This window comes from Cheilinus undulatus, linkage group 6, assembly GCF_018320785.1.
Source record: "Cheilinus undulatus linkage group 6, ASM1832078v1, whole genome shotgun sequence".
Lineage (NCBI taxonomy): Eukaryota > Metazoa > Chordata > Actinopteri > Labriformes > Labridae > Cheilinus > Cheilinus undulatus.
In genome coordinates this window covers 40,090,636-40,234,814 of record NC_054870.1, presented here as the reverse complement: position 1 = coordinate 40,234,814, position 144,179 = coordinate 40,090,636, and the positions used below count along the sequence as shown (strand labels likewise).

Here is a 144,179-nt window from a genome sequence, read left to right as displayed (position 1 = left end):
TTTCGGGCATCACTGACCTAACCAGAGTGGGAGAAAATGAAAAACTTGGAAAGAGAAATGCAGGACTTGGGTCTAGAGGTGGAATAAATCAAAAAGCCGGACTCATTAGACTCAGCTCTGCAGGTCGTTTTATCTCCCCAGCAGGCAAGTAAGGCTGATAAAGCTTCTCCACTCAGTAGCAGCCCGGCATAAGAGAAAAAAACGAACATAAAACACAAAGAAAGAAAGGAAAAAAGTGCTGGCTTTGGAGCTTCAGGAATCCAAATTAACTGTGGGTCATGTCATGTGAGAGCTCTGCTGTGGTAAAGCAAGAAAATGAAACGCCTGAACTGCATCACCTCGTTGGAGAAGTGGGCAGATCAACAATTCCCATGGGAACCCATGTTCCCATTGACCCGCCCACCATGAAAGCCTTTATCAAAAGCTGCGAAGCAGAAGAGCAAAAATAATAAAGATAAAAGACGTGGGAGGGTGAAATGGAAGGACACAGTTTCTCGTTTTCTCGGGGCCAAATAACACGCTGCACGCTCAGCTGTATTCTGTGAAGGAGAGACATGACAAGTGGTTGATGAGCATCCGCCTCCGATCCAATCCAAGTCCTCAAACAGCACCAGTGGCCACCAAGAGCGGTGCATCTGTCAGCTGTCATCTTCCTTAAAGTCTCACAGTCGAAAAAAAGAGTCCACTTCCTTCCTCCCAGGCATCGTACAGCAGCCAGGTTTCAGAAGAAAGACATGCTGGTGCTCATCACACACCCCTATGATTATTCACAATGGTACTGGAATGCTGCAGAGGCTGGGAGCGGCTTGAGATGTGTTTGTGGCCAGATTGGCTGCAGTAGACAGATTTACTGATGCTGAAATGTCCAAAAAGAATTAGATCGGCTGTCAATTCAGCTGGTCATGTGCCATGTGGGTTTTATATTGTAAAGGACAAATGGGAGAAGATCCCAGTCCTCTGGCCGTTCACCAAACTCCACTGCTACACTATGTTAACAGCCGGCTGTGTTTGTTTCTTCTCCTCGTCTTTCTTTCTTGCACATTTTTAGCCAAGAGCATTCATGGCTGACTAATCTCCCTTTTTAATCAGGAATTTATCTTTTCTATTACTGGATTTAAAATGTCAAAAGGGGTTAGGTTACACAGTGCACACTCAGCACATTCACAAAACATCCTGCTCTCTCCAGGTTGGGAACATTATAACCAATACACTATGATCTGTTTGATAAATAATTGTCAAACCATCAGACCGCAATGTACTGGTCTGTCTGAACAGTCCGTCTGGTGGGTTGACAGTTATCTATCAAATAGATCACAGTGTGTGCAGGCTGAAGGATTTACCTCTAAATATCTTGATGTTAAATATGGAGTGCCTCAGGGCTCAGTCTAGGTACTGCTGTTATTTACACTATAGTATTGGTCATAATGTTCTCAATGCAAATTTGCATTTATATGCTGATGACACTGTCATTTATTGCTTTGATAATAAGGGCCATATAAGCTTCCAAAGCCATGACATCTTCATCTGGGCTTTCCCAAAATGTTTAAAGGCATAGTAATCTTAGCATAGAATATATTACTACAGAATTAGAATTTCTACCTCTGATCATTCTGGCATTTAGCAAAGATAAATAATTTTGGTAATCCAAACTGACCTAAAACAGGAAAGTTTAGTCTGATTTAATATCAGAAAGTAAGAAAAAAAGACCATGTGTCTTTTTATACAGTGTATGTAAACGTATGGTTTCCGCTGTATGTTCATGTTAGAATATGCCACATGCAAGATAAACAGCATGGTTAGATTTCTGGTTTGTACTTTTCAAAATAAAAGCCTTTGGCATTTCTGTGTAGAAACTCACCTTGTTTGTAAAAAAAAAAAAAAAAAAAAACTTCTCTTCTGAATTCTTCCTGGCTCAGCTTTACTATGAATCAAGCCACTTAGAGGGAGATTTACTGAGATAAAACTTATGAAGAAAGACTGGGCTATGACAGCAGAGAGACACACAGTGTACATGCACCTAGTATGAAAGCCATGATGGCACAAGTCAGAGTTAACTTACACTGCAGCTGTCAGGCAGCAAACACATGCCCAGTCTGAAACGGCTGTGAGGGTCCCATCAGGTCCCATGTACTTGCAGTAATATTGGCTTATATCTCAGCATTTTGTTCTGTTTTAAGTTAGTGCAGGATTTGATAATAATGTGAAGTTACATTAACACTTGACAATACTGTGACTTACAATTGCTGTTATGATATGATGCAGAAATGGTATCATTAGTCACCTTGCATGGTTATTAAGGAAAATGCAGAGAATGATGATAGTGCAGAAGTGTTTATTTCTCATTTAAAAACATATAACAATATCAAGTAGCATATAAAATACAAAACATCAAGTTTTTACAGCGCTGCTTTCAAAATAACTTCATATTTCCCCCCAAATGTTGAAGTTTTTCCTTTTTAATAAAGCTAAATGTACACTATTGTCCACCTAAAGGCCGTCCTGCAGGCATTTTTTGTAAACATTTCAAATACTACTTAAAACAAAATAATTGCAGCATTCCATGCATTGTAATTGCACAACCTAACATTATGACTGTGATTAGATCCATTGTGCAGCACTAGTGTAAGCAAGGCCACCCATAAGGGGGGATAAAGGGTCAGCAAAACCATTGTCAATTGTAAAGTTAAGCTGTAACATCCGCATTTTATTTTTAACCTGAAGATAATAATTCTTTTTCAAAGCAGTAAACATGAATTTCAGTTATTTATGCTGTAGTACAATACAGCCTTTTACAAAATGTAAACCCTTTTTGTGTGAATAGAATAACCTTTATATTTGTAACATTAACAATATGGATAGCTGCACTAAACTACTAGGAAGGTAATTTCAGACTCAATAGCAAGGCCATGAGGTGCACAAATGTCAGGATGCTGGAAAATAGAAATGGGGAAACTGAGAAAACTTTTTGTAAATAAAGTGAATAATTGAGTAATTGTGAAAAGAGACAAAAAAAAAGAAAAAAAGTGGCAAGAATGGGTTCAAATAGTTTAGAATATAAGTTCAAAAAGTGGCAAAAATTGTGTAAGGTGGCGAAAAAGAACTGGCAGAAATGGGCAAAAAAAATGTAAATATGAATGAAAATTGGTTGAGGTGGCGAGGAATGGGTAAAAAGTAGCAGAAATGGGTAAAATGGGCTCATAGTGACAAAGAAATGACAGAAGTTGCAAAAAATGGGCAAAAAGCAGCAAAAATGGACAGAAAGTGGCAAAGAGCAGCTAAACCAGCAAAAAGATGTTGCAGAAATGGGCAAAAAGTGCTTTCGAAAGTGACAGATATGGTATGAGGGGCAAAAATGGTACAAACATGATATAAATGTGATATAAAAGTGGAATAAAAGCTCAAAAATGGGTGGAAAGTTTCAAAAATTGCTGAAAATTGGAAAAAAAAAAAAATTCCAAAAAAGGCAAAGGGCAGCTAAAGTAGTGAAAAAGTTAAAATAAGATGTTGCAGAAATGGGCAAAAACAGCCAAAACATTAAGGCAAGGGGGTATAATGCCTTTTTTTCTAGGCTTTACACCATCCCTCTGATACCCACGCAGTAGCTTCACAGCTCAAAAAACTCCTCATGGTTCTTACACTTATTATAACCTCATTTTAACCTCCGTCTGAAATGCCTCGTTTTCGCTGCTGTCTCTTTAACCCCCCCCCCCCCCCCCGGACCTGCTTTCCTCCGACTGGCCGATTTTCCGGAGGTTGGCCGGGTGCAGGACTCAATGTTTTGTGTCCGCTCCCCACCAATGTGGCTATGTTGCTAGAACTTGTAAACTTTGAATAAACCGGTCTGACTGAGTAAAATATGGCGAATTTTGATATACATCCGTACGTGATAGACCCGGAGTCTGACCCTGTTAGTTTGGAGAGAGAGGGGGAAGAAAACCAGCAGCTGCAGGGAAGGATAGAGCAGGACGTATCTGTTTGGTAAATGTTTAATTACTGTGTTAGTAAATGGCTAAATGGCTAAAAGGCCTGTTCTGCTTTGCCGGCAGCACGGACAAACCAGTCAGGAGATCCTATTGCGATGATCTCATCAGTTCGCTCCATCAAAATCTCATCTCGGGAAGATCTTTGATATCTCGGGAAGATCTCAGAGAGATTCCCAACGAACCATTTTCATCAGTTTACACTCTAATTCCAAGATTACTGCCACATACGTTTATCTTGCTGTTTGAAAATTTGCATACGTGAAGTATGGACACCCAACATTGTGACTTTATATTTATGTTTATATGGTAATCTGAAAAGTATTATACCCCCTCTTTAAGGAAAAAAAATTTGCAAACATGGGCAAAAGTTAGAGAGAAAAGCAACCAATTTGGGCTAAAGAGCAAAAATGGGATAACAGTGAAAAAGTGGTGAATGTGGTAGAAAAGTACCACAAATAAATCATTCTAACGTCACAACCCAATAACAGCTTGACTTTTCAGCTCTGAAATGAAGTAACTGTTAGCAAGAATGCTAGCACCAATGCTAGTACCAATGCTACTGATCCAACACAGATGCAGTGATATCATCAATAAATCAAAACTGGGGAGGGTCCATTCTCTGGGTTTTTCAGGCGCCCAGCCAATTCTGTGGGCGGGCCTGAGTGAAATGGATCCTGTCAACTTTTAAAATGGAAAAATAAAGTGTTTTAAACACTGGATTTTACGGTACAGTTTAGATATTCAACAGCAACACTAATTTCTGTCTGCTGTAGTAGATTATCACAAGAGCAATAATGATGTTTTAAAGTGAGTTTAAAGCCTGCTTTGCTGCACTGTTACCTTCAATTCTTTTTTTAATCACAAAAAGGAGTCCATTTGTATTTGGTTTAGGGTTATTATTAGAGCACAGGTCTTCAATGACTGATACTGCAAAACCTGTACAAATACACCATGCATGCCTATGGCTCACAACCAGAAAGAAACCTGAGACTGTAGATATTTTCGCAGATATATATATCATAACCAGACAGACATTTTGAGTAAAGCAGCAGAGGTCCTGAAAACTATTTGGTTCCACATGGATCAGCCACCACACGCATGTTAAAGCTGCTTGTTGTGGTTGGACAAACTGCAGAGCAACGGACAAGATCTATTTTCAAAGCGGCTCATGCTGATCTCAGCTATTAGAGCAGACACATACAGGGCTATTTCAGGAGCAGGCCTGGGGGCCACAATAACAGTCTTTTATTGTTGTGGATGGAGCCTGAATTTAAACAAGCCACTTTTAAGCTTTATTGAAACAATTGCAGTGGTGCAAAGAGAGGCTGACTTAATGAGATGGATTTGGGTGGATAATAACAGGAACGATATGAATTCAGAACACATACTGCACCGGCTGAAGAGTGAAATCATAGGCCTTTTGACTCAGGAGGCATACGGAAGCACTTCAGAGAGGATCCTGCTTGGCTACGGTTTCAGTTTTCATTCCCCAAAAACCATGATTATTCTTTTGAATTTCACCCCATCAAAACTGCACTCAGACCTCGAGGCACCACAGCAATCCTCCGGGTCTATGATTTGCATCTAAGGATTTACGACGAACACGTTTGAAGATCTCCAGATCAAATATCATGTTTGAACACTGAACTATTCCTGAGGCTTTATTAGAAAAAGAGGTAATAATTGCACGAACCTAAACATCCCTAATGATATATGGAGATGTGACGACAGACAGAAAGCAGAATATCAGGTTGTTGTTTAACTTTGGTGCTTTTAGCAAACGAGGGGGAAGGGCAAAGGGAAGGTCAAGGGCATTTTCAACCACAACTTCACACATGTAGGAGCATGAAGGATGGTTTGACTTCCTGTTTATACACTAAATGGTTTACATTGGCTCACGACCTATACTACTTAAATGTGATTGTTAAAAAAGCTAAATGGCTAAATCCAGAGTGCCACTGATAATTATAGATAGTGTAAGTCCCTGAATTGCACATTAAGAATACTAATGAGTTTGGACAATAGGATAAAAAATATTGAGTAGTTTGCTGAATGAAGGGTGTGTATCCACAGTCTAACAAGGTTCAAAGTGACTGTGCCTGCAGTCTTTTCTCTGGAGAGTGAGAGTGACTTATTGGCCTTCCTCCTGTTTGTCTTTGCCTGTCCAGGTTTGTATTGGCAATGTGGTGACTGAAGAGAAACACAATCGGGGCCCAGAGTGCTGCACTGTGCCCTTCATTCATCCATCACATCAAGGGATCTCTGAACAGAGCTCCTACAAGCAATTAATGCCAGCGAGCTCCAGCGCTGGGTGCTGCTCAGTGTAAAGGCTGCCTCGAGGCTCAGATCACAGAGGTCACAAAGTATTTCCTCTACCTTCACCTCACCTTCACCCTGTAGTGGAAACAACAAACAGGAATCAAAGCAGCTTAATCAGTCAGGTTTCCCTCAACTGCAGGGAGGTGGAGATGCATGAAAATGTAAAATCACAACAACTAAAGATGGACAACATGGATCACTTTGGGCTGTGTCGAGCAGTATTTCAGTATAAAATTCGGAGATAGACGCCTTTATGACTGCAAGTACAGCCGCTACCATTACCTAATGCAAGGACCTGATGTTAATAAAGAATGATCCCCAATTCACTGTATTGTGCAAAGTATGCTGGGATACATCGCACCAAGGGTCAGTCTGGTAACATAATTTTTGTTTATCATTTAGCAAACAGCATTTGCCATTTCAAGGTTTATAAGCACATCCTGGAGCTCATTAAAAAGGCTTAAGGTTCCCAACTGCAAGGTGGACCAAGTCAGTTGCGTTGGCAGAGCAGCTCCTATCTCAGCACTGCCAATCTAAAAATAGCTTGCACGACAACTAAAGGCAACGAACCTTACCTATTAGTAAGACTATAGGGATTATGGCAGTGGGTGAATTTGCAAAAAAGTTGAAGTATCCCTTTAAGCTGCTCTAGCCCACCTCCTCTTTGATGTCATCCTGTTGTCATTGATGCCTGCTGCGCTCTGGGTCTTTTGCTCCTTCTCTCCTTGCCTCAGACTTTTCATAATGGCACAAGAAACAAAAGAATGTGTGCTGTTCCTGCTTGATCCTTTCCACTAAAGCCTGTTAAAAAGGCAGGGGGAGTGGCTGTTCCTAGAACAGCCACACCACAAAATACAAACATTAATGAGTACAAAATTAATAACTGCTAATAAATAAATATTTATAAACACCAATTATGTGTGCTTCTTGACAAAGTGGTCCTGACTGAATGGATTTAACCTTACATGACACATGTACTTTAGCATGGGATTCATTTCACAGCCATCTGGGAAACCTCTCATAGTCTGTGTTTGGGAAGGGCAGAATCTTTGAAAACAGTTCTCAGAGGGTGATTGGTCAAACTTTCTGTCACATTAATGACAGACCAGTCAGAGCAACAAGACAGAATGACATAGATGGCATGTGCAACACTAAGTAAACTATACATGAGCTCTACAGACAGGTACTAATGTTGTTTACTATCAGTGGAGCTAGTTGTTAAAACAAACTCTTGCCGAAGCCAGCGGGGAACAAATCATGTTCACTGGTGGCAGCCATTGCTTACTGGCAGTACAATTAAACCCCACCCATAGCTACCAGCTCATTCTCCACAAGCAACACTGATTGGTCAGTTAATTTTCGGGCCGGGCTCAAACGTCTCAGATTGGGACTTTGCAAGATGGATCTGCCTGGTGAAAAAAAATGTAATTTGGCCAATCCATCAGTTTTGTAAGGTTTGAACAACTTCTGTTTGCTAAAAACTATGTTCAAATTTACAGCTTTCACTCATCAAAATCTTTCAGGGCTGCAATTTTGAACTCATGCACAAGCAATCAAATCAGACTCAATTTAGCAATGGGATAAGTATCCAAAGGGAACAGAATCAACTGTATTAAAAGACTATTAATGTGTCCCATACAGCAACTGATTTCCAGACATTTGTTGCACTTTAAGCAGAGGTGAGGAGTAGTTCAGCCTGAGATTTTCTGATTTTATTGCAAATCCCCCTTTAGCTCTTTAAACAGACAATCTTACAAAAGGTATTTGACCAGAAATATGTCACCCAGCAGATCCACAAAAGGCTTACTCTATGTTTCCTGTGTGGAAAAGAAGAATTGTCCTATTTTTCTTGCAGTAGAGTTCCACTTTTCACCAGAGTACAGATAGGGAAAGCTCAAGAGTTGCTCAGAATAGAGACCGGGTTGAGCAATGTGTTTTCTTTGGCTCAGTTTAGAATGGGTAATATGTGAGAAAAGTATGCTCCCAGGCTATACCATGACATGTTGTATTTAATATAAACTGTTTTATACGTATCATTAAAAGGGAGTTAATCTGTTTGTAGAGATTAGCTATCATTGTAGTGAAATTCTAGAGATAGAGACACAGATATTAATGCAAAAGCAGCTCTGTCAAAGCTCTTTAGTCTATCATGTTATATGTTCAGGGAAAGATTTTCCCACCTTCTGTCTTTAAAGCACATCAAACTGATATAACAACATCTATGGGAATCTAAGAACTGCTATTAAAGTTTAAAATGTGGTTTAATGTGCCATATATTAAATAGGACAGTACAGGAATCTGTGGTAGAATAAGTCTCTTGGCTTAGAATACGTCATACTCTGGAGAGGTGTTGGTCTTTCTTTGTCGTAACAGTATGGCATTGGCCATTCTCTAATGAAACCAGAGCCTGTGGGAGCAATAGCCTGCTATTATGACCCCTAAAGTTGCCAGCTGTGATTCAGATTAGAGAAAAAAGATATTCTAGCATCAGTTTCCTTTTCTGTGGGGTGATCATTTTTACAGTCTTGGAAGCTGGTTAAAAAATAGACTTTACCAAACATGGGCATGCTCTTAGTTGCTTCAACCATTTGTTCCTGAGGTAGTTCTGAAGCTCAGTAATGTTGGACACCAGAGGTAGAAAGAGTACAAGACTTGATATTAGAAGGGTTGCACAGTAAAGCATTATCTCTAACTCATGGGCAATAAAAACAAGTAGTCAAAGCCAAACTCTTGTCCAGATTCAGACTGTTGACAGGAAGCTTTAACCTGACTTGTAATGTAATTTTCACTCAGCAGTGGCTTCTTTTTAAATGTGACCAAGAACAATACTTCCCCCAAAATATACTAAATTAAAAGTAAAATAACTGATGAAAACTACTCAGAAAAGTATAGGCACATACAAAGGCTACTCAGTAACAGTAAAAGTAGTAAATGCAGTTAGTTACTATGTTGGAAATGCTCTCAGCCTAATGTTTGTTCAATCTTAAAACAGGCACAGAGGTAATGATGAGGCAGGCCTTAAAGACCCTGTAAAGTGAAATCCAAAGTTTTTGTCTTAACACTCTTGAAATGTTGGAATATGGTTGCTGTAAACATGTGAAAACTCTGAGATCTACATGAGACTGAATTCTGGATTGAGGCCATTTCATCTCTTTCCTGGCTTGGTTTCATGTGGGCGGGACAAATATATGGACTCAAGATGTCATGAGCCCACAGTAGGGAATGACCCCACCCCTCTAACACTATAATATTGTGGAAGGAAGCACTCACCTGGAGCAGGGACTTCTGGTTCATTTTGTGCAAAGGAATTCAGTCTTGTACTCTTGTACTGTTCTATAATGTTTATGTTTCATTGCAAAGTTATAGTTCTGCATGTTTTGTTTGTTGGTTCATGTTTTTAGGGGAAAATATTTTTCCAAGTGTGACACCATGAGTGAGGGGGTTAATGCTGCAGACTACCCGTGTCCTGAGTGGGCGTGGTTTCAGCTCATTCAACAGACACGCCCACACCATCCTGGAGTAGATTTTAATACCTCCTTTTTCATTATTTCAAGCTTAATTTTATAAACTTAGAGATGCTTTATGTGACTGAAATTTGACCTGGGGGTTCATAACACAGTGATGTATCATACAACAAACCTAAATACAGATTTATTTTTACTTTACAGGGTCTTTAAGCCTCTCAACAACAACAACAACAACAATAATAATAATAATAATAACTTTATTTATATAGCACCTTTAAAAACAGATGTTTACAAAGTGCTTTAAGAGACATAGTAATACCAAGAACTCAGGGATTCTCAAAATAAAATAAACAAATTGGCAATAAACAAAAAGAGAAAGTCTTGATAATCAAACAGAAAATCAAAATGAACTGAAACAAATCTATGGCATTAGCAAAATTGAAAGAAATAGGAATGACACTAAAAGATGAAAATATCCAGGAAAAGACAGTATGATATAATATGAAAATAAAACTGTACACACATATAAGAAGTCGACATCACATCATTAGCAATAAAACAAAAATAAGAAGATTTAAAGTAGATAAAAGAGAAGGAACAGGTAATATATTAAAAATAGAGGATATTAAGATGGTAATACAAGGAAAAGTCAAGGATAAAAGGAGTAAGAGCAGCAAAACAAGTAAAAGAGTAATTTTAAAAATAAGTTAAAGGAAGTGTCACATAAAAGTAATTCTGTTAAAGTAAGTTTTGAGATGTTACTGAATCTGCTAGCCTTATCTCCTCAGGCACGACGTTCCAAAGTCGAGGGGCCCTGACAGCAAAAGCTCTGTCTCCTTTAGATTTGAGTCTTGACTTTGGAACGACCAGGAACCCCCCATCTGAGGATCAAAATCCCATGTAAGTCACTTTTGGCACTGGGTTAGGGTTATCCAGAAATTTTTAAAATAAACGCACATGATCTCTGTGTTGTTTTATCCACAAAGTGACCATGTCTGTAATTTGCTGAGTAAAAATTCCAGGGGCACACAGAGGTCCGCAGGTAATCTTAATCCCATGCAAATCAACGTCTCTGTAATTCAGGGTGGTTGTAATTTTTAAGGTCATTGTGGCTTTTTTGCTCCTTTATCTACTTGAATAAACAAGAGAGGAAATTGTGGACAACGGTTTGACATATAGGCCATTAATAGTGTTTTTCTTTCAATTAATATCAGTTTGTTAAAAAATGTCTTCTTTATTCAAACTCTATTGTCTATAAGTATCTGTGCACCCTGATGTTCTCTAAATATGCACAATGCTTCTGCTCTTCCTCCTACAGCCTCTCTCTACAAGAGCCTGATCTTGTGTTAGTATTACTTAGTCAAACATTTCATGCAAAGCACAGTTTAACTTTGATTATGTGTCACGTAAGATTCAGTGATTTGACTACAACAGCTGATATGCACAGGGAGGGTTTTTGTGCATGGGTAATGATCCCCAAATTAATATAATGCAGAATAACATCCACAGTTTCAACTGCATGAGCTGTTGAAATGAAAATAAATCAAACACTTCAGCACATGATGTCTATTGTAAACTCTGGTTATCAGTATTTATAGGACATATGAAGATGGATCAGAATGTGATGTGCCTTTTTTGTAGGAACTTTTAGAAATAAAAATTTGTAGTGCATTTTTATTGCTAGTGTCGTGCAGCATCTCCGTGTTTTCCTTCAGAAATGTCAGTAAAATCAAGTACATCACATCCCGTGCAAATGCGCCGTAACAAACAGTGACATCAGGGGTTAATACACAAATTTTCAGAGGTCCACAGGTAATACTAATCCTGTGCGAATCGTGCTCAAGTTAACTCAGCCCTTCACTAATAATGTAAATTTATACATAACAATTAATCTAGATATAGATACAAAACAATTGACTTATGCACAAATTCAACCCCTGTACAGTGAGTAACAATGAAGAAATTAGGTATTTATACCAAACTTGTTTTTTGAACCAGGCTGGAAACATGTTTATTAACTCTTCAAAATGGCAATTTTAACATAAGAATTAATGGGACTTACTGCTTTTGAAACCAGCCTCTAGTGGACACTCAAGGAACTGCAGATTCATACATTTCCACACTGCCTTCATTTTTCAACACTGGAGGTTACCATTTGATTGAAAAAAGAAAGCCACATTCTAAACATGACTTCTGGTTTTACTTATTTGCAGATGTCTGTTCATAGCTGAGATGGTAAGCAGTTAGGCCTCAGTTTTTGTGTGATGGCCTGTGATTTTTCCCAGTTTGCTTTTAACACAGGTTTGCCTGCAAACATAAAAAACACTCGGAGTCTTGTGAGCTACAGATGGAGAACGCAACACTTCTTACACCAAAAATATCCTTCAACTTCAGAATCCACATTCAGATGGAGAGATATGTTCACAGGATGGGCAAAAACTTGGATGGCAGCAGACAAAAGACCAAGGGCCAGATTCAGCTCCCACCAACCAGGCATCTCTTCACCTCATGGCTCCAGAACTCCAGGGTGGTGTGGCTCAGGGCCACCAAGCTACAAAGAGAGATGAGATAATCTGGCAGTGGTGGAGGTCCACTGTGGAGAGTGCATTGTCTGTGATGAAGCTAATAAAGTCCAGCCATGCTGGCTGATCCTTGATATTTGGCCCTTGTCCAGAGTGGGCATACTGCTCTTGTCTCTCCACTTATCGTCTCCTCTCTGCCCCCTGCGTTCTGTGACAGGAGGGCTTCCAGGAGCAGCTTTGATCAGCGTCTGCCTGTCATTCAGCATTAGTCACCCCAGGAGCAGGGAGTCCTCTCTGAGCTCGGGATGCACCGGAGAAGGGTTCCATCCTGAAAGGAAGGGCCCATGGCTGTGGAACAATCGGCTCTGTGTGGCACAACAGACGTCTGGGTGTTAGCAGACATACTCCGGTGTGTGCCACATGTCTCACCCCTGACACTGTCATGACCCAATGTGCACTCCCCTTACAGCTTTATCTCCCTAACATGGCCCCACAGCTCTATTAAAAAGGATGTGTTGGTGAGATCATTGCTACTGCTCATTCTAACTCGTGCTCGTTCAGCGATGATTTAATTGATGTTTAATGAGTTTTCCAGTGAGAAAGAGTGAGAGCATTGAGTTATACTCACTGCATCCAGAGCGTAAAACATACAGATTCACAGTGTTTTCAACTCCAACAAATTAGCTTATTTCCCATTCCATGAGAATCACCGTACCAGAACGACTTGTTGGACAGAATATTGTCCTTGCTCCAAGCTTATGAAGCTGCCAACCATGACATCAGACGTCCCCGATTCAAATCTATCATCTGCCTCTACCTCATGTCTGAGAGAACTCACGTAAAGAAAAATAAAGCAGAAGTAGTCTGGGGAGATTTGGGTGTACAGGCTTTTATATTTTCAAAGCAAGGCATCAAGGTTACTGGGACTGAGTGGAGTTTGGCCAGAATGTTTGACACGATAAAGTCTCATTAAGAAAGTTTAGAGAGGAAATACACCTTAAAATGAGTAGAAGGCATGGATCACAGGTCAGATCATGTAGTCAGATTGTGTAGTCATGGACAATCTCAGATGAATTTGAGCTGAATGGCACAGTAAGCAGCATTGGTGTTCTCTCAATCAAAAGGTTGTTGGTTCGATCTCCAGCTCCTGCTGTGACGTACTGATGTGTCTTTGGGCAAGACATGTCACTTCCGAAGGCTGCATTAGCAGTGTGTGAATAAAATTAGTTTATACTGATTGCCTTTCTACATGCAGTAAATTTAGCTCAGGTTCCTCCTATTTCTGTTGATATTTGTTGAGATGTTTCTACATCTTGATTGGAGTCCACCTGTTTACCACAGGTCCAATCAATAAGTTGACTTGACATGATTTGGAAAGGCCTTCACCTCTCTATAGAAGGCCTCACAACTGACGATGCATTTCAGAGCAAAAACCAAGCCATGAGGTTAAAGGAACTGCCTGCAGAGCTCAGAGACAGGATTGTTGCAAGGCACAGATCCGGGGAAGGCTACAAAAAATATCTGCTGCACTGAAGGTTCCCAAGATCACAGTGACCCTCATAATCTTTAAATGGAAGAAGTTTGGCACAACCAGGACTCTTCAAGATCTGGTCACCCGGTCAAACTGAGCGATCAGGGAGAAGGGCCTTAGTAAGAGAGGTGACCAAGAACTCGATGGTCACTCTGACTGAGCTCCAGGAATCCTGTGTGGAAATGGGACAAAGATTCAGAGGGACAACAGTTACTGCAGCCCTCTACTGATATGGGCTTATGGCAGAGTGGCTATATGGAAGCCTCTACACAGCGCAAAATGCATGAAAGCCCACTTGGAGTCATGCTGCTCTTGCTGCAGAAGCAAACTTTTTCTCTTTGTGTGTTTTGCTGTGGAGGCTTCTCCCTCTTCTTCATTCGTTGTTATATGGCAGTTAAGGTCGGCTCAGACTACACAAATTCAGCCAGATTTGGCCCGAATGCAGCGTTGCAGCTCAAACCTTGGGCCCGATTTTGCATGTCGGAAATGACAAACATTATTGTAGTGTTGCATAATTAACAACTTGTCCAAGACGCCCTGCGACCACGATTCATCAAGACTAGCATGTTAGAATTTTTCACACACCATTGTAGGTTGACACCCTGACCTGACGTCAATGACATGAATCCTAACGCCTACATAGGAGAACATTTGCTCCTTATCTTTGCATCATCATTTGCATGAATCCCTACTTTTTTTCCTCCATGGACTAATGTGTCTGTTTCATTTCACATGCTTAATTTCTATGTGAAGGAGTGCCAGTCCATATTGTCCTCCTCTTGCTATCCATAATTGTTATCCATAATCTAACTTGTTATTGTTTGTTTTCTTCAACATATACAAGGTAGGTAAATCCTGCTAGTCCGGTTAACTTTTAGTTGAATGGGTGTCAGTTTGTGATGATATGATGGTTGAACAACAGACATGATGTGAAGACCTCGTGGTCCAAAGCCATGGGAGCCTTCACGTTCAATACATGCACATACACAAACATATCTGTACATGCACAGTTCACACACATGTGCTATAACATCTGACACCGCCTCCCTGCTGCTCTCACCATGTCAGGAGGGGAAGTCCATTCATTCCAGAAAAATGCCCTGTGAATCAGAAAGACTGTGACCCAGGACCGAGGTTTCAGTTTACATGGAGACTGAATGTTAACAGCTTTTGTCCCCAGCATCCGAAACCGTTCATAAATAACATTTATATCTTATATTCTAAGGCTGTGATAAGGTGGACGGCGACCATCCATCATTAGACAATTTAGAATCCGCTGAACCCTAAAAGTAAAAGCATGAGTCAGAAATGTCTGAAACTTCATCAGCTCGTGTATTTTTCTGCATAATCTCCTGCATTCCATCTTAGCGTTCAGAAACAGTGACAAAACTCACAGACGGATCATTTAGCACAACCCTTTTAGCATTTCCTGTTCTCCAACCAAAACTTGAGCTTCCTCCAGAAGCAATCTATCACTGAGATTTATGTTTTTGGACTCAAACACCCACAGGCACACGTGTATGTATGAACATCTACACGCAAGGAGGAGAAAATGAGAAATTCTGTTTGATTTTAGGTTCAAAATAACAGATTTGATCCATGTTTGTTTGGATACACCAATTAATTCAATCCCCCCTCTCTAGAGATGTAGAACACCAAATGACAACAAGAGTTGGCTCATCCCACTTTACATGTATACCAGATTAAATACCAGATGAAATTATTTATGGAGACTCAACATTAATGCAACTTTGAGCTAGCACTTGGAAATGGATGCAAGGTCAGACTACATTTTAATATCCAGAAACCTCAAGCTAAACCAGTTAAATAACATCCATCTGCTACAGCCATAACAATACATCATCCACTCTGAGGTCCAGTGTAGTCGAGGGTATTTGAATAAATCTAAAATTACAGCTGCAAGAATAAGGATTTCCTTATGAAAACAGTCTTATACCATGATGAAAAATGATCATCATGCTGACCACACATGGTGATTTTAAACCCAACTTTTGTCCTCCCAATGTTTGGAGTGGGAGCAATTCAGGGCTTTACACAAACAATAATTTAATAATCCTCCAAGACCTTGAAGTGAGACTTTGAGAAGTGAAAACAAAGCCAAAGGGAAGACACTAGTGATGTGTTGTTTGTGAATAGACTGTTCCGAAGAGCCACATTATTTATGACGGGATCCCGATCCATATTTTGCTATTTGATTGACAGAATTGGAAAGATCTTTCCTCCTCATCTACATACGCTGGCCACTAAGGACTCATGCTTGATGGTGTAGCATTAATGTTTTACAGTATACCAGGAGTGTGAAACAGCCTAGTCTTTGGACAGGTTTCATCTAACCCAAGGCCCTTTACACAAGATTTTCATTGGTCAAAAATATAAAGCACAACTGGAGTAAAATAACAGCATAAATATCTATCATATGTCAAAACTTCACTAAATTTAGATTATCTAATGAAGTTAAAATGGAACTAAATGAAGAACCATTTAGGAGCCGATACAGCTCTTCTTGCTGAGTTGATCAAAATGATTTAGATCATTAAAAGAGACAGAAATCCCATTTCTTAAAGATGGACCTTACAGCAGAACCAAATCTGCATAATTTTTAATTGTTTAACTTTATCAATGTTGATAGTGCTGCTACAACAAATGCCCAATATAGTCCCAGATAATCAGACAGGCCGGTAATCAATCAAACCATAATTAGTGCTCCAACATTTTAATGATAATCAGACTGCCAACAACCATGGTACGAAGTCACTTACATCACCTTTCTTTCTCAGTTTGACCAGGTCATCATGTCTTAATGCACTGGTTTTGCCATGTGATTGGCTGATAGGTATTTGGGCAGAGTTGGAAAAAGTACACAACTACTGTACTCAAGTAAAAGTACAGTTACTGTAGTTAAAATTTACTAAAGTAAAAGTAAAATTACTGGTCTGTAAATCTACTTAAGTTATAGTAAAAAGTGCTTAAAGTTACTTTAAATACTGAGTACTGCGTAGCTACTTAGGAGTTGTATGATAAAATAATCTTTCCTCATTGGCTAGAACAAGAGAAAAGATCTCCAACCAGGTTGCTGAAGTAAAGTCACATTTCTATATTAAAACAATAAAACACAGCAGAATTAACTCATATTGAGTTAAATTTAACACTTTAAAGTGCCTATAGTTAAGCTCCACTTTTGAAAGTGTTAATATTTTACAATTCAACAAAGCTGCAATAACTCAAAAACCTGTGTCAATGTCGGTCTCCTCCGGCAAGAACAGAACAGAGTCAACCTCATAGCAAGGCAATGCATACTGATGAAGAGTATGCACTATGTGCCACCAGCAGAAACGCTAACTCAGTGGATAACTTCACTCATGGTGCAAACGTGTCTTGCATCAGAAACAAACAATCCACCAGAAACATGAGCAAAAGAGCCCCAGCAGGAATCCCTGCACAACAGGAAACATCCAAACACAAACATATCTAAACGCTTTGCCCAAGGGCATTATGGGAAACTCACCAACTGATTTTTTAAAAACTATTCAGTTATTTACAAAATGACTGTTCGTAAGAATACCACGTTATACATCACCAGAAAGCTCTGATTTTCATTATTCTGACCATGCTAACAGTTCCTGGATAAAACTACCACAGCAGCTACAATTGATGCTTTTGTCAGGCTACAAACAGTAAGAAAAGAGAAGCTCTTTTGGTCATATTATTCCATCAAAAACAGCCCTGCTGCATCGGAAAAAGTCCACACAGTCTGAATCCAGTCAGATTTTAAGTCCAAAAGCATGATTATATCCATAAACATCCAAGAACTGGTTTAAAATTTGCCTTTGTTGTTATCAATAGTCTCACTGTATTTGCTGCAATAATGTTTTTTTTCCATACAATTACTAGCAGTGCTGTATAATAAAAATGTCTGCCAACCTTATAAAAACAGGCATAAAATCCTAATTTTCTGTTCTGTTGTTATCATCTTTAAGCCTGATCTACCTAAGGCTTCATGCTTTGGTCCAGTTGAGTTTTCAGCTAATACCTCCAAGCAGTCATCTGCAGGCCTCTGTTTCACAATACAAATTCACTCAGTATTTTTTGTTGTTGTTGTTGTTGTTGTTTTGCTATATCACTCAATTCCAATAGCGGCTACAGAGAGTCTGACAGTTTGGAAAGAAACTTCAGAGTGTTACCTTTCTAAAGACACCTTTTTTGTGCGTGTACCCCTACCAGTTCAAACACAGCATTCGGTTTAATTTGTGTATTCCTGGATAGGCGTTTTTGACTTATTTTACCCAGAATTCTAGGGGGTTTGAAAGTACAATGGATAATAATTTCCCAGCCAACAAAACCTGTGATAAAGGATCCTGCTTTGTCCAAGGGGGGCACCAAAGTTGTCACGATCTAAAAGTTCCTGACAGGTTTAATTAAAAAGTTTCCTCCTGTCTCTCTGATGCAGACCTGAAGCAATAACTGACTGAAAGCTGAGGGTTTGCTTTGTCTAGAACAGGAAGTCGTCACTGAAGTGCTTTCACTTTTATTAATTGAATCTGTGTTCCTGTGAGATCGGCCACCGCTGCTCTGGCCTTGACCTTAAAGCAGGTTTCTGAGGCTGACAATGTGAAAGGTTCTCACTCCTTCATACTGTATGTTTATCCTGTGGGCTGACCTGCCATTTACACCACTAAAGACAATAGATCCTGTTGGACTCAGTGCAAATGTTTGCTCTTGTGTCAACGATTGCCAGAATCATGAAATATCAAACTGAATCAATGATACTAGGAAATATGAAAACATGGGAGCTTTGTTTCAATCTCTACCTCCCTATAGCTTTCAGTAATCACTCACTTACCACCACAGGCCTTTTCCTTTAAAAGAAACCCACCAACATGACATCACCTAAGCGGCGGTCACGTCCAATTAGAGCCCTGAGAGCGACAGGAGGCCTGAACCCCCCACTAATGGGAAATAGATATTGCAGTTATTACCCTAGAAGGAGGGTAAATTTATTGGGAAATATCACACAGCACCTCGCTAAATGATGGAGACAGAAGCAAATTAGAGCAAGGGTCAGTCTGACAGATCCATCAAGCTATGAAAAAACTCCGCCATCATATTCTTGACACAGATCTGCTTTCGTTAGAGGGACTGAGCTCTGGGATAACAGGAGTTTTTTTTTAAAGAAACCTTGAGGCCTTTGGGTAAAAGTCAGCCCAAGAGAAACAAACCGCGTGTAAATCTCGGCAGGATATTGTGCTGAACGTGTGTGGGCATATCACATTCTGGGCTCTGAATTATCACATCTCACTGAAGAAACACACTTCATCCATTCTTCTCATCTCAGAACTTAAGTTTAAAAACACATGAGATGTGAAGTGGGCAGGAAGCGACAAATAAGTGCCCTTTGATTTGTTTAACAGTTTAAATAATCACGCTTATTCCCCAGCGTTTCAGCTCAGTTTTCTGTCAATATTTTGAAACCTGCAGCAATTCCCCCTCCTCAAATAAAACCTCCAATTTCACTTCACATTAAAAAAAAAACACACCAAGGTCCATCCAAAGGTCCAAACTTCCCCATCTTTACTCAACACAGTCAACTACCAAAGGAACATTCGCTGAGGCTCCATTGTGAAATCAGAATAATTAAAGGATTTAGCCAATCAATCTCACAGCGCAATTTCCTCCATCCTGGCTCCAGCCCAATGGGGTTTAAGGGCGGCCTGTGGAGGTGAAGGTCACGGGCCTATGGGACGTGTTCAGGAAGTAGCAGCACACAGCACAGCCTGTAATGAATATCATGGGCGTCAGAGTAAACACAGCACCAGCAGTCTCAGCTCAAATCACACTCTCTCTAGAATATTCTGCATTCCTAGCAAACACTGCTCACTCAGTTAAATGAGTACTGTCTGCAAAATAAGTCAAACTGGAGACTCTACTGTATGAATGGAAGGTGTTAGGATTTACAGGTAATCAATTATGTAGTCTTTATTTTGCAGAGGCATTTGGTATTAAATCCATCTATACGTATGTGAATATTATCTCCTTTAAGCTTTTTACACATGCACAAAATTCCTGTTATTTCACTTAATTTCAGGATGAGCTGCAAATGTGAATTCAAACATTCCCTGTTTACATCTTTCCCTGACTCCTGAAATCACCACCATCTCCTAAGATTTACTTCATCCTATCCCTGTATGAGCCTGTTCAGTCTCTCCAAGCCCAACCCATTAAACTTTATTTATGTACCTGAGCATTATTTAAACCTAACATTTTAAATAAACTTATATTATAGTTTGAACAATGATCCTGTTGTTTGAATTGCTGAAATCTATTCTAAGATCTTAATGACTGCAGCACAAAAGCATGGGTTACCTATGCAGCATTCATTTTTGATCAGATGAGCAGTGAGGATGAGGAGTAGATGTGTAAACATAACTCTACACTGAAGGAGCATTATGTAAAGCACTAATCATCAACTGGAGGCCTGGGGTCCAGATCAGGCACCCCCACAGCTTCCCATCTGGCCCCCCGAAGCCCGAATAAAATCAGAAAAAGTGCTGAGGAAAAAATATTTTGCTTTATTTAGGGTAACTTTTCTTTGTTTCCTTTTATGATCCCTATGGATGTTTAAGTCAATCCAAAAATGAGATTGCAAATATTTTTTTAAAGACTGGCTTAATGTTTGATCAGTTTTACAAAAAATCCAATGAATATTAGCTATAATTAGCAAATAAGATGCATGACAAACTTACTCAAAAGTCCATTCTTGATTAAAGCAGCTGATTTCTGCGTAAATTCAACAGAACAGTCTTTCCCAACCAGTTTTCCTTGGAGTCCCCCTACATGTACCTAAGAAAAACAGAGCACCCCCAGGACCCAAGAGAGAAGAAAAGTGACACAATGCCATCAAAAATCAGTACAGATTTTAATTTTTTTATTGATAAACCCTAAAAAGGTCGATGCATGCTTTTCTTATCAAAAGACCTTTGTATAAACAACTTAATAACTGCTTTATCATGGTTTTTGTCAATATTTGCAAATCTAATGGATAAGCAGTAATTGCCAAACAACATTTTCCTGATACTTAAAAAATAAAAGGCTTTTATGGAGGCGGTTGTAGCCAGCATGGCGATTGGTTTTGACACCACAACTTGAAAGTGAAAAAATAAGCTATTAGCTATTAGTGAATGTGTAAGGTACGACATTGATGTTTCTGCCTGTGAATAACGTGTTCATTGAGAGACCGAGAGAGGCAGAACAAAGACGTATGTCAGACCTGGATCGGGACATCAATCCTCCATTTATTTTCCTTAATCACCGATCAGCCGTCCTGTCAAGTGGTTTGAGCCTCACTCAGAAAATACTCAGTCAGTGAGATCTTAAACACAATACGTCTTTCTGTACCTCGCCACAGGCTGCAAAGACAGAAGTGAACAGAAATGAGTCTGAAACAGTCTGATGTCAATTAGGCATGGAATAAAATATTCCCCTTGAGCTGTAGTATTTTTTTTCATCCAGAAGTCTGGATGTCACATGAGGTGAAACCGCCAGAAGTCAGGTTTGTACTCCAGTTTTTAACCTCAGTCTAAAATAAGACATCCAATTCTGCCTCCTGAGATTCCACCTGTGTGTTCAGGCGTCTTCAGTCAGAGGCCAGCAGCCGGAGGAGAAAGAAAACCTCATAACACCAACCTATTTATTGAGACAAATTCAGAGCAGGAAGGGAAATATTTTGTTAGCTCAGTGGTGTTGGAGCAGTCCACACATGAAGAAGGGGGGGGGGAACAGCCGGCCCTTTGTTTTCAGACAGAATGGTGCGCTCCGTGGGGTCACTGCAGGGGGGCCGAACATCACAGCTGAAAGCACACACACACATGTTCGCCTGCACATGCATGCTCTCTCACACAAAAACCATAACATTCCTCTGCTTCTATGAATGTTTTATTAACCATGTGAATGGGTCAGAGTTACACCCCCCAGCATAACTATAGTCTCCATAGCCACACACAAAAACACACTCCTGCCCTCACACACTCACACCTTCTGATCAGGAGGAGAGGGTGACACGTCCCACATGCTGGGATTCCTGATATTTCATAATCACAAACCTGTGTCTCATGTAGGGTCACACAGTCCTGATCTTAATAGGAGCATTAATCATGATTTGGGGAACAATTCTGTTACTGGAGGGCTGAAACGGTTATTTGGAAAAGACTGCCATGTACCAATTAAATAGAAATTGGTACATGGCAATGAAATTTAACTTCTGAAAAGTTTTTATCAACAACAGTCTCATGGTCACTGTTTAAACTGATCTCTTGAATTGTTGACAGTCGGTCCAGCATTATCCAGTTGAGTTTTTCAATTAGGGATGCACAATGTCATCAGCATGATATCAGTATAGGCATTAGCATAAAAAAGTGAAATATTACATGAGCAAATAGGGAAATTTCTGCCGACATTTACAATCAGTGTTTATGCAATAATAATATGTCTATACCAGCTGTAAATATTGGCTGCACAAATAAATAAGTTAGTGGAGTTTTAGGCTGGACCAACAAACCTAAAAAAGAAGAGAGTAAAAGGTCAGATGTCTAAATGTAACTGATTCATTTAAAAGTTGATATGTGAGAGGTGGCTCGGTTTAGCTTTGTTAGCTTTCGCTAAATCTAACATAGCCTCACTAGCTATGTAGTTACACGACACATAAGCCATTGTAGCTTCAATAGCTTTAGCAATGTGAGCTGTAGCAAATGTAGCTAAAAGGGTGGAATGCTCTTTCCAGGGTGGGAATGAGATCCTGCCCCAAGTGGAGGAGTTCAAGTATCTTGGGGTCTTGTTCACGAGTGAGGGAAGAATGGAGCAGGAGACTAACAGGCAAATTGGTGCGGCGTTGGCATGATGCGGTCTCTGCATCGGTCTGTTGTGGTGAAGTAAGAGCTGAGTTGAAAGGCAAAGCTCTCGATTTACCAGTCGATCTACGTTCCTACCCTCAACTATGGTCACGAGCGGTGGGTAGTGACTGAAAGAACGAGATCACAGATACAGGCAGCTGAAATGAGTTTCCTCCGCAGGGTGTCTGGGCTCTCCCTTAGAGATAGGGTGAGAAGCTTGGCCAGCCAGGAGAGACTCGCAGTAGAGCCACTGCTCCTCCGCATCAAGAGAAGCCAGATGAGGTGGCTTGGGCATCCGGTCCGGATGCCTCCTGAACGCCTCCCTGGTGAGGTGTTCTGGGCAGGTCCCACTGGGATGAGGCCCCAGGGAAAACCCAGGACACGATGGAGAGACTATATTGCTCGGCTAGCCTGGGAACGCCTTGGGATCCCCGGGAAGAGCTGGATGAAGTGGCCGGGGAGAGGGAAGTCTGGGCTTCCCTGCTTAGGCTGCTGCCCCTGCAACCCGACCTCGGATAAGTGGAAGAAGATGGATGGATGGATGGATGGATGGATGAGCTTAAGCTTATCTCTGTAGCCTACTCCGCTAATGGAGCTATATAAGCTACATTTGCTACATTAGGATGTTTTCATGGAGGACAAGCTTTTTTCTGTAATCCTTCTGTAACCTGTCTAAACCAGCTTTAAATATTAGCTGTACAAATAAGTTAGTGGAGTTTAGGCTGGACTAACATCCCTACATCGTCTGAAGTCTTTTTCTTCGTGCATAATCATCATTTACACTTTAAAACACACAGTATGTAAAAGTCTGCCACCAGAGGGCTCTAAACCAAAACAATAAAATGATATGGCAAGTACAGGCCAACCCTGCCCAGCTCCACTGTTCCCTTCCTGTTTTGAATTGAGGACTTATCAAACATCACCTCATAAGGTATATGTTACGGTGGCTGGTTAAGGTCAACGGCCTGCAAAAGCAAGACGATTTCTAAATGAAACAAAATGGCTTCAATAAGCTTCCATTTTAGAGACGCAATCAAAAGTCCAAACAAACTTCAAAAAGGGAAATGCGGTGCAACTGACAAAATGCTCTCTAAGAGACAAAAAACCTCCTGAACGGCAGACACGCTTCTAGTACAGAAAAGATTCCACACTCAAAAAGATCCTAATCCAAAACGCACTTCAAAACCAGAAACTTCAAAAAGCACCCGGCCTCCAGGGGGCTCTCTAGCAGGAAGAGTGAGAGGCCGATTTGCAGGCCGTTGACTCTTGCCCGCAACCGGAGTATTTACTAAAAAGAAAAATCGATGTTTGGTTTTTGTTCCTAAATTTCTCATAATGATGGAAAAATGTACTGAAAAAGGAAAGTGCAATGGAAGCAATGCTAAAAGTCAAAATACTAAATGCCTTTTCTCGAGGTCTACAAAGTGAATGTCTGAGTACATTGTGGAGCTGCAAGAAATGTGATTGGCTCCTGGCATTGAAGGGCGGGGCTTAGCTATAGGCAAATAAGGCCTAAAGGCTCATATATGCTTTTTTTAAAATGCATAGACGGACCCTCCTGTCCATAATCTGCGTTCATTTTGTCCTTGATCTCAAAGCTTACAGATACAGACCAAATGCAGCAATACCACCAATCATGGAGGCAGTGTTGAGCAATACAGCCAACAGTTCAACCTAGAGTAGCAAAACCCAATGAAGATGTATCATTTGGGAAAAAGGCAGAAATTAATCAAGTTAATCAAGTTTTCTGAGGAAAAAATTGCTGAATTTTGAGTGAGATGTTAGAAAATACAAACATATCAGTTATGTTAGCTTACTTGGGCACAGCTGAGCAGTAGCTCTGAGAGAGACAGCGACCTCTAGTGGATTAGTTTTTCAGTATCCACTTCAACATAACAGACACATGTAAGTATGTAGGCAAAGACAGTTGTAAAGTTTAAAACACATTGATCTATTTTCATACGTGCATAGAGCATAAACAGGCCTGAAGAGCAGTATAGCACATGGGTCCTTTGTTACATATCTGATATCAAAGCTTGTTTGATATTAAGTCATGTGTATTTTGTCACTGCAGGATTTGACTGATCGCTGCATAATCAATATCTGACATGAAATCAGACGATGTTCCTCTGCCCACTGATCTCTGCAGCAGCCCTGCACTGTGCAGACTTGTTGTATTTGACTACTCAGAGCTGTGAGTGTTAGTTTGTTCAACACGGAGGTCCCCTGGTAGGGCTATCCAAACCAAACAGGACTTGTGTTCTGCTCTCTGTGGGGGTATGCAGGAGCGTGAGGGTTTAACATGCCAGAGTGTGAGTCTGTGTGTGGTTTAAGGACTGGTGGTTGGTTCTGGAAACGCTCCTGGTTTCACACCTTTACACGGCATCAGGTCAGACTATCTGGATCCAGGGCTCAGCAGTGGAGGTCTGATAAATGTTTGAGTATGGGCATCAGCATGGATTGATTACTGGACAGACATCCTCTGAAGGCTGATGCTGTCACGCTTTGTCCAAAAAGAACAGTGCTGTTCATGTTAAGTAGGACGGACTAACTGGGCTGTTTTGTGCTCATAAAAAGAAAAGAGGGCAGTTTGAGCCAAAAGTTCCCATGATGTGTATCCTCCAGGATGTTTACAGCTGCTATAAGTGACTTTCCTGTGTACCTCAGGAATATTTTATGGGTTGACAACACAAGAGGTCACACTCTGTCATACAAGAGGTCAATCAAGATTGTAGGGATTTAGGCGGAAAGCGCCGGTGTCTGTTTAAAAGCTGTTTTAAGACTGTTAGGATCCTGTCAAGCAGACAAAACGTCTTCTGTTGAGCTGGATTTCTTGGTGTCATTTTTTTGTCACCATGTGTTAGGAATGGATGGTATGCCCTAACCTAGGGTATTAAAATAGCCATGGTATTGCTTTAATTACTGTCGTGAAGACACTGCTGTGTAATAATGAACAAATGTTTATGATAAATTCCCTAAGAGTGTGTGTTTGTCCACCAGCAGCACCACTGCCTGTGTGAGGATGCTTTAGAAGTGACGACAGAACTCTTGTTGATGATGTCGAGCCAATTAGATAAATGACGAACAAGCGTATATAATAGTGCGCCATGACATGCTGTGTGCACTGGTGCAGCACTGCTGTCTAAAGTCAAGCTGTTGAACATGCTGCTGGCTGTAATGTCATCCACAGCAACTCCATGTACTCAAGCTGTTGGCTTTAAACGGGTGGCTCTAACACTCTTCCTTTTCCTGCATGTTTTTCTCCACTCTTTTCCCATTTTTCTCCTCTCACACATGGCTTCATATTCCATGTTACAGCTCTAACTTGCATGTGTGGATGGTAAAGCGAACTGCGTTGACAGACGATGATTTCTGGAAGTGCTAATGAGCTCATGCAGTGATTTCTAAAATGGAATCATGCCTGTTTTTGATGCGGTGCAGCCTGAAGATCATATGCATTTAATACTGACCTTTGACCTTGCCCCATGCAAACAAAGATTTCTTCAGATTTCCTTAATCTTTTGATGATATATGTCATGTAGAGAGTGGGATATTCAAAGTCTACATCGAGGAACATTTTTTAGACACAATTTTTCTTAAACTGTGAACACCTGCCCCTCTAAGATACTTCTTTTATATCAAGTCACTTACTGACCTATTGCTAATAAACCCAATTACTTGCAGAATGCACCCTGAGCTACTTTTGCAGGTTTTTGTCTATATTTTTTCGATATGTGGCTGCCCTCAAATTCGAAATGGGCTAGTATTTTTAATGGAATGGCAAAATGTTGTTTATTTTCTACTGTGAATAAGATGTAGGTTTATGAGATTTGTAATTCATTGCATTCTATTTTAAATAAAATTTTACACAGTGCCCCAATGTTTTTGGAATTGGGGTTGTATTAGAAAGCCAGGGTAAAGGCATGGTTGAAAAACTGGAAAATGGTGTTCACAGCTGCAGCTCTCCTGAAAACTGAGTTTGTGCATGTGTGGAAATAAAATATTAATATGAGTCTCAGTGGGAGTTTACTCACTTTTGGAGCAGCCTCTTGTGGCCACTTGAGGTACTGCAACTTTTGGTCATTTGTTGACTGCAACTTCTGGTGCTGGGCCTTTAAATTTAACTTCTAATCATATGGCTCCATGTCCAAACTTGGCCTTAAAGTGTCTGTTCGTCCTCTGATGTGGTTGCATTTATCAAAATCAAAATGTGTGGGATTCTGCTCTCAGCAAGGGCTTGACTACTTCCACATGTGGCTTTGAAGATCCTGCTGCAGCAAAATCTAATTTTTGTGTGCTTGACCTGTCACTTAATACACCCATGCTTCAGACAGAAACATTAAAGTCAAGCTGAAATGACACGTGTAACCGTAGCCTTAGATTACACGCCTGGTTGTGATCTCTTGAGAAACATTTACCGGTGGTTTCTCTGTCCTGCTGTTTTTTCTTCCCATCTTATTATATCTAGTCCTAGTGATGCTGCTGTCCTCACAGTGGTGATGGAGAGAGCGGCATTATCGTAGATAATGCCCAACATTAATCTCACACTGGCCTACATATTCAGGGTTATGGGTCAAAACCATTTCACGTTGTCATCCTCACACTTGAACTTGTAAGACTATTTATTATGACCCTAATGCCCTGGTTTCAGATATCACTTCAACCCCCCTGCCTCTCTCTCTCTCTTTCTCTCTCTCTGCTCAAACGTATATGGTTAAATTTAAGGTATTTTCATTCTTAACTTGTGCATTTTATGGATATATGGCTCACACCCCTTGTCTGTGTAAAATGCAGCGTCCTCTTGGTTGTTCCCATGTGCTCCCTAAGAGAGAAGCAATAAAATCCTCCCTTATTGTCATAAAGACATTGGGTTTTAATGACAGGGAATGACAGCTCACTCATGGGCAGTTATTTGCTTTTTGAATGTAATTACTTCAAAAAGAGCAACAGTATATCTTTCAGTATCTGCCTGTAGAGCTAGTAGTTTAGTTTTAATAGAGGTCATTCCCAAATACCATTCCAAATTCTCTTTGTATTACAAAACATGTTTTTCAAAGATGACGCTATTGTATTACACATATTCATAAAAATGACCACAACAATTAATCATATCTTGTTTTTCAACAGACACATGGTATGAGGAGCTCAGCCAACTCCTCCACAAAGCCCCTCTGCTCCCTTTCTCACACGCACTCTTTCAAACACATCTCCAGAAAAGTCCAGATTTAAGACCTGTCGCTGCCGTGAAACACAGTGAAAAGGAGTATCCTGTGGGGCCCTTGGGGGCCAGAAAGGTACTATGTAGCTCTGTATGTGTGCTCCTGCGCGCACGCGTGCGTGTGACTGTGTGAATGTGAGTGTGCGTAGCTGCAGAGAGTGACCCGAGAGGCCCAGCTAGTTACAGCCTCTCTGCTGGAGACCACCACTTCCACAAAACAAGCATTGTTGGTACAGAGCTCCAGACACCAGAGACACACACTGGAAACAACTCCTATACACACTAACACACACACCAAAATACAAACTCACAAGAGACTAAATTATGCTGGGTTTAAAGTGTCAATCCCAGAATACATCACGTCGTTTGTTGAGAATAAAATCATAGTTAAAGCTCCTGTGAGGAGTTTTAGTTGGTTATGAACAGACTGAAAGTAATGCTAACGCCTCTGTGTGACCTACAGAAGCAAACAAGGTTGTAATGGACAATACTGGCTCCTTCTGTACGGTTATTTTTAAATGGATCTCTGCATTTTAAGACTTGTAGACTTTGTTGGATTAACATTAGTGTCTTTTATACGTATGCTCCACAAAGAAACACATCAGAATTTTATATTTTTAGCAAACTCCAAAATAAAAATCACATGTAAGCTCTGATTGTTTTGCAAAGCATTCTGGGTAGCAATGTGAAATCACTGCATTGTTCGTCCTCTAATGTGGTGTCATTTAGGAATGCACAAAAGCAGCCTGCTAGATCCGTGTATCATTCGTTCAGTTACTATTTGATTGTTAACTAAATAACAAATAAATGAAAAATGTCTGGGTTTTTTTTATGTTTTTAAAACCAAATCAAATAAGGATTTTTTCTTGTCTTTGTTTCTGAAACGAAATTTAAAAAAAAACAAGAAATTATTTTTCTTTATTTTTGATATTTATGTTGGGATTAAAGAAAAGAACATGAAAAACACAGCAACGAGCAGTTAGTTAAGATTTCATTATTCATTTGAGTAACGGTGCAGGTGTTGAGCTAAGAAAAGCATCCCGAGAATCATGTGCCCACCACTGAGGAGCTCATGCTTTCTGCATCATCATCCTGATCTGAATACTGCTGCTATTTCTATGCCATGTGGGTGAAAGAATGTGAGTTTTTTTAACTAGATAAGAACATTTTCAAGCCCTTTTTCCTTTTACTTCTTTTGACTTAACAGATTTCGCTACATTTAAACTTTACCCTACATTTGGTCGTGTGTAAGCTATGTGCAGCAAAGATTACAACCAATGAGAATAACTAGAAAAATCACACCGATCTGGTGGTCTATAACTAAACAGAATAACTGGACACATCAGTAATCCGAGACGAATGATGATGCTATTTGCTCTTATAAAAAGCTGCTGGCATTTGTGCCCGATATACCATTACAGTAATAGATGGGCACGTGATTCTAGGGAAGCTTTTCTGAGCAAAACAGCTGCACCAAGTTTACAAATGAATGATTAAATTTAACCATTCTATAATATTCCATTCTTTGATCCCAACATAAATATCAAAAAATGAATTGTTTCTTTTTTGATTTAGTTTCAGAAACAAAATCAGATTCTGCTAAATGGTTAAAGCTGGACTGACTGTTTCATTTATCCGTCGCACTGATATGCTTCACCCTGACTCGGGAAACCATGCATACAAAGCATTTGGGAAGGGCAGATCTATTATTGTCTGCCAGGCCAATCAGAGCAAATGAGGTAGTGTGCACAACTCTAGGAGTAACCTAGGCTCAACAAGCAGGCTAAACTGTTGTAGTTTTGAACAGAGAAGCTTGTTGGTGGATAGAACTCATGACGGAGTCAGTCAGGAGGAGTGCAAAAAAACCTCCGCCTAGAGAAGCTTTCAGTGTGGTCCTGTGCTGTTGTATCAAAGAAGTGTGTCCAAGTTCTGATAAAACTGCAGCTATACTAATGCTATATCCAAGCTAACTGCTACACCTGCAGCAGCCATTGTATAAACCAGCTTACAGTACAACCATACTCCAATCAAAAGTATTGCAAACTCATGCCAAAGCAGGTCAGGAGAAGAGCAAAAGCATCCTTTCTTCCATAAAAAGCTTTCAATACCATTCTGTGCTCTTCTTTTCATAAAGAAAAGTGGTCCAGTTCTTTTAAAACTGCTGCTCTACTGGAGCTACATCTGTGCTAACTGCTACACACCTGGCAGCCATTGCTATCAGCTTTCTGTACAACTAAATCCTGCCTGTAGCTACTGCCTCATTTTCCTCAATAAATAGTCTGGTCTGTTCTCAGACTGGGCACAGTCATTTCACATTGAATGTGATTGCATTGTTCTTCTACCCATGGAGTGTGATCTAGGGATGCACAAAGCAACCGGCTAAACGGTTTGAGCCAGTAGTCGGTACCAGAATTCCTAGTCAGTTAACCTTATTCTTAAAACGAACCCTGCATGATCAGACAAGTTCATCTTGTTGGATAGATATTTGTATCTCTCAAATGTATATTGAACTAAAAAAAACTCACTAGATATCTGCATTTTGAGTAAATTTGAGCTTATAAACTCACCAGGAGGCTGCCATGTTTTGGTCTGCACTGGCGCTGTGACATCACTCTTCTACAGCGCTCCCTATGAGCTCCTCACCGTTGCTATGCAGTAACTGTTTTTCAGATGGTTTTTCTGCTTGCAGCTGTTGCTGCCATAACAGCTTTCATACCAGACACGTGTTTGCTGCGTGTTGGTTTTGTCTCTCTGCTGTCAAAGCTTTGTCATTCCTCCTAAATTTTACTTTGACTAAAACTCCCTACAAGTGACTGGAAAATAAAAGCAGTATGTACATACGAGGGGAGTTTCTCCGAAGAAATGCTAAAGTGGACTTTTACTTTGAAAAGCACAAACTGGAAGTTCTTTTGTACTGTTTACCTTTACCTAAACTGTGTGGAAACAGAAAGCCTCATAAAGAGTAGATGTTTGGGGAACAACTTTATCAAACAGACACATCTTAGCTTGTGGCCTTCATCTGGTTCATCAAGAAACTGATTTCAAACATATTCTGTGGATGTGGACAAAAATATTTGCTCTGTATTTATCACTTTCCTAGATGGACAGATAACTGCTCATGGTGCAAATAAAAAAACAGAAGAGACAGAAGAGACCTCAAATTTTAAATTTTCCATGCATGAGACTTGCAGTGTCTCTGAATTGAAGCCCTAATGCTGGCTGCCAGTCTGAAACAGCGGTTACTACATAGAAACAGCGGGAAGCGCTGCGGTACTGTGACGTCACAGCAGCAGCGCAGACCAAAACATGGCGGCCTCCTGGGGAGTTTATAAACTCAAATTACTCAGAATGCAGATATCTAGTGAGTTTTTTAGTTCAATATACATACAAGAGACACAAAAACCCATCCAACAAGATGAACTTGACTGATCATGCAGGGTTCCTTTTAAGGTTTTTATCATTTCAGGCCCACAATCCCCTACGAATTTTCTGTCTAAACTGTTACACAGCCAGTGTAAGCCACTGTAGTTGTGGTTAACTGGTATTGCCATGCTGCCAAAATGCAAAAAAGGGTGCATTTGCAATATAGGGGAGAAAAACAAAAATGTCAGCATCAAGCGAAAAGTTGCAAAAAAAAAAAAAAGTATACTACAATGGAAGTTAATAGTGCCGTTTTTGTCCTTAACATTATGAGTGTCACTTTTTTAATAACAAAAGGTACTAAAGGCATGTTTCAATGTGTAAGGTCACATTTTCAAAATTTAGAAAAAAAAGTATATTGCCATCAAATTCTATGCCATATGCTTTAAAACTGGAAAAAAAATATTAAAAATGAAAATGACAAAAATACCACTAGTGAGGCCTAAGGGTTGGGCCAAAGCAATCACAGCAGGCCCTCTGTGCTGCTATTATCATGGAGCAGATTCTTACTACAGTTTAACTGTTTAAATAGGGGGTTAAATTGTTAATCAGCAAAGAGACAAAATATAGGCACTGCCTTGTCCAGAGAGGGCGCCAAAATTGACCAAACCAGAAATTTTTCACTGGAGCGTTAAGTTCCATCTTAAAGCTCCATTCAGCCTTCCAGATCCCCAGAAACACACTCAGACTGTACAAACAAGGATCACTTCTCTAACAATAGTCCTTGGGTGGTTGGTCGGACTATTATTGTAGGTGTTTCCATGCTGATTATGTGTGACTGAGAGCATGTCAGAAGTAGTTACTGGAAATAATGCGGTGAGCTGGAAATTCTGAGGTGGACTCACTTTAAAATAAAACTTTATTGAGTTTCAGCAGAGGCTTTGTCAGACCAGTCCTGAACAAATGCTCCAGAAAACAGTGCCAAAGCCACTGAACTATTATTATAACTCCTTAAAATAACACGAGGAAGGCATCATCATATTCACCGTCAACATCATCAAAGAGGAAAGGAGGGGTCAGCATCATGACCTCCACCTCTGGCATGCGCTCTGCAGAGACCTCGTTGGCTGACAGGAGCATACGTCAGCGCCTCTCACTGCTCCAGTATAACCCCCTGAAGCCTTGTGCGGTCACACACAGACGCACAAGTAAAAGTAGAGGCTCCAACTGTTGCCCGGACTAACCAACGTTCAGCATCAGAGGAGTGAGACGGAGCGGAACGAGGAGCGAGAAGAGGTGGAACATTTACGCACAGCCTGTGTAGTTTGGATCGTTTTGGCGCGTCTTTAAAAGTCAACCCTGGGTAGCTTTGGAGACTATTCCTACGCTGATCGCCTGGTGGATTTACATCTCAGCACTTAAATGGCAGCTTTAGGTTTGATTTCTTCGCACCTGCTCCTGGTAACGCTAAACTGTTTCCTGGGTGCTGCATCAGTCAGGACCGTGAAAGGTGGCACTGGGAGCGCACAGGACACTGGTATCCTCCACTCGTCCTCATCGGACCCGTTTTTAGATGACCTGGATCAGGACATGGTCTCACAGCACATGTTCAAACTGTATGAGAAGTGCAACAGGGAAAGCCGTCTCAGGGAGGGGAACACTATCAGGAGTTTCAGAGCCAGCCAAGGTGTGTGAATACTTTGATTAACCTGCATTACGCAATCAATAGGTATGAATCTTGTAAAAAGATGAGATTGGACCAATGATGGATAGGCTGTGGCACCAAAGAGAAGCAAAAAAGCATCTTATGTGGTTGGCGCAGCTCGCATGAAGCAGAGCGTAAATGTCAGAAAGCTTTCCTCTGATGCTTTTCATGGATGCTTATTAAAAGTGCACGCGCGCAAGGAGCCTGGCTCGAGCTAGCGCTCTAAATAGGTGCGATTGTTTTGGAATAGTCTGAGAATGCATTTAAATGGATTTTGGACGCTAGTGGGCTCTCTTTGTTTTGTGGCAGCAGCTGTGCCCCGTCTGATCAATTACCGCAGACACACGCGCGCAATATGCGCAAGAATGCATGAGATTTTGTGCCAGCCGTGCCCAGCGTCAGTAACCTACAGTAAAAACTCAGCACGCAGCAAAAGGGTCACTGTCGTGACTCCCCGTGTTCCTGTTGTGGCTACAGGACATGTGTGGCTCCACGTCCTGGAGTCAAAGGGGCTTAACGCACAGTCGTTCCTCTCTGACTGATGCTGTTTTTAAAAACACAACTCAGACATTTTTATCCTGCGTACTTCTCAGATGGCATAGCATAACACGTGTGTATTTTCACTGCTGAAGCTGCCTGTAATCCAAGGAGAGATGTGAGGGAGTTTTCACAACAATGTAAGATCTGTTAAAACGGTTGATTATGTCTTGGTGTCTGGGCAGACAGTGCTGGCTGTATTAGGCTTAAGGGGAAGCTTTAAAGGAGACTGAGGTAAGCATTTCCATATGCAGGCTGAATCCGAGGTAATGTATATCTCTTGAGTCAGTCCATGCTTCCGCTCAACTCCTACACAATGAACAATAACTCTGCTGTTGAAGTTAATGTTCATCATGAATATGTAGCTCTCCATTCTGCCCCCTTTTCCCCTGCCAGCCTGGTTCTTACAGTCTGCTTCTTCTAAGGGCACCTTCTTCTCCATGAAGCTGAGAAGGAGCCTCTCAGCTCAGTCATGTTACACAGAACAAGGACAAGGTTTAAGAAGGGCCACTTTTTAAGACAATAACTCAAGCAGCAGTGCTCTTGGTGCAATTTGACCCCATTTTCCCAATCATTTCCCTTCACTTTACAGAGGGCTTCATAATAGAACTGTTCTTTTTAAGTCATCCCTTCTAAAAACTGTAAAAATATCAAATTATAAATCTTGATATTTATGCTTTTCATGCCGTGCCTGCACTGGCAAATGCTTCAATACATCCAAATGTTTCCTTTGATAAGTCAGACAGTAAATGAATAAATAACAGAAGCAGATAGATCTATTTTGATATATATTTTCTTTCCTAAGCAAGCACAGCAAAGCATTTAAGCATCCAAATGGAATGTTTTTTGCTGTTTATTCATTGAATATTGACGAGCGGTAATAGAAGGAACTCTACTGTGCAATAACATGTTCAACTTTTGTTTGTGCCTTGTGTGCATGGTACTTTTTCCATATGCAAACTTCATGTTTCTACAAATACAACCCTAATCTTTAACTCCGAGTGTTTGTGCAACATGCAGTCTCTCTTAATTCATCAGCAGCAAAGAGGGGAAATCCCCTCTTTGCTGCTGCTTAAAGACTGAAAATGTCAAAGTATGGTTTATCTTAGCTCTCAGGTCTTAGGTGAGATGTAAATTACCACCATTGTTAAAAGAGTTCCATTATCAGGTTGCTCACCTGACTGAGTGACTGATTGGTTTGATGTGTCCCAACCCAGCTGCATCATGCACTTCACTAAGGATGTGCAACTTTTTAAGATTAAACTACAGTAGGAGGACTTTTGGTGCAATTTGATTAACCTTTTCCAGTTAATTTTCTCGCTTTTCTTTACATGTCCACCTTATTCCAAGCCTCCATGACAGCTTGGGCAAATTCTGGGTGAAATCCGGTGCCTTCTGTCAAACCAGTGTTTTCCATTGTAACAAATGCTAATTCTCATAATTAGAATGATTCAGAGATTAAAATGTATGAAAAAACATGTAATATAAACAGGACAATCTAATTACAAGGGCTGCCAAAAGATATGATTTATTAAGTCCTAATTAATCTCAGAATCTCTGTAGTTAATTGCAACAAATCAAACTTTTTCATTTTAAAATTCCACTAATTTAAATTTTAAACATTTTTTGTGTCATTTTGGATTCGCCTGCTGTCTTAAACTTGGACTAATTGACTTCCTGTTTGGATACAGACCTGCTTCTATAGGTAGATTTAATATTATGACGTGAACTTAAATACAGAAAAAGGAACTTGTTATGGATTGAAAATGATACAAGGGGACAGTAAAAAGGAGATGTTTGATATTACTAGGTGCAGCTGACTTTTCACTTGTCCACTGAGCTGTCTGTGAGTTTTCAAAGTGAAACGGGACATATACTTTGTTGAACTACATGTTTGAAAGTGTTTAATATCTAACAGTATGACAGAGCTGCAATAATGCTTAAAAATCTGTGGCAAGGTGGGTCTCCTCTGGCAAGAACAGAACAGAGATTCAACCTCATAGCAAGACATTGAAGACTGATACAGATTGCACACTATGCATTCCTTTGGAGCACCTGAAGTCACAGGCCTTTGGGACTATAAATCATTGGAGAGCTTCACTCATGGTGCAAATGTGTCTCACATCAAAACAACAACAACCCACCAGAAACAAAAAAAAAAAAAAAAACAGCAGGGATCACTGTACAACAGGCAGCATCCAAACACAACTAAGCACATGTAAATACATCTAAAACTTATGAAATACATTTAATATTCTGCAAAAGGCATAGGGAACTCTGCAAACACCATCTTATCATGCCAAAGAGTTAAGCCAATCAGTGTGAGGAAAAATGGAGCAGATTAAGGAAATCACGGCTGATTGTTTCCATTCAAAACAAGCACAGAGAGTCACCTGTTAGCTGTTAAACTGCCTATTTTTTCTGTTTTTTGTGTTAAGAACCAGCAGTAAATGTTGGCAGAATAACTTAGGTTCATACAAACTTTAATCTATCGACAGCATTATGTTTCATTGTCAGGTTTCTCACCTGACCGTAACTGATTGATTGATTGGTTGTCTTTTCAGACTCTTCCGACCTGAGGATGGTGTACCGACTCAACCTCACATCCCTCCAGGACTCCGAGGTCATCCTCTCCGCCACATTCCACTTCCTGCTCGATCGTCGCCCTCATCACAAACCGTGGTTCTGTAAACGCTTCGAAAGCCCATCCTGTCGGTCCTCAGCCGTGCACCCTCCTCCGTCGATCAGCCTGCTCCTCCGCTCTGTCTCCTCAGGGTCAGAGATCAGAGCTGGGTCAATGGGGTCATTTTTAGGCAACGTGACCTTTCACCCCCACAGGAGAGGGGCGTGGCAGATGAAAGACGTGACCCAGGTCATAAAGGAGGCACGGGATAAGGGTCATCTCCTGGTGTCAGTGGAGGTAGACTCCAGGCAGCAGTACCACATGAAACCAGAGGAGGCGCTGTCTGCAGGAGGCCTGCCTTACCTGCTGCTGTATGCTAATGATCAAGCTTTGGCTGAACCCAACAGTGTGGCTGGGAGCCTTCAGAGGTACAACCCGTTCAGCGAGGAAGGGGAGCCCTCACATTCCTCTCAGAGACCAAGCCCGTCACCAGAGTCGAGAGGACGCGTGAGAAGGGAAGCACCTCTGCTCTCTGACACCATTCAGAACAATGAGCTGCCAGAGGTCGACTACAGGCCTGATGGATACAGGAAGGATGACCTCTGGGAGAGCACTTGGTACCTGGCGCTCAAACCCAAGCACAAATCAGGGAAGAAAAAAAAGAGCCAAGAGGAAGAAGGTAAAGGAGCACAGGACAGAAAAGAAGAAGTTCACAAAGAAGTAGAAAGAACATCGCAGGAGCTGACAAAACTTAAAGACAGTCATACACCGACAGTCAGTGATGGACAAAAGCATGAACGTAAAAATGGGGGAAAGAGTGGGAAAAAGCACAAGGGCAGCTCAAACACTCAGTCACCAGTTCTGAACTTTGATGAGCAAACGATGCGAAAGGCGAGGAGGAGACTGTGGGCTGACAACCAGCAGAGAGGCTGCTCCAGGAGGAACCTCAGGGTGGATTTTGCAGACATTGGATGGAGCGAGTGGGTGATAGCACCCAAGGCTTTCGAGGCCTACTACTGCGCTGGGATGTGTGGGTTTCCCATGCCAAAGGTAGGACCACAAACACATAAAACTCTCTACTAAAAGATTTTCTAATGGCATCCTACTCATTATAAAGTATTTGCCAAAAGTAAGTGCCTGTACAAAACCAATGCAGTTAAAAAAGTATGTAACTGGGGCCTAGTAGTAAGGTCACCTCCCATGTACACAGATGGTCACATGTTTCTATACCCAATCTGTTTCTGACACTATCCACCGTCCTTCACTTTCAATAAAGGCATAAAAAGTCCAAAATCTATCCTGCAAAGCTTCAAGCTGAGATGCTTATTAATTGCTAGTGAATGGCTCAACCAATCAGTGTTATTAAAGGAGAACTAGGTGGTAGCTATGGGCATGGTTTAGTCATTAGGCAAGCCTGGATGCTACAAACACAGTGAGCGCATGGCATCACTATTAGTCTATTAGTTTTCCTGCTGCTGCTGTGTTTCTTAGTGCTGTTTCTCATGCTGAGAGCTAGGGCTTAATTGTTTATTTTCCTTCCTTTATTTGATCATGCAATTTTACTTTTTCCACATTAAGCACATTTTGTATGTCATGATAAATGCATATCAGTTCCAAATATCGGTGATCGGTCTCATGAACTGCTAATAATCAGTATCTTACTGGTCTTGAAAACCCAGTCTCATTCAACCCCTATGTGTAACACGTGACTGTCAAAATACGCCAGTCCCCCTCTGAGTTTTTTGTGCACAAGGTTTGGCCTTTGCCAAATAACATGTATGGGCTGTTGTCTAGATAGATGTGAAATATATCCCATGACATGGGGTGAATGGGATGCTATTTAAAAAATAATCTAAAACAGGAAATAAATTGCACCAGCAAATTACATCACTTCTGTCCAAACAGAGGCAGCCTCTCACAGTAGTGGTCTACAAGAGGGGGTGTCTGAGACCTGCGGTCTGCAGCCAGACCCTCCTCCAGGCCCACACGTCATGGCCATTGACTGAAAGAATTCGACGAAGCCTGTGTGATGTCAGCCGTTTGATTACAATAGGCTGACTCAAACAGCTTTGGAAGCCAATCCGTGGCAGCCTCCATATTGAAATCGCTGTCTCAACCAAAGTTCGGATCAAACTAATGGCAGACAAAAGCTTGCTCACTGAGATCGACTTCCTGTCAGCTGAGCTAGCACTAAAGCCAGCCTTCTGGAGGCAGCGTCTGCCTGTCAAGCTATCTGTCAATCAAATAAGATGCACCAATCAGTGCACAGTGAGGGTTTTCCTAACGAACATAATCGAAGCGATTGTGGTACAAAAAAATTAATCCCCTGTACACTGAGTGGACATGAAGACATTAGCTAATGAGACATGTTTCGTTATTTTAACTAGGCTGTAAACCAGTTTATTTCTACTTTACAAACAGCTTTTTAACATGTGTTGTGTACGCAACTTCCAGTGTTCCTTCAGCCAGCCTCAAGTGGCCACTCGCCATATTGCAATTTTTTTTTGCACTTTCGCATTGCCTTTATTTTTCAGGACCAGAGGTTGCTGCTTGGTCATGACATCCCACCTTGAAAATTCATTCACCCTACAGGTTCACAACTTCTTACCAATGGCATAACTTTAGTGTAGCTAAATAGCTTGTTTCTTGAGTTAGAATTAAGACAATTAAGTTAATTTTGTCAGCATGAAGAAAGTGAGGATGTACATACTAGTCTACCCGTGAGACATTGGGTCTGTCCTTGAGAAAACACCAGTTGTCACTGCTGACACTGGCTAGGGCTCATACTGGTATCAGTATTGTGACAATTTTTACTCTCTACATCATCTCCTTTGGACCCAAATTGGTATTTTTAGTATCCACGTTGTATTGTTTTCCTCATTCCTGTTATTCATTTTCCATTTCCTCTGTTAATTCTGCTCTAGGTGGCAAGGCCGTCCAACCACGCTACCATCCAGAGCATTGTCCGAGCCGTGGGGATCATCCCTGGTGTTCCAGAGCCCTGCTGTGTCCCAGAAAAGATGAGTCCTCTTGCCGTCCTCTACCAGGATGAATCCAGGAACCCAGTGCTCAAGATTTACCCCAACATGTCCGTCCAGTCCTGCTCCTGCAGATAGGAAGGGGAGGGCGATGGAGGCGGAGGAGGGAATAAAACAGGGTGGATGTGCAGAACACTAATGGAGACAGAACCATACCTCTGTTTGTTAAGTGGTTTTTCAGCACTGAGAAATAAACTCACTTTGGCCGTCAGTATTCCTGGGGGCTTTAGAGAAATCACTTCCATCTCTTCTGTCCCACGGCGGCAGACATGAAGAGACATTTTGTCTGGCGTCAGCTTCAATGAGAGGAACAGAGTCACACATGTAAAGTCAGGGCTCCACATGTCCCAGACGCCCGGTTGTTTTGATTCTGTGTTTGAGATAGTATTGAGGATTTCATGGACAAGAGCGTCTAAGGGATGTTTTCCTTTTATCTCAGATGTACTTGTGTTGTTCAGACAGCTCACAGTGAGTTTTAGTTCATGTTTTCTTTGGACACAAAGGCTCAAAATAAAAGACGTTATCATTGTGTCATCAGGCAGCTCAAACATGACAGAGATTATGAGTAAGATTTCTACATTTTTACAGAGTGCGTGCAGCTGTTTCTCCTTTGAAGCAAATTATAAAACCCAGTGTACATTAAGGTTGTCAATATTTTGATACTTCAGCACTCTTTCAATGCCATGTGTTTTAAAATGAATCAGTATCTGATATTTTAATTATCTAGAGCAGGGGTGTCCAAACTTTTTTCAGTAAGGGCAGCACTGATAAAAATAAGGCTGTTTAGGTCACTTTGATTTACCTCACCTAAAGTGTGTTTAAAACAGAGTTTCCACTAGTTTTTTGTCTCAAGCCAAAACTGAGTCTTACCGTCAATTGTTCCACATTAGTCCTCATAAACTTATGATCTCATTTGTGACTACTGCTTACCAGTAAATCCAACTATCATGGTTTCTTTGGTGTAGTCATAGAGAAAGACAAAGGTGTCCACTGTGGATTGATCGGTGCTGTCTTCCTTTCATCGATAGCTCTTTCCTGCAGTCACGTTTGCTGCTGCTGCTGAAGGTTAGATTAGCAAGAAAGTCCTGAGCTTGTAGTCCGAGCTATGGAGGATTGAGACTGTGCTCTCCCCACCAGCCTGAACAACCCAAGCCTTGCTGCACGGCATGATTCTGTGTTGAATACAGTTCCACTATCAGAGACTTGGTCATAGGTAGATTTACCCACTCATCAAAGTCCACTACAACTCTCTGCTTGGCCCAGGCCTGTCCTTGTCCCTGCCGCTGCATCTGGGTTTATGCCATCCAGCTTTCTACAGTTTCCTTTGTTTCTGCTCGATTATTACCTGCATCCATAACAAACTCAAAATCCTTCCATGTTGCTAATTTCCCCACATAGTTTTTAGTAGCTCCAACCTCCCATGGAGATAAGCATTGTTTGACACCATGAATATTCACCGCCTAAATTAGCCATATGCTGTCTTAAGCAGATAAACAACCAGAGCACCTAACAGGAAGTAGGTCGTAGTAAAATGACTGAGTTTATATCAATGGATTCTTGCCATTTATCTTCTAGGTAACACAATAAATAAAATGTAACTATTCACTATTTACTTATTTGGGAATTGCCATGTTTTTCAGCCAGACAGTTTGACTGTTAATAGTCTTATCTGTCAGACATCCACCCATGAAACCGGCCAATAACAGCTAATTGATACTCTTACTGAGCAAGACAGTGTTGCGTTCCCAGAATCTGGGCATACAGACAAAAGTCAGTCTTTTGGTCCTTGGTCCTTCCACTTTCACTATACTCTTGTGAGGCCTGGATGTTGACTGATGGCGAGAGGTACCAGCTGACTTTGTGACAACCTCTCTTCAGCACATTTTTGGGTATCATTTGCACGACCGTGTGTCTAATGCTGACATGCTCAGGAGTGCAGGTATGCTTGACAGCTGCACTTTTACGGGCCGTCCAGGCTTCATCCGGCTCACCACATACTGGCTGCTCAGGACACGATGGGCTGGTCCAGTCTCCATGGGAAACCACATGCGTTGTCGAGGGGGAAATTGGGAGGATACTTTGAGTAATGGGGCATGGGACTGGTGCAGGCCTGGGGATGGCCATCAGGAGGCCAGAGCAGTACAGGACTGAGATTGACACATATGCTCCCATACCTAACCTGATACTTTAGTTAAAATTAGTGAGACCAATTTGATGCACCAGTAGTTTAAGATATGCTTAGTAGTTGAAGAAAAATAACAGCCACATCAATGACTGACAACAGAAATAACTAATCTTTGTTATTTTGAGGCCAGCTGATCAGGTTTCAGGGGGGCCCTGGTCAGCTCATACAACTTGATCTGGTCAAGATGAAAATTATGCTCTATGCAACAGGGAGAGGAGATGGTGACATTTCATCTCCACATTCACACTCAAAATGAGAGCAAACTGCAGGAAGCTGCCAAACTATAGCAGTATAGGTGCTTGAGGATGATTAGCATGGTATACTTTATAAATCGGACCATGAAACAGAGCAGATAGTAAAGCAAAGGAGCACTGATTTATAGTGTTTTGAAGTTTGGTACAATAGACACAAGCTTCATGGTCTACTGTGGGCCAACACAAAATGTACCGCAGGCTGCATTTGGCCCGTGGGCCATAGTTTGGACACCCCTGATCTAACATCCAGCATCATAAAGCACTGAAACAAGGAAGAAAATAAAGATTTTCAGTCTGATTTTTGCCCAAACTCTTGAGCTCTGTCTAAATAGCACAAGTATGTTGACAATGTTTTAAATAAAGAAACTTTACTGATATACTTAAACTATATAGACAGAGTTCAGGAATTTTCCTGCAATATTTGATTATTTAACACAAGGAATTACCCAATATCGGGACTTCATTATAACTTTAAAACAGGTATCAATATTGTTTAATTCTTGCCAGTATCATTAAAGTTTACTTTTCTAGTATCATGACAACCCTACTGTACATACATGCTATGCTAATCTGTTTGAACATTGAAGCTTTTTCACATTATTGATAAAAAGGAATTATAATGAATTCAAGTCATCATCTGGAATTCATTTCATAACACAGGAATTTTTTTATTAAAACCAGAAATATTTTTCTATTTTGAATGTGAACTTGATTGAGAATTATTTGTCATGGTTACTAGGTTTATGTATGACTTTTATTTTAGAAAAGATGTGGTTTTGTACATGTGTATTGTTTAAATTATGAAAAGGTAGCCCTCTATATGGTAGAATAAAAAGTAATTTAATCCCATGACCTTGCTGGGGGATGATTATTTCAAAGAGATGTTGTTCTTTGTCATTATTGGGTATAACGCTGGATAACTTGAGGGGAAATCTTTGGTCAAACAGAGCTAAAAGAGCACCACTGTTTTAAAATAGCTCAGTACAAAAGCAGGAAGGTTCCACTTAGAGATAACCAACATTCCCCTAAAGCCTCTTGAACCCATTATTACCCCACACCAAAGGCTTACTCGTCTGTTGTCCGGCAAATAATGTGACTGATGCCTTGAGTTAATGGTTGATGGAGGAAGCAGGCACGCACCTATTAGGACGTCAGCCACTTGAACTTCAAAAAAGGCTGCACTTCCCCCTTTCCAAGCAGACCACTCCAATCTGCAGGAAGTTTTTTTTTTTCAAACAGATGGAAACACACGGATGATCTCAGCCACTTTAAATCAACTGCTGTCACTTTTATTCACAGCAGGAAGAGGGTGACCCATGTGGTGCTTAAACAGTGTGTCAGACTGACAGAAAAATGACAGAGGGACCCTTTTTGATTATTAACCCGTCACTCTGTGGTTGTTTTTTTGCCTCCAGCTTGAAAAAGTTGGCACAGAGCGCCACATCTGTTTGCAACAACAGAACGCTCTGAAGTTTGCCAAGGCTGGACTGGATGGTCATTTCTGTTTCGCAGTCAGGAACATTCAGTAACAGCAGCGGGGTAGGAACAAAAGAATCAGCTGGTTTAGAATAATGTTAATAACACACAGCTGGAAATCCACCTGTTTTCATCTCTGACAGAAACATGCCACCAATCCTGCCTGCACTTCTTTGTAATTAGATTTACAGAGTAAGAAAATATACTCTCTCTGACCACTTCATTAGGTACACTAAAGGCTGCAAATAAAGGAGTCTACCCGGAAGCGCTTTCTGGGGCCTGCCATGGAGGTCATCAAAAATCATAGCACATTGTTAAGTTAAGCTAAGTTAAGCATTGTTAAGTTAACCATACTTTTTTTTCTACCTGAAGGATAACCTCTCTTATCAAAGCAACATATATATTTTTTAATTTATGCCATAGTATATAGCCTTATTTAAAAAAAAAAAATAAAAATAATAAACCCCTTTTCTAGGAATATAATTAAAATGAGTTGAAAGTGGCAAAAATGGGTGAAAAAAGGCGGTGAAAGGGAATTTTTGAAATAGCCGCAATAAGTCAAAAGTGACACAATTATGTTTAAAATGCAAAATATAGGATAACAGAGGTGGGAAGAGAACAAAGGGGTTAAAATAGTAAAAACCAGCAGAAATAAAGGTGAAATGGAGTTACATGTGGCAAAACTGGTGTAACAAATAGTGAAATGCAAATGCAAAGTGGCAAAAATGGGTTAACAGTGCAAACAATGGGCAAAAAAGGTGGTGAAATGGGATTTTGAAAGTCACAAAAATTAAATAACAGTAGCAAAAGTGTGTTTAAAATGACAAAAATGGGTGGAAAAGTGATGGTAATGGTTTAAAATGTGGAAAAAATTGTTTAAATCTGCAAAAATTGGTGAAAATTGATCCAAAGTGGCAAATTATAAAGGCAAAAATGGGTGGAAAAGGTAGCTAAAATGTTTTCAAATTTGCAATAGAAATTTTCAAAATTCATGGCAATTCATTTCTGATGGTAATTTGTAAATGTTTTTTTGTTTGAACTATCGCCTCACTTGCTGACAGCAGTGGCACCTAGTCTTCTGCTGCTGTAGCATACATGTCAAGGTTAAACGTGTTGAGCATTCAGAGATGCTCCTCTCTTCTCACCTTGGTTTTAATGATTGATTTACAGTTACAGTTGTTCTTTTTTCTCTGACCTCTGCCATCAACAAGACATTCTGGCCTTGAGAGAACTAACGCTCACTGCACATCTTCTCTCTTTTTTTGGAGCTGTACACCCTATAGATGGTAGTGCAGGGAAATCCCAGAAGATCAGCAGTTTCTATAATAATCAGACCAGCCCATCTGGCACCAACAACCAAAAATCACCTTAACTCACCTAACCCCAACCCTCACTTTTCTTCCCCATCCTGGTGCTCAGTTTGCGCTTTAGCAGATCATCTTGACCATGTTTTCATGCCTAAATGCATTGGTTAGTGCCATGTGATTGGCTATCTGTGTTAATGAGCAGTTGAAGAGGTGTACCTAATGAAGTGGTGAGTGTGAAAAGTTGCTGTAAACATGAACAATCAGAGAAGTCAGAAAGTTTTCATTACATTAGGATTTAATGCTTCGGTAATATTGCTTTTAAATATCTGAGGACACTTCTTAGAGATCTGAGGATGTTTTTCTGCTAATTAATGTGCAAAAAAGCTGAATTTATGTGTATAAAGACACTATAACAGGTAAGGTTTAGAGAAGGGTTCCTGAAAGTAATGTTTACAAAATATTAAAGAAAAGTTTTATCATCTTAGCTTGGTAATTAAAGTCTGGATAAACTTTGTTTTTTTTTACCATTTCTTATTCTAAAGTTAAATTGAGAGGTTGTTTTGCTGAGGCTTGGCCTTCTGCTGCACCATGCGATGATGAGATGATAAGCAGTATCATAACCCCAAAGAGATTATCTTTGATCCGTAAACTGGATGGTTGACTTACAGATGATCGCGGAGAGAAATGTCTGAAATAACAAGCGCATGATTCAGATTCAAAAACTGACCCAGTACTACAAACCTTGAAACAAATGTACCTTTTTATGGGGTCCATTTGAATTATTTTGATGACAGTAATGAGGCTCATTATAAATCATGTTTACATTAATAGATGGTTTACCTTCAGTTGGCCTGGCTCGATCACAATGAATACATCCAGGTTCATTTTTTCCTCATTTCCTGACCGATCCCTCGTACAGTCTGCACCCACAGCCTGCTTTCACAAAGTGAACCCACGTCAACCACGATCACAGTCACAGGAGAGCACTTACTATGACCGACTACAGCCCAGAAAACTGCCGCAGTCGAGACTTGTGTTCAGAGCCCAATGAGCCTAAAAGCCAAAACTAAACGAACCAAGAGGGGAACCAAGAACAATATTTGTTTTTCCACAAGATGACTGTTCAATTAAAGGAGAGCAGTATAGCCATTATTAGACAACAGAGGAGTTTCTGTGTCCGGGCTTAAATGGATTTTTCCTCGCATGCTCAGAGGACTAATACTCATGTTCATTAAGATGTAGCTTTAATAGCATGACACTGTGCCTCTTAATCACCTTTTTAATCATGTGGACCACATGGGAGTATAATAGATATTCCTATTTTTCCATTAAAGAGTGAGGAAAAAATGACTGACTTCCATCCAGGTAACTTTAACAGCTCTAATCATCCAAAGAGTGCATTTAAAGCTCCTGTGAGAAACCTGAGTGTGCTTTGGTCTGGCGCCTCCCTGTGGACAATGCTGTGCACTTCATCTCATTACAGATTTTGTCTTGTTCATGTGCAAGGAGTGTTTTCTGACAATATGATTAAACCGTACTCTCTTTTACCAATCTAACAGGTAAATCATTCTCTATATATGCTGTAAGAAAAGGAATTCTAGATTGTTTCTTTGGTGTATTACATCTCATCTTACACCGGCCCTATGGCATTAAAGTAACAACAGAGAAAGTCTTGCTGCTGATGCAACTGTTTGCTTTTGTGACTCACAAAGAATTTTTTTTTTTTTCATAAAATCTAACAGGAGCTTCATGTAAAAACAAAATTAAAGAAGCATTTTACATAAGAGGGGTGCAAAAAAAAAAACTGAGAGAATAATTAAGGATTGTGGAGATGTTGCAGTGCAATGTTATGGCTGTTTTGTATGTAGTTTTGATATCATTAGCTGTTCTTGCACTCCAGAAATTTCTTGAATATTTTGGGCAGACTGCCCCTTAAATCTTCCAAAGTTGGTTGTTCAGATTCCAACTGGACTTTTTGTTTATATTACCCCAGATACCCTGAGATTCCAATTGGCCTAATTAAGACCACTAAATATGAAACTTAAAGCAAACGTCTAGCAAAGGCAGGAAGTTGCAATGACAAATTTGTACGAAATTTACACACTTATAATATTGTTTTTTCTAGTCCTGCAGAGGATCACATTAAACCCTTTGTCAATGAAATGTAAGATATTTCAGACTTAATTTAAGGATATCAAATTCAAGAAAAGTTTTAGAGACACACAGGTCAACTCAAGAAACCCTATTGCACAAAAATAAGCAGAATTCAGCAGCTTTAGTGAGTCCACATCTCTGCCAATGTTGCAGATGAACTGACCATGGTTGAGCCTCGACTTTCCCATGAACCTCAGGCTTTCTTCCCGCCTCATTTACCTGCAACAGAGCCGGCTATTTATGTCCGTCTGTCTGCAGGCTGCAATGAATTGGACGTAAGATGCTCAACCTTTGCAGGAAAAACATGAAATCACAAATTCAAAGCGGTATGTGGTCTGCATCCAGGTTTGTAGATGAATGATAACACTGTTTAAGTGTGATTGCAATTATGAGTTGCAGATTACAAATCCGACTCTTATTGTTGAAACTTGTTCACTCTTTCATCTGAAACTAAACCCTAACCCCGGCATGCAGGTAAAGCAATAATTCACCTTTAAAAAACATTACTTCTCTTATTTTGTCAAGTATGGAAGCCCAAAGTGGACATACACCCATATATTTTATTTATGCCTTTTTTATGGTCTTTTTTTCATGAGTGTATTTTATTAAGCACAAAACAAACAGAAATAGTCTCAACAGACCTGATTAGTTTAAGCCATGGAGGCATGGCATGTCACGCTCTGGCCTATTGTAGTGACGTGCCTTTTGTTTGTATTTCTGGAGCAGAGAACTAGCCCATAATCACAAGAAAACAAGCCTTGTGAACTTAAGATAATGAGTTAACTAATCAGTGAAAATGGGAGAAAAAGCTTTGTTCCAGCACTATTAACTTGAGATAACACTGAAAATGCGCAGAGATCTGTTTAAAAAACTACATGGAAATAACAGGGAAATAACTCTGATTACAATTTTTAATCCCAATGGTCTCAGAATTTCTGACAATCGCATCCTTTTTAACACAATTAAAATTCTACTAAAACTGTTTTTGTGTCATTTTGGATTTTTCTCTTAAACTAAGGGCAAATGACTTCCTGTCTGGATACTGACTTGACATTAACTTAAGCACAGAAAGAGGACCTTGTTATGGATCTTAAAGGAGATAAGGGGACAGTAAAAAGGTAGATGTTTGATATCACATGGTGCAGATGACTTTGGCTTGTTCACTGAGCTGTCTGTGAGTCTTTCAGAGAAAAGTGAGACACGATGGAAGAGTGATGGTTATTTTACATCACTGTGGCTGCAGGGAGACGCTGATGTGGCCAAACTAAAGTGTGTCAAGAGGGACCATAAAATATGAGATTAATCATGATTTATTTTTTTAAGTGCACTAAATGTGGACCTTAATAAATAACAATTAATGCAATTTATATTTACAGCCCTAAAAACAAGTCACTATTACAGGAAAATTAAGAAATAAGATGTATAAAAGCACATCTACCCAGGGATTTGGTAGGTATGAGATGAGAGTTTGTAACTATGGATGCACTTAAAGGATAAACTTTATTTGTTTCCCCTGTTTAACCTTAATAATGAATGTTTCAAATTCTTTTGAGAACTCAACTTCTCTAAATAACTATCCAGGATAATAACAGTCATTCCCTGTGATAATGGGTTATTTTCTCAAGATCTCAAGAAAGCAGCTAAGATTCATTAGATATTTTTGGAAAACAAGCATTGTTACGCTGTCAAGTTGAGATAAATGAGTAGAGACATGATGGAAACAAGTGAAATGTATATTTAATCAAAGGAATAAGAACAATAGTTAATCTTTGGAAATAAATAACATTTACAGAAGTATGTTTTTTAAGAGCTTCCATATATAACAACAGAACCTGTTCTTACAAGCACTGTTCCTTTAAATGACCCAGCCTTGATATCTTTCAGGATATACACTACTCTCAAAATTGATGTTATGCTCTTTCAACATCATTAATCCATAGAAAGCCATTTTTACATTTTTCTTTGATGTTTTTTTTTTTTTTTTTTTTTTGCACTGTCTTTTCTTTTAAAATTGTTTTGACTGTGTAAATGCTAACAACATACAATTTGGAGGTCAGTAATAAGCTCTGGACACTTTTTATACACTCATGACCAAAAGTGCCTCATTGAAACCCATGAAAACAAGAACTTTTGATCCCCCTACCTTTGCAGTAAAAAAACATGTATTTTATGATATTTGTCTTTGATTCTGGAGTCACTATCTCAGACTTTGAGATTGGAGGGACAATTGCATACTTTTTCCTGTTACTATAGTGACATATTATCAAAATCTGAAAATTAAAAAATGCATTGAAATCAAAGTAGTTGCACAAATACTAACATATTCAGGCCTGTGATAATCCTTGTCAAGGAAATCCAATTTGCACACAGCATATGAAAAACAATTGGTGTTTTTTTGTGTATCTTACATTTCAAACACCAGGGTTGTTGCATTTGTACTGGTATTTGAAGGGTTAAATTCCCCGAAAATCAATTTAGATTTGATATTTGTAATCAGGTCTTATTGAGGTTAAAAAATGAATTGAAATGAGTGGATTTAAAAAAATATACAGTATTTTTATTGCTATTGATGTATGGCAGCCATTTTTGGCAACACAGTGTGCAACAATTTATTAAATTCTTAAAGTTAAAAAACACACAATGCATAACAAACAAAGTTTAGGCTCAAATATGAACATATTTAATGTGATAATATGATAATCCCTTAAAGAAATCCAGTTTGCCTGTAGTGTATGATTTTTTTTTTTTTTTACTTTATTTTGTTTTTAATTTTGCATATATCACGGTTTTATGTATTAAAACTGGCATTTCATAGATTAAATTTCCAAAAATAATGTAAAGTTTGATTTCAGTGATCAAGTCTGATCATGATTTTAAAAAATAATGCAAAAAGGATCTTCATTTAAAACAAAAAGAGTATAGAATTTTTTATTGCGTTTGATGTGCGGTGTCCAAGCTTTTGACCTTTAAAACCCAGATTGTAAAAAAATAATTAAAATTGATATTTTTAAAAAGAAATAATAATGTATAAAATTAACATTGTTGCTATTATAAACATATTCAAGCTTGTAATCATCCATGTCAAGGAAATCCAGCTGCATGTCTTATATTCAAAATAGTTCTTTTTAGTGTCTCTACAGTACAAACATCAGTTTTTTTGCACTTTAACTGGCATTTAAAGGGTTAAATTCCTATGAATTCATTAAAACTAGATATTTACAATTAGGCTTGATCTTGATTAAAAAATAAATGCGAAAAATTGGTAAAATATGAATATATATAATTCTAATCGCAATTTATGTATGCTATCATTCTTTGTATGAACACCCTCAATGTTTTAATTTATTTTCCACCAGCTGAGAGTTAAATATGGAGGCACTGCTTCAGTCTCCACACACCTGATCACAAAGAAACTGACAGGCTTTGTTTTAAGAAGAAAAAACTCAACACGTGTTTCTTTTTCATATTTTAAGAGTTTAAAATCAAAGTGCAAACACACTCAATCCATGTCTCTTTTACAAATCAGAACAGTCAGAAGCAGATAAATTAGAGGATTGACATTTCTGACAATCATAAGCTGTCCTCGAGACCTCCCCGTCTTTTTTCTCCTCCTGAGCTCCTTAAGGCACAAAATAATCATCAAGCTATCATACAGGCCTACAGGACAGACAACAAACTGCAGTGAGATCAGTCACACACGCACCTCTACCGCCATCTAGCGGGCAGGGTGTTGAAGGGGACGTGTGTCCGCTTTGTCTTATCTTTACAGCTAACTACATTCACTTTTACGCACCAAAGAGTCAGCGTGGATTCAGAGTCTAAACTTGTTAAATATGAGCATCATGTTGGAAATAAATAAAGTTTTTTATGTCCTTGCTTTGTTTCAGTTATGTGACGTCATGTGTCTGGACAGGTGGTGCCGCTCTCTGAAGTATTCGTGGCAGATCGGGCAGGTGAGTTTCTCCTCCCTCCTCCTCCTCACCTGGGACTCCGCCGCGAACTCCTTCTTGTGATGAGAGCGCATGTGGAAGACAAGGTCTGACGTCATGCGGAAGGAAAGGTTGCATTTGGCGCACCAGTTCTGCACAGACACCCCGAATGAGGTGAAAGTCGGCGGCAGGATCGTGAGAGAGGACGTGGTCTGCAGCTGGACGCCGATGCTCCTGGACCAGTGTTCCGGTGCGTAATGGAACGAGTTATTTAACGCGACTGGGGAGGGCACAGTCTGTAAGTCAGAGCTCAGGATGCTGGGTGCCATCAGGTTGTTGTATCCGACAACAGTCCTGGAGGGAAAGGCGTCAGTCATCTCCTCTAGGCGGCTAGAGGGGGCTGTTGGAACGCTGCTGACGCACGCCTGCGGCTCAACAGGAGAAGTTCTTTTACTCGGTTTACAAAAGGCGCTTTTCTGCTCTCCTTGGCTGTTGGAAACAACCAGAGAAAAGGCGCTGCTGCTGCTTGAGCGCACATTAGAGCTCTCTCCTGCCTCCACTCGTGCGTCAGCCTCTCTCTCGTGCGTAAAAGTCCCTTTGGCATCCCCTGTATCATCTTTACATCCCAAATGACTCGATTTGATTTTATCAGCTTTCCCCGCAGAGGGAGGTTCATCTCCTGCTGCTTGCTCGTAGCCCTTACTCATCTGTGTGATATTATCATCATTTGAAATATTTGTTTTCTCCAAAAGAACCGCTTTCCGTCCTTTGGGGTAAAGAGTTTCCTCGTATTTCCTTCTCTTTGGGGAAATCTCCGCATCCTCATTAGATCTCTTGTGTTCCAAATCTCTGGCGATGTTGTGGAAGTCAGTCACTCGATGTTGTCTTTTAATTTCCACGTGCTTTTGCTCGTAAACCTCGCGGCTCCAGGTGCCACTCTTGACTTGGGTACACAGGAACCTGCAGTGAGCCAGGAAAGGATACTCGTGCTTGAAGACCTGGTCACATCTTCCACATCTGAAATCTGAAAGAAACAAAAAAATCCCATGAGCACAAATTAATCCAATAATGGCATAACAGTAACGAATTTAATGTGTTTGAATCTATTTGCTCACAAAATATTATTATTATGCAATCGACCAACCATTAATATGCAATATACTCAAGAGGATATAGTTTGGTTTTGGCACAGTACCCTGACCCACACTTCAGACCCCCTCCTCACCTTCACTCGTGCCTCTGGTCATGTCTGTGAAGCCCAGCAGGTGAGAGAGCTCCAGGTCGTACCACACCAGCAGCTCTTCCTCTTGTCTAATGTCACGGATGGTCCTCACGTACAGCTGACCCCCTTTCAGGAAGGCCTCCGTGTTCTGCTCCTCTCCATTACGCGCAGCTTGCACGAGCCGGAGCCAGGACAACACAAGAGCGGAATTACGCATGGCCTCAGGGTCCACCTGTTGACGAGGATCATTGTCATTTTAGAGCAAAATACATTTTAAATGTATACTTTCATTTATTTGTACACAACATTGTAATTGCGTAAAAATAGCCAAAAGGCAAAGTTATGTCAGATCTAACAGACTGGTCTTCAAACGGGTTTAATTTACATTTTGGATGTTATTTAATTTGATTAAAGTAGCAGACTGGGCGCGTGGAATATAGCCAAATGAAACAAAGAAAAAGTTGCATCAAATTTGCAAATTAAAAACAAAAATCTAGAGTCCTAAACTCCATCAAAACAGCTTATTATGGTCCCAAATCAAGTTCTAAATAAAAGTTGAACACCCAACAGCACCACTCACCCTGAACACATAGGACTTGGCTCTCTTGTCGCAGGATTTCTGCGCAATGAAGGCGATCGTGTCGTAGAAAGTGTTTTGGAGCACACAGGGACCAAAGCATGTGCCTGCAGGGATGCTGCGCGTAACGACCACACTGGTGTACAGATCCGCTGGATGCTGCAGGAATTTACTGTCACCGGTCCAAATGGACCGAGGCAGGAACGGGGGATCCATCATTAAACTGGAAGAAAATAAAACATATTATCAGTAAAATATCTTATAGAAAGCTGTGGTTGAATTTGGGGAAAAGATGTTCTTTCTAAATAAAGGCAGAATGGCGAGGCCTTGTTTAATCCGTAAAAGGACTGGATCATATTTTTAGTAATTTGATGAAACAAAATTGATCACAAATGCAAACATTGAGCCATCTGGGAATAAAACAGGTGCAGTGATCTTCAGTTACTAGATATGGATTCAGGTTACAAGTAATATTAATGCGTAAAATATGGGCAAAATCATAAATACAACTGCATGTCTTCATAATGTTTCATTCTGCAATAATTGCGCTTTCTAACTGAGTCTGGCGCAGCCGGTGCCGAGGCAAAATGATTTCTAACGTCCTTTGTCTCAGTTTTTCACTCGGTTTCTCCTTTTGTCTCCCCATCTGCCGTGAAGCCCAACTGCCTCCTCTGTGCGCAGAATAAGTTCAGTATGCGCTTCTCTTCGTGCATCAACAATATTAACGCGCAATAAATGTCTGAATGATTATTTTTACCTCTCTGGTAAAAACAAAGTGAAGGGTTCTATCGCGTAAAATGTTGACACTTGACGCGCAGCATCAACACAGAATGTTCTGGTGAGAATCTGAAATGCCAGTCAAACATGCTGACATTTCACAGAGAGTTGATTTAGGAGAAATCAGAGTGTTAGAGCTGCGTGTGGACTCACCTCCCGGACATTCGAGTCGACAGTGTTGCAGCAAGTTGCAGCAGGTGCAGATGACCTCGGTATGGATGCTCTCTGGTTTCGTGAGTTACTTATCCTTCCGATTCTCCCTCCGTACTGTCGCCCCTCTGCTCTCCCACTCCCACTTATCTCCTCCACGGAGCGCACTGAAGCGTGGCGCATTGATGTAAACACGTGCGCGCTCACGGACGCACACGCGCGTACACAATCCAGTGAAAACAGCCCCTTGATTCTCACGTGTCTGATTTACAATCGTTTCAACGAAGAAGAAAGATGTGGAGGATGTTTACGCGATGAAAAACGCAGATTTTTATGAAAATATGGTGTTATTCTGTTCTAAATACACACACGAGCGTAGATATAATGTGAAAATAACAAACGATATTGTCACTTTTAAGTTTCTTACAATCTATATTTTTCCAAGTCTTGACTGCATTTCAATTGCATAAACTGAGGCTGTGAAAGCAGATTTCCTTGAACCATAACCTCTTATTATCACAATAGCCTACCACACCTCCCACGTGCCTCTCCCAGGCTGTAGTAATTGTTCAATCATGTGTGCATGTTGTCCTTTTGCCATCATATTTTCGGTTATGGTTTGAAATTAAAACCCTTCCACTTATTTTTGTGCCAAAAGAGCTTCTGCCTGTACTTAAAACCAATCTGGTACAAAGAGATGGTCTTCAGTCACATTTCTGGAAACAATAAGCTCCATTAACACATGGTGGGTGTTTCACTGGCCTCCGTGGGCAATGGGAAATAATAAAATTGGCCACTTTTCCATGATATGATGCAGGGTGGTCTGGGTTTGCCACTGGGCAAATGCATAATTCATAAACTAAATGTTTCTGTCTAATGAGCATTTAATGGATTATTCTGCATCAAAGCTCTGGACTGGATAAATGTCCTGCTGGTTATCGTGCCAGCTTTGTGTAATGAGAGAGCCGGATCACGTCAACACTTCTAAACCCAACTGCTTGGTTAAAGTGCAATATGCAACATTTACAGTGTGGGAAAGAGGAACAGACCATTTAATGCGAAATAACTTTCTGTCAAGAGTGGATATCTATGAAAGCCCTGAGTCAGGGGTGTCCAAACTATTTCCACTGAGGGCCACATACTGAAATATATAAGAACGATGGGATGCTTTTGTATACCAGATCTTGAGGATATTAAAGTTTTTAAAACCAATCCATTATTAAGACATTCTTAGTGATTGTTAATCCTCTCATGGATAGTTAGTGGTTGACAAGGCAAATAGCCAATTATTTCAAGAACTTTGGGGAGGCCAATCAGATTTCAGGGGACCCTGGTTGGCCCTGGCTACCCCTGACAATGCGCCTGGAATGGTATCGGTGCTGCCATATTCTGTGGTAATCAATTAAGGAGTTATAAATTGAGATATTGTTATTACTTTGGTTGCGAAATGTTTTTACCATTTACAGTGTCATCTTAACCTGGCATGCCAGATGGATATCCATCTGGAAAACCACTCATAGACAGTGATCGGGAAAGGGCAGAGCCTTTGAAAAAAAAAAACTCAGAGGGTGATTGGATGAACGTTCTGTCTGCCACATCTTTATGGGCCAATCAGAGCAACAAAACACGTGACGTATCCGCTACCAAGCTGCGCCCCTACTGAAGGAGTAATCTCCATACAGAACTTCATAACGTGAACCATGGCGACTGTAGACATGTCAGTACATGACGTTTGACGTTTTTGAAAAGAAAACAACTCACTGCTTTTCTTTGTTTCTTTACCGAAGAAATGTCGTCAAGTTCTGATAAAACTGACGCTTTAGCAGCATCCACGCTAATCTCTTCCACCATATCTGCACTGGCCTCTTGTTGCTGCTTAGGTCACAACTCCGCCGTGCCCGAAAGGCGACTGCCCCTCGTTGCTGATTGGTCCTGTCACTTTCTAACCAGGCCCAAATGGTTCAGACGGGAGCTTTCCAAGATGGATTCACCAGTGAGAAACACGGAAACAGGCGTATCCATGTGCTTTGCAAGGTTAGTGGCATCTTAGTTTAGTCACAAATTTAAAAAACATCAAAAAAGTCTTCTTGTCAAAATGTTTGTTTACAGAATTAGCATGGTAGCACCGCCTTGTTCTGAAACGAAGATGTACAACACAGTCAAGCAAAAGCTTCATGTTCTAATGTGGGCCATATGTCACTATATTTTTTACATTTGCTGCGGGCCCATCAAAAATGGATTGCGGGCCATATTTAGCCCCCTGGCCATAGTTTGGGCACCCTGCCCTAAATGGACATACATCCAGACATTTTATTTAGCTTTGTTTTCTATCATTGCAAGTAAATAATCATTAGACTGGTTGAGATCTCAACTTTTTTATTTCATATTCACTTTCCACTTGAGGGATAAATATAATGATTTTTTTTTCTTTCTTAAGAACTTGATTTTCCATCATAGAAAGATAGTCCCCAACAGCTCAAGAAAAAACGAGTTATAGTGTTAGAAACTTGGTTCAGGGATGAAGACCATACCCCTACCTAATCCCATTTCTGCCATCCATATGCCTCTGCTTTCACATTATTCCTTCCCAAACCCCCTCTATTTCTAACCTCTCTGTCTTCATACAGGAACCACTAGGGCTCCTTATTGAGAGCATCAAGGAGATGGCGCCCCCGCCCAAAGTCTGCCCCTCTGGTTCCCTCACATCATACAAACATCAGTGGACAAAAGCAAGTCATTTCACCCCTCTATCCAGATCTCCTCCAACTTCCTTTGGCTGCACCATCGCCAGCTCAAGCCAGTCCATCGCTCAGACCATCAACTCAAGTCTCAAATCCTCTGCTTTCCTCGGCTCAAACACACTCACAATAACCCAATATCATCTCTATATTCATCTGCTCAGTTCCTCATAATTCATCCCTCCATTTCTTAGCCGTTGCATGATCTCAACACCAAACTATTTAAACCCATTTCGACCTAGTGTGGTCTTTGCAAGATGATCTCAAAATAACGGATAACTGCTTTCATTATCAATATCAGTCTTCTCTATCTCATTTTCACTGTATTTATTAATGCAAATGTTGCAGTCTGTTGTTATACATGGCTATAACTCTACACATTTACCCGACAACAACAAGTCACCAATAAATATATGTAATATTAAGATAAATTCATGGTCAGGACAGCCATAAATGATCAAATCCATTGCTGTTGCGCTGTCTCTATGCAGTGTTTCCTTTCTCATATATTATACTCAAGTTTGCCACCATGCTATATTTACAATCACCAAAGTATATGTGTATTGCCATCTGCAACAAAGAGTTTGTGAGAGAGAGAGGTGTCTGCTGGTACATCTGCTCCTGTAATTGCACCATCCATATTAAAACTAAGGCTTCTTATGTCAACATTTAAGTATTTTTCTGCATCTCGTTGCTGCAAATGCTGTTCTCAGTTTAGAATGATCGTTCTGATACACTGTGTCATCAACAATAAGCCTCCACACACGGATCACCTACTGTGATGATGGAATATCAGGTAAAAAAATTTCAAAATGCTGCGTAACAATATTTAAGAGCCTTTTAAAAATGTACTGCTGGTCAGTCTTGTTGGAACAGAAATACATAAAAAACAGTACAGTGGAAATGGAGTGTGGGCCCTATGTGTATTAAGAGAGGAGAGCTGCTGGTAATTGTGGATGTGGAAATAAGAGAATAAAAGAAACAAAGACCATGAACATACAAACAGTGGGGATATTTATACAGCCTAAAAATCAAACGGGTTCTTCTGTGTCCTCCACTGCCCAGTGTCTAAAGAACAGCAATCCATGGTGAGTGCCATTATCCACAAATGGGGAAAACTTGGAATAGTGGTGAACCTTCCCAGGTGTGGCCAGCCTTACAAAATGACTCCATCATTGTCAGGTCAGTGTTCACGATTCAACAATAAGAAAGAGACTAGGCAAAATGGCACCCATGGGAGATTTCCAAGGCCAAAACCACTGCTGACCAAAAAGACCACAAAGGCACATCTCACATATGACAAAAAAAACATCTTGATGATGACTTTTGGGAAAAATTCTGTTGACTAACTAGATAAAAGTTGAACTCTTTGGAAGGTATGCATCTTGCCGTAATTGTTAGAACCATGAATTCTGTGCTGTACCAGAAAATCCTGAAGGAGAATGTCTGGCAATTAGTTCACGCTCAAGCGCTCTTGGGTTATGCAGCAGGACAATGATCTCAAACACACTATCAAGTTCACCTCTGAATGGCTAAAAAAAAAACAAACAAACAAAATGAAGGTTTTGGAGTGGCCTAGTCAAAGTCAGGACATAAATCTTAAACTGTAAGCAGGCCATTCATGATCAAAAACTGTCCAATGTGGTTGAATTACAACAATTCTGCAAAGAAGAATGGGCCAACATTCCTCAATGGTGACCTGAAAGACTCATTGCCGATTGTTGCAAACGCTTGCCACCAAGGATGGCACAAGCACTTACTTGGTTTAGGAGTCATTACTTACTCACATAGGGCCAACTAGCTTTTGATGCGTTTTCCCTTAATAAATGAACTCATGATTTAAAAACTGCATTTTGTATTTACTCAAATTATCTTTGTCTAATATTAAAATGTGATGACCTGAGACATTTAAGTGTGACAAATATGCAAAAAATTAGAAATCAGGAAGGTGGCAAATATTTTTTAGAGCACTGGATGTCCTCTGCGGGCTGCCATACAAAATATCAACATCCTGACATTGTGTAAAATCTTTCTGAAATTGTGGGGTGGATAAGTCTTGAAATGCAAAACATTATTATCTGGATTTTAAGTGTCTTGGCACGCTGCTTTGTATGAGGATATCTAAAAACTGTTCAGAATGACATCCTAACATTGACTGATTAGTATTCAGGCAGTATGCAGTAGGACGAAATAATAAAAGACAGTGAGGAGACAGGAAGAAACTACCACAACAATGACTCATAAGGGAACAGCATTACTTGGTTAAAAACTAGCATTTTTGGGGAAGAGGGGATAAGGACTTTAAAAATAAACATTGGTTTGAGGCTAAACGTGAACCATACTTGAGGTTAATTTCACGTTATTTCCCTGATATTTCATCACACGAACAAAAAACAGTCACGTTTAGAGAAACTGTTGATAAATGCCCAAATTCTCCAATAGTTTTATGTTACGCGGGAAATTCCCAGCCTGACGCTGCAGATCTGCTGCCTTCTCTTTTTCTGGGTAAAATTGGAGTTTTGTGTCTCTCCTCGGGTGTCGCTCCTCTCCTCTCCTCCATCCTGCTCTGCCTCGGTTCAGTTTTTTTTTCTTCTCAGCAGAAAGAGAAGAGTTGGAGAGCCCGGCTTCAACAGAACAACACTCCTGTCTGCTGAATGCACAGGACATAAAGGGAGGAAGCACCGTGAAACAACACGTGGTTAACGCACAGTCGGTTTACAGCAGAATTTGTGGAGAAAATGTGAAGATCTTCTGTTGTCACAGTTGTTGGAGAAGTCAGCAGTAAACCGGGAAAGATGGCGAGGGCTCGCATGTTGCTCGCTTTGGCTCTGCTGGGAATTTTCTTGCTCGGTGTCTCGGTGAAAGGACAGCAACAGGAGGAGGAGGAGAGATCCTGTCAGGGCGCTTTCGACCTCTATTTTGTCCTCGACAAGTGAGTGTCCGATATTATTTATGGCTTTGTTACTTTCTCTTCGCTGCGCATTGCCATGCAACCGCCCAGTTGTTTGGAAACGCGGAGCGCATCAGTCAGCCTCAGTCTCCACGTTTGTGTTCACCGTACTAAAGAGAAGTTAAATACACGCTTAGACTTATAGAAGTGTGACACTTGCGTTTTTAAATGTTTTTCTGCTACACAAAAGTAGGCCATGTTGGATAGCGGTTTGCTGTTTAACGGAAGATGTCACCCAAACTCATTTTATCTCGCATTGTTTGTCTTTAAGTGACTGACTGTAAGTGGTTGCTTCATTTTTAAGTGTGATGAATACTTCAGACAATGGGGCTCCTGCTTTTCTTTTCTTTTCTTTTCTTTCCTCCGGTTCAAAGTGGAGGGGCAAACAGGCTGAGCTTTCCTCACGGGATGTGGGCAGGGCGAGCAGGATGGATAGAGTTTCAGGCTGATGACGCCTGCGGATACAGCTGCTGCAGCTGCCCTACAGCAGCGGTGCTATGGCCTTCACTGTCATCCCATTACACTCCATTACTCCCTCCATCTACTGTGAGCTCACTGCATCCAGAATCAACCACATAGTGACTGAAATAGGGTCGTATCTGCTGTTTTTCTTCAGGGAGTTAGCTTTCTTAACTCTAAAAGAGATGAGGAGATGTTTAAAAGCGTCAATATTTACATGGTTATATGAAACAGACTGAAATTAACATCAATGCATCTTTAGGAGCTACAAAGGCCAAAATACCATGAGCATAATGCTTGATTTTATCTTTGTACCATTGTTGGGGCTATTAGGCTTTTATTGAACAGGCCAGACACAGAGAGAAAAGAAATATGGGGAAAGAAAGGGAATGACATACACCGAATAATGTCACAACCGGGAGTCGAACCTAGATCAAAGGGAATCGACCTAGCAAAGCACATGGATTGGCCCAATTCCATTGCTATCATCAGGCAAATCCATCTTGCAAAGCCCCAGCCTGAAGTCACTGTGCCAAGAACAAACCTGACCAATCAGCGTCATTTGGGGAGAATGAGGCAGTAATTAGTTATACAGGAAACCATGGCTACTCCCTAATTAGGGATTAGCTCAGATGTAGCTATAGTATCGCAACAGTTTTATCAGAACTGGGCCACATTTCCTTATTTAAACAAGAGCAAAGAACCCCAGTGAAAGCTTTACTTGGCGGAGAAGATGTTTTTGACTGGCTGGTTTCGGCATGAGTTTTATCAACCAACAAGCTCTGCACTCTTTATGAACAGCACTGTTCATAAACTACAGCAGTAGCTGCTGCTGTCACTACAAGAGCTGCACATGCCCACTACCTTCCAAGAATTTTCTGAAAAGTCCTGCCAGATGAATGTGAAATATATCCTATGTAGTAGATATATGAAACAGTCTATCTGGTGTGTCAAGTTAAGCAATAATAAGCCTGTTTGTCTGGTGCCCTCACTAAAAACTGAGAAAATCAAGCTACCCTGAGCCTTTTGTTGAATATTTCCAGAAGAAATGATTCTCAATCAGGGATTTATTTGACTGTTAAGGCTCATTAAGTTCTCCAGGTGTGAAACAGATAATAATGGATTTTCTGTTCGTACTCTGCATTCTTTTTGTCTGTATATTTGCACATTCTTTTGAAGCTTAACACCACATATTGCAATACCACTTCAAATCATGGGGCCCAATGTTTCCCATGATCCATTTCTTATTGCCCCCCCAACAAATTCTGAAAATAAAATTATATATTCAGCCAACAATAAAACATAAAGATTATGCTTGACTGTACTGCAATTCTTAGTTGCAATAATAAGCGTTAATGGGGTGATGATTCTGTAAACAAACATTTTGACAAGGATAAAAACATTGGCAGGCTTTTTTCATGACTTAACTGAGACAAAGACAAAAATGGAAAACATATTAACAAATAAAACTATTTTGATTCACAACACCCTGATGAATGTAGACAAAAAGGATTATTAGCAGATAGCAGCACAAATGGTGCCCATTTTCTTTGGAAATCTCTGGTGTAAGACATGTTTTAAGTGTTCATCAGCTAATCACTCCTTTTTGAAAAGCCTTTCTTAATATGCTATAGATCAGTGCCATAAGGGATACTTGGGTTACAAAGTCATGAAATCCTTTTGGAGGACTCCTCTTACTTGGCTGGCTCTCTTATTACTGGCTATTTAATTTGCCTGAATTTTAGTCTCTGTCCTTCCAGAAGAGGTTGCAGAATATCTGACCTATATTTACTACTTTACTTTAGATGCTTCTTAAACTAGGCCAAATATGAAGGTGGTTGGATTGCATCTTCAGGAATGCAACCCTAATCTTATGATCTTATCAAAATATCATTTATTCTCTTCAGCTTTTCCGAGGAATTTCTGTTCTCATCTGATAGGAGTAGGCAAAAGACTCGAGGAAATGAGGCATGACAGAGCGAGGATGACAAACTAAAACTCCCAGCATCCCAAAGATCTTGCGATTTCTTCAAGCTCCTAGACCTCCAAGATTCTCATGACCCAGATTCTAATGAACTCTTAGATTAACCCCAGCTATGTATTTGGACATCTTTTTACCCCTTTTTCAGACTTTTGGGTTGCACCTCTTTTCAAAAGGAATTCATATGGATGTGAGTATCACAGATCTGCAACCTTTAAGCCTCAACAACTGTAAGCCTTTGCCATTCACCACTCTCCAGATTTCAGGGCAGGGAGTCCTTGAAATCCTCCTGTATTGCCTGTTTGCATATGCATCTTGCAGCGGGACTTTCCCTGTCAGACAAAACGGGGTCGTCTCAGCAGGCAGGACATGACATTCAAATTAATTGGGAAATATGAGGGGCTTGTGGGAAAAATCTGGGTAAAATTAGGGTGAAGCTGACACATGCAGCTCACCCTGAAGGATTTGTGAGATTGTCATCCTTTTTTGACATTTTCAGACTGCATGGTCTGAGATGGTGTTTTTGCCCCCTTTTCCTGCACTGACTATTCCAGTAATTACCCATGTGTGATCTCACCGCAACCTCAAAGCTGCTGAACTGCTTCCCATAACAGCTCAGACATTATAATTGACATTTTTGTCATATCTAGGGCTCCAGTTGCAAGGTAAAGTTCAAGCATGTGGACACAGAATGATCAGACATGTCAAAACACGCAGAGTTAGCTGGAAGAGGGAGATGGAGGAGAAAAAAAAACATTAGGCAGGATTTTTTGCACTATTTTAGCAGAGGATAACAGGTTGTAATGCCAGAAGAATAGATCATGTTCTGAAGCGAGTGTCAGATTTTGCAGCATGTAGTGATTTTGAGGCGAAGGCGTAAAACACTGTGGTAACTGTGTAACATTTTGATGAGGTAAGCGTCATGTTTGACCTCAGTTGCCCTATTTTTACTGAAACACAAGCTGGGCTGCAGAGATGCTGACATTTTGCCTTGATTTCCACACATTTCATGATCTTTTTGGATGTCCAAAACACCATCTGTTGGTCACTCTTCAGTCCTCACCCTATGAGTCAGAAGTTTAGGAAGAGCCTCAGGAGTGCGGGCATCACGCATGGCCAGGCCTGTGGTACGCCTCCGTTTGTCAGACTGTCTAGACCTGCGTGAATGAGCAAGCCTCCAGGAAGCTTCTGCTGATTTTCCCTCAAGATGGCATCAACTCTGAGATTTTTCAGATCTTAACTGCCACAAGAACAGAGCATAAGGGTTGTTCTTACCTCCTCAATGTTTGTCATGGTTCACTCCCCAGAGAGTTATGAGACATGCTGAGTAGAGAATGTGTGTGCAAGCTTCTCTGGCCTGAAACACCATCAAATTCCCGCATTCCTACACTCCACGTCTGACCCCCACCAAATACCAAGCTGCATATTTCCTCTCTATCTGGTGTCCCACAAATAGAGTAACAGGAGCTGTACTTGGTAGGTTTCATCAGTCTGAACACTTGCAGACAGAGACCCCAGTTTAGTATAACACAAATCTTGAAGGTATCTCATGCTGTTAAAAAACAATTTTTTTTGTGCTGGTCTGACTTAAACTAGACTTTTTCAGACATGTAAACAAAGTCAAAGTCTGACTAAGACATCATGTGGTTGGGAATCATACAAACCTCAAACAGACCCAAATGGACCTATGGGTTCTGCTCATGCTCCATGGTGTCCCTTTATCGTCTTCGAGTCTGAAGTCTCACAGCATAATCAACGCATGCAGGGCATCTGTGAGGAAAACAAAGCATAAAGAACAGAGCACACATGACATGTACAGAGCTGTCCATGTTTTCGCTGTTTAACAAACAAACATTTTGCTAATTACAAACTTAGTATGTGACATAAAATGTTAACTTAGAACATCCCATAATAACTGGCTGAAATGGGGCATATCGCCACATACAGGTGGACATCTTTCAATCAATGAACTGACATGGCTCCAACAATGACAACATAGTCACATCATGAGAGGCTAATATTATGTTTTAAAATGACACAAAGTACTTTATCTGTAATATTTTATCAGTATGAGTACTTGGGCTTGGTGTCAGCACCGATACTCTATAGGTTTTTTGCAGATAACATCACGCAGTAGCAGAGAACTCCCCTCATGGGGCAACCAGTGATTTTTACATAGAGAAGCACTACCAAAAAGCCACATTTTGAGCTGTTTACGACTGCCAAGTATTCAAAGTGTGAAAATATAAACATTATTAGTTCTTAAGCCACTGTTATGTATTGAAAGTAGTGTAGTGAAATATACAGGGCATCTTTTTAAAGTCACAGGGAAATAGCAGCAGGCAGGAATCTTAAAAAAGCCTCCATCTAAAGCCGGGACAAGCCACTCATGAATGGTCCATTTCCATAAAGTGGTCCATTTGGTTCAGTTCAGTTTTGCTGTGGTTTAGCACTTTTAACTCTGCTTTTACTCGTGTTTCCTCAGCTGATGTTCGTCTCACCATCCTCCAGCCTTCTAGATGGGAATTCTGCCTCTTTTAAGAGATGCAGATCATTTGGCTCTGCTCAGCAGATATGGTCAGCCCCCAAACAGCGCTTCATTTAGAACCAGTTTGGTATTTTAAAATGTGGATTACATAACAGCAAAGGATGGAGGACAGGAAACTGGCACTCAAACAAGAGCTAGCTACCATGGCAAACATTAAAGAGCTGTTTTGTAGCACAGTCTGGTTTATGAACGGCACATCATTTCTTGGTTATTCACCCCCACAAGGTTTATTCAGTTGATAGTCCATCACATGTTTGTGACAAATAAGGATTTTTATATGTTAAAGGGGCTCAGCTAGCCTCTTAGCTCAGTACAAGACTCTTCAAGAGTCTTGTTTCTCTTCATCTGGCTAGATGACGCTAGGAGGTCTGCAGGACTGGATCATTTGTGATACTGATCGTCTCTATGTCAAGTAAATAATTTAAATTGGCTAAAAACACAGTTTTGTAAAGTGTAGGAATACTATGTTATGTGAAAATTTTCTGATAATTGCAGCATAGAGGTCCATTAGAGCTGTAAAGAAAAAAATCTGCTCCATTCCCATTCATTCCTTATGGTTGTCCCCCACTACCTGACTCCCACACATTCTGGGTCATGTGATTGCAAACAACCTCTACTGGTATCTGTTCATCCCTACTTCTTTTGGTGTTAAGACTCCTAGTATTCTAACATTTATTCTCACAGTTGATCATGAAATCAGATCAGAATTTGTTCAACAGGAAAGATTGTTTTAAATTTAGCAGCTATATATAACAGAGATTTAATTTTGGTTATTTTGCCTTTATTTGAACAGAACAGTGGACAAAGAAAGAAATGAGGGCGAGAGACTGGGGAATGGCATGTAGGAAAAGAGCCAAAGGCTTGGCCTGAACCTTGGCTGTCCACCTTGAGAACCACAGCTGCCACACAAAGTGTGCAGTCCTACCACTCAGCTATCTATCCCCCTTTTCATCTTTACATGTATTTTAAAAGTCCAGTTTTAGTCAAAATAACACAATAATTCAGTTTTTTAAACTGCATATTGCAGAGTAAAATACAACACATTAGTGGAGGGGGCAATTGGACCTGACTGAGGTTCTTGAAGACGTTTTGCCTCTAAAAAGCTTCTCCAGTTCTGAATAAAAATACGAGTAAATCCTTATTCTCTACCTTAGCTGCTTCAAACTTGAGCCAAATCATGCTTGTGTGTTCAATGGACACTGCAAAACCTGGGATCCCTTCTTTCTTTTTTCACTGTCATGTCTTCTAACAATATACACAGCATCGGCAGCAATATAAAAGAAAATTCACTCTGCTCTCAAGCATTAAAAAATGAATATTAAACTTAAATGCACAAGGCTGCATACAATAGTGCAGTGGTGAGCAGTGTGACAGCTTCTGAAAGAAATATGATAATAAATGATGTAATCATGTAAATGATGAGCAGCTGATAAGTCAGATAACAAGTTACATAGTTTTGTATCTGGTCTGAAACTGAGCTTTAGTTGTGAATGTGTTGTTTACTCTTAATCTGATGATTCAGAGATGATTAGTTTAGACAGTAGCTGCACCCAGAGGGGACTCTTCCAGGATCAGAGCTTTTATCATCTCTTCATCCTAGAGAAAAAGAAGAGGAAGCTACTGATTCAATGAGAGGTACAAAAGAGTCATCATGAATAACCAGCCCAGACTTTCACTCATTTTATGACCCTGCCACACTCACAGACAGCCCGGCCCTCTGCTGTAGGAGCTGTTTGATGTTGCATCCTTAACCAGGCCCTCACACTCACATTTACCCCCTGCTAAGTGTTACTACTTTGTCCTGCTGTTGTTCATGTCCCAGCCTTTTCTCTCTGCGGACCCCCAACCTGTTGTTAGACTGGCTCTGCTCACTGCGACCATCTGTTCCCCCTCACCAATCCAACACACAAGCACGCTGACACAAACGCTTACACTAACACGCACACACACGAGCGCGGACACACAGGCCAGCTGCCTGCTACATGGTCCCTGCTAGAGGCAGACTGCTACATCTGTCCCTGTCTAACCTCAACCCCTCTGGCCCAGCAGCAATTAGCCCCCATTAGCACCCCCCTGAGACTGGGCTTCATTAAAGAGACTGTCATAGCTGCAGCAGGATGTAGCGGGCTAACCGGCAGCTCTCACCGCTGACAGGTTACTGTCCAAACTAATGGAATGTGACTGATCCAGCACAGGAATGTCCTCAAACAGGGAAGAGATAAATCCTTACTGTTTATCCTGAACAGAGACTTTATGTGGGTGTAGTCTCATTAACGTCACTCACTGGCTTCTAGAGCACACTTTTTAAGTCCAAAGATGACGAATGGCATTTTGGAAATGCATACTAAAACTAACTTTCAGTGAACCAAGACAGATGTGGAGCCGTGGTGAGCCTTAAGCCTTCTGACAAACAGTTACGATGGGCCTGCCAATCTGTCAGATCAGATATGGCCCTAATTATGAATGAATTTTGGCCTTCATATAATCAAACAGATGAGTGATAAAAATCTCATGAGTTATGGAGACGAAAATATTTTGTGAACCAGGCTGTAAACATGTTTATTTCTTTTTTAATTATTATTGGGCTTTTAACCTTTAGATAGGACAGGTGTAAAGAAACAGGAATAAGGAGAGTGCGGGGAAGACATGCGCACCAAGACAATCCTGCGACCACTGCCTTAAGGGCTACCCTCTGCTAATGGGTGCCTGCTCTCTACTGAGCTACACCGGCGCCCAACGTGTTTATTTCTGCTGTCAAACTGAGCATTTTATGTGACGCAGATAGTCTTTCTTCAGGGATGGGCAATTCTGGTTACCAAGAGGATTGCATTCATTTTATAGTCAAAGCCAAAGACCCAAATTGATACAAATTGTCATTATTATGCTAATTCTAACCATCCTGTTTAGTAATAATGCAATGAAAGGAAAATGTGTTGCTGTCTTTATCATTTATTATACCAACATTTATGTTTTTTAACTCAAGTTAAAATAGAAATGGTTCACTTAATGAGAAACAAAGAATCAAATCAATTTCAAACTGATTCTTCATGTAAGAGAACATGGTAGTAATTTTTCTAACATATTTTACTTGCATGTTTTCTCCATGTTTATAATTCACTGGTACTGAAACTGACCTGAGGGGTCCCACTGAGTGAGGTGGAGTCTTGCATGTGGCCCTCGGACCACCATTTACCCAGGTTGGCCCAGGTTACTGACTGGCCTGTGGCTCCTTTTCTGGAAGTCATTCCCTACTCTCTCATTTGTGTTTACGACTCCATCCACTGTCTTCATCCAAAAAGGCATATAAAGCTTGAAAGTAAATCCTGAAAGAAAAATCGAATGATATATTACGGCCTGTGTCTACAGCTGCTGTTCTTTACACTGGCAGTGCAAACAACCTCAGTTTTAGAGAGTGCTTCTCGTTGCTGCTAGGTTATTAAAGCTAATTTACACTTCTCTTTAAAGTATCCATAAGGCTGTTTTGAAATCGCTCTGTATGTTTAAGATTTCCCTGTTATCCAGGAAAATATCAACAAGAAAATGATGTAAAGGAATCCTGTCCTGGTATTTGTGGCAGCTGTAGAACTATTCATTTTACCCTTGAAAAGACGAGTCATACAAGTTTCTCCTTCACCTTTGTTGTTGGCAGAGCTGATATCAAAACTCCTGCCTCTTTTTGATTTTGATTGGTGGAGAAGTGGCATTGACAAGTGAAGTGCTGTTCCATTGAATTAAAATGGTTTATCTCTGAAAATCAGCAGCAGGAAAAGCTTAGTTTTTAACTACCCAAAATTACAGAAAAAATCCTGTATATTTTTTAAATTGTACAAAAACTTTGGAACATTTCTCTACAGAAACATTGCCAATGTTTTTATGTGCAGTTTAGGGAGCAGATAAAAACTTTCTTGCAATTCTTTCTGGATGAATTCCTCTCCTAAGCATCTGTCTAGTGGTGTAGGAACTTTTGATGCTATCACCATTTTAAAAATGGATTTGTTTTTATTTTTAGAATATGTGCTGTTAGAAACATTAGCATATTGAACACTTAGTTGCCAGTCTTGGGATTATCTGCAGCTTTGGATGTGTATTTTATAATCTAAATATTTCATCATGTAGTTCAGATTTATCATCCATGGAAACTTAGCAAAATGAAGCAAATGGCATGTTATTCTCACATTTAGCAATGAAATAAAACTCTTAAAATTGATTTCACATTTGTAATAATTGATGAGAAATCCAGGAACTTCAAAGTCGGAGCTTGAACAGACAGAAAATTTCCCAGCTATTACTCTGAAGTTTGTTGAGCAATTTTGGTGTGGACTAAGGAGTTGGACTGGCCAGTGTTCAGTCCCCAGAGAAACTTAATTGGATAATGACTGCCATAGTTTCTCACATTTGGCTTTGATTTTATCCTATCCCAGGAAAAGCAGCTCCATTTTGAATGAATAATTCCTAAAACAGCTGTGTATATTAACTAGAAATCCTGCATTTAATAATAAGAATGCTATTGGCTGCAGCAGAGAATAATTAGTAACCTGTGGAGAAATCACATTCTATCCCTAATAATGTTTTGTTTTTGTTTTTGTTGTTTTTTAGGTCTGGAAGTGTGAAGCATCACTGGGTAGAGATTTACTCCTTTGTAAAGCAGCTGGCAGAGAAATTTATCAGGTAAAAAACCGGATTAGTCATTGAAGAATTTTGAATTTTCTTTGTTTTTGCCAGCATTAATGTGAAACAACTGTTTTTGCAGCCCCATGCTGCGAATGTCTTTCATCGTCTTCTCCACGCGAGGAAACATCATCATGAAGCTGACTGAGAACAGGTGAGACCTGCTCCTAAAAATCACCTCAGCCATAACTGTTTTTGTTTGAAACCTCATCACTCATGGTCTTTAACCTCACTACAAGTGCTTCATATTTCCTCTTTGGCTGTTTATCTTTTGTTCCAAACTTCTGGAAACTAGGATTTTTTGACCAGATTTTCTTGCATCTTAGAAATTGAATTTAACACAAATTAAATCCAGCTTTAAGCAGCCAAATAATACAAAACAGTCCATTCAGTCTCCTGGGGAAGACTTTGGCTGAGGATGGGCTTGAATACCTCTTGAGCCACACAATGACTTGCCAACTCAAACCACTGTGGAATATTTCTCAATACCTTTGCATGAGAGTTGCTTTTTCCCAGTATGTTTTATCAGGATTTTTCTCTGTTTATTCTGCAGGGAGGCCATAGACAGAGGCTTAAGGGCTCTAGAGAAGGTTGTCCCTGGAGGAGACACATTTATGAACTTAGGCCTGGAGATGGTAAGAGGCTGAGGACCACACACAAATGGAAAGCCAGACTAAATCACATTAGCTCTGGCTTCACTGTAAGGTTTAAATTGAAATATTCACAGAGGATAAAATGGGCCTGTCAGCTACCCTGACACCAATGGGAACGGCTTTTTGATTTATTTTTTATTGAAAATGCTTAGTGAGGCATTGTGAAATTAAGCCACACTGCCATGTGGTTTGTTCTCATTCTTATTAAATCCCCAAAATGTTTTGGTGGTAAAAAAGAAACATTTCCAGATGGCCTCCAAATTTTAAGATATATACCAAAGAGTAGTAAGATGTTTGCAATCCTGGTAAAATTAGGGCTGTAATCTGCCTTGGAACTGTGTGATTTCATTATGTTTTTAACAAGACAGAATCTTTGGTGTTGAAAACCAGAGCCAGTGCAGGGATGCAAAAGATTGCAGTACCATATGTGTCCACTTGAAGTTGGCTCCAAAAGCTCAAGAAGTCCCATTAACACCCATACTGAAATGTCCAATTTGACAGCAGGAATAAATACATTAACAGCCTGGTTCAAAAAACAGTCTCAGTCTAAAAACTGAAGTCATCATCATCCACACTGGGTGATAATCTTTCTTAGAACTTGACACTGTTAGTGTTATTAACATTAAGGCAAAGAATTAAGAAAAATATGCCTGAGTCATATGGACAGGCGTATCATAGTGGTTTACCAGGATGCTAAAGGTCTGCCTCAGCACCAGCATCAGGGTGGAAAGTAACTAAATACATTTACTCAAATTACTCTGACTAGTTTTTGGGCTAATTTACTTGTTTTGGGTACATTTTGAAATCAATTCTTCTACTTCTACTCAAGAAAGTTTTAACCAGAGTAACTGTACTTTTACTTGAGTACAATACTCTTGTACTTCCACCTCTGTTGACTACACAGAAGCACATAGTAAGAGAAAGATTCCACACCACGTGCCAAAACAGCTGTTGTGACACAGCAGAAACAGTTACGCTGATATCTTAGGGTTCAACATTTCAGAGTTTATCTTGATTTCAGTCATTTTAAGTGGTCTTCAGTGATGGGGTTGATGTTGATCTGCTAGTGTTAGTTCCTCTGTAAAAAGTCAAGTGAAATAAGCTCTGCCCACTGCCATTACAGTTATTGGGGATGTGGGAGCGGAATTTCCCATCGTGCTCTTGGGCAGAGTGTTTAGATGTGTTTGTGTTTTCTCTGTGTTTGGATGTTGCCTGATGTACAGTGATGCCTGCTGGGATTCCTTTGCTCATGTTTTTGATGGACTGCTGTTGTTTTTGACACATTTGCACCATGTGTGAGGTTATCCACTGAATTAGAGTTTACACCTGCGACTTTAGATGCTCTTAAAAGATGCATTATGCATACTCTTTATCATTACTCACTGCCTGACTATGAGGTTAACTCTGCCACAGGAGACCCACTTTGCCACAGATTTTCAAGAGTTACTGTGTTCTGTCATGTTGTAAAAAGTCTAGTTTTACTATGAGTAGTTTGGACAAATAAATATATTTAAATGTGTTAAATTTAACTTTATATTTTGTCAATTATCACTGCCAATTTTGCTATGTATTTTACTTTATTATTTAGGTGTGACTTTACCTGGACAGCCTGGTTTGAGCTCCATTCTGTTTTTGCTATTGCCAATAAGGGAAGGTAATTTTTTATTGTACAACTCTTCAGTAGCTACACAGTCCTCAGTAGTTGAAGTGAACTTTGAATAAAATACATTTTACTTGTACTTGAGTAAACTTATAGACCAGTATTTTTATTTTACTCAAGTGTATCTTAAACAGACCAACGGTAATTTTACTTGAGTACAGTAGTTGTGTACTTTTTCCACCTTACCCGCAATTTCCACATAGGACAACTGCGCCACGCACCGAAGCACTGCGGGTTTGGTCCGACCGAAGGCAAGCGACCTCGCCAATTGGAAGCGAGTCTAGAGCGCTGTGCCTGGCGCGCAGCTTGGAGCTTTCTGATCGACGGGTATCAATGCAGTTTGGCAGCGGCCGGTGCTGAAAATAGACCTGCAGCGTATCTCGAATGAAGTGGAGTGAAGTGTCGGTCCAGGCACACGCCGCTGCCGGTCTGGAGCACCAGCTGTGGAAATGCTCTGATAGACTAGAGAGGGAGTGATGTGCTCTGCAGTACGATTCGCCGGCGGTTTGGGGCACGTTCGCTGTATGTGGAAATTGGAGGTTAGACAGAATTAACAATATGGTGACCACCATAGTTGGGCCTCACAAGTCCTCTTTGAAAACCAATGTTTAATTCAGTGCAGTAATGTCAAAACCTGCAAATGTTTTCTTCCAACTAAACAGATTTGGTTCAGAGTAGTGAGTGACTAACACTATGTTTCTTGTTGCAGGCTAACGCACAGATTTATCAAGAGAAACATGGTAAGCTACTCTGTTCATTAGTGCACTACATTAGTTAACATGATGTCCGCTGTTACAGAGAAAATTAAAGTGTTGTTTTCTGCAGGGACAGCCAGTGTTATCATTGCTCTGACTGATGGAGAACTGAATGAGTGGCAGTTTGACACCGCTCAGCGAGAGGTAAGAGGCATTTTAATTCATATTTTAGTCCCTAGCACACATCGCAACAAGCATTCACCCTACAATTTATCCATCCATCGGTAGTATTTGGTAGTTTTTTTCTTTCTTTCTTTTTTTTTTTTTTTTTTTTAAAGATTCCTTTTTGGGCCTTTATTAGAGAGAGGAGGACAGTGGATAGACTTGGAAACAGGGAAGAGTGGGAAGAGACATGCGGTAACGGGTCACAGGCCAGATATGAATCCGGGTCACCCGCATACAGTACATGGTGCGCGCCATAAACCACTTGACCATCTGCGCACCCCAGTAGTTTCTTTTTTTAAGGGGTCATATTTGTTGTATTGGTTAGCTTTAGGAGGGAATAAGCTGTACTGTTTCTGCATAGTGAAAAACCCAACATAAGTTTTACAAAGAAAACATTGGAATAACAGTTTAACTGCTTAATCAGCGAGTGATTGTTATGAATTGGTGGCTTCAGTCTTTCCTCAGGCTTTAGGGCTGTTGCTAACAGGAAGAAAAAATTTCCTGTCCTTCAGTTTGCCTCTTTGTTTAGTTTTTCATTACAACATCCCCATACTTCACCGTCTTTATAACAGTAAACAGGAAGAGAAAAAAGCACTCCTCCTTTGACTCTAAGGATGGCAAATCTCCTAATTACAACTCTTCACTTTTGTAGTCTCTGGTTGGCAGACTTGATACATGAAATAACTATTTATCCATTTTACACATAAACATATTCAACCACATCAATTACAGGGTTTAAACAGTCCATTGAGAGAAGATGAACACATGCCTAGATCCTGAACCAATGCACTACTGACATCACAATGAATCATTTGCTCTTGAAGCATACAGCCAGTCATCTTTGTTTACAAGGACAAATAGTCAGATCGTCTTTCGACCACACAGTCAATGCATTTAAGACCATTTTTGTGTTTAAACGTTGGTTTTTAGTGTAAACAACAAAACTAATTAATTCCTAACTTTTGCGACAAATAGAGGACATCGTTTTCTTGTGCTAATGTAATCAGACTAAAAATGGTGTGTCCCCTTCTCCTTTTTTTCTGCCATGAAGGAACCAGACACATAAGACAAACAAAATGATTTCAGGCCAGAATTCAAGATAAGTCAGCGTCAAATTTCTCTCTGACCACAATGTAGCAAACATTTAATATCAAGTTCACGACTCATTCCTAGGTAATACACATCATCTCTTTTTCCTACAGTTGGTCTGACACATTTCCGCAGCCAAGAAGACCAGTTAATGGTGAAAATCCCCATACTACAAGGTCAAATGTTGAGACAGTACAAGTTATATTCAAAGAAATAGAAAAGCGCCAGAAATATAGACTTTAATGTTTTGCTTTCAGTTGCCTGACAGCCTTGTGATGTGTCATTACTGAACGAGCTGGTTCAAAGAGCTACCTCTTTTATGTGAATAAGATCTGAATCCTGTTTGAGAACCCTATTTCTTTCTTCTTTTTAAATGTGTGTTTGTTATTTGACTGATTATTAGGTATGATCTCTTCACCACAACACTGTACCACAGGCACACCATGCATTAAGAACTCCTGCTGTGTAACGTTAATGTTTTATATCAGCAATGTCATTCTGCCCAGCTAGAGAGCAGGTTTCAGTTGGCCAGCAAGCTGTTTTGTGACATTATGACATGATATTTTCAATAGTTAAAAAAATTTAGCATCATTGAAGTAATAAACTAGCACAAATATCAATCTTATGTCATGGCATTGCCAAAAGTGTCATGTCAATTGCAGCCTAAATAATAATCAAATAAAGAGCCGTTTTGGGAGCCAAAAGAGCCGGCTCTTCTTGCTTAGCTGAGCCTAATGGTCCAGATCACCAAAAAGAGCCAAATTCCCATCTGGTGAACGGGAAACGTCATTCCGGAAGTTTAAAATTCCAGTCCGTATTTTACCTTAGCTCATTCAGAGTGGGTTTATCTTTAATTTCGGTTCAATTAGTGTTACTCAGTGCAACAGTGGAGGAAAGAGTTAACGCGTGTGTGTGTGTGTGTGTGTGTGGTGGTGGTTCGAGATTATAAGCGGAGTTACCTGTGGGTAATGAAGTCCTGTACAATCCGGTCCGTGTTTTCCGTTGGTCCAATTAGCAGCTTTGAGTCTTAGAAGCCCCAAAAGACACGAAATATCTCACAGAGCTGACTTATCTGGAGAAACTGTGGCATTTGAGGTATTAATAACTAGAGTTACAGCGGGAGAAGGATGGAGTCAAATGCTGAATTAGCCATTTGACCAAAAGAACTGACGGTTGTCTTGCTGCCTTCGCCATCTTGGATTTCAGTGTCATCGCCATATTTGGACATGTGAATAAAAAAAAAAACTAGCGGGAGGGACGGAGGTGTGTCAGCAGAGGTGTGTCTGTGAAGGTAATAGGTGTGTGGAGAGGACAGACAAAAAAACATATAATCTCGAAATGCATCTGTTAATAATTTGCAACGACACCTCTGTGAATAATGGCTAACTTTGCGGGTTGGAGCGCAAGCTAGCGTAAAGTACGTCAGGTCAAAATTTCCTTCTTTCTATGTCGTCATTGTTTACAGTCCTACAAGCGGCTTGACACGGTAAGATCTGAGTTAATATACAAGTGTTGGCCTGCACCTTTATGAAAATATCCATAAGTTATGACGTTTATTTGAAGCTTAATCGTCTTGAGATAACCGATAAGACCAAGATATGACTGCCTTGCAAATGCTGATGGATTCCACCTCTATGTTATTCAGACGTATTTTTTCCTTCATCATGAAAACTGTGGCATGTCATGAAAATGTGAATAAAGCTGGTATTGTAAGCATAATGTCGAGCCAATATCCTTGTCACGTCCAATACTCTGTTATTCATGCTCTCTTGAATTTCCTACTTATTTAACTGGCCAACTTTACATAATACTGAATTCGTGAGTTACCTATTGTTGTCTGTCTGCTGTCCTCTTATGATCGGTCCATCAAAGCTGTTTTAAGTTAACTTTATTTATTTATTTGTTTTCTTATAGGCACAGAGGGCCCGGACTATGGGAGCCATTGTATACTGTGTAGGGGTAAAAGAATTCAACCAGACTCAGGTAGGATCTTTAGGAGGATATTAAAGAAGTTTTAAAGAGCATGTCAATGTATAAATATGTGATTTGAATTTGTCCGTCTTTCTCTGTATTTTTCTAGCTTGCAACTATTGCAGATACCATGGAACATGTGTTTCCTGTATGGGGAGGCTTCCAAGCCCTCAGGGGAATCATTGACTCGGTATGACACCAGTATACCATATTCATGTCTGCCCACAGATTCATCTATACACAGAGACAAAAAAACCTTTTTGTGGGTGCTTTTTCTTTGGAGAGTTTCATTTATGGGATTTTTCTCTGATCTTTCAGATTATCAAGAAGTCCTGCATTGAGATTCTGGCTGCAGAGCCGTCCAGCGTGTGTGCAGGAGGTAAGAGGTGTGATGAACAAGCGTTTCCCCTCCTTGTTAAAGCGCTGGGCAGTGAGGGTGCACGATTGTGTCAGATGACAGTCATCCAAAGCCTCTGGAGTGGAACATGAGGTTGAGTAATCGCATGGACGCTTATGACTGCGGAGTGACAGAGAGCGTATTGTCATTCACGGCCGGGGGAAATTAGCATAGCCGCTTCAGCACAGCGTGTGTGCAGAGAAAAGGAGGGGGGACGGGTGTTGGTCAGAGGAATTAGCCGTGAATCTTTAAGCATGGCTGCATCTCTGGCCTAGTTTGCCACATCGGATATGTTAAACAGCCATTTGGGCTGTTTCTCTTCTTCTGTGTCCAGCTCCTCTGCTCAGCGGTCAGCAGTTTCAGGAAGTAAGAAACAGGATGAAAGAGTCGATGAGAGAGAGAGAGCTTTTATGTGTAGCCAGCAGGATGGATGAGCTTTGACATGACCTTATTAGGACTCACTTAAGAGAGTGCATTTGCAGCCATGCTACCAGGACAACCAATGGAGATTAGCATCCATTATGGGTTATGAAGGATGGGAGAGGAAATGGAGGAAGAAAAGGAGAGGCGAGCGATAAAAATGTTGCCTTAAAGGCACAAAATGAGGAAGGAATACTGAAGAATCCCAGTTGCTCTCATGTAATAATTAAAGTGAGTCTGTCACTCGACATGTGCCTAGATATCTTCCAACAGCCTCATTTATAATTCGATTGATGAGCAGTCTAATGGTCAGTGAACTAAGAAACCAAGGACCCACTTAAACCAAGACTTGATCTGGCCTAATTAATGAAGGGCAAAGATTACAGCATGTGGAACTCATGCGTATAGTCCACTACATTTCAGACAGGATATGTATGATTAACATCTTAGACATCTGATTCCTTATGTTATCCTTAAGCATAGCTTTATTTGGTCTTTTGTTATTAATAACCTTGGAACCCAAAGTATAATCCTGCAGTACAATATGATATATTATCGGTAAGCAATAGAAACAAATGAGCAAAGCTTGGTGTAACCAACTACCCACTTCCATCCATCCTGATGCATTTACATATTTCAGATTATGACATATTACATAGGTAAAGTGACAGCCTTGTTCTCCGTCTTTCTCACAGCCCACATTTAGACAGACTGTACACGTTTTTCCAACACACACGTAAGGATGTTCTTATTCAGCACACTCACACATCTCTCAGCACGCATACACACATGTCCCTCACACTGATGTGAAGTGACCAGACCGAGCTGCCTGCAAACAGGCCATCAGACTGGACAGTGAACGTTGGGCTACACTATCTGACATGACAGCACTGATTCCCCTCATACACATACACACTGAGAGGACAGTGAGAGTTGGGCCTTAGATCTAACATGACAGCAGAGATTGCTGCTTTCATTAACGCCTGACCCTTTCCTCCCTGATGTCCCGTCCTCCGTTGCCCCTCCCTGCCCTTCACTGTCCCGTCGCACTAACGTGATTGAAGAGCTGCAGTTCGGACAAGCTGTACCCCATTTTCCCCACACACACATTTAACACAAAGACAGACATTGGTACAAATGTAATTCTTGTCAAGCGTTCAGGTGTAGATGTAAATGGACATGTGGCCACAGAAGCAGGCAGGAAGCGCACAGGCGAGGGCAGCAGCATATGTGTTGTTCATGTCAGTGGGGCACCACCAGTCTCTGCCCACCATGTGTCTGACAGCGCTGACCTTTCAGCCCATCAAGCCTCAGTGTGTGTGATGTGTGTAAAAGATTGAGATGTTTCCAGTTCAGACCAGTCATTAAATTATCAAGAAAAACAACCGGAAACCAACAACATGGCTGTGCTTAAAATATTTTATTTTGACCATCTTTAAGCTGTGCCAGGGTCTGTTTTTCCTTATATTTTAAATCCTTCAGTTGTAGATATCTGCAGCATGAATTTCTTATATAACACACTGCTTAATTTGAAGAATAAATCAAAGCCAGTAAGCAAACTTTTTACCTTTTCTAAAGTTGTCAGCATTAATGCATTTATCACAATTAATTAAGGTCAGTTATTAGTTCATTTGTTTTTTTTTTTTCGATCCATTACTGCTCCTTAAAATTTTACTTCACCTTAAAAAACTCACAGCTTAGTGGACAAGTCACAAGTCAACTGCACCTTGTGATATCAAACATTTACTCCTTTACCTTTTTCAGTGATTAAGTTCATGTCATGATCTTCAATCTACCCAAAGTTCCTTACTTCCTAGGGAGTCATGTTGTTATTAGTATGATATCAGTATCAGCATAGCTTAAAAAGGGAATTATCAGTATCTGTAGGTATGTAAATATCTGCTGATATTCGGAACAATATTTTTTTTTAAATCTGTCTAAACCAGCTGTTGGCGATATGAACAAACAAGTTGGTGGAGTTTTAACCCCTAAGTTCCACCAGATGTCACAGCAACAGAGTTGAGAAGTTTCAGTTTTAGTCAGTGACATTGCTTCCACCTACTCCACTGCATTGTGTCTCTGCTCCATCACAGCTCTGACAGCCCAGAGTCCTCCACAGCATATATGCAGGACTTCTGTTTTTGCACATCACTTTTGCACAGAAAAGACTGGATGTTTTACTGAAATCAAATTGAAATATCTGGTTAAATATCAGAATAAAATACTCTGTGTTGACACCAGATGAATGCCAGATTGTATTTCATTTTACTCCATAAACAAGATGTCATAGTGGGGCGTAGCCTGGAGTCAACAGGTCAGAGGGACAAGAAGAATTAGTAAAGTTAATCTAAATTGTACTTGTATAAGAGATTATAGTAAACTGATTAAGTGCATTTATTTATGGATAGGTAACTTACTGATAATAGAAGCAAAAAAAATTTTAAAAATCCATATAGACCCCCACCCCCCAACTCCTGCAGGTTGGACCAGGTTTTATAGCGCTCCAGTAGTATCTTCTTGCATGACTGATGGGATTCTGTGATTACCTCGGTAACTCCTCGGTTTCGCGTGCTGCATGCTGAAAACTCAGTCAGTGGGTGTTGATAGGTGGAGGGGCAGGCAGCCAAACCACAGTACAGCTGTGACAAACCAGAGACAGACCCAGTGGAAGTCCTGGGATAGGCTGGACCAACAGACCTTCTTCAGCTGAAGTCTTTTTATTTGTTTATCTTAATTCCTTACGCTTTGAAGTATGTTTTAATGACTGAATTTAGTTGATTAGTTGATCTTTACATTTTAAATTGTGTGTTTTAAATTCTTATTTTTTTAGGTCTTAACCGCATTTTAATATCAGTATTGACTAGAATTAATTTGTAACTAGAAAAGCACTCGGAGAGCGCAGACCTCCGCCATTAGCCCTATCTCCCAAATGTAAAGAATCCTTTAAAAAATTCCTGGATCCAGATGGTGATCCAGATCACTCCCAAAATCTAATTAGTTCTTCCTTATGCCATTTCTGACATTTCCTGAAAATTTCATCAAAATCCGTTATAACTTTTTGAGTTATGTTGCTAAAACACAAACTAACCAACCGTCCCGATCACATAACCTCCTTGGCGGAGGTAATTATTGGCATATTGGATGTCCGCAAAAATTCAATGTCATGCATCCCTGTTATTTTCTTTCAGAATAAAAGCAGGCATATCAAAATTGAAAGCCAGTTACCCTTAGTTTAAGGCACTTCAAACATCCAAAGAAATGAAAATAGTTTTCAATGCAAAACAGGAGAATTTCAAAATGCAACAATAAGGGGAAATTAATTGCATTCAACAACAGAATTTCTGAGATTAATCCCAATTAAAGATTTAATCGTTTGACAGTCTAATCATTTCTATTTTAAAATAGCTGAAAATATTAATCTAAACCCCCTGGTAAATCAGTGTTTTCAGAGTAACTCTGCTTTTATTTTATATGTGGTTACATATACAGTATGCCCTGTCAAGCAATAGCGATGGCTCTTTTATGGTAACTCTGTGGTGCGTGGGATGACTATCAAAGCAACTAAGGCACTGAGCATGAGAAATAATCAATGTCAAATTCTCTAATTAAGTTGCATACTGTAGTCCATGCTAAACATTAAAAACCACAAAAACCAAAGTTAATCTGACAATTAATGCAATCCAAATTATATAGGGTTAGCTGTAATTTATTGCCTTGATTGTTGTGGCTTTCTTTTGTTGTAAAACTAGGGATGGATCAGGGAGAAGACCAAAGCGTGGTGACTGTAAACGGTTGTAAAAAAGCATGTGGTTGATCAGACGGCATATGTGTACACGTGTATACACATGTAAAATCTGAGTCTGAGGAAAAGACATGAGCAATACTGACAAGTTGCAAGTCATTGAACATCTGTAAATAAGCATGTAGGCGGTCATGCAGATAAAGTGTAACAAGGGCAGCTGTGTGTGCAGGTTTTGCCTTCCTAAGGCTGTCTGCAGATCTAATGAAATGTCTGTAGTAATGTGCTTTATCTAATACCCATATCAAATATCTAGTAAATACAACAGATCCCTGTTAGGGGAGGGTTCAAATACCATCTGTCTTGTGCATTACAGCTCTCCCTCCCGGGCCTGCTCCAACAAATCTGAACTATTCAAGATTTTTACAGCATCTGTAAATATGCAGAGATTTGCAGGCAAATGTGAATGGATCTTTGTTTTCTTCACTCAGTTCTTTCTCTGGCTGTATTCATGGCTTTTCATAGTAGCTTGTGTGACCTTTAAAGAAGCACTGTCACATATACACTGACACTCACTGATGTTCTTATTCAGTGATCTTCACGCTGGAGCTTTAAATGTTAAAGGTGTGGCTGATGCTTGCTTCCATCCAACAATATAATGCTAGAGGAACCCTTACACACATGCTGACATCTGTGTATACACATGCTGGAGACTTACAGACACTGAAAAACAAAAAGGCAGCGTGCACACTGTGTGTTCATCGCATCATTCCTCAGATCCACATCTGAATACAGACACAGACACGTGTAAATGGTGCCATAGGTAAGGTCAGACCTACTTTGACAGTGCTCTGCTGTTGTCAACCCTGCAGGCATGTTTTTAGGCAAGTGTTTTTTTTTCCCGCTCTCTAACATATGCTGGGTAGCAGCCACATAGACACTCTAGCATATGCTGGCAAGCCTCTGTCAGTGTGCTTTAACAGTGCCTAGGGGAAACTAAAGGTCAAAGACATGCACACACGCACACACACACATAAACCTCCTGGCTACGGCACAGCACATATTTGTGAATAGCAGCACTTTAAGCATTAGCACCACTGGAGCTTCTTGTGGCCTTTCCTCACATACACGCACAAGCACACAGATACAAACAATCAGTAATGAGGCATGCACCCGTTTCTGCTGCTTAAGTTGAGCACATCAGAGGAAAAGAATGCCCTGTAGCACTCAGCATATTGGTGTACAAGATTTTTTTAAACTCTAAACTAAAAAAGAAAGCCTATTTTAACTTTCACATACTTTGTATACAGCTGAAAATATGTTGTATTATTGTTTTGCATGAATTGTAATATATTTTCTCAAGATGCCAATGCTTTTTTTGTTGTAGAGAGTTTCCAGGTGGTGGTGAGAGGCAACGGATTTCTGCATGCAAGAAATATTGACCAGGTTCTCTGCAGCTTCAAATTAAATGACACATATACTATCGGTAAGTTCTGCATATGTGCTGTTTTTTCTTTTTAGAAAAAGATAAGACCAAGACCAGGACATTTTTGCCACAGGTTGAAAAAAGGATTATGAATGTTGAAGTGAATGTCAGCATCAACAAAGCAAACACATTTAGACTGTCCAAGGTGTATTAAGGTTGGCATATACATTTCCTGCTTTCAAGGATATATTCTCTGGAAAATACATGTAAACAAAATATGTGCAGCAAAACAGAGCGCTGATTTCTGTGGGTTAATTTCATGGGAATGCTCCATATTACAGCTAATTGCAGTTATACATGAATGCTTACACTTAAAAGCATTTTTGGATGCTGGCTTGGCTTGTGCCTTTAAGAAGAATGTGGAAACTGTTTACAGACTGCAGATGTGAACATTTCTACTGCATAAAGAGTGTTTTTTCTGTCCTCATGTAGATGAAAGACCAGCTGAAATACAAGACACCTTCCTGCTCTGTCCTGCTCCTGTTATAGAAGAGGTTGGAAGGTAGGGAGGACATCTCTTTTGGCTCTCACTCGCTCCTTTGTCTTTAATTCCTCAAGTCAAACTTTCTGTGTTCAGCTGTTACACTCTGAGCTCAGATATTTACCAGCTGCATACAAGTTTGGTGTGGACACAGAAGACTGCTGTCCTTGAACAAATTAGGGCCAAAGTCATCGAGTGTCTGTGATCAATCAGTGTTTGTCACAGCTAACGAAGCCAGACACCAATCACAACGGGACAACAGGAGAAGAGCCCAGGAACACGACTTAATGACAGCCACGCTGGAGAGGACTTTGCAGCAGTGTTTGTGTGTGCGTGTATGTGCTCATGTGTGATTTATCCCAATCTCTGTCTGACACTTTGGGAGAGTGAAAGTGTGAGTGGAGTCGGCGGGGCAGTGTAAAGTTTCCTCCAAGGGGTTCTAGCTTTGCTGGTGGTGATTTAAAGCAGGAGTTTCTTGTGGGACAGACAGAGCAATGCTTTGGGCTGAGCTCGGAGAGGACTGAGGAAGGACCGGCAGCCTCCCCGTCCCTGCTGCCTGCGGTCCTGTGCATAATTATACACTCCAGCCTGCGGCCTCAGACACCTCCCAGTCATCATCTGTCTTGTTGCTGTCACTCAGATTTCTAGTGTGATTTGAGCTTGTCCTGTCCGCCAGTGAAAAGTATTGCTTTGATAGAGAAGAGACAGAGAAAAATACATTTTGTTTTCCCTCTGTGGCGAAAGGGAGATTCAATCTGTTACATGCAGCGTATTTCACTAACACATGCAATAACAGAGGTTGCACACAGAATTTTAATTATAACTCACAGATAAGACTTAGGGAATTGACTTAATGACAACCATTCAAAATCCAGAAGATACTCAGCTCTTAAGTTGGCCTTCTGTCTGAGTTGTTGCCAGTGTGGCTTTGTTTTAGGTTGCTCCTCCTGAGAGCAGAGCAGAACCTAGAGCATCATTATACATTGCAATGGTGCCCAAAGGATGAGTCCCCACATGTAACAGAAGCCCATTAGAGCAGAGTCAGCAATGCCTAACAGCCTGAGTGCTGCTAAAGAGGAAATCAGCTGTGAATGGCTGAGGGGCTCGGAGAGGAGGCCAACAGCTGGCTGATGAGTTCAGGGGGTGGCGGTGCCACAACATGAAGATAGATGCAGAAATATGTAGGACAGAGAGAGTACAGGCTAGATCCTTTTTTGTTAAATGAAATTTGATTCCCTTGTTTGTCTATGGAGTTTAGCCACTGTAACCAAACCTTCATTCTTGGTTTTTATGTTGACCAGCTATATCTAAAATTAATCAAACACTCAAGTTCTACAACTGGTTGTCATATTTATCAGCTTGACATGAAGAACCGTCAGTTTAATCACTTTGATGTGAAACATATCAGGATTTCTCAGTTGATATGAAGTGCTGTCAGATCTTCTTTGCAGCCGAAATAAATTTACATATTTGAGTGAAAAGTCTGAAGGCATACTTGGATAAAAACAAGTTATTTAACATACAAATGAATATTTGAATTATGGCTGGGGGGTTATGGTAAAAATCAAAATCATGATTAATTGAACTTTTACCTCAATATCGATTAATTTATGATTACCCCTCCCTCCACTGACTATTTATGCTGTAAATATTGGTATAATTATAAAACAAATAACTGAAAGGAACATGCACAGATTAACAATATGGTTAATTATTGAAATCAAAACACACATCAGCTGAAATGTTTTTTTCTAAGTCATTTTCCTAAAAAAAGTAGAAAATAAACAACTGGTATTTCTTGATAACAAAATAATTTTCTCAGTGTTTGAGCTGAATGGGACAATGTCATGTGACTACTACTTCTCCTTATGGGTTTCTGGCAGGCTACATGTCCTGTGACACCTGACTGCCTATCACATGACTACACAGCCAGTAGTGTGTTTTAAAAGGGGGTGGTGCATTAGTAGAAAGAGAATTACAAGGGGAAAAAATTGATATAATTGACAGGGCAGGTTTACCCTGGTTAGAGGCGCCAAATTTCGGTTTCGATTCATTTTTGATTTATTGCCCAGCACCAATTTGAATGGTTAAATGATTTAGCTGAGCTCAGATCTTTTAATGAAATGTTTCTTAAAATATGCCTATGTTCCTGGCAGGCAGTCTTCTTCACTTATTTGTTGGCATACAGTATGATGTTGTATTCACACCAGACTTGAATGAATGCCTCTTTACATGTATCTGCATATGCAAACGTAGTGAGTTTACTTGTTTAATTCTTTTATATTTGTGCAAATGACTTGCTCCACTTATGTGTAAAATCAGTTGTACAAGAGTGCCCAAAAGACGCAAGAGGGGAGGAGCTTCCTTCTCCCACATCGGGCATTTCAGATGGCTGAAATCAAGTGACAGACAAGCTCCTTTTTATTTCATTCCTGTTTGTAATAACAGTTGCGGTAGCCACAGACAGACACCACAATGATCTTCTTTTTACGGTTTAATGAACATCCTCCCCTGCAGGCTGATTCTTCGGATATCCTCTGGCAATGTATGTGAAATACACCACCAGAGGATCTCCGTGCTGATTGGCCATCGCGATGCAGGTGATTTGCTTGAGATCAGATTCTTCAACTGTTGCAAATAAAGCAAAGTAAGCGAACAGACGTGGTGTAGTTCACCTCGTTCATGTGAATGACTCACTCAATATGTGTGATTCGCACCACACATTTGCAGTGTTCAGGCCACAGGAGGCGAAATCACATCTAGTCACATCTTTACATTGACTTTACCTGTAATTAACTCACACAAATGATCCTACCCGCGCCTGGTGAGAACTCAACTTTAGACCTGGTTTAGTCCTGGCAATTTGCCGAACCCGGATTAAAAGCTGCTCATTGGGGAAAAATACCGAATCACCCTCTTCTTATAGCTACAGGTTGTTTATATCAGGTCTTCTCCATCCAGAAAATTAGAGATGCACAGACTGTGAAAATTAGGGTTGATACCAGGATGGGTGTTTAAAATAACATATAACCAATGTCAGTGCTGATATCAGCATTTTTTTTCGTCACTTCTTTTGGTTTAAGATTCCAAGTGTACCAAATTTTCTTTTAGTTTAGTTTATTTGTACGTTTCTAAAATCACAGCGGCATGATCAACAGCACCGATATTGACAAACACTGATCTCAAATGCATCCATAATTAACATGGAAGATGACAATAAAGGTTAACTGATCCTTGTTTTTGGTTTTTTAGTCATTACTTGAGGTCTAAGAGGACTCCAGCTCCCAGCATCACCTCTACTAAAAATCCAACAACCCTCACTCACCTTCTGCTCTTATCACATATAATGAAGTCATTGACAGTGCCGTCACACAAATCTATGTTGACTGGGAACCTTCCGGATGCGTCTCCCCCCTTCTACACATACACAGCCTAAGACACATAGTGGGCAGATTGATGATTGATAGGGGCTGAGATCTCTCTGTCAGAGAGGGGCTGATAGCACCATGTCCTCCTGCCTGCCTGAAAGGAGGGATGAACATATGATGTGGGAGGGAGGGAGGTAGAAAAAAGGGAGGAAGTAGAAGAAAAGATGAGTGGCACCTGCACCACCAATTTCCTCCTCTGAAGTGAGTGTCAGCATGAGTTATGAGACGAGCTCCAGCGGCAGTGAGGAGGAGAAAACAGAGTCAGTGATTGAGGAAATAGTGAAGAGGGTCACAGAAGGGAGGGACGGCGCTGAAGGGATGTCGAACAGGAAAGGCCCTCCTCCTACCATCCCCCCGTCTCTGTTTTCCTCTCCCTTCTCCCACCCTGCAGTGACCTCCCTCATGTCCCCCTTTTGAATAAAAACCTCAATGCCCCCCTTGTGTCTTTCAATACTCCTCTAAACCATACAAGCAGCAAAAGAAGCCTTTCTCCATTCTTTTCCAAACCGTTAACTACAATCCAGCTGCCTGTGCTTCCACCCTGGCCTTTGTTTTTCACCATCAAGTCTTGTCTTTACTCATATTTCTGAAGAGTTTTATGAAATTTTTTACTCTTTCTTTTCTACCTTACTCTTTGCAACCTTTTTCCTCTTCCTTAAAAGCTATCCTGTCATCTTCTTAACCAACAGCTGTATTTTTTCTCCTGTCCCCTTGCAGATATCAGTTTGGTTAGTGGAGACTAAGAAGTCATTTAGCTGTCTGTGGTTTCCACATTAGAGGTCTGGGTCTGATCCAAACAGAAGAGATTCCTTCTCTGGGTGGAGAACTCCCTGACCTCTTTCAATGCTTTATGTCTGTGTCAGCATGTTTGTGTGCTTTTAAGTCAGCAAGTATGGACAAAGTAGATGGAGGAATGTATTTTAACACCTCATGCAGGCTTCTACAGTAGCTGAAACATGACCATGATGTGTGCACCAAGCCAATGTTCACTTGGATGTGCGTGTGCTATGCCGATAAAAGACAGGGAGCTCAAGAGCAATGTTACCTCTGCTGTATCTGAAGTCAGCTGAGTTTTAACATACACAGAAGTTTGCTAAAAGATAAACATACGTAGCTTTAACCAACTGTAAATACGCCGAACTTTCCAAATGTATAAAACATGCCATAAAGATAAAAGAGAAAAGTATATTACAACATATATATATATATATATATATATATATATAATTTTACCATTAATAGCAGTGTGGAAGCACTTCACTTAAAGACACTTAAGGGGATTTGCTTGCTCAGCAATTCTATCTGCCAACTTTAACTTCTTCATAATGGTACCTCATGACATGTAAGTGGGCAAGTACAGCCAAGTTTCTCTGTTTTAAAATAGAGAGAAATGATCACAGCATAACAAAGTTTGACTGTTTCCTTCATAGCAAGGCAATGCAAGGCAAGTTTATTTGTGTAGCACATTCCAGCAACAAGGCAGTTCAAAGTGCTTCACACAGAACATTGAAATGCAATGACAAATGGAAGAAGAAAGACAATAAAAAGTGATTAAAAAAACAGCAAATAAAACCCACAAGAGATAAAAACAAAGATATGAAAGTAAAAGTTACAGTGCAAAGTTGTGTTCTCTCCCTATACCCTTATTATTACAAAAAGTGATTCTCTCCCTGTACCCTTATTATTATTCCGATTCTATAAGATAACCACACGTAGATGAAATAGAAAATTTTAAAAGTGAAAAAATTTTAAAAGAAGGGGTAAAAAAAATTAAAAGTGATTAAAACAGCAAATAAAACCCACAAAAGATAAAAACAAAGATATTAAGGTAAAAGTTACAGTGCAGAGTTGCAGTTGAAATATAAAATGTAAAAAGTGATACAGTGTTTTAATCAAAGGCAGCAGTAAACAGGTGTGTCTTCAACCTTGATTTAAAAGCAACTTAAATGATAAAACACTGCTATGTAAAGCATGGACATGGGCTCTTTTTTAAACTTTCATTCTACATACAACTAAAGTAGTATGTAATATGACATACTACTGTATGCTAATTGACAGTTATTTTGCAGTATTCTGGGCCTGAGTTAGCTGGTTTATAGTCTTGGAAAATAGAAGTTAACAATAGCCTCGATAATGGCTAATACTGACATGGTCGAGCATCCACTTAAAAAATAATAAGTGTTTCATTTGGATTTCTGTGATTCTCATAGAGATAAACATTTACATGTGAGATCTGTAACAGCTTTGTAATGATGATCTGTAACAGCTTTGTAATGATGAAAAATAGAAATGGGTGGTGATACCATATACCAGGGTATGAAAAAACAACAATGCTTTAATTTCTCTAAAGATGGTGCTGTGTGACAAGTGAATATATACAATAAATTCCTTTAGAATGTGTCCATTTCCAACAGCAACACTACCTGTGTGTAGAGATGTTATAAAGTGAGGACAGAACTCATGTTAATGAAACAACAAATGTGCATATATACTGGCGATGGCACAGCGTTGCCAGAGCATTTTAGCCTTCTCTAAAGTCAAACTGTAAAGTATTTATTAATAACAACATATGCTGCATGCTGGAAAAACAACATAAGGCACCATTAAAACCATTCAAAGTTTTTAAAAACCTTTTAACTTACTATAACCCATTTTAATGGGAAATTTAGATAAAGTAGATTGGTGCTTGTTGGTTGTTTCAGGCACTGAAGTATTCTGTAACTTTATAAGATCTCCGTTATATGAACTCCCTGCAGGACTGAACTCACCAATGTTGTGCAAAGTGGAAATAAAATAGTTTATAAGTCTCATTTTTATCTGTTTAGAAGCACATGAACATTACTTCACATTCCCTCCTATGATAATAGTTTGGGGATTATTATTTCTTATTGTACCTCTGTGAGGAAAGGATAGAAAAGGGAGGAAAAGAGAGTGTGTATGTGTCATTGGAGAAGGGTAAAAACTTAATTTGATCCTCTGTCCTGATTTAACTCAGGCTCTGTTTACATTCTCAGGTGAAAATGCAAACTTTTGTGGCATTTGTATGTCTGTCTAAAGAGGACGGTGCCTTTTTGGATGCCTGAAAACTGAGCAAATAGGAAAAAGCATTTGATTGCATCACTGCACTGTTGATGCAACATATTTAACGCGTAGGCTAATAAACCTAATGCTGTTGCCATCGATACACACTGTTGAAGTCTGCCGTTTTGACCTCTGACTGGTGGGTAGACCATTTTACCACTGTATAAAGTAGACCGGTCAGGTGCATAATGTAGATTTTTTAGCTCCAAAGTAGTACAACATTGGGCTTTTTTGGCAGCATCTCACATTTGTTAACATTCTGCATAACCTAAGCAGCATATTCTGCGAGTACAATGGGCAGTTTTGAAAACAAGCATATTGTCAGTGAGGTCATTCGTTAGTTTCTGATGATGGCGGTTGTCATGTTGGATTTTTGATCAGTCCAAAAACAGGCAAAAATGTGGACTGGCCGTGAGCCTTTTACTACCTGGGGAAAAAGTTACAACATGCAATTTATATATAATCCTTGGGGTTCATAAAAATCAAAACAGATGAGTTATTAAAAACAGTTATCTTTTCACAGTGTGTACCAACAAAAAATGAGCTGTGGATACCAAATTTGCTTTCTGAATCAGGCTGTAACACGCTTAGTTCTGCTATAAAAATCAGTATCTTAATATGGGATCTAGTACGGGTTGTCTCACTTTTGAAGCCAGCCTCAGGTGGACACTCAAGGAACTGCATTTTTTTCCTTTTCTGCATTGGCTTCATTTCAACACCAGAGATTGCTGCTTGGAAAATACTGAGATGTCCTTACATATTGTGGGGGAGCAATTGATCTCAGGCTTTCAGGTCATTGTTACATTGTGTTTTATTTGATTCTTCCATGTTTATCCGTGTCTGATAATCAGACCACCATGTGTTGGTGTTTTTGCAGGGTGATCTACCTGCAGGTCAGCATGAATGAGGGCCTCTCCTACATCACCAGCTCTGTCCACATCACCACGACTGAATGTGTGAGTATATTCTTTGTGTGCACCATCACAACAACAGATACTTTTTTCTCTCTCTTGCATGCTACTTTATTTAAATAAACTTTATTTCAACCTTTATATTCTCTCTCAGTTCTCCAGTCCTCTTCTTCTCTCCTTCTTCTCTGAGGTCTCCTCTGTTGTGTCTGTCATCAGAGGGGGCTGTGAGTACTTTCTCTTTTGGTTTTTAGCGTTTTCTTGTCAAATGTTTTGATTAAATTGAATCTAAATCCAGAAATGTTGTGTTTGTGTGCAGTTTGATGGCACTATTGTGCTAATATCTTTGCTGGTGGTGTTCCTGCTGTTGGCTCTGCTACTGATGTGGTGGTTTTGGCCTCTCTGCTGCACCGTGGTAAGTTTCATTTATATTCAAAAATATTCTAACTCATCTTCATTTGTTTTAATCTTTAAGTTTCCCCTATGTTTTATCTTCGATCTTCAGGTGATCAAAGAACCTCCACCTCCTCCTCCTCCAGAACCAGTAAGACTCCATTTGAACCCTCATCTTTATCCTTGTTCTAATATTGAGTGGGTTTTTTTGGAGAGCTGAGAGCTGTCTCATGGAATTGGATTTGTTTTTTTTTTTGCAGGAATCAGATGATGAAGATGGGATGCCAAAGAAGAGGTGGCCCACAGTGGATGCATCCTACTATGGAGGGAGAGGCGTTGGTGGCATCAAACGCATGGAGGTACACACAAACAAAACATGCATACTTGATTCTAATGCACAGAAATAGTGTTGCTTCTTAGCTGTTAAAAGGATAGATAGGAGATCAATCTAATCTCAGCTTATTTGGTCCAAAGTCAGAACTGAAGTCATTTGTAAAAGAGTTTGTCAACAGAGCCACTTGCCTTTAAAACAACCTGTCTGAGGATAGAAAGTGCACAGAGTTCATAGCATCTTTAAAATCACTTCCTAAAACCCAGTGCTTTAAATTTAGGCTTAAGTAAGATTTTAAAATCTTTTTTACCTTGTAAACCTATATCCATCTTAATTACTCATGTTTAACTTGTTTAATTTATTTCAGTTTGTCTCATTCACGTCCTTCATCTTTCATTGTCTCTTTGTTTTGTCTCCATTGTGTTCCCAAATCCTTTGTCTTTTGTTTTAAATTTACATTGATTAAACATTTAAATAATGAATAATATAATCAGTAAAATATTATGTTGAAATACAGTATCACAATTTTAGCCAAGTGATAATGTCCATGAACCCCTTGTACATGGGGTTTTCTCCTTGAATGGTTGGCCAGGGTTTAGATCCAGCCTGTGGTTCCTTTCCTATATGTCATTTCCTACTTTCTCTTGCCAGTTTCAGACTATCCACTGTGATATCAACAAAAAAGCCCAAAAATAATATAGAAAATATGTTTCTTTCTAAGGTGAGATGGGGGGAGAAAGGATCCACTGAGGAGGGTGCTAAGCTGGACAAACCTAAAAACGCAGTTGTAAAGATGCCAGAGCAGGAGTTTGAACCGTTTGAGCCCAAGCCACGGAAACCTCCTCGTCGTCCCCCACAGCAGAGGAGATGGTACACACCTATCAAGGTTGGTCTTTTAGTTATTACATTTAAAAGATAAATATTTATTTTTCCCCTTTTTAATTTTCAACTTACTTTTTTGCCTATGTTTGTTTCTTTCCAATACTCCAGGGGAAGCTGGATGCTCTGTGGGCTCTGTTCAGAAGAGGTTATGATCAGGTGTCTTTGATGAGACCACAGCCTGGAGATGAGGTCAGTCCCATACTCTTAGCCACTGTCATGTTTGATTTTTATTTTTACCTTAACAATAGTTTGTATAAAAGAAGCAGAAAGCCTTTTGGCATTGCCTATTTGTTTCTGAAATACTCCCATCAATTTCTTTTTCAATTTTTTATGTTGCAGTATGATGCTACAGTTAAAAAAATATTCTCATTAATCTACATTCAGTACCCTATCATTACAAGGTTAAAAAAGAATTTTAAAAATAATTAAAGATAATTAAAAAATGAAATATCACATTGAAGTATTCAAACTATTGCAGCACCACTTGTGGTTTGGCACAACCAGGACTCTCCAAGAGCTAGTTGTCTGGCCAAACTGAGCAATCAGGGAGGGGGACATTAGTTAGAGAGGTTACCAAGAACCCAATGGTCACTCTCACTGAGCTCCAGAGATCCTGTGTGGAGATGGGAAAAAGTTCCAGAAGGACAAAAGTCACTGCAGCCATCGACAGATCCTGGCTTATGACAGAGTGGCTATATGGAAGCCTGTCCTCTGTGCAAAACGCATAAAACTCCATTTGGAGTTTGCAAAAAAAAAAAATACTAAAAATGAAAGCCAAGTTTGCTTTCACGTGTTTCCACTGAGGAAAGGCTTCCATCTAGTGCTCTGCCGTAAGTGGCAAATTGGTAATGGACTGTCAGCTGCACTTAAATTCCAATATTTGTTCATAGTTACCAGTAAATCATTGTCAGATTACTGCTGGACAGATTTTACATTCATATGTAGAATCTGTATATAGATATTTGTTCTCCGTTGGGTTCATTTTTTTAAAACTAGTGTTTATGTCCACATCTTTTACGGCCTGTGCCTAAAGCATGCATGAAAATCTGATGGACCACAATCAGAGATTATGACATTTGGTAATGATGTGTAATTTTAAAGATTGCTCTGTGAGTAAAAACCACTTAAAAGCTCGAGTCTGGTACAGAAGGTTTTAGCGTGCTCTCTGTCTCTGTTTGTTGACAACAGAGCATCTGTATTCTGTCTTTTTGTCTGTCACATTACATAAAGACAACACGTGCCAGTTGGCTTCATGTGCAGCAGCTCAATACTGACTTTTTCTGTATGTCTCACACATGCACACAATCACAGGGTGAGTCAATGAGCTACTGATACTTCTCTCTGTGTCAAAGCTGCCTTTGTTCATGCAGGAGGAGCACTGTACTCCTCTGTACTCGTCTTTGAAAGTTCCCTATAGCTCCAAGAAGATGACTAGGGTTTTTATCAAGCCTCCAAATCACACATTACGCTCTCACTCCCAACTTACAAGTAATAATAATTGTATATAAAACAGCTTCCATGTCAAATCTTTGCTCTGGTCCCTGTAAAGCTCTGCTGCACATTTTATTACTCCTTATATCTGGTGACTTATGCTTCTGCTGCTTCTCTTAAATCATGACATGATAGCAGAGCGTCCCCTCTTATCTAACCTTGACCCTGTGTGTGTGTGGCATCCCAAAACCTCACAGACATGTTTCCATCATCACACCGGTTGTCATGGTGAAACATCTGCTCCGTTGTAAATGGTTTCATTGTCGCCTCTTGTAGCTGAGGCCATATCGCTGTAAAATTTATTGATTTGTTCCTTGAATGGTATGATTCATCTTCAGGATGTAACAGTGTGAGTGCGTCTTTACTGTATCCGCAGTCTATAAATGTGGTCATCAGCACCGGTTTTATCCCTTCTTTCCATCTTGGAAGCTTTTTTCTGAGCAGTACAATTCATCTCTGTCAGGACAGAAGTTTCTGGAGTCTTTGTCAGACACTTTTTGTTGAGCTTTGGAGCTACTCAACAATGACCTCTACACCTCCCTTCACGAGCCATTAACTCAGGCAAATACAAGGCCGCTTCTCACATAAAAAGAAATGAGAGGGAAAAATTCTCCTTTGTTGTAAGTGTGATAGTCATTCAAATTTGGTGCTAATGGTCATATCAGACATGAAACACGACAATGATGTCTCTTGTTGACAAAAATTCTGGCGCTCATCAAAAGTCGTAGAGGGAATTCCTCATGGTTGTAATGACTAACAGCCCTGCAGAAGAACAGTAAGTGGACTTTTATGTTTTGTTGGTAACAGAGGAAAGATGCTGGGATCTTTTTACTGTTGAAAACAATTTATCCTGACAACACAAATAAAAACAGAATGTCCTTTTTAGTTTGGTACCAGCTCCATCCCTTGAAAATGATTTGAATGCAAAATGTAAGGGCTATACATGAGCAAGTAATGATAACGATAAAAATAACCCCTTTTAACTGTAAGAATCAAATGTAGGTGTTTGAATCTTTCAATACCTCAATATTTAACTACTATCAAAGCTTCAGGTCACAATTCTATTTAAAATCAAGTTTCGATTCAAAATGGTTCTGGATTTTACAATAAATGACTGATTTGTTACTAAGTTGTACTTATTCCAGGGTTTACACTTGTCTGCTGGGCTCATAGAAGCTGAAAATTATGATTTGATGTCAAAAACCACTATAAAGTGTGCTCAGCTTTATTTTTATCAGCTGATTACTACAATATCAATACACAAAGGCAAACCTGTAATGCAGCTAACATTTATTTATGTCTTATGTTGTAAAATGCTTAATTGTTATTCAATTTTGCATCTTAAAGATGCAGTATGTAGAATTTCTGCACTGAAATTTCTATATTAGTTTCAAAAGTGACCATTCATTTGTTATATATGTTTTTAAATTGTGGTTTTATAGTATCCTGATAATTTCCTAAAGTTTCAAAGACAGAGAAACTTTTATTTGTTAAAACTGTACAGGGCATGTCTTGTCATGGAGTCTGCTTCAGTTGCAAGTGTAATCGCCCAATCTCACCTCTGTAACATGGAAACCCCCAACACTTTGCAATTCCAGCGAATTAAGACCGGCACAGCTCAGTGTTTCCCACCTCTGAAACCCCCCTCTCAATACCACTTTTTGATTTGAATTGAGGACTCTGTTAAATGAAAATGAACAGACACCAATGATTTGCTTTCATTCATAAATTTCTCACCATGAGGGATATATGAAATCTATAAGGCATTTCCTCATTCATGCTGGAAGTGATCATAGGATGTGCATGTGCACTCTAGCATCACGTCCAGAACACAATTGCATTCTGGGACTGCTTACAGCACGAACCTGGAAGTGCTTTTTTCAGAGCATTTCTCCCTCATTATGAGAAGTTTATGAATGAAAGCAAAACATCGGTTTTCTGTCTTATTAGGTATCATTTTTATGGTCCAGAGTCCTCAATTAAAAACAAGAAGTAAACAGCGGAGATGGTGGAAGTTGGCAGCACTGGTCTGCACTCCATATTGTATTATTGTTTTGCTTAAGATTCCTCTGGTGGCTGAATTGTACATACTGTGCATCTAACCAGCTAACTATTGAACACAAACTTGCCAGAGAATAAATGACATGATTATTAATCCAAAGCCTACATTGATGACAACACTGTAGGAGGTCGCTTAAAATGAAGCAGATGATGGATGTTATTTTTATTCGCCTTCAGAATTAAACTTAAGATAAGTAATGCTGTGTGAGTCAGTCAGTAGTTGTCTGAGTTTTTTACTTATTTTAACTCTGGGTGGGGGTTTATGATTTGAGCTCAAGCTCTGTAATGTCCTGTCGTTCTTCAATTTCATTTTGCAGACCTGTTATATTGAATGCATTGGGTAAAACTTAATCTTACTTCTGGTATTGTGAGAGCCAGTGCTGCTGATGTTAGCAGTGATAAGTAAGGACTAACACACCCAGTGAGTCAGTCACATATTTCTACCACCATCAATAAATTTAGTAATTTCTAGTAATTTCCACAGTAACAGGGCTATATAGTGCTAATGCTGTGCTTGTGGTGATTAACACTGGTCTATTATAATAGGGTATAGTTTATATTATTACATTAATGATTAATGCTGGCCTATAATAGTAGGGTATAGTTTTTATTATTGTATTAATGATTAACGCTGGCCTATTATATAATAGGCCAAGATAGAGAGTATGGTCTAGACCTGCTCTCTTTGTAAAGTGTCTTGAGATAACTTTGCTTATGAATTAGCGCTATACAGATTGATAGATTTATTGATTGATTGTATTGGAGAAGATGAAGGGGTGCTGTTGATGGAAATGCCGGAAGTGGGTTTGCAGTGCTCAAACAGGCGGCTGTTTGAAAAGTGAGGAAGCTAAAGAAGGTGACAAAAGAGCAGCCTTTGGTTGACAGTAAATCTAGACCAACCACAATCATAACCATTTTTGTTTCATGGAGTCAGACCTGGAACTGTACTCAAGGCAACACAAAAATTTGTCAAATCTTTTAAAATGTACACACATAGCGGTGCCTATAATATTCATTATCTCAATATCAGTCGAAATAATCGTTATCATGATTATTGCCATAATGGAGCATCCTTAATTCCAGTGGTAAAAAGCACAGCAGCTAGGGCAACACATCAGACTTCTCATAATTAACCAGCAGCTCAGGAGGAGCTTGTCCTGCTTTCTCCCCACATTACTCTTCCTTCACTGCCTCTGCAAACGGCCATCAGCAGCCTGCCAGTTTCTGCCACACTCCCTGTGTGCTCCTGATCCCTCTGTGCTGTGTGTGCGTGTGCATGCGAGTGTCACTGTAACGTATGTCTCAGCTCTCCAGAGTGAGCGTCACACAAACAGATGGGGAGTTTAAAGGCCACGAGCTATATTGTGACAGAAGAGATTCCCTTCTTTTGTCCCCAGAGCTGATGGCACTGATGGGACCGACACACAGCGCAGAGCGGACCAGAGGGCAGCCACCGTCCCTCCATGGTCCACGAACGACAAATGAGCACAGCAGCACCTCCCATTTTTCACCCTCCTCTCTTTTCCCACCTCTGCTTTAATAAGAGGAGAGTATCACGCAAAATAAAAACACATACATTTCCACTCACATCAGTGGCAACTAGCCATATAGACAGCTATGTTTAATTATGGTTAGTAGATATAATAAATTTCAAAAGACTGTAGTTGCACAGAAGTGTATTGCTGACGACAGGGTTAGAAATAGGACTTGTTTTGAAGCTTTAAGCTATTTAATATGGTATTTATTTTGGCAGTTCATTATTTTTTTCATGGAACTGGAGATGATCTGATAGTGACACCAGTGCTTTTGAGCAAAGCGTCGAGTCCACAACCTTTTTGAGTGGGTGTATTTTTGTTACAGTAGCCTCTCAGTGTAGTGCTGGCAAAGGACTAGCTAGAAGTTTGACACTGGAAACGTGTTTTTTATTTTCATAGATATCCCAGATCTGTCATACTAAAATTATTAAAAGCGATTGCAAACTCCTAAAGACCAAATATTGTATATGAAGCTTTGTTAACTCTTGAGTGTGCACACAGAGCAACTCTCTTATGAGAGTGGATCGCTGTAATGTCATGTGAGGTAACAAGGCAGAGCTGTCAGGTCAAATGTGTGTCTCTGTTCCTTTTTCTGTACCATAAGGGTGACAATCGTGCAAGATTAAAGTCCATGTTAATGGTTGTAAAGTATCTGCTTCATGTGTTCATGTTTTTAAAGAAAGGCAAGGTCTTGGGGCTCTCAACTGAAGGGAGATAGGAGGAGGGATGCTGGGGGTGTTTTAAGGGTTTTGTTATTCCCAAAAAAAGGAGTTGAGGGTATGAGTAAACAATCGCTGAGAGGGGAAGAAAAGCAGTGACAGACATCAGACTGAACAGTACATGTGAGACGACGCCGACCTCTCACACAACTCATCCATCTTCATTCAGAGGTGGCATATGTACACACAATATTCACTCAAGAAGATCAGATACTAGTAAAAGCAACCCTTTGTAAAAGTAGTAGTGTTGAATGACTTTTTAAAAGAGTTAAATGGAAAACAAGAACAGGATCTGAAATGTTGTCATGATATGACAGTAAATAACAAGCCCTTTGCAGGAGAAAAACCTGCAGAACGTTTTTGTGCAGAGCCAAATGCATCATACTGGAGACTATTAAACTTTTGTCCTCCTTACTTTGAGTCAACAGTACAGTAGCATGCATCACTTGGAGTCCAAGACAGATTTCCTCAACAGGCTAATAAATTATCACAACATACCGTATTATATCCTGTCATATTGTATCTTACCCCCAAGTACAAATAAAATTTATGCATATGATCCTTTTTCTGTGAGACATCTATAAAGCTGTATGGTTCCATTTCATCCAAAAACTAATGGCAATGGGTCAGAGACATCACATTCAACAGATAACAAGAAACAGCTCGCTGAGTTTCCCCTTTATGTTACTTTTAGTCATGTGATGTAGTTTGTGTGGGATTTATATTGATGGGTGTTTAACAGGTATGTTAGGTGTTTTTTCCCAAGGTTAAAAATTTCCTTCAAGTTGGCCAGTTAGTTACCAAAATGAAATGATAACAAAATCTGTTTTGATACTACAGCAACAAAAATAGTTCTAGGCACTCATTTTCTTCTTCTTCTGGCAAAGTTTTGGTACCAAGGTCTTCAGAAATATCGGTGTAAGCTGAAATGTGAATTTGAACTGACCACCACTGCTATCTCTCGTTCACTCATTTGTGCAGTTTTAAGTCAAAATATGACTGAAAGGAAACCCTGCATATTGAGTCATATTGACCTTAATAGATCAACATAAGTGTCTTTTATATGTTGTACAAATAATTGAACTCTGTCAGGAGAGATTCAAAATGAATTTCACAATGATTTATTTTACTAGTTTGGAAATGTTGGAAAATGTGAAATGTCTTTGGTGAATAGACTTCATTGTGATGTCTTTATGAACTAGAGAGACTGACAGTAGGATAGAATACCCTCTTTTATGGTGTCTAGATATGGCAAAGTAGGATAAAATGAGGAGTGGATGTCTGAGGAGCTTGACCCAAACACTGATGAGATGACTAGGAGGTGGCAATGAAGGAACGCAGGACGGCATAAAGGAGCCGGACCTGAACACCAATGAGATGACATGGAATGGAGGTGGCTGGGGTGGAGGAGGGTCTCAGCAGTCACACTGAAACAACAGACTGACTGTTTAAAATGTGACAGGAGCAGGATGATTGGATTGAAAGAGATCGTAGCAGAAAGGGATTAGCTCAGAATTTAAGTGAGTAGTCGCCCATAAAACCTAATTACCAGAGCAGGAAATGGAGCAGGAGTAGGGCGAGAGTTGTTACTAATGAATGAATGGAGATAAATCACTCTTTCTGCTTGAACTTACACTAAGCCCCATTAGATTTCTTGATTTTGAAGAGTTTTTAATAGAAAAAGATTTACATGTCAGCCTCCGTTGTTCTGCAGTGCATTCTGGGCAGTGATGTTCTTTGCCATCATCTTTGGTAATTTATTCTTCTTTATCTACATTACATAACTTCTCCCTTACCCTCTGCATCAAAGCTTTACTTGATTTAAACGGTAACATTTTTAAGGATGACACTATGAAGAAGAATCCTGCAGCAATGGAGCAATAGGACACCACTACCCAGAGTGCATCGCACAGAAATTACAGCCTACATGTGAATCTTTTTTTTTTCTCCAAAATGTAGAAATCTAGAGTGTTTCTTTGTACAATGTACATAATGGATATAGTTATATAAATCTAATAGAGGCAGCAAGTTTTGATATGCAGGTTTCTTTGACAATCTGTAGTTTTTCTAAGTATCTGTACTTTTTGATACTATAAATCCTAAAGAAATAGAAGATTGTGTCAGTTTGAAATGTGTGGTACAACAGATGTCAGCCCTGTTGACAGATATTTTTAACGCTGCATTATTTACCTATCAGCTAAAATGTATCATGCACTGATGTAAGTAGCTGATGTGTTCTAGCGTCTCCTCAGTTAATGCTAATAAAGCTTGATTACCTAACTGCTGATTCAGAGGGGAGGCGTTTATTAGAAAGAAGAAGTTGTTTTTTGGTCAAACTTTGATTTCTTTTTATGGTCAAACATGATATAAAATGTTGACAGTGTGGGAGTTTTACCCTGTCATTGATAAAGACCAGCAATATGCAGGCAAGGCATGCCCATGTGACTGTTCAGGGACTTTTAAGAATTTAAAATACCCCCACTGACAGCTCATTTGAAAAATAGAGAAATAATTGCTAAGAAAGTGATGAAAAGCATTGGGTTAATCGTTATTTTAAACATCGGTATCTCTAGAAGCTCTGGTTTTCACAGTCAATTAATGTCTATAATCAATGCACTCAAATGGATCAAAGTTTAAACAAGCCTTCTTTGAAAATGTAAGGAGAATAGAAAGTAAAGATGTTTCTGTAATGAAGTATAGATGTGAAGTACTTGTGATTTGTTGCATCCTGAAAGTCTAGTTTTCTTCTTCTCCAAAGTATACGAATCTTTTCTTTTCTGCCTTGTTTTCAGCAGTCACCTTATGTTTTTGTATCTCTGCTGCAGTCAGCCCCCTAACCTTCCTCTTCCTCTGTTCCTGTTATTCATGAGCTCCAGGTTTCATTCAGGCCATATGTTCTGGTGGAGGCATGCTTACAGTCACAAACACTCTCATATTCATGAGCTTGTGTTCTCATTGTGTCCATATGCTGCCTCTGGTGTGGTGCTGCTGCTCTGCTGCTCACAGACTGGGCCTTTCACCGCGGCCTGGACACAAGACCCCAGCAGTCACTCCCCCTCCTCACCCCCAACCAGGGTGCCCCCAATCAATTACCCAGCCCTCATACACACACACCCAAACACACAATGGCCTCCTCAGTCACAAAGCTACTGCTGCTGGGGCCCTCTTATTGGCCCCTGTGTGACTTTAGGGCCTCTCTGTTTAATAAGGTGTTATAATCAGACCACCAAGGGTCTGTGACACAGAGACCTACTCTCCATCCTTCACATATACTCACTGAGCATGACAAGTAGAGAGAGAGAGAGAGAGAGGGAGAGAGAGGGATGCTCTGCAGAGAGGAAGATCATCAATGAGAACAATAAGAGAAGCGTTCCATTGGAGCAGACTTGTAAATTATGTTAAATGCTAAGGGGCCTCTGTTAACCATTGTGGGGCTGTAGATGTCCCTCCTTTACATTCCTACAAGTCGAACACATTAGAGACATAAACCACTTTCTGTTCTGCATCAAGAGAGTCGCACCAGAAGCGCTGAGATACGAGGAGAGGAAACAGGGGAAAGCTTGAGACTGCAGAAATGTATCTGTGTACGCCGTCTTTGCTAGCATCACAGCTATTGTAGTGCAGGTGTGGACAGAAGACAGAAGCAGCTCTGTGTGCTTTCTGAAGCTTTAGACACATGAGCCTCTATCTGCAGAGCCGGGCAGAGATTCACACAAACCACTGTGGCTGCTGGATCTAAGCTGCTCATTGATTTCAGACAACGATGCGCTACTTTTAAAGCTGTGTTGTTGAAAATTGGCTTGCATATGAGAAAAATGCAATCTCAAAAGCATTGTTGTATGCATTATTAAAATTAAGTGAATTGAATTAGTATCAGAGTTTCTATCCATTTCAAATCACAGTTTCTTTATCTGTGTTTGCTACCTTTCTACATCAAATCCAAAAAATCTGCTTTTTTAACTGCTAAATTTGCCATAGTTTATCTGAGGATAGCTCAAAGAGTGCGTCAGGTGACTGCATCAAAATGTTGTGGAAGTATAGAGTCCATCTATCAGAAAAGATGCTGCATACTGAGTAAAAAAGTATTGCATAATTATAAAAAGATATTTTTGTATATTCACTGTGTAGGCTGTTTTTAAACACAAATGTAAGACACTTGTTTTTGTTTTTTAAATCAAAAATACTTGAAATATGGAAACTAGATAGTTAGCATGCATTACTTGACCATTTCACAAGCTTAAGAATAATTTTGATTGCATGTGAATGAGTGCAATAGCATAACGGCCTTGTTGTAGCAAATATGCATTTCCAAATTGATGGGATATGTTAGAAGTCTGTTCCTCATAATTCTGACCATGAAGGCCATGAGATAAAATGCATCTGTTTAATAAAGTTGTTTGTTAAACTTCTATCATTTGGTTTCCACATCAGTACAATATGTCACACGAAATATTGTGCTTTTCAAAGTAAAAGCCCTGTGTAGCATATCTATGGAGAAACTCCTTCGTTTATACAGAAAGCTTTTATCTTTAAAGTTCCTGGAACTGTTCCACTACACACTGAATCAAGTCACTTGAGGGGAATGCCAGTTCTGGATTTTAACTCCAGTTCCTTGTGTATACTCCCCTAAGAAAATATCAGTTTAAATATTAGATGTCTTTTCTTTGTGTTTTGAAAATCTGAATATTAGGGGTGCACCGATTGCAATTTTCTGTCCGATCACCGATCTTTAAAAAAGCCTGACCTGCCGATTTCCGATTTTATAACTGACAGCATACACTTTCAATGTTCCAATCTTATTTAATTGAATAACATTGAACAATACCCGTGAAACAACACAGACTTGTTGTTTTAACTGCACATGAGGTAGTTCTCTCAAATATAAATGAAAAGTTGAAAGCATTGCTGTCCAAACTACTAACTTGTATCAGTTCCTTTAGTCTTTCATTTTTCACATTTTAGTAGGTAGAGGCATATGAAACCGATCTTGTCCACCGATCTTATTTACAAGGATCAGCCGATTGCTGATCTCCTAAAATTAAGGAAATCAGCATACCGATTTTGGCCGATCGATCGGTGCACCCCTACTGAATATAGATTGAAATGATATGCAAATCACTGAATTCAGTTTTTATTCACATTTACACAATGTACCAACTTTTTTGAAACTGGGGTTTTTGCTTCACTGATAGTCTCCATCGCTAATTTGCATGTGAACCAGGAAACTCATGCATAAAAACTGAATCCATTAAGATAAACCCTTTGGTTGTGATGAATCAGACTTTCTGATGTGTTTGTTGTAAATGCTCATATTATAATAACCATGATGTGCAGTCCTGAGTAAAACATGACATGCAATTGTGGTTTTAACATTTCTATGCTTATGTGTTTTGCAGGGTCGCTGTATCAGCTTCCAGCGGGTCAAAGACTCGGAGTCCACCCCAAACAACCGGCCCCCTCCTCCTCGTACACATCCCTCTTCCTCACCGCCACCTCCTCCTCCTCCTCCACACGCCGAACAGCAACCCCTCGTCTCCAACTCTGTCCCCCGCACCAAACCTCCAACAAGAGGACCCCGCACCACGCCCCCTGCCCGAGCTCCCCCTCCTATGACCCAGTCCGCTCACGCTCCGCCTCCTTCTCGTGCCCCTCCTGGACCTCCAGGACCCCCGCCCTCTCGACCCCCGCCCAGGCTCTGATTGTGAGGAGAAGACCTAAACAGCTGGTTTCACAGAAACATGTCCTCCTTTTAGACTCAGTCATGAAATCTTAAGGCAGGAGCTCCCACATGAAGCTCTGTGCTTTGTTGCTGGACAGCAAGAAATATTTATCAGATTTTAAAGTCATTGTTATAGGAAAACAGCATGTAGTTACCCGATAAAGCCTGTATGTACCATTAGATGTCATGTTTTAGAGGTAAGAGGAAGTGCAAACCTTTGTGGAAGGTTAAAGGATTTATCTGTCAAAGTTGATTATGAAAGTTTGTGTGTGATTGATAGTAAAAAGGTGTGTTTGTTTGAGAAGTTGGAGAATAATAATGTTGAGGAAACATGGTGTAAAATTCTGCTTCAAAAGAAAGAGTATAGCACGTTAGTAATGTTGGCTTAAAATATTTAGGTTTCACACTGATTCACTGTTTTACCTTTTAAACCGAAGAAACTTTTCTACATTCAGTTTTAGTTTAACTACGATGATCTTTTTGTAACTGCAGGGCAGTTTCTCCATTCTTTATTTATTTTAATACAAGCCCTTCCTGCATCTGTTTTCTATTTAGTATCAGGTGGGTTTCTGGGTTTTAGATCTTTGCAGGAGGGGAGTATCAAGGTGGATATGAGGGAGCTTTCTGGCATGCCATCTGGTGTATTTTTGATCCTTTGGAGGGTTTTTACTGAACATTTTGTATCTTCAGGGTTGTCCTGTATTCTGCATTTACTGACTGAAATGATTGTTTGCATTATTTCTTTATTAACAACCTTGTTTGTCTTTTTTCAATAAACAAAATGGGTTTTTTATGTACTGTCTGGACATGACTTTTTTTCTAAGAGGGTAAAATTATGGTGTCAGGATTTTGCACAGTCATATTGTGAATAAGCTTATAAACATATTGGGGTCAGTGCATCAGCGTCATCATGATATATTTATTAGTTATTGGAAACTGCAGATTGTAACATTTGGTGATGTTTTTCTCCTTGCATGCACTACTTTAATTAAAGTAATTTAAAATCTGCCGCTGACTGGACACTGATGATCCATCTTTTAAATTTACAGAGGTAGCCTGCTAGGTTAATACTAAATTAAAACATCCTTAATTGCCTTTAGGTTTATTAAAAGCCACGTTTCTGGAACACATCCCTGGCTGATATAAATCTTTTTGCCTTTTGTTTCCCATTTAAACAACCAGCCAAGAAGTCCTGCAGTTAACTTTTAGTGTCTTTGTAAAGTACTCCTAATATTTTCAAAATTATGCCTTAAACCTTCAGGTAGTGATGTGACGATATCTGGAGATCCAGTAAAAATGATAGAAATGATGATTTAAGTAAGGTTGTTTAAATTTATTTTTGGTCTTAACCACAAGAAGGTGCTGGCCAAAGAAGTTAACCTGACATGCCAGATAGATTTGTTTCACACATCCATCTGGTAAACCTCTCATAGACAGCGTTTGGGAAAGGGCAGAGCCTTTTAAAAAAATCTCAGAGTGTGATTGGATGAACTTTCTGTCAGTCACATCTTTACTGGCCAATCAGAGCAAAAAAACGTGACGTAGCCACTACAGAGGAGTAAATCCATAGAGAGCAGCCTAACGCAAACCATGGCAACTATAGACATGCCAGTACATGACTTTTGTCATTTTTGAAAAGAAAACAACTCACTGCTGTTCTTTTTTCTTCTTTTAATAAATAGATGTACTCAAGTTCTGATAAAACTGGCGCTTTAGCAGCATCCATGCTAACCTCTTCCGCCATAGTTGTACCAGCCTCTTGTTGCTGCATGCTTACATCACAACTCCGTCACACCCAAAACCCACCTCGACGCTGATTGGTCCTGTCACTTTCTAGCCGGGCCCAAACTGTTCAGACAGGAGCTTTGCAAGATGGATTCACCAGTGAGAAACACAGAAACAGGCAGATCCATCTGTTTTTTGTTACAAAAAAGTCAGGTCTAAAAGTAATGCAAGGATATTTTGCAATTTAATTGTAAGAAAATACACAGAAAAGACAAATTCACTGACTGCAAACTCCTTTTATAAAGATAAGATCATATGGTCTCAGAGCCTGAGTCCACAGCTGCTGTTTTATGAGCTGGCAGCATTCATTTTCCAAACAAAACCAGCATGCAGCATGCTTAACACCCTGGGCATCAGCACTTTGTTTCAGTGCTTTCAGCTGAAAACAGCTCAATGATAGACATTAATATTTTTCAAAAATTTGGGGGAGTTAATTTTTAAAACAATGCACACTCTACTTATTAAAATTAAATTATCATATCTGTCAAGAAACTTAAACCTTTAAATGCCAGGTTCTGTCACTATGTGCCCATGTTTTAGATGAGAAAAAAAATTAAACTTATTTTCAATATATTACATGCAAAGTAGTTTTTTTTCTGGTCATCAGAGCCTGGTATATGTCAGTTTTTTCTAACATTGATTTTTATGCATTATTATTTTCTATTACTATTTTCACAATGTCAAATATAAAATAAATGCCACACATAAGCTGACCAAAATGGCTCATTTCATACATGATGATATAAAATGATCATGGTCATATTTTTAAAAACTTATTTTGGTTAATCTTTTATACCAACTCCTCCTCTACTCATAAAAATTAAATAATCATAACTTTCATGAAATTTAAGCATTTAAAAGCCAGGTTCTGTCACCATGCCTCCACGTTTTCTAGATGGGAGAAAGAAAACAAATGAGCTATTTTGAATATAATACAACCAATTTCTCCCTTGCCCTCAGAGCCTGGTATATTTCTAACTTTTGGCAACACTGATTTTTATGCATTATTATTTACTGTTCAATGTTAAATGTTGACACATAAGGCCTTAAGGAAAGAGGGATTCTCAGCAAACTATTCAAAAAAAGTTGAAACTGGCTAAGCTATTAAACTGGTCTTTTGGCTATGTCCACACTGCAGTTAAAAGTGACCTGAATCTGATTTTTTACCACAGTGTAAACAGCGCAGGTCACATTGAATCTGACCTTTTTGAATCAGATTCAGGCCACTTTTGTTTGTGGTCTTAATTCAGATACGTATCTGATCTTTTCAAAGTTGAGTGCAGTGTGAACAGGCAAACAAAAACTCAGACCTGAGAAAAGATCAGAATTGAGCATTAAGGCCAGCATTGAGAATATAGCCTTAGACATAGATTTGTTTTGAGAAATAATGCACCTTCGATTGCAATAGGACATATTGTGGTTTAATCTCAGTTTAGATGAATTGTATCTACTCAGTCCTCAGCACCAAAAGTAAACTTCAAATTGAACACTTTTTATTTCTACTTGAGTAGAATTATAGACCAGTACTTTTCCTTTTACATAAGTAAAGTTTAACCAGAATTACTGTGTTACAAAGTAGTGAAAAGCCCACTAAAAACAGGAAAAATTAAGCATACAGAGCTATTTCAAAATGTTGTGGATACTACTAAGAAAGGCAAAAGTCAACTGCAATAACCTGGTCATCTCAGATTCAACAATGCAATCCAAGATTCTTTCTGTATTTTGGTTTGGAAAAGGAGTATCCCTGCTAGACTAGAGTCCTGGCCACACTCCTCCTTTTTGCCACAGTGTTAGATGGGTTTCTCTGCCATTGCCTCAACCAAGAGAAAACAGGGATCAAAGCTGAACATTGAAAATAAACTGAGAGCAGAAGTCTTACAACTGCACCCAGGACCCTAGAAGATCTGCAGCACAAAAACAAGCCCGCAGTTATCAGTGGAAGTATAAATCTTGAAAAATGTTCACAAAGTTTTTATTTTCAAGTGACTTCTCATTTTCAGAAAGTCTGATTTGTTAAACAGTTTAAAGCGATGGTTGTTATTTCTACAACATTTTTTAGGTCCTATGTAAATAAGAATTACATTTTAAGACAGGAATTTGTAACATATTTTACATGTTGATTTGTACAGTGAAGGGTAGAGCTAAATATTAAAACTGCCAAAGGAGAGCCTAGCAGAAAAAGTTGGAATCCCTTCTGTAGGCAGTCAAAAATGGCAACTGTGAACGCAAGCCCTTATTGTGAATCCAGTTTCATGATACATAACAGTATCTTATGAGTCATGCATCATTACATCCCTACTTATTCTAACAGATTCCTCTGAGGAGAGAAAAAGAATTCAGTCAAAACAACCTACAACATATCTACAGTAAGTGTTGACCAGTCCGCTGGTTCTAAAGCTACCTTATATAATCTAAACCTTGTTCCTGGTGGTGACGTATGGTCTGAGAATGTCCTGAATCAGTCAGAATCAGTCTTTTTTTTTAGCCTCCTCACAAAAACGCTGACTACCACACTGAGCTCACAAACATCAGAGCGCGATTAGGAGGTCAGTCCACGACTACATGACTCATGCTGCTGTGATCCATGTGTGGAAATGAATCACAGAATGGTAATGGTATGTTAACTCATCCTGCTAAAAAAAACAACAACCTACAGCTTCTTTTTCTGTCTTTAAGGAGATGCATTCACTGACATCTACAGCACTGCAAAAATCAAATCTAAGCAAGTGAATTTTCCTTGTGAAAATATCAAATTAGATTTATTTTAAGCCACAGTCACCCGACTAGTCCAGATAAACTTCTTATTTAAAGACGTAAAAGCAAAGTAAGGCCTGCAATGATAGTTGTACTTCTATACACATTTTAGGCTTTAGTTTTTGCTTTTTATATCTGGAAATAAAATATTAATCTGGATCTTGGGCTGAATTCGGTGTAAAATGCATGAAATAAGCTATTTTGACATGAGTCTAAACATATGCAGAGCTCTAAGTTTTTGCAATGCATGCTGAAAATGATTGTTGGTGACAAAACATTTTCAATACATGCAGCTTTTAACACCTTCGAACAACCCAAGCTGCATTCATGCACACTTTTTTGCATTGTTTGTAAATGTCATTGTTGATGCTGCATCTTCTACATTGCTTTTAAAGTGATTCCACAGTAGGAGTCCTGCTTTTTTAGGGCCTTTTACATCTCTTCCACCTCTCTTCATTGTCAAACATCCTTGGCACTAAACCCAGTTCTTACTCAGACTCATTCAGTCAGTGAGGCAGAGGTCTACAGCACCCTCAAGTGGCCAAATAACAACAACAAAAACAGACAAAACTCTTTCATTATAGTCTTATTATCTGCCTACACATCTCCACAATTTTCACACATAAATACATTTTTCTGTTTATCAAAATCCATGAACGGCAGGGAGACATCTAACACGCTCTTACTCTCACAAAGGCAGAACTTCTCATGAGTTTACAGAAATGGATCAGTTTAAAAACAAACCGGTTTCACCATCAATGACAGTTGCTCACATCCACATGACTTTGACACACACATCTGAGGTGTATAACTGCATTTGTGTCTGTTCATGAAAGCATAAAACATTAAAGAGTCCATTGATTAATAAGAAAAGCTCTTCAGGCTTTCCTCTTCTTATGCATTTTCTTTCCAGACAGCGCCCCCTTCTGGGCTCCCTTCACCATGCCCTTGAACTGGCCCTGCAGCTTGGCACGCTTCCTGCAAAAACACATAAATAACATCAGTGTCCAATACTTTCATAAAGGTTTTTGGCAGAGGAGTAGCAATGATTAAATGTTGCTCATACCTGCGGTTGAGCTGGGCCTTCCTCAGAGGGATGTAAGCGTAAGGATCAAGCTTCCCTTTCTTCTTCACGTCCCCTTTTCCTTTCTGAAATGAGATGATAAAAACAGTGAAGCTCAGGATGAAGTTTCCCAACAACAGCTCCTGCAGTTTGATTTCCTTATCCTCACAGACTCACCTTTGATTTATAATCCGACCCCATGCCTGGCCTTCCTCCCAGCGGTCTGTGGATACCTGAGCCTCCAGCTGAGATCCAAACAAAGTGATGGTTTAACTATCTTCTGAACCAAGCTTTAAGGCTGATTTACATCTCATGTGCTGATGATGTACCAGTCCTACCTTTGTATTTCAGCTGAGGTTCAACATCCATGTCCTCATCGAAGTTATCGTCTCTGAACTTCCTCTTTTGTGTCTTTTTCTGATGATGACCAAACAAGAACATTTTAAATAAAAAGCAAGCAAAACTGTCAAGTTCTTCTCTGAAGCTATGATGTTACACCGGATAAATGAATAGACAATATAGCCTAAACTGATATCTCCAAGCTCTGCCCCACAACAAATGTCAGTCATAAACAGCACTGGAAAATGAGGCTTCCCTGAAAGAAATAACGTATGTGCACCCCCACCCCCATTAAAAAGAGTTTCAAATTAAGAAACAACAATCAACGCTATTTTCAAACATCTGTCTCATCTTTTTGCATTTTTATTCTTTAAGATTTTTGATATTTTTGTCTGCATATTTTCTTAAAGATCTTTCTTTCAGAGGAGACTAGTTAATTGGTTTAAGCTGAATACCATCATCCTTTAAATAATACGCCCCTGTATGTTCACAGTTCAGCAGACCTCGACCTCAGATTTTACCACACGGAGATGCTTTATATGGATATTTAACAAAAGTACTCACACTCTTGACTCCAGCCTCTTCTAGGATATCATTCATCTCACCCTCATCTGTGACAGAGTAATAGGTTCAAGTTTCTATAGTTGGAACAAAAAAAACGTACTAAAACCTTAAAGCTAACGTCATTCCTCTAACCTTTATCTTTAACATCCTCCTCGTCTTCCTCTCTGATAATCAGCCGCCCGTCTGATGTCACCTTGAAGCCGTGGTCTGACTTGGCAGTCTTCTTCATCGTTGGATTTGTGGCTAAAAAAACAAAACACGTCAAACAAAAACTAGTGAAGCACAAACAAGATCATTACCTGAATAATTAAAGTTACCAGGTGTTACCTAGAACTCTCTGGGAAACTTTAGGATCCAGGAAGTTAAGAGGCTCATCTTCCTCGCCCTCTTTGAGCCACGCTCGTCCTTTCTGCTTTTTGCCCGCTTTCTTAGGAGCGTTACCAGATTTTCCTTCATCCTCTGACAGATCGCTGTCCAGCTCAGCAAGGATCTCCTCAATACTGTAGGGGAGAGAAAACATGAGGGTTTTTAAAAAAATTTTTTTTTTTACTTTGATGTCTTTATTTAGAGAAGAGGACAGTGGATAGCCTCAGACCAGGAACGAGAGAGTGGGGGAGCAATATAAGGAGACACGGGCCCAACAGAACCTGGACTGCCCACGTATATGGGGTGTGACCCAGCCGCTTGACCATCTGTGCCCCAACATTAGAGTTTTTAAGGAAAGTGCTTAAATGGGTTAATGCATGAGGATATTTAGGACTTTATCTACCTTTCACTCTTTGTTTTAGGTGTCTCGTCTTCACTCTCAGAGTCATCCTGCTGCGCTGCTGCTTGTTTTCGTCTCATGGTTCTCGCCTCAGCCTTACGGATGTTTGCAAGCACTTTGTGGTGTTCTGCAGGCAGCATGCTCTTCACCAGCTCAAAACTGGAAACACAAAAGAAAATCAGACCCAAAAATACACGATAGTACGTGTGGTACACCTTTACCTGCTCTCTAGTTTTTAATCAAATTCTGTTTGGTCATTGATTTGCACAAGAAAATAAAAATAAATTCATCTTATGCGTAAGGATATCAGAAATAAACCCAGATCATAACTCTATCACTAATATTTAAAATAACTACGAGAAAGTACAGTTTTTATGTTTGAGTTAGAGTAGGGTTTGAAGAAAAGGCCACAGATAAATAAAATAGTGAGGATAATGCAGGTCAACAACCAGTGAACTGATTAAAAAAAAATCCCCACAATGTAGATGAACAATCAGCTCATCTTCAGCATTAACAATAACAAAATCAGCCGTGTTTATCTCTACCAACAGCTGGAGCTGTTTGAGAAGAAAGCATGCATTCCTTTTGCTAACATCAGCATATGATTTTTATGCAAACTTGACTGAAGGCATCTTTAAGTAATTTCTGCCGACAACGCTTCAATCCGCTCTGCACACAGCTGGTTAGGGGAACTTTTAGCAGACAATTAGAAGATTTTATCAATAAACAAACTAAGCAGATTCCTGATGACTATTATCAGTTTTAAATCAAAAACAGCAAAGAAATAAATTTACTTCTCATTCGTATACAGCTGAAATTTGTTATTTGTATTATTCAAAGACACAAAAACTTATACTACACACGTTGATCAAGAAATGCTGCTTGTTTACAGACACTGCTGTGGGTGTTTTGGAGGAAATGAAGAGCTCCAATAACACTTCTAGTCCAGAAAACAATTTGATTAAACTGAAATCCTTCATCAGAATGAAGACTTCAGCAGAAACACAATGATCTCATAAAGTTGTTCTCTAAATTACAAGCGTTACTTGAGTTTTTCTGTTTCCTCTAAGACTATCCATCCTCTGTGCACCTTGTCATTTGGTGAAATTATACTAGAAATGCCTACTACTAGTGTGAATTTTTTAAACAGGAGGAATTATCTAACCATCCTTAAAAAAATAAAAGATCTACATATGACCTTTAAAAAGATACCTCAGGAGTGCCAATGGCCTGGCAAAAAATTTCTTAACCTTTTTGTTGTAATGCGCTCTTTAAAAATGTGAAAAATCTCAAGTCATCCAGGTCAAAATGTATTTACAACATTTTTTTAAAAATGACATCTCCGTGGCTGTCCATTGATTCATGTATTATTAGAATTACCAGGATAAATCTTCAAAGCAATCACTACAAAAAAATCGAAATGCCTTCATTTTATCAGATTGTAATGTGTAACCAGAAAAACGCATGACACATTTCTCCACAAACACCAGCAAAACTAGGAAAACTGGTGATTTCTGCAAAGTTTGTACTAAACAAACCTATTCATATGTTGACACAGACATTGGCATGGTTGCAGGTAAAGAACCTTTGAAACAATTTTGATTATTTATCTCAGGATAGCTAATGATCTGCAAATTCCTGGTAATTCTTGGCTGAATTTAAAGCATTTTGAAGCATTATCACCCTGATAATGCCAGAAAGCATCCTGAGAAAGGCTGGCCTAGCAGTTATGTCGACAAGCCCCCATGTAAAGAAGCCTTTGTCCTCGAGGTAAACAGCCCAGATTGAGATTACTTGAATTTGACTTTTATCAGCATAAAATATTTATATCACTTCTCCCTACAACCTAACCTTAACTTTGCAAAGCACATGGATTGGCCAGATTCCATGTCTGTCATCAGGCAGATCCATCTTACACAGTTCCAGTCTGATGATAGTGCCAGGTCTGAGGACATATCTGACCAATTGGCGTTACATGAGGAGAACAAAGCAGTAGCTACAGTCTGGGTTTTTTTTTTAGTACAATGTAGCTGTAGTATCGTGGCAGTTTTATCAGAAACAGTCCCTTTTTTTTTTTTTTTTTTTTTTTTTACTAACACAAGAACAAAGAGCCACACTGAAGGCTTTTCTCGGCAGAGAAGATTCTTTTGCCCTTCTCCTGAATGACCTTAGCATGAGTTTTATCCATCAGCAAGCTCCACTGTTCATAAACTATGGCAGTGCCAGCCTGTTGAGCTTGGGTTAGTCCCACAGCTGCTCATGCATACTACCTCATTTTGTCTTTTTGCTCTGACTGGCCCATAACGAATGTGACAGGCCGATGCAGCTTGCAAAGCTTCAAGCTGAAACCTTTGTTCCCAGTCAGAGGCTGATCAGCTATGGGCTTAGCTTAGCTGAGGCTGATGCAAGCTAGTAAACAATGGTGGCCAGACAAGAGATAGGCATGGATGCAGTTTTATCAGAACTGGACAACATTTCTGTATTAAAAGAAGAGAAAGGAACTACACTGAGAGCTATTCTTGGTGGAAAACATGGTTTCTCTACTCTCCAGACCAGCAGCACACACCTACTAAGGCTTATGTTTTTGTTGCTCTGATTGGCTGTAATGAATGTGACAGACAAAATTTTTTTCCAGGCTTCTTCTCTTCCCAGATGGATGTGAAATATATCCTTTCAACAGATATATGTAACAGCCTATTTGGCCAGTCAGGTTACCTGCAACCAAGCAGTTAGCTAAATGGGCCCCAGTTGATGATTAAAGAAACAAAATCAGCACCTACCCAAACTTTCTGATGAATTTGGTGAAGACGTTCTTCAGTTTTGTCCTGAAGTGCCTCCTCATGTCGTCTTTGATGCTCCCTACACCCTCCATCTGAACAACAGAGAGAGTTAAATCTGTGTAAAATGAGATGCACATCTGTCTCTTAAAGCAGGGGTCTATAAATCACTGCCTACCATGACTGTAGCGTGTGATGCCAGCGTCTTAGGGTCCATGATGAAGAGGATGACTTTGATGAAGCCTAAGGCAGCTTTGACGATCTCTCTGGTGCGAGAGGAGAGCAGCAGACACACATTATGCAGCAGCTGCTCCATGGTGCTCACCTCGATAGCATCTAGGAAAGAAACACCCCAGACTGAGTCTTTCCTGCAGATTAAAGCATTCAGAGCACTAAAGAGAAACAGCTGGGAGTCAGACAACCTACCTTTGTACTCAAACACCAGCCGAGTTAGAGCCAGCACTGTGCAGGTGATCATTGTGACAGAGCCTGTGAGTCCTGCATACACCAGCATCAAATACTGCTCCATGGCATCTGGATCACACAGAGGGTTGATTCATTTTATAGCTTATAATTAAGCTTAAAACTGCAACGATTTTGAACAATTTCTCAGTTATTTAAAATGACAACGGTCATCACACAAACATAATTTTTAAAAAAAGCATGTTACCTTTTTTGTTTCCACAGAAGCGAACAAACGCGTTTCCTATTTCAACCAGCAGAGTGTAAGCGTTCTTACGAGCTCCAACAGAAACCTCTTTGGTGCAAACAATCACCTGAGAAAAACATCAACCTCATTAAATGATCAACATCATCTCTCTCTGTTTGAGTGTTAACCAACACCTTGTGAGTTCGTACCTCTGGCAGCAGAGCGACGATAAAGTCTTTGTGTTCCTCGCCGAGCCGCTTCACAATGTGGACCAGACACTTCAGTCTCGGCTAAGAAGACACAACATGGAGTGAAAAGATGCAATCAGACTGACTCTAAATCAGGGTTTTTACAATCCTCAGAAGTGTGTGGTTATCTTATTTCTCTCCACGCTGCAGTCTCACCCTCTTTGCAGGTGAAGAAGCATTTTTCAGAGTCTCCAGAAGGACGACTTTCAGTGTTTCAAGATTAGCAACAACAAACGACCGGCACTCGTCTCTCTCTCCTCCACACATCTCCTCCAGCACACGGTACGCCTTCTTCTGCATGCCTGGCTCTTTGGTCTGAAAACAAATACGTAGAAAGTAGAAAGTTAACGAGGGATTAGATTTCAAAGAAATGATTTTGACTCTGAAGGAGGTTTTTAATATGGAGATGTGCCATTCTTGCCCATATTATGCCACAGATTCTATGACATTTTTAACCGTGTCCCTCGAATAGACCCGCCTGAGTTTGGGCTAAGCAATACCTATTCAACTATTTGGACTCTGCTCCCGACCAGAGTTTAGCTGTATTTTGATATTTAGAAAGTAAAATTTTGTATTTAAGCTGTACTTTAATGCAAGAACAGATAACAGAACAACAGTATGACAGCTTGTTGCCCTAAAAGAGCTAAAACTAGGACAGCTTAACTAGGGATGCACAAGAGTTTCTGTGCAATATTGGTATCAGCTTAAAAAGTGAATTACTAGTATCAGCAAATATGAAAATTTCTGTTGATATTTTGGCTATGAAAACCTGCCTATATCAGCAGTAAATACTGGCTGTACTAACAAATAAGGTAGCAGAGTTTTAGGCTGAACCAACACTTACATCGGCTTCAGTCTTTTTCTTTATTCATCATCATTCCTTAAACTTTAAAGTGTGTTTTAAGGACTGAAATGTGTTCATTTGTTCATCCTCAGACTTTAAATTGCTTTTTTAAGACTGAAGTTTTAGTTCTGAACTGTATTTAAGTTCTGGTATCTATATGAACATCAGCTAAAATTGCTTTGTAAATATCGGCATATTGGATATTGGCAAAAATCAACTGTTGTGCATCTCTTTGCTCACTGCCTTTGCTTCACATCATTGATTGCAGAACTATCTGCAGAGGTCTCTTCAACTTCAAACCAAACAGTCCCAGAAACAGAGCTCTACATTTCATCTAATCCCAACTGCAATCACAATCGCAATGTCAGGCTGTGCAATTACATCTGCGCCCTTCTACAGCAGTACTTTAGACAATGAATTAGACAAGAACATTGAATTACAACCCAGATTATGATGTGACTGTGGAATGGCTGGACAAGAGTCAATGGTTGGTGGACGTGTTTAAAGAGGAGAAAGATGCAGAAAATTTGATGTTATTGAATATGAATGAACTTTGGAACAGGGAATGATCATCAATTGAAGCCAGGGGTTTAAGCATACAGATGCTTTTCATGTGGTGTCTGTGCTACGGAGACTGAGAAATAAAGATTCTAGTAAATACTGAAATACTGTGCAGTTTTTCAGAGAACCATCAGATTTTTGGGGGTCATTTTCAAACAATTCTTAGTTTTTAGATGTTTTTTTTTTTGGTCTAAATTAGAGCTGGGCAATTAATATAGAAAAATAATCATAACCAACATTTAGAGCCTCTAACTGACATAAACCTGCAGCATCAATTATTTCATATTTTTTTCCCTTATAATTCTCTCTACTAGTGCACCACCCCCTTTAAAAACAAACTACTGGCTGTGAAGTCATGTAATGGGAAGCAAGGTGTCGCAGGGCATGTAGCCTGCTGGAAACCCAAGAGAAGAAGAAGTACTAGTCATGTGACACCATCTCATCTGGTCCGCTAAAACTCAAACACAGACACAACTGTGCAGCGAAGTTATTTTCTTCTTTTTATACAACAGTATAAAAATAATTGATGTTGTGAGCAAGAAATACAAGTTGTTTTTTTCCACTTTTCTAGGAAAATTTGACTTTTTACCAAAAAAAACCCCAAAACATTTGCTTTAGCTGATGTGTGTTCTGATTTAAATTGTTTTAATAACTAACCATAAAATGTTCATATGTGCATGTTCCTTTCAGTTGTTTGTTTTAAAGTTATACAAATATTTACAGAAAAAAAACAGAGCAGGAGGTTGGGGGTGGAATAATTGTTTATTAATCGCCCTAGTTTAAATGTGTTGAAGAAGTGTTTCTCATCTGGTCTCACCTAAGGACTCACCATCATGAGAAATCCCAACTCAAATATCTGACAATTTTAACCAATCTGACTTATCTAATAAAAATAGTGCAGTTTTAACCTCAGAAGGTACAGGAAGGTAAAAAGCTCTGCATGGACTTTTTGACCATCTTTTTCCAATGGCACATTCACAACCGACTGAAAACGACTCGCCTCTTACCTCCATGTACGGCCTGATCAGCTCGAAGGTTTTTGTCATGGTGACTTCATCTACAAAGGGAGCCATTGCAACCACAAGGTCCATCATTGACAGCCTGACGGGGAAAAAGAGCCAGATCACATGATTTGAAGAGTGTGCATTACTTAATAACAAGGCTGTCAAAAACAAACAGAAATATGTAGAAATTTAAGTCCTACCGTGTGAACTCTGTGCTCTCTGCATTGTTCAGTCTGTCTGTGGCTTTTTGCAGGAATGTGCAGATCATCTGAGAAGATCATTGAAACAAATGAGACATCAAAGACCTGAACTACAAAGCCAGTCTTTGAAAAAGCTTTAGGTTTCACAATATTTGCTCCATCACTACATGAGCATGTTATACACTGAACTAACCTGTGTTTCTGTGACTGTAAGGTACACCTTGATGGTGTCGAGTACAGCCATCCTGTTGGTGGCTGGCTCTCCCACTGCAGGTGGCTGGCTGTACACATTGAAAAATATGGGCAGGAAGTTCTTTGAGAAGCGTCCCACTTCTGCCTTTTCTTCAGCTGCACAAGAAGTTTTAAAATCAGCTAATTCAAGAAGAAGTGTTGGTAGTTTTCAACATGTTTACGCTTTCTTTGAATACATCATCTTACCAGTGGAGCAGCCCTTGTTGATGAGTGTACGTAAGGCTTGGCACACTGTGAGTTTCAGGTCTGGCCGTTCATTTATAGCCATTCCGAGTACACGAGCGATGCCTTTAAAGGATGTTAGCAGATCCACAGGACACATACAGAAGCCTGGGAGCATGGTCCAGATCTGGAGGGAAATAAAGGCATGCATTCTTGCAAAATACAGCTTCACCGTAAATTTTAAACCAATGTTAGGTCACAGTGTAGCTACCTGTAGCTGTAACGTCTGGTAGACTTTGGCTTCAAGTTTCTGTCCTGCTTGCTCCAACTCTTCAGCTGCAAGAAAAAAAAAAATCCAAAATAAGTACATAAATATCTAAACCACACTCCAAATCCAAATCTTGTAAACTCAAGTGAATCATCCAACCACTGATCCGCTTTTTTACCTCTCTTCTTGAGTGTAGAGGCCAGAGGGAGGAAATAAGAAGTGAAGAAACCAAGGTGAGTGTTCTTCACGTGGTCTCGGATCACTGGAACCAACCAGCTGCGAGGAAACTCCAAATCATCCCTGGAGAAAATAAATGATTAGATACATTAAAAAATGAAAGTGAGTTTATCTACTGCATGTCAAGAAGATGGCTCCATGGTGTTTTTGTATATTTGTTCATACTCATAGCCGGTGATGTTGAGAGGCACGGCACCCAGTACCACCTCTGGCCCCATGGTCTCCACAGCTCCTCCCACAGCCAGGTCCAGCTCCCCACTGAAGGGGAAATGAGGGGTGGAGCGCAGGTCTGCCAGAGACTGCAGGGACTGTGGAGAAACAAAGACAGAAAGACTCGGATGAAGTGTTTCACCTTAATTTACTCATGTGGTAATTCAGTTTTATAACTGTACCTTCGTCATGATGGGGTGAGCCTGTTTCCCTGCAGTTCGATAGAAACATCCCAGAATCTGGAGCACAAATGGCCACGAGGCATGGAAGCGATACGACAGTCCTTCTTCTATAATGCTGGAACACAAACACAGGCACACAGTCATAATAAGAATATTTAGAGTCTGTTTAAATTTGAGATTTAATTTCTTTAATTATAATGATATCAAACAGGAAAGGTTAAAAAGCAAATCTTAAGGCACTGAAATAAAACAAAAAAAAAGATTAAAGAGGAAATCCATCACTACTTCCATCTGAAAATGCTTCTTTAAAAGTCCAGTAAGGTAGTAAAACATTGCCTTCGCCTCCAAAATGCTGTAATTTTTAATGAACAAAAGGTGCCGTACCTATTCAGACATGTTCAAGATTAAACTGCACTTTTTGGAAAAAGGACAGGATTTATTATCCAAACTTGAGGATTTGCAATGAAACAGGGTTTATTTTGTTTGCTGTCTTACCTGGACTTATTGTCTTAAAAAGCCTGTGACACATCAACCCTGTGGTGCACAGTCAAGCTCTAAACATCCTTTACTCAGGACAACCTCAGCTTTAAGAGTATGTGTGCTGCAGTAATGTCACTTAAATTGAAAAATATACAGAACTTTGAAAAAAAAAAACTAATTGGAAATTGAAACAAAAGGATTTTTATTTGTGACAGACTGTAAACAAAAATGATTAAGCTTTTAAGCACAAACTTGTTCTTCCATCTCTTGAGGACCAAAAAGAGAAAAAAAATCTTTCAGTAACAAAAAGTCTACAGAACATTTACAGTTTTACATTAAAAAAACGCTGGCACTTCTGGGTACCGGCTCTATATGAGCCATTTTTCAAAGTACTTCCTGTCTGCAGAGACACAGAGGGCCATGTCACAGGCTCTCTCTCTCTCTTTCCCTCTATTTTTAGCTATTCAGGCTGCCAAGATGGAACAGTCTGCCATTGGTTTTCACAGCCATTCACAATGCATTGTGGGATGCAAAATGAAGTACAGCAATAGCCACTTGCAGCAGAGATGATCTAAAAATGGATTTAAAAAATGGTTAAAAAGACAGTTTCAACATTAGAGTTCCTGATGTGGATTTAATCTTTAAAGACCATGGAAAGTCATCCAAGTCCCAGACAAAATAGAAAAGCCTCTGTAAGTGATTCAAAGGCATTGATAGCATCATTAGAACAGCACAATGGAGTGCTTCCAGAGGGAGAAAAAGTAAGTGGCTATGACTAATGGTTCAGAAGATACTTTTTTTAGCCTGTGTCTTTTCTTGTGCTATACAACATCAGTCTCAGAGGGTTAAAACCAAGCAAGCAAAATAACCACTTATTTAAATCTAATAACACCAGTGCATGTAAAGTATGTGCCAATACTGGTATCAGTATCAGTGCTGCTGATATGAAGTATTAATACTCATCCTGCTGATACTGTACTCAATAACACTTTACAGCATGATGTTAGGCTCTTACTCCTTGAGCAGGCGGGTAAGGTTGCAGTCATGTCTGCTGTTTGGAGATGCAAACACTTACCGAAACATTTTGCAGACATAGGAAGGGTTTCCTGCTGATGCTGTAGCTGTGATTTTCCCCATCTCCTCCATATGAGGGGCAACACATTCAGTCAACAAAGTCTGAAAGAGAAATAAAACAAAATTGGACCCTATATGCAATGTAAAAACATGAAGACACCTACAAATGAATATATAAATTAACAGATTTGTTGTATTTAACATATAATAATTTGTTCTAATTAAATAATAATTTGTTGTAATTAATATATTTGCTGCATTTTTATCATATGTATTCATCATCTCCTTTTTTAGTGTTGATTATTCTTGTTTTTAATTTGTCCCTGTTTATCTTGTTTTATTCTATGCATTTTGTAAAGCACTTTGAAACCGTGTTTTGATAAGTGCTATATAAATAAAGTTATTATATTATTATTTTATTATTTTATTAAATATTCAGAGGAGGAAGGATTTGCAATCTTGTCTGCGAGATTCACTTACAACCTGGATGCACTTTAGGCTCGAGTTACCCAAAGTGGATAGCACAAAGATTTTTCATTACCTTCAAAGTGTTAGTGGCTGCAGAAACAACCTGAGCGTGAGGCGACAGTAGGCAGGACATGGCAGCAGAGAAGAGGCGAGGGAGGTGACCCAAACTCAGAGAACTCTGCAAACTAAACAAAGACACATAAAAATGATGACTAACAAGATCAAACTTATGACTAAATAACAAAAAACCATGCAATTACATGTTTGCAAAGATGGATGTGTTGTACTGTCTGTGGGAAAAACATTATACCCTGCCAAGTGAACGTGTGCCTTCTCCATGACGGTGAGCCAGGCCAGCAGAGGCTGCAGGTCGTTCTCACTGGGTAGGTAGTCATACAGAGCCTGAGAGGAGAAATGTTAGCTTTGAAACTGCATTTTTGCACTCATCTTTCTATATTTATTCATTTGTATTTGCTCACTGTGATGATTTGTGCGTTGAGTTCTGCTGAGAGGGTTGAAGTATTTGGTTTTCCACTGAACAGTCTGTGAAACGCTTGCATGGCACTCGCTGTCACCATCTACAGACAGAAACACAGAAACCATGTTAAAAAGTACAACCAAGTGAATGATAACAGCGTCCCCAGGTGCCCTCCTGAAGGTTTCAAGCTCTCACCACATGGCTCAGTGTCATCACTCGCAGCAGTGTCTCACAACATGACTTTACTGCTCCCAGAGGAAACGTCCCCAGCAGCTCTTTAAGGAGTCCCAGCACGTGGAGGGTGGTAGTGTCTTCTTTGCTGCCTGAGGAGAAAAAAGAAACATTTACAAGCTGCAGGGCAGAGAGAAAATCACTAAAACTTTTCAACTTTTATCGGTATTAGGTATGGCAGAAATGCTGTTGCTATTCAGGTAGTCACTGTGTAAATTATATCTGTGATCATATTGTCCTACCTCCAGCCTGCTCCATTTCTTTGATGCAGAACTTGGCTGTTGTCATGGCAGCAGGATGATGGGACGGAGCGTTATCTTTAAACAGGAAGTCACTCCCTCTGAGGATGGCACAAACACCCTGCTGTGCTGCTTTACGGACCTAAGAGAGAACGAGTGGACAACATTTTAACTGCTGAACACAGGGACAGAGTTGTACTATAATCTCTGGAGGTGACGGCCAAGTCTGTATGCTTCTAGGGTGGCTGTTATTATATAAGAATGAAGGAAATCGATTTCAGGGGACAGCTGAAGGAAACTACTTCACTACACTCCAAACTAAAACGGACATGAAATAGCAAGACTAGATGTGGACAATACAGGCTGGACATGTTTGTCGATTTGGAACAAAGAAATACAGAAGACTACAAATACAATACAGTCTTCAGTTTATGAAATTGGACTGTCAGCTGCTCTTATATGAAGATATCAGATTATAGAGAACATATAACAACTTAGAATTACAATCTAGTTTCTACGCTTCCTGCATAAAAACTATATTCTAATTCTTTTTTCTCTTGTACAAGGAAATCCGAACTATGCCCAAGCTATTTGACCATAGAAGTCTAGTATCTTTGACCATGATGAGAGTTCTGAACCAAGCTCAATGACAATACTCTTCCTCAGCCCTGGCATGGATGTAAAAAGTGTGCTTCAACATAGCACAACTTCAAAGCGAGCGCAGCGTAAGACAACCCAACCCAATCAGCTTTCTAATCTTCCAATGTCAAATTGAACGTGAAACTACATTAATTTACAATAAACCTGATTCTGATCCTGGCTGATGTCAATATTCCTCAGACTATAGACAGAAATCAAGATGTATCAATCACAAAAATATTAGCTGTGGATTACATTTAGAAACTATAAAATAAACCCAGCATACAAAGATATTTATCAGGCCACAGAGTCAGACCTTAGGTTTGCTGTGTACTGTGAAGCTGAGAAGGCCGTGGTAAGCCTGAAGAGTAGTTGGATAGGTCCACACAGATGCATCCTGCTTCCTTAACAGAGTAGCCAGACATGACAGGACCTATCAGAGAGAAAAATGTAGAATAAGTTAATAAATCCCAGTGTGCTGTTTTCACTGATCAAGGATAAGGAGTTGAAAAGGCTCAGAGACAAACTGACTCACCCATCTGAGAGCTGAGGCGGTGTCGGATGTTGCCTGTTTGGACATGACGTCCATCAGAGCTTTGGTGGTGTCTGAGAATTTTGACATGAGCACAGGGGCAGGAACGCTAAAGAGAAGGTATCACCAAAAAATTAGCGACATTTCCATTCAGACCAAACAGTCCTTGCTCTTCATGAGAATTTTATTTCAATTATGAAATTCAAGTCCAACCGTTTCATGACAAGGTTGAGGAGGTACGCCACTGCAGCCTGCGACTCCGCTGAATCTACAACTTCAAGGGTGGTCATCTGTAAAAAAGGTAGACATGCTTTATTTGAGGACCTACATGTTCATGTTTTAACACGCCTAAAGGTAACTTGTGTATTTTTAGTCACGTGATAAAAACACTCACCAAAGCAGCAAAGTACTCTGTTTCTGTCTCCTTCCCTCCTTGGCTGCGGATCACCTCAGTAACAGCAGCTAACACAGCACAGATCTGAGAGACACAGCATAAAAGAAAGGTAAAGATACAGGAAAACTCTGCATGTTGGACTCACAGCTATACATTTGTTATTAAGACATGGTTTATTACATTATCTCCAGTGTCACATAGTTTTTTAAACAATAGGTAGCAGGACTACATCAGAATAAGAGGTTTGAAAAAATTTTAAATCCACAGCTATCATGCCTACCTCTTTGTGAGCAGCTGAATTGGACTCCCAGTATCGCTGCACCTTTCTGAACGTCAGGTTGGAGCAGTCAGACAAACCGCTGAGAAAAGTACCCGAGGTCCTGTCTGAAAACGCCTCATCCTGCTCCTCTTCCATACGAGCATCTTTACGTCCCGTGCTGAGCTCCAGCGGCCCAGCCTGCAGCTCATTATGCAGCTTCAGGGCATCGACTGTTAGATCGCTTTTACCTGTTGGGGAAAAGATGGAAAAGAGTCAACATCAACATAAGGCGAGTCAGCATTACTAGGTCGGATAGAACTTGTATTTTCAGGTATCAACTCCTATTTTTGCCGGCATCTGAAATCACTGCAACTTTGCATATAAGTTGTGGCATGAAAAGAGTTTCATAAATGATACAACCAGACAAGGCTAACACTTCCTCCACTGCAAACTAAAATTGACATGACTGCTAGGCTTGGCTCTGACTTGTAGCAGCTAGAAGCCTTTGCTGGGTGGATAACACAGGAAGCGCACATCTTTCATGAAGTAAGCACTAGAGAGACACATTGTCAAAATAAGGAGCAATTCCAATGCTGATGTTCAAAATAACAATTAAGCCAATGGCCAATGTTTTTATTACTTCCTTTGGTAAAAGACTCCCACAAGACTTTCTCTCACGTTTGACAACAAAAACAGAACTAAGTTCATCCAACAGATCACATCTGTCCAGTAATAAATTTCTAGCAGATAAGAGACAGTGACAGATGAGCATCTGCTGCTGGCATTAGTTCATACCGGCCCATGTCTGTCAAGAAGACCAGTGATGGCCAAAACTGATCAGAAACTGATGCATCTGTGCATACATAGTCAACACTAGTGTTACCACATTACCAGATGTGTAAATGTCTATAAAGCTGCAGTAAAAACAAACCAAATAAACAAGAATATGTTGGTGCAAGATGGTACTAACTTACATAGTACTGAATATTGGGAAATTCCATATGAACTCCTGCACACTCTCTAAAATGCACAAATACAACATAAACCTCTTTAATAGTTGCTACTTTAGTCAAGCTCTCTTTTTTGCTTGTGGCAGCTTTTGATTAGAAATAAAATCAAAGATCTGAAGCTATTTAGAGCTCCTGTGCTTTTCCACACAACTGACTATTAAAATAACAGAGACTGTATTGCGTGAAAATGTGGTATTAAAGCAAGGAGCAGTCTGAAACCTTAGTCAGCCCAATAGTGACAAATGCATATGAGTTCTTATTGTGAGCACAGAGCAAAAGTAAGCAAGATTATCCCGATCTGACATCTGAGCAAGCTTTACTAAGAATTAGAGCAAGAGAAAAAATCTGTATATACCATGAAATTAAAGCTTGGTGCAAGACAATCATTAGGAAAGGTACCAACAACCAAGATGTGTGTAGATTATAATTTATAGTAAGTATGTTTCCTGTAATTGCTGTGGAGCTAGATATACAAGTGTGATGATATTAATATGCAGTTGTCTTCATCATAGGCAGAACAAGATTTAATAAGGCAACACTTATACCAATGTTGACCAAATTTTGAAATATAAATATTCTCAATTGACTATTACAGCTAAGTAAAAACATGATCAGCCATTGGCTAATCAGAAAGTACTGTAAGTACAGTAGCAATACAACTCAAATTCAGTCTCTGTCCAGATGAACAAAAGTTTTGCACATCAGTGTTATGATTAAGGCTGTTAAAGTCACCATGTCATAAACAGGACATCAGCTATAAATAACTTTTGTTTGGATTGAATGCTGCATGCCTGTTTAACTTCAGTGGTAACAAATACACAGTAGCTAGTTGTTGTCATATCAATAGAGACTAAACTGAATGAAGAGTTACTGCTGCTGTCCAGGAAGAATAAAACGTGAACATATAGTTAGATTTTCTACTGACAACTTCACTGAACTTGTTAAAAAACATATAGCAGAGGATAAATATTAAGTTAGCTCACGCTGTCCCAGGTTAAATGGCTGTCTGTAGCTAACGCTAGCAGTAGCCACAGACCCACGTGTAATCAACTTACCGGAGGGTCTGCTGAAGAAGCGGCTTTTGGCAGCCTGACGGAAGCGACTGGTCTGCGGGTTGGAGTCGCTGCTGTGCCCTTTCTTCCACCGCTTCAGTTTCGACCCTGTCCCGGAGCGAAGTTTCCCCGATTTCACCATTTTCGGGGTTGAAAATAATCACGTTACTCCACCACAACTGCCTGTGCTGCTCCAGATGACTCTGTCGCTCACGAGTGACGTCACTGCTGTTCTCACGTGTCTGCACCTACACTGTAATTTGAGCACCAGAGGGCGCCGTTCGTCACATAGAAACTACTAAACAGGCTGTGTGGTGTGGCTTACATATTTTAACAGTTCTGTGTTTGTTAAATATAATACATCCCCCTTAACGTCTGCCCTGCACTTAAAAATAAAAAAAAATTAAAAAAGAAAAGAAAAGTTGGTGAAACTAGTCCTTTTATAACCCAGATAAAAAGAAGTTGGGGTGCTGTGAAAAATATAAACAAAAACAGAATGCAATGATTTTAAGATCTCATAAATCCGCATTTTATTCACAGTAGAACACAAATAAAATATCAGAAGTTCAAACTAATACAGTGTATCATTTCATGAAACATAACTACTCATTTTAAATTTGATGGCAGCAACACATCCCAAAATAATAGGGACAGGGCCGTGTTTACCATTGTGTAGTATCCCCTCTTCTTTTACAGTTTGTAAATGTTAGGAGGCGAGGAGAGCAGATGCTGGAGTTTTGGGAGAGGAATGTTGTCCCATTCTCGTCTGATGCAGGATTCTAGTTGCTCAACAGTCCTGGGTCTTCAAATTTATCAAATCATCAAATTCATCAAATTCATCGATCCTCTGAGAACGTATTGTAAGTTTAACCTGAAACCATTTTCAAAAAACATCATTTTATAGGATAAGGATGGAACGTGTTTTCTCTTCATAGTTGGTGCAATCTTTAGTATTTCACCTGAAAAATGCAAAAACATAGGAACTGGAATAGACATATCAAGTGCGTTTTCATCACTTTACCAATCCAGATTTGCCTTGCTCACATTCCAGCAAATCTTTGATTTTAAGATTTATTTTTGGGGTCGTTCTTGAGAGACAGGACAGTGATTAGATATAGGGGTGAAAGAGTGGGGAATGGCATGTGCTGAAAGAGCCATAGGCCATATTTGCACCTGGATCACCTGCATTCAAGGGGCATGACCTAACCACTAGTCCATCTGCACCCCATTCCAGCTTATCTTTACACAAATTCTTTCCAATTTGTACCTGCAAAACATACAATTTATCCTCTATAATACTTCTTTTTATTTGCCATAATTCCATCTGAATTTGAGAGCTTTTGAAGGACTGTGGTAACCAGATTTTTTGTTTTTAAATTAACATTTCATCGTCCTGAGAATTTGTTGGTAGCCTGCATTTCAAGAGGAAACAGCAAAAACAAGGATAAGTTACAAAAAATTATTTTGTGTTTGCCATTAACACAGTCTTTGGATTGCTGATTCTACAGTAAGATTCCTGTAAAAACAAACTGATTGGTGAGGCACCAGTAGCCAAGATGCAGGTTTACCCTTGTTCAAATGTGGCCTTTTTCTTTACTGCATGTTATTTCCCACTTTCCACTGCCCTATCTTTAATATAAAATCATGAAACCCCCACATCAATCTATATCTTAGTTGGGAACTCATGCTTTGGGATAAATTCTTGCAGTATGGACTTGTGATGCAAAGAACCAGGACAACAGAGACCGACTTTAAATCGACAATATTTATTGATCATTTATTCAAGTACAGTGAGCATCATATTGTACATACGAATACAGTATCTGGTTTGGAGTGATGAAATAATTAAAAAACAGGTCTGATCGTCTCTGTTTACCTTTAAGAAAGGTGCCGTCGTTACATTCGGTGTCTTTATTATGAATATACAGCTGTGGATTGAAATGCAGTGTGCACATAGATACATGACCAAACAACACAAAGGGAAACTGATATTTACAGCTTTCTTTCTACAGTTTGCTGCAACTTTAAACATCATACATACTTCTGAAATGGCAAGACAAAAATCTTTAAAAAAAAACAAGAGAGATTGGATTTTCCTTACTCAGATCCCCATGTGAATTATATTCAGTTAGCACATGTACAAACACATGACAAGGGGGGGAGGGGTGTCAGTGTAAACAATAGAGTTGTGAGTCAATGTCCACACAAACAGAAAGACAGCAGGACAGACAGACAGACTGACGGACACATGGGCTCAGTCCCAATGTACACCTTGTCCCTTATCACTTAGCCCTAGGCCTATGGGTAGGGTGTCCCAAGTTTTGTGGGAATGGAGGGTTAGGGAGAAGTGCGAGAGCTATGTGACGCTTTAAATGGAGATTTTTTCCAGAGGCCCAAACCAAGTGTCATGAGAAATCTCCCAGAGTGCTTTATAAATCATCAGTAAGATGGCTGCTCAAGCGCCAACACAACGTCTGATGACATAGCAGGAAAGGGGGCACTCAAAACAAGGTGTAGGGTCAGGGTTAAGTTTCAGAAGTGGGACTGAGCCTTGGATGTGCATCTTAGGACTCTACATCTACTCTAAAGTGTTTCAGTGCTTTTCAGTAGTCTTACTTCATTTGGAAAAAGGAAAAAATACAAAAAGGAGCAATATAAAAGCAATAATTTCTTATATAAAAATGTACACAAAATTCCACTGCAGTACCAAACCCTACCACTACTCCTGGCACGTCCTTTTTATAATCCCCAGTCCTCAGTTAGCTATGACTGGAGGGTTCATGTTGACGATCACTTGGACCACATAGTCCTTCTGGATCTTGGCGTCTTGCAGGCGGGTCTTGTCGGTCAGTAGCTTCCCAGAAAAGAACCACCTCTGGCGGGTCACGTCAATATCTTCCTGCTCCTCTAACTGTTTCTTTAACTCGGCGATGGAGTCGGCCATGCTGGCTGTCAGACGCACGTCCTTTCCTGTGAAAAAACAGCGAGGCATAAATAGAGTTGACACAGATTTCTGAGCAAGCTGTGAGAGACTGAAAAGCTATAAATTATGAATATGCCTCCAGCCTGGAAGAGACGAGGCGCTTTGAAATGTTTGAAATGTCACATGCACTGGAAAAGCTGCAGTATATGCAGTTTGTCAGATTTGCTTATGATACAACTTTGCACCTAGTTCTTCTTTTACACAATTAAAAATGTCGCACACAACATCAACACCTCAGTCTCCTGCAATGTACCAGATAATACTTCGCATGCATTTATTATGCCCATTTAACTTTCCATTTTGAACATATATCTTTATCTTTTAGTGGTAGTGTGTTACTTCATATTGATTTTTCCATTGTTTTATATATTTCCCAAGTTCAAATCTCTATCTTTCTGTCCATCGATTGATATATTATGGACAGATGGACATCCATGTATTATAGATGAATTAAATATCAGTATGGTCATATTTCTTTATCCTGACTCCTGATATAATAACTTAATGGCTGGCACCCATTGGCCATAAACTAGAGTTTAGAAACTTTTGCTGCTGTAAACAGATCTTTTCTCACTGCGTCACAACTTAAAGACTCTTCATATTAGTGTTCATGACATTGATAAGGGTAATGTAAATGGAAATTAACTGGCTAAAGAGAATGAGACAGCCGGATAATGTTGGACAATAGTGAGAGCAAGTTCAAGAATGAAGCGTGATTAGAAATGACTATCACCCTGAAACCAAATTGCAGGGAAAAGAAACATGTTAATTAGAAGTAATGATATATTAAATGTGGTTGCTTTACAATATATAATAATTGCAAAATCCCTATATCATGATATTATTGTGTATCTTATTGTATCATGCTGTTTTCTATTGGATTCCATTATATTGCATCATTTTGTATCACGTTTTGTTGTTTTAAATTAAACAGTATCATATTGTCTCTGAATTTATTGGATTATATCTTTACACGAGTTATCCTGTTATTCCATTCCCTAGTCCAGTGATCATCAACTGGCGGGCCGAGGGCCACACCAGGCCCGCCACAGCTTCCCATCAGACCCCCAGAAGATTTTTAACATCAGAAAATGCACAGAGGAAAAATATGTTGTAATATTTAGGGTGTGTTATTAAAAAAAAAACCTATAGACTTTAAAACAGTGGCTAAATATTTGATCTATTTTACAGAAATCAATCCATCAGTTATCGTGAGTGAATATGATGAATGATGAACACAAATTCATTGGTCTGTTCTTGATTAAAACTGCCGTTTTCCATGTCAACTTTCCACTTCAAACCCCCAAAATAGACCTGCACATTTTTCCATGAAATATGTAGCCAAAATTGCAATAGCCTCCTAGTGGCAATTGCAGTTTAGGCGATTGGGACTGATCTCACCTCCAAAGGCAAAATAATAAAAAATACAAAAATTTGATGCAAATAAAATAATTACACAATAAACTGCTAATCTTAGTTTTTGTAAAGTCCGGCCCTTTCAGTGTCTTCCAAGAAAAAACCTGGCTCTTGATGACCCCTGCCCTAGTCTATCACCCACACTGTGTGTTTCTTACCTGATGACAGCCGGACCCTCAGCTGGAACTCTTGCCTGCACACAGGGGGTTGGTTTTGTTTCTGTGTGGAGTCGGACACTTTGGTGTCCGTGGACGTTTCATTGATGAGATTGACAGGTGGCGCTAAAGTGTAGGCTGGCAGTTGGTAGCGATTGCCCAGTTCATCATAACTCTCTGTGAGAGAGCCTGGAAGAGGGAAAAGGGCTAATATTAACAACAATAACTACCTCTAAACCTTGATAAATGATCCCTTCTCATTTTAATAAAGCAAGGAAAGGCTGAGGCCACCCCCTTAATAGTTAAAGCGCTTGTGTCCGTCCTTGAACTTGTAAAACAGCTTAAAGAAAAAAAAACCTTTCAGAGTGTGAGCAGATGAATATGCGTGAGTGAGACATTCAGCTCTGTCATGGCTTTCTGTGAACCAATCTATTCACAGTGGTCACGCAGCACTGCGACTATTATGTAACTGTTATGGTAGTAATCTCTGCACAACTGATGCAGGGGATTCTGCACACCGGCCTTTGACATTTGGAGAATTACAACTATGAGATTTTTGTATTTGTACTGCAAGTTCCAGGACATTTGCAGCCTACAATGATTTTCATATCATGTTTGTCTCTGAGTGCCTGTGGGGGGGTTTCATACCGTGTGGCAGAGTAATGCAGGCTCCATCCACGATGGCCTGAGCTAGCTCCAGGTCATTGCACTCTGCTGCGAGGGCAGCTGCTCTGAGTGCGTCCCAGATCTCTTTCCGCCCATCAAAAGCCGGAGCCGTATCCCAGAACTCATCCCTCTTGCTCCTCAGCTGGCCCTCTGTCATCGGGTATTCACTCTTCCACTTTGGGCGCTCCTTCTTGAGGGGCTCATTGCGTCCTGAAAGGAAAAGAAAACTATGACATAAAGAGTGGTATAATGACTGATCCAAAGGCTGTAACCCAACATAATCAGGGCTTTTAACTGCTCGACAGTCATGCTAACAACTTTTTAGCTCTTGAAATGGAGCCAGGAAATACATGTGCAGCAACTTTTTGCAGTCATTTCCATCCTAAAGTCATACTGGCTGCAGCTAAGAAAGCTACACTTAACAAGGTAACTACATGTAGTGCTTTTAAGAAGCTTTCTGTGCATAATCTGTGAAAAGCAGTAGGAGGAGAACAAATTTACAAATGAAATATCGTATAAAACTAATGGAGTACAAATAAGTGAAGCTTAATGTGACAAGGACAATTTATCCCTCCTACACTGATGCTTTCTCAGTATTCAGTAGAAATACTCCTGGCATTTGTGATAATCAGCACCACTTCCTTTGCTATTTAGAGGGAAGTCAAGCCAATTACCGCCATGCATGCGACTGCTCTTTGTCAGTGCTCTGTTACCACATACACAACTTCATTTTCTCCAGCTGCTGCAGGAGTTTCCACTTTGAAATCTTTGTCATTTCAACACTTCCAGCGTTCAAAGGAAGAGCATTTCAGTGACAGAGGGAGGAAAATCGAAGTGATTATTTATAGTGTCGAGGATTACCGCTGTGGCTTGTAACACATCCATGTGCAATCACACATACACACAAGCGCACAGCAGTGGATTATGGGCAGTAATCAGGTTTCACATAACAGGATTTATCTGCCTGCATCTCATGAGGTATTGGTCAGAGAGATGAGCGCTCGCTGACCAATGAGAGCCGGCGAAAGACACTCACTGACTGAAGTCCGATACAACAAGAACAAAAAAGCCAAAAACAAATGTCAAAAATAGCATTGATAACACATCTCTTACTCCTGTGAAATGCATGTTAGCTAAGGTAAAATGCATTTCACAGGTCATAAAATCAACTATCTACATCTGATTGCTGAGGGGCCTTTCCTATCCAACAATCCATACATATTTGAATGATTTTTGATCTTAGCCATTCAGTAAACTTCCTATTCTCAGGCCAACAGGTTAGGGTAAGATGGGGAGAGGTTAGTGCATTGTTTGTACTTGTATTTTGTAGTTATGTTGTGTGTCTGTATTTGAATACACTTTACTTTATGTGCTTTTATGTGGCAGCCTTTTCATGAATCTCAACTCTAACAGACAGTAATGAAAATGTGACACAATCTCCTGACTAGATAAGACAGAGACCAAAGAATCAGGTATATTGCATTTATCTTGACTGGGATTTTCTACACCCAATCTAAATATCTATTCATTCATAATCCAAGCCACTTATCCTGTTTGGGGCCTCTGGGGGGCTGGAGTCTCAGCTGTCATTCAGAAAAGAGGCGGGGCAGACCTTTGACTGGTCACCAGTCAATCACATATAGACAAACAAGCAATCACACTCACATTCATGGGCAATTTAGTCACCAGTTAACCTAGAGAGCATGTTTTTAATCAGTGGGAGGGAGTCAGAGTACCCAGGCAGATGATGCAAAGTCCATTCAGAAGGACCCATGAACCAGGACCACTATACCAGCATGCAGCCCCACTCTAAACATCATTAGTTTTAATTGTATGTAACAGGGAAAACGACCTTTTTTTCTATTTTTGAAGGGCAGAATGGAGTGAAAGTAACTGGCATAAGAGTAAAACTTGATTTCTATCTTCTGGTCCAGCATTAGTTACATTATAACAGAAAGGATTCCCATAGCTCTGCTTTTCTTTCATGACTGCTGCTTTAATGTTTTATTTTCTTATTAAGGACCGACAGCTTCAAGGTTGCAAAGGAGCGCATTGACATGCCGGCAAAATAGATGCAAATGATCAGGCTGCCTGGATTCCTAACAGGCTACCTGACTAGAAGATAAACCGAGATAACTGCAGGCAGCTGATCCTGATAGACTGAGCATCCGTAACGTACTCCACCAAGATGGTTTAGTGTGAAATTTTTCCCAGTTTTCTTTTTAAATTTTAGTTTTCTGGCTTTTGCATTTATTAGACAGGGCAGCTGGGGAGAGAGAGGAAACATGGGGAGAGAGAGGTGGGGGGAGATGAACCAAACATGTGTCAGGATTAGGGATGAGTATCAAAATCTCGTACCCACATGCAGTGGTGCAGTGCAAGGACCATACCTACTTATGTTTTTGGCTTCATAGACTGTACCCACTGCTAAAGAGTATATAGATTAAAAGATACCCACTTCTGCACACACTAATACATCTCTGCCAACGTAGTACCGGAACAAACAAATCTGATACCTACCAGACCGAATTACAACACACATATCAATGCTGCATTTTGATACCCAGCCACCCCAAATAAAAGGCAAGAAATATGGAATTTGTGTGATTTATGTGAAGTTACTGGTTTCCTTTTCTTATCCAGTGTTTGACTGGCATCTTATAAAGATATTTCTGCAAATCATTTAAGACACCCAGACAGCTTTTTATTTTCCCGCTGGCTTTCAAGACAATTTTTTCTCCCAAAGGTATCAATTTGGGCACCGTTAAGGCACCAGCATCATATAAAGAGTATCGATTTAACACCAGTATCAGACAAAAAAAACAAATGATAACCAAACACTAGTAAGGATCAAGACCTGAACCTGCAACCATTGTGTCAAGATAGATAAATAGATATCCTATTAACCCAGAGGGAAGTTCAAGATTTCAAGACACACAACATGAAACATCTTATATGTGAATCCACCCCCCCATCCCCGTTAAGCTAGACAATTAAAAAGAAGCCCTTACAAAAAAACAAGTTAAGAGTCTTTGAAAATTGAGTTAAAGTTAAATAGAGTAAATAATGATAATATGATAATAAATAAAATTAAATAGTAATAGTAAATATACTAATAATACTACCACTGCTAATGCTATTTCAACTGATAATTGAAATAAAAAATAGAATTTAAATACAGTTTATGATGTAAACTATTTATGTTTATGATATAAATTTATATATCTTAAACATAAACACACTTTATATTTCATTTCATTTACATTTACATAAATTATAAAATTTAAAATTTGTAATATAAACTTATAAACTGTTTTATTATTATTAATATAAAATGAAATTTGAAATAATAATACAAAATTTGAATTAAAAGCCTTCCAGTAAGGAAAATAAAGCATACATTACTGTTACTGTTTAATTCTAAGAAAAAACAGAATTAGAAATATAGGTCAGTAGATGGGGCATCTGCTCTATTAACCAAGCTAAATTGGCGCCTCAAATCTGTGCAACTGGACTTGGACAAAAATTGACTTTTTGATAGCAGGTGTTCTGAAACAGAACAACTCCTTTTAGATTACCAGTAGTAGTGAAAATGTGCCCAAAAACTCCAGATATTCAGTCATATTTTTAACCAAAAGAGAAAGAGAGCACTGTCTAAGCTGCATTAATATATCTAAGAGGTGTCAGTATCTCAATTTTACCAAGTCATTTCTCCAATCAAAGCAGTGTGTGGGAGTTTAATTCATTTCAAACAAAATGTACACAGACAGACGGTGTTAGAAGAGGTCTATGTTAATAGAGGAACAGCTTGCAGACTGCCATCACGTATTTTGGGGCTGCCCGGTAATGCCACCTTACTGGCAGATAACACAAGCAGTCAGACACATCTGTGGAGTTGAGATTGATCTTTCTTAACAATTTATCTGGGGAACTTTGCTACTCACTTTCATCTCAGGATAAATACCTAATAGAGATATTATTACAAAAAGTCTATGCGGTTAAAGCCCATAACTCCAGCAAAGACTGACTGGATAGATATTGTAACTGGACAAAATGGGTTGAGCTTACAACTTTGAAAGGTGATTAATGAACCAGCACCAGCATGTATTTCCATCACTTTAGTTTATGGAATATAAGAATGGCCAGATGTTTGTTATATTGCTCTCATCTGCTTATAGAAGTAAAAATGAAGTAAAAAAGCCTGATATTAGGTGTGTAAGACTTCTATTTAATTGGCCATGGTATCAAACAGACACTGATATTGTTTGATTTACTAGTGTTGTGACAGAGTTGGTTGGTTGTGAGGCATAGGTGTATAAAGAACACAAGAAAACTGGCAAACTGTCTAATTTGCAACATTTCACTACTTGACTTTCATCAGACAAACAGTCTAGTACTTTAACGTTGCAAATATATTCCTTTAAATACAAGTTAGGCAATGTGCAGAACTTTTAATTTATGTTGCACACATGGCCCTTCAGTTCAACTGTCTTATGAAATAGATGTGTAATGCATTTTCACCACTGTGATGCCCAGTTTACATAACATACTCAAGTCTTCAGAATTATGTTTGGCAAGTAGGGTTACACTAAACAAGCTGTCCAACTTTTTTAAAAGAATGCAAGTTTAGTGAGAAATATGAGCCACAGACAAAGCTGGACCCCTAACAAGGAAGACTGTGCACCCGCTGCAGCCAGCAGGAGGTAGAAGCAGACCCAACCACCTGTTCTCAAGACTTGTTGTACAATTTCTAAATTGTTGATCATCATTTTAAAGTCAGACCAATATTTTTGATTCCAATTCTAATACTTTTTTCTGTAATTATTATTATTATAAATTTGTGCACTGCTTTGGTAATGAAACTGATGATGTTATCCATGCCAATAAAGCCAATTAAATTGAACTGAGTTGAAAAATATGAAAAACATAACAGCTACAGTATTCCTAGTGTTGATTATTTTGCTTGATTATTTTGTCCTGGTAGTTAAATGTTGTGATATAAAATCAACTGTACTTTTTTAGAGTTGTATTCGTGCCAACTTGAGAAAAACACAGATAATCAGTCCTGATCAGATCAGCTGTGGCCACCTGCTTCATACCAAGGTTGTTTTATTCACCTGGCTGTAGTAAGGCAGTGATCCTGACTGTTTGTGAATGTACAGGGGGATCAGCTGTGTCCTCAGATGTAAGTTCGGCTACTTAGAAACTCAAGGTCTAATCATTTCAAATGAAGTGGGTCAATCAAGGTGATGTCCTTAAGCGCGACAGTTTACAATTAAAGGAAAATCAAGCTACCGATAGGTAGGAAAGAACTTCACACGTGGAAAGACGTGCAAAATACAGATACAGCAGATTTCAAAGGCAAACAGCTCTTGAAAGACAAGATTTCAACCCAAATGGATTCATTTCTGTTAGATATTCATGCAGTTTTAGCCCTTTTTCACATTTCTTTTAGCATGCTGAACATAACTTGGAGCATAGCTGCAAACTAAAATCTAATAACATTAAAAAGATAAGAAAAGCATCGACAAAACAGATGATCTTTAACAGAAAATGCACAAAATGTATTTACACAGACATATTGTGAAAAATCTAAAATGTCAACACAAAAACACAAAAGCTCAGACTTACTTTTTAGCAAAATCCTAAGTGGAGAGTTTGGGGTGTGCTGGTAGTTGTACTCCCTGGAGTTCGGTACTCCCATAGCTGATCTTTTTCCCGATTTGATGTGAGTCAATTTAAAGTCCGCATGAATCAGCCACAAACGCTGACCTTAAAGGAGCAACTCTCCTGTGAGTGATGTTGGAGACAACCTCCTGATCTAGTTCGAAGCTTCATGCAGATTCAGAGCTCGGGTAGACGTGACGACACTTCCCCAGTTTCTTAAAAGTGACCGCCGTGCATCCAGTTATATCCCTTCTAATAACAAACCTTCACAACCCCAAAATACCTCAGGATTGGTTCATGGAAGAAGAAGGTTCCATATGTGAGCAGAGTAAGGGGAGTGCCCTTGCCAGAGGGTAGTATCTTTACACAAGAGGCCTAATCCTATCAGATCTATTCAGAGACAGGATAGAAATACCCAGGCACCCAAGGCTGCATGCTAAACCTATTAACAGCCATTAAGGCCCTTTGAGTCTATTACAGTCTGTTGGCTGAGGAGCTACTGTAACCCCCTGATCTTTTTCTCCACGAAGACTGGGCTATTTTGACCAACAAATACAAATCTGTCTCTCAGACTGAATTTCCACAGCCCGTGTCAGAGGTCTTGTTTGTTTGCTTGTCACTAAAATAGAAAATTTAAGTCTGAGAGGTACAAAAATACAACGGCAATCATAAATTTACCATGTGGACAGGGAGCGAGGCTAAAGAGCTACCACGATAACACCATGGAGCACTGTTCACTTTCAAGGGGTTTAACCGCACATTGCGCACTGCTCTCTCCACCTCTCTGTGCAGAGGAGAACAAGTTGCACACTCAAATATCCCCAGCAAGTTTTCATGTTTTTTTTCCTCATGTGTGTTGTGATCAAAGGCGTATTAATGCACAGGTTAGTTGGAACTGGTTTACACATAAAGGGAGATTTTTTTCCTGAAGTAACTGCCATGTGGTCGAGTCAATCAGTGCATCCGTCGTGTGTCTTTACGCAGACACTTTTGGATTCATGCCATTCACACCGCCACGCAAACACTAACGCCACTCACAGACAGACAAACACAAGCTAACGGGTTTGTGGTGTAGACCTGAGGCTTCTTTCTGCTTAGGAGAAAAGGATTCAACACAGAGCCGAACTTTTCTCCTGCTTTAAAGCTCCTCTTTGACCATGGTGCATATGTGTGTTGATGCTGTTTATGAATAACCGCTCTCTCTTTTCCCCTCTCTCTCTCTCTTTCTCTTCTTAGCGAGCTGCAGACTGTTAAATTGTTGTTTTATTAACATTCCACTTCTATATTTTATCATGACGACACACCCTAATGATTAAACATCAGTATATGAGCTTATTATCAAAACATCTGATATGTGCCACGTTGCAGGACATACAGTTGTTCTGTATATTGATAATAAATCAATCAAAAAATCATACAATCTCTTACATCCTACTAACTGATCAGCAGGGCAGTGAGAAACAGAGGCAGACAGGAGCCAGGAGGAGAAAACTTCTACAGGAGTTAAAAAGACTTCAGCTGAAGAGACTAAAGCTGTAAATTTCTCAGTTTTTATCATTTTATTTATTACGGTAATGAGAGATAAATGAGCTGATTACATCTTTCCCATTGTTAACTTAATGTTACACTTTCAAATAATCTTATTTTTATAAATACTTATCTATCTTTTTGTAACATTAAATGGATGTCTATTTTTTACGTAAACACAGTGCTTTAAAGAATGAAGCTGACTAAAATGATCTACAATGAGACCAGAAAAGAGTTGATCTCCTATAATGGACTGATAAAAGGATTTAAGCCCTGATGTTTCTAACAGTGTGACACATTTCTCTGTAATGAGCTGTTTAATTTGTGCAGAAGTCCTTTGGGAGACCTTACTTTGACAAGGTTTATGGAGCATGAGAACAGAGCTTGTGTTTTGTTTCACCCCAGATGTTCAAGCTTTCTGCCATTTTATGTGAAACTGCAAACTATGTTAATGTCTATTTTCACCTTAAGATAAGTGCTTGTATGTTAGAATCACAGTTTTCTTGATTATAATGAGCAGGATTTCCAGATATCAAAATTGTGGCTAGCTAAAATTGAGGATGGCTTGTGAATGAATGAACGAATAGTGAAATTCATGACTTCAACAGTGATTATTAATCATTATAGTTATAGTCGCTTGTAATAATATTTGGGGTCGGAGAGGTGATGCCATGCCACTGCCATGTGGACGTAGCGTATGGGTCAGATGTCGCCCACAGTTAATGAGGTAGGTGCTCAGGGGAGTCGAATGTCTGCTCAGGAGTTTTAAAAATTAGAGGGAACGTTGCCATGGAGATGTGAGAAAGAGTTCAATGATAAAATAAGCAGTCAAACTCAGTTTATTCTACACTCAGCAGGTATTGGCTTGAATGCAGTTTACTAGGTTCTCCTTTTAATTGAAAAGTAGCCGTAACATTTGTGTCATAATGAAAGGATAAGCGCCTAAAGAAGAGACCTCTAATCTCAATTATGCCTCTATGCAACACTGACAAGTTACATAACCAACCACATGGTCTTTAGTTAACATCCCCACCCTCAACAGACCCAAGCTCAGGACGTGAAAGCTCCAGGTAGTGACAGATGAACCTTATGCCACCACATGGCCCCTCAGCTTATATATGTAGGCTGATTGGCAGAAAGAGTCACAACATCACTGGAGCTGTTGGGTAGGAACCACCCACCATTCCAACCAGAAGACATTAAAAAACTCTAGCCAGAACTTAGGATAAGGGCAAGGAGAATAAGGATGTAAGACCTCTTACATTACCTTTTGCTGTTATGAAGTGTTTTGAATCATTGTTGATATAATTAAACCTGTATTATCTCCTTCTCTTGACGCTCCCCAGTTTGCAATGAGGATAAAAATTTAATCGAGTATAAGTAAAAAGTATGCAATTTAAAGTTTACTAAAGTTCTGAGTAGCTACTGAAGAGTTGTACTGTAAAATCTGAGCTTTCCTTATTGGCAACAACAACAAGAGAATAGATCTCCAACCAGGCTGTTCAGGTAAAGTCACACCTCTGCAATAAAGTAAAATACACAGCAAAAATGACATATAGAGTCAAATTTAACACTTTAAAAATGTCCATATTGGTCCACGGTATTTATAGTCCAACTACACTTGTGAAGTGTTAAATATTTTACATTATGACAGGCTGCAGTAACTCTTAAAAATATGTGGTAAGGTAAGTCTCCTCTAATGGCAAAGCAGAGAGTCGACCTCATGCAAGACAATGCATACTGATGAATACGCTCTATGCACCCTTCAGGAACACCTAAAGTCAGAGGCGGGGAATCAAACTCAGTGGGTAACTTCACTAAGGGTGCAAATCTGTCTCATATCAAAAGTGACAACATTCCAACAGATATATGACAGAAAAAACTCCTGCAGGGACGACTGTACAACAGGCGACATCCAAACAGCATTCTTTACAGAGTTGAACTAACACTGGTGGATCAAAACAGTCAAACAAACCCAAAACTGAATACTTTGAGAGTTAAAATCAACTCTGAAAATTTTAACACTGAAATATCAACACTCCAGCTTTGCTGTGCACAACAGCTGTTTTGGGATGTAATGTGTAATCATTCTCTCACTCTGTGCTACTGTGTGGTCAACTGAGGTGGGAAAGTACAAGAGTCTTGTACCCAAGGAAAAGCACAGTTGTTCTGGTTAAAAATTACATATGTGGAAGAAAAAGTAAAAGTAAAATTCCCCAAAAAACTACACAATTACAGTACCTTTAGTACATTTAATTAGTTACTTTCCACCCCTGCTTTAGAAACACCTAAAGTCAGTGGTGGGAATTATAACTCAGTGGATAACTTCACTCACAGTGCAAATGTTTAACAACAAAAACAACAACTGATAAGAAACAAAAGAACCCCCGCAGAGATCACTGTGCAACCTGTAACATCCAAAAATCAACTAAACACATAAAAACACATCTAAATACCCCGCCCAAGGGCATTAAGGGGAACTCCACCCACTCATCCCCCCAAATTTGAAATCACTTTAGGCAAAGTTGTATCTACACTGGTGGATCAACACTATCAATACCGCCAACAATGAAGACCATTCACTCAAGATGGAGTTAAGATAACACTTAGAAATATTTAACACTTAGATGTGGAGTATAGTACTCAAGTAAAAGTACACTTACTCTGATTAAAACTAAATACATTCGTTATAAAGTTTTCTGATGGCACAATTATTAAGTTAATTCATAAATTAATTGCTATCATTAAGTCTTTGTGTGTTTGTGCAATATATTTTAATTTGTTTATCACTGTGAGGACAATACAATATAAACTTTTACCTATAGAAGGGGAGAAATCCAGGCACTCCAAACACACAATAAAGTAAAAATGAGGAAGGAAATACTTTAAAAAGCCTTTATTGTAATGGTCAAATCATCTTTAAAAAAGCCAACATGTTTCGTTTCATTCATTATAATAAAGGCTTTTTAAAGCATTTCCTTCCTCATTTTTACTATTTTGTGTTCAGAGTGCCTAGATTTCTCCCCTATTTCTGACATTTCTTTCCACCTGTTCTCCAAGAGCACCAGACTTGGTTTATTACTGAAGCACCACAGTCACACTGAGCAGCCAGTCAACCCCCCTTCTTATAAACTTTTACATGTAACTGTCTTTTTTATCTTTTATTATTTATCTTGTGACACTTGACTGTCATTTTTTTGGGGTGTATTGTCAGTTTTTTCATGTATTGACTGAACAGAAAAGTTGCACTTTGTTCCATGAAAAATTTCCCTCAATTGACAATATCTCATCTCATCTCTGCTTCCCACTCTATCAGCTGTCCTCCTTTATTAATAAAGGCATAAAATGCCCCAAAATATCTGTAAAAAAGGAACAGATGTAATAAAATAATAAAAAAGATAAAGCACATCTTCAGACTGGTAAATTGTATCTTTATGGTGAATGAGATTGCTCCATTGCGTGTAAATTTGTTCAGCAGCAGGTCAACGTGAGGCAAATCATGCACCAAGTGGGTCAAACTTTGATATGAAAATTTTCTGCTCAGGCTCCCGGCTGCTGCTGCTGCTGCTGCTGCTCAATACATAATGCATAATAATTCATCTGAGTGCATAGGCACCTTTTTTCTTTTTCTTTTTGCACAAGAAATGGATTGACCAGTGTTTATATAAACCACAGTCCTATCAGGGAACATCCTCAGCGGTGATCAGACATGCAGCTAAGCTTTAAAACATTTAGTCAGACACAGCAAGCTTTTAGACCAAAGTTTATGTCCATTCCTAAACTGTGACCTCAGCCGACTCAGCTTTATAAATATATTAATGCAGATTGGCAACGTTTTTTAATAAGCCGGTGGTTGTTTAATACTAAGATACAATCTCTGTTATATTATTAAAAGATAGATTGAAATGCTTTAAAAAACTATATCTCTTTCATAAGACAAGGGCATAGGAGAGGCCATCAGAGATCTTCTGCACACTGTAAAAAATGCACAATTTGACAACATTTGTGCTATTTTGACAGTGTGTTTCAAGTTTTTCTGCAAATTTTAGTCATCTAAAACAAAAACTAACATAATATTGTGTGTCCCGGCCTTCTATTTTTGTTGCTGTGGTAATGACACATGCACCAATGCAGTTTGATGTTCAGTACTTGATACTTTTTCAATACCACATGTTTTGAAACCTTAGAGTTTTCATTTGATCAATGAATGATAGTATCCAAAAGTGCACAAGACTTTAAAAAACTGCATTTATACAATAAACAGGAGTTTAGAAAAGAAAGAAAACCAGTAAAAATTGCAGGTAAACTCCTGGACCCTGTCAGATATGCACAAAAGATTGGCAACATGTAATTTAGATAACATGCAGGAGTTTGCCTGCAATGTTTTAAACTAAATTCTAAGACTAGAACTTCTATTTATGTTGCATCAAAACAGGTGTGTCTATCGTTTACATTTTGACTAAAATAATTAAAGGTTAAGTAAGTACCTTTGCATATCCCCATAGGCATGATTAAGCCTTGAACTACTATTAATATATCCGCTGATTTGGTGCCTAGAATAAAGGCCAGAGGATGTGTCACCACTAACACGTTCAAGCATCAGATCAGCACAGAAGCTTTTCTCCTCAGTCATATAAAATAATAATCTAATTCAAGAATATTTATAGGCTCCCTCGAGCTCAGGCCCCATTTTGTTCCCACCTTTTCATCTTTCTGGTAAAAGCATGAATAAAAGATACAGACATGGTCTTATTCCCAGTTTCTGGACCTCATTAAGTCTCATTTCTTCTGCAGCAGCGTCATGTAGTAAAAATGTGTGCTTACAATAGAGCCTATCACAATTTAAAGGCCAGTTCTTTTAACTGGTCTGGTGATGCTGCATGTTGCTGTCAGTGGCAGAGGCAGTCATCTCTCAAACAGAGGGTCAGAGGTTGGATTACATGTCCTCAGGAAAGGCACTGAACCCTAAATTTCTCCCACCGTTATGTCATTGGTGTTTGGATGTATACTGATGGATGCTCTACAGCATCCTCTGCCATCAATGAAGCACATGGAGAAGTCAGACAACTACAAAAATGCTATACAAGCTCAAATCCATATACCATTTTACCAAGGCCATTCAGTATATGTGCAAGAAAAACAGAACAATGTTGATAAAGAAGATTAAAGATCTGCTATGATATACAGTGCCTATAATTGTTGGATTTTTTTACCCTTTTGTTGATTTTATAAATCAGTCATGGTTAATATCTGGCTTTTTGACAAAAACAAAAAAAACCTCTTCAATGTCAAAGTGAAAAGAGATTTCTACAAAGTAATTTCAATTGAATAAAATTATGTGATGTAAAATAAGGGACTGCATAATTATTACCCCCTTTAAAGTGACTGGCTTAATTCAACAGAGGTCCAGCCAATTGGCAAACACCTTAAGTCTCAACTAGAGTTCACCAAAAGGCATATGGGCGACTCCATGGTCAAGTGGAAGAAAGGCCTTTGGTCTGACGAGACCAAATGTTGCTTTCTGGCCATCAGACAAGACACTATGTTTGGTAGATTCCAAACACACCATCCCCACTGTGAAGCACAGTGGTGACAGCATCATGCTGTGGGGATGCTACTTAGCAGCAAGCCCTGGAAGTCTTGTGTAAAATGAATGTGGCAAAATCCTGGAGGACAATCTTATTCAGTCCACAGGAGAACTATGGCTTGGGTGACTTATTTTTCAGCAAGACAATGAAGCATACAGCGAAAGCTGCAAAGAACAGCAGCAATACACAGTTTCATTAAACAGTACAATCAAACTCATACAGTATATGTGAAGTGATATAAAACAAATTGTTTAAAGACAACAAGATGAATGTTCTTGAGTGGCCAAGTTAAAGCACAGACCGCAACCCAGTAGAGAATTTGTGGACTTAAAAAGGGCTATTACGCCTGATCCCTATGATACCTGGCAGAGCTTGAGCAGTTTTACAAAGGAGAATGGAGTAAAATTGTCTAGATGTTCAAGCCTGATTGAGACCTATTCACACAGACTCAGAGCTATGATTGCGACCAGAGGTGTATCTACTAAATACTGACTTGAAGTTGGTGATTACTTACATAATTGCTTATTTCAGATTACATATTTTTATCCAGTTGACATTACATTTTTCCCAAAAGCCATATTTTACTGACCAAAAAAATAAAACATCTAAGGTACTTTGTGTTTTCTTGCTTCAACAGAGTGAAAAAATTATCACTCCTTTAAGATGATCTGGATAAAGACTAAATAAATCTAACCCTCAGTGAGTGACAGGATGGACAAGGACGACCTGCTGCTTGTGCTGACTTAAGACATGGAAATTAAGGTTGGAACCTTGACACAGTGTTTTTAATGCAAATCTCTTATGCAAAACTATATGCTATGACAAAAACATTAAACAGCTAATGATACTCTGATATGCTGGCATAGCTCCATAAGCCATTAAGTACTTGTTAGTAATTATATTAACAGGCTCCCTCTCTCTCTTTGCATCGCTGTCTCAAAAAGCAAGGTTGAGTTAATTATCCCTATCTAATCTTGTAAACAGTCTACACATTCTAGGTACATTTGTACGCTTTGCTGTGCATGAGTTTTGTTTAAAACTGTCTCATATTCACGCCTTTCCCAAATAAAGATAGGCTTATTTCATAGACTTGAGTAAATAAAGCTACAATTGAAGTTCTAGGACACTACAGCACGTGTGAGGCTGCAGTTCAGTGTGTCCCAGCTTCTTACCTCCGCGTTTCTTGCTCCTCGTCGAGCTGCGGGCACTCCCTTGCCCATCCATCCTGCTCCTCCCCACACAGCCTCCCATCACTGTCCCTACATGCCACACCAAGGAGAAAATCCATCAGTCATCCTGCACGTTTTTCGATACAAATGCTTTTAAATGTATATTGCAATCGTGTGGGATTAAAATCATTTGGCGATAATGATAAATGAAGTGCCTTATATGGAAAGCATCATCTGGGAATAATGACAGCTCAGCACTCCTCGTTCCTGCGGGGTCAGGCAAACGGCGATGTTTACGTCACGTGTACTGCCAGCTGACAGGGCACGCGCCTAAACCTCATGCCACTGTTGTCATCATTTTTCTTCCACATATTTTTTAAATGTAGTCAAGGTCTGAAGTTAATTCTTTGTGTCTGCTTTTAGCAAGTAACTGAAATAATTTAAAAATGTATTAATTTGCATTACCCTGCAATATGCCTGATTATACATTTATAATAATAATTAAAATAAAAGTGATTCTTTTGCCTACCCGAGATCCAGTCTGCTAAATTATGCATCCGTCTGCAGTTTGCTTGCCACATCCGAACTCTCTTCCTTCCAGGTGAAGTTGTCTCTGGATCCTGACAGCAGACGATCAGCTCAGGATGACACTTAGCAGGTGAACAGGCTCAAACTGGGACCAGTGTGTCGGTGCGGGGCAGGTGGGCTGCTGACCAGTATGGCCCCGCAGAGCCACCGGCGGGAAAAAAAAAAACAAGTATAACGGCTTTAAAATTAGATCAATATCTGTGTTTCCGCCGGATCATCATGCGTGAACCACACGCACCCGCATGAGACGTTCCAGTGAGAATTAAATCCTTATCAGTGAGCACGCATGCGCAGCTTGGACAGGATGCCCTTCATGAAGTTTACAAGAATGAGAGCGGAAGTAGAATATTTTTCTGTAGAAAACTAGTGCCGTTTGGATATATTTCGGTATTTTTTCTAGAAAACTTTGATAGTAAACGAAATTCCTTGAGAAAACACATAGCTGAACGTCTTAATAGAGTCTGTCGAGAAAAAAAGTTGATTCTCGCATCATTTCAGGGTTTTATTTTGAAAGGAAAAGCGGAATTTGTTAGGTTTGACAAACGATGTTGAAAAAAAGAAAAAAAAGCCACATTTTGTTTGCTCTTTTGTTTTGCTGCTCTAAAATGTATTCTTTTCTTGGTCAAAAAGTCCGACTTCTAACTGCCATTAGTTGTTTAATTGAATCTGTGGATACAAGTATTTAATGTGCGTAAATAACCATTTTTAAGTTCAAAGGGAATATTGAAGTATAGAATCCTCATAAAAATAAATT

General features: G+C 39.6%; 5 protein-coding genes across 7 annotated transcripts; 2 read left to right on the top strand and 3 right to left on the bottom strand.

The window, feature by feature from the left end:
* The first annotated feature begins 32,542 nt into the window (after window positions 1-32,542).
* On the top strand, window positions 32,543-42,452 carry gdf10a (growth differentiation factor 10a). The gene is made up of 3 exons (XM_041788919.1): window positions 32,543-32,990; window positions 36,110-37,218; window positions 39,093-42,452. The coding sequence occupies exons 1-3, from the start codon at window positions 32,726-32,728 to the stop codon at window positions 39,282-39,284; spliced, it is 1,566 nt and encodes a 521-aa protein (XP_041644853.1). The 5' UTR covers window positions 32,543-32,725; the 3' UTR covers window positions 39,285-42,452.
* A 7,631-nt stretch (window positions 42,453-50,083) lies between these two features.
* prdm8 (PR domain containing 8) lies at window positions 50,084-74,384 on the bottom strand. 2 transcript variants are annotated; one of them, XM_041788920.1, is made up of 5 exons: window positions 73,863-74,384; window positions 63,030-63,135; window positions 52,314-52,533; window positions 51,737-51,965; window positions 50,084-51,535 (listed from the first exon to the last, which is right to left on the bottom strand). In XM_041788920.1, the coding sequence occupies exons 2-5, from the start codon at window positions 63,065-63,067 to the stop codon at window positions 50,466-50,468; spliced, it is 1,557 nt and encodes a 518-aa protein (XP_041644854.1). In that variant the 5' UTR covers window positions 63,068-63,135; window positions 73,863-74,384; the 3' UTR covers window positions 50,084-50,465. The 2 variants fall into 2 exon arrangements, with proteins under 2 accessions (XP_041644854.1, XP_041644855.1); XM_041788921.1 differs by lacking the exon at window positions 73,863-74,384 and adding an exon at window positions 67,048-67,184.
* Window positions 58,514-102,738, top strand: antxr1d (ANTXR cell adhesion molecule 1d). Of its 2 annotated transcripts, none has more exons than XM_041788917.1 (18): window positions 58,514-58,907; window positions 68,510-68,581; window positions 68,664-68,735; window positions 69,135-69,216; window positions 71,604-71,634; window positions 71,720-71,793; window positions 74,818-74,886; window positions 74,984-75,064; window positions 75,193-75,253; window positions 80,818-80,916; window positions 81,349-81,418; window positions 88,784-88,862; window positions 89,134-89,229; window positions 89,320-89,358; window positions 89,468-89,566; window positions 90,260-90,424; window positions 90,529-90,609; window positions 101,623-102,738. In XM_041788917.1, exons 1-18 carry the CDS (start codon window positions 58,771-58,773, stop codon window positions 101,923-101,925), a joined length of 1,710 nt encoding a protein of 569 aa, XP_041644851.1. In that variant the 5' UTR covers window positions 58,514-58,770; the 3' UTR covers window positions 101,926-102,738. The 2 variants fall into 2 exon arrangements, with proteins under 2 accessions (XP_041644851.1, XP_041644852.1); XM_041788918.1 differs by lacking the exon at window positions 101,623-102,738 and adding an exon at window positions 95,370-96,108.
* Window positions 102,739-107,055: 4,317 nt separating this feature from the next.
* On the bottom strand, window positions 107,056-123,872 carry rrp12 (ribosomal RNA processing 12 homolog). Its single transcript, XM_041789968.1, has 34 exons — window positions 123,670-123,872; window positions 121,626-121,852; window positions 121,346-121,429; window positions 121,165-121,241; window positions 120,955-121,060; window positions 120,736-120,852; window positions 119,784-119,922; window positions 119,506-119,633; window positions 119,312-119,410; window positions 119,143-119,234; window positions 118,906-119,017; window positions 118,366-118,466; window positions 116,811-116,925; window positions 116,584-116,726; window positions 116,360-116,481; window positions 116,185-116,249; window positions 115,938-116,100; window positions 115,693-115,847; window positions 115,500-115,567; window positions 115,303-115,396; window positions 113,047-113,205; window positions 112,852-112,932; window positions 112,664-112,769; window positions 112,420-112,527; window positions 112,172-112,329; window positions 111,997-112,088; window positions 109,220-109,375; window positions 108,778-108,950; window positions 108,583-108,693; window positions 108,451-108,497; window positions 107,886-107,964; window positions 107,725-107,792; window positions 107,551-107,633; window positions 107,056-107,462 (listed from the first exon to the last, which is right to left on the bottom strand). The coding sequence occupies exons 1-34, from the start codon at window positions 123,806-123,808 to the stop codon at window positions 107,363-107,365; spliced, it is 3,867 nt and encodes a 1,288-aa protein (XP_041645902.1). The 5' UTR covers window positions 123,809-123,872; the 3' UTR covers window positions 107,056-107,362.
* Window positions 123,873-125,468: 1,596 nt separating this feature from the next.
* ubtd1a (ubiquitin domain containing 1a) lies at window positions 125,469-143,661 on the bottom strand. Its single transcript, XM_041790017.1, has 5 exons — window positions 143,367-143,661; window positions 142,841-142,927; window positions 128,869-129,096; window positions 128,224-128,409; window positions 125,469-126,636 (listed from the first exon to the last, which is right to left on the bottom strand). The coding sequence occupies exons 1-5, from the start codon at window positions 143,416-143,418 to the stop codon at window positions 126,422-126,424; spliced, it is 768 nt and encodes a 255-aa protein (XP_041645951.1). The 5' UTR covers window positions 143,419-143,661; the 3' UTR covers window positions 125,469-126,421.
* Window positions 143,662-144,179: the final 518 nt, after the last annotated feature.

Excerpts from the sequence above, each read along its gene's own strand:
- rrp12 (XM_041789968.1), bottom strand. The coding sequence starts at position 123,808 with ATGGTGAAATCGGGGAAACTTCGCTCCGGGACAGGGTCGAAACTGAAG. Across the intron at positions 119,923-120,735 it reads CAGTACACAGCAAACCTAAG|GTCCGTAAAGCAGCACAGCA; the intron begins GTCTGACTCTGT and ends GTTCTCTCTTAG. Across the intron at positions 119,018-119,142 it reads GCACACGTTCACTTGGCAGG|TTTGCAGAGTTCTCTGAGTT; the intron begins GTATAATGTTTT and ends GTCTTTGTTTAG.
- ubtd1a (XM_041790017.1), bottom strand. The coding sequence starts at position 143,418 with ATGTGGCAAGCAAACTGCAGACGGATGCATAATTTAGCAGACTGGATC. Across the intron at positions 142,928-143,366 it reads TTTAGCAGACTGGATCTCGG|GGACAGTGATGGGAGGCTGT; the intron begins GTAGGCAAAAGA and ends TGTGGCATGTAG. Across the intron at positions 129,097-142,840 it reads GAGGAGCAAGAAACGCGGAG|GACGCAATGAGCCCCTCAAG; the intron begins GTAAGAAGCTGG and ends TTTTCCTTTCAG.
- gdf10a (XM_041788919.1), top strand. The coding sequence starts at position 32,726 with ATGGCAGCTTTAGGTTTGATTTCTTCGCACCTGCTCCTGGTAACGCTA. Across the intron at positions 32,991-36,109 it reads GAGTTTCAGAGCCAGCCAAG|ACTCTTCCGACCTGAGGATG; the intron begins GTGTGTGAATAC and ends TTGTCTTTTCAG. Across the intron at positions 37,219-39,092 it reads GTGGGTTTCCCATGCCAAAG|GTGGCAAGGCCGTCCAACCA; the intron begins GTAGGACCACAA and ends ATTCTGCTCTAG.
- antxr1d (XM_041788917.1), top strand. The coding sequence starts at position 58,771 with ATGGCGAGGGCTCGCATGTTGCTCGCTTTGGCTCTGCTGGGAATTTTC. Across the intron at positions 69,217-71,603 it reads TGAACTTAGGCCTGGAGATG|GCTAACGCACAGATTTATCA; the intron begins GTAAGAGGCTGA and ends TTCTTGTTGCAG. Across the intron at positions 75,254-80,817 it reads GTCCAGCGTGTGTGCAGGAG|AGAGTTTCCAGGTGGTGGTG; the intron begins GTAAGAGGTGTG and ends TTTTTGTTGTAG.
- prdm8 (XM_041788920.1), bottom strand. The coding sequence starts at position 63,067 with ATGAGCAGAACCCATAGGTCCATTTGGGTCTGTTTGAG. Across the intron at positions 52,534-63,029 it reads TCCATTTGGGTCTGTTTGAG|TTTAATGATGGATCCCCCGT; the intron begins GTTTGTATGATT and ends ATTTTCTTCCAG. Across the intron at positions 51,536-51,736 it reads GACCAGAGGCACGAGTGAAG|ATTTCAGATGTGGAAGATGT; the intron begins GTGAGGAGGGGG and ends TGTTTCTTTCAG.